Source organism: Budorcas taxicolor, chromosome 7 (genome assembly GCF_023091745.1).
Source record: "Budorcas taxicolor isolate Tak-1 chromosome 7, Takin1.1, whole genome shotgun sequence".
Lineage (NCBI taxonomy): Eukaryota > Metazoa > Chordata > Mammalia > Artiodactyla > Bovidae > Budorcas > Budorcas taxicolor.
Genome location: NC_068916.1, coordinates 71,151,225 through 71,294,517, shown reverse-complemented (window position 1 = coordinate 71,294,517; position 143,293 = coordinate 71,151,225). Strand labels below are relative to the sequence as shown.

Here is a 143,293-nt window from a genome sequence, read left to right as displayed (position 1 = left end):
TCAACCCATTATTAGCACAGCCTGGGGAAGGGCTGACCTGGCAGACAAACCAGACTCTTCCTTCAAAGGCAGGACAAGGGAAGGGCATGAATTGTGACAAGTCATCTTTGCCCCAATCCACATGATTCTGGAAGGTGCATATTACCATTCCCACTTTCCAGATAAGATGGGAGAAATGCCCCTGGTAATATCATGATTTGCATCCATTTCTGCGTGACTGCACAGACTGTGTTCTTTCCTTTACCCAAAGCCTTGTGTTCCAAGGATGGAAAGCCAAAGCGAGCCCTCTGCCTGGTTCTCTGCGGCCCCCTCCATAAGACCAGCTGTTCTGTCTTCCAGGTTCACCTGGCCGGACGGGTAATCGGGGGAAGCCAGGCCCGAAGGGCAAAGCCGGGGCCATTGGGCGGGCCGGCCCACGTGGCCCCAAAGGGGTCAGCGGTGCCCCGGGCAAGCATGGCATACCAGGCAAGAAGGGGCCCAAGGGCAAGAAAGGGGAGCCGGGCCTCCCGGGGCCCTGCAGCTGCGGCAGCACCCACGCCAAGTCGGCCTTCTCCGTGGCAGTGACCAAGAGCTATCCGCGGGAGCGGCTGCCCATCAAATTCGACAAGATACTAATGAACGAGGGCGGACACTACAACGCTTCCAGTGGCAAGTTCGTCTGCGGCGTGCCGGGCATCTACTACTTCACCTACGACATCACGCTGGCCAACAAGCATCTGGCGATCGGCCTGGTGCACAACGGCCAGTATCGCATCCGGACCTTCGACGCCAACACGGGCAACCACGACGTGGCCTCGGGCTCCACCATCCTGGCGCTCAGGCAGGGGGACGAGGTCTGGCTGCAGATCTTCTACTCTGAGCAGAATGGGCTCTTCTACGACCCGTACTGGACCGACAGCCTCTTCACGGGCTTCCTCATCTACGCCGACCAGGACAGCCCCAGCGAGGTGTAGACAGGACGGTGCTCGTCTCCCAGCTGCTCCTGGACACGGGCTTCCAGCACAAGACCCCTAAACTGTTGGGAGCTGGAAGTCAGGAGCATCTAACCTCAGGCCGACCTCCTCCACCCTTTTTTCCTCCGTCATTAAATCCAAGCCTTTTTATTCATTCTTCCATCTATCCATTTGCTAATTTTCTTAATAGGCCTGATGAGAAAGGCGCTGCGCTACACTCCAGAAGGTAGCTCAGTGAACAAGACAGAGAAAGGTTCTCTCCTCATGGGGCTTACATTCTAATGGGAGAAACAATTTACAAACAAAACAACAAATAGTGTAATAATTCTACCAGGATGGGAAGGCACCTGCCGCGGTGGAGGTGGAGCGTCATAGAAGAACAGGAGACAGGGAAGTGGGTGAAACTGGTTTTTTTAAGATATTGTCTTTTGGGGTTTATTTGCATAAAATCTGGGCTTCCCTGGTGGCTCAGGCGGTGAAGAATCTGCCTGCAATGCAGGGGACCGGGTTTGATCCCTAGGTCAGGAAGATCCCCTGGAGGAGAGTATGCCAACCCACTCCAGTGTTCTTGCCTGGAGAATCCCATGGACAGAGGAGCCTGGTGGGCTACAGTCCATGGGGTCACAAAGAGTCGGACACGACTGAAGAGACTTAGCACTCACATGAAGTCTACAAATCTTAAATGGACAGCTCAGTGAATTTTCATGTATTCGCAAACCTTGTCACCTTCGTGTAGATCAAGTACAGAATATCACCAGCTCCCCAACTCCTCAAGGCAATCTGAAGTCCCCTCCACATCAGTACAGAAAGAGGTTAATTTTTAAGCTAGGCCCTGAAGCTCGAGCTATAGCAAGACAAAATGGGGGAGGGGCGTCCTGGCAGAAGGAGTTGCCCCGCTGCAGGAAAGAGCTTGGCCTATCCGAGGAACCAGCTGAAGGCCAGAGGGATGAGTGAGTGAGAAAGGAGACAAGGACAAGAGATGCGAGGCCGGAAGTTTATTCGGAACCTCACAGGCCACAGCAAAGAGTTCATTCTGCTCGAGAAAGCATGAGTGAACACGGCGGTCAGATAGGGATGACCTTGAGTCTGTTCCAGGCATGAGTCAAGTCAACGTCATCCTTAAGTGCTTCATTATCAGTTACAATTCACCCCCAGGCCCACTTCTCCCTCAGTGGGGTACACGGGGCATGCCAGCCTGCCTGAGAACCACGGGGCAGACGTGAGGAGCCTATAGACAAATCTTGCCCTCAGCCCAGGGGTTTCCAGCGTGCAGGGATCTGAGAGGCTGGTGCTGAGAAGGCCCCCTTCCCTCCCAGGTCGATTACTAGAGAGGATCTTCTGATGGAGCCGCAGTGCTAGCAGATTGTGCTGACTGACTGAGGCTGGAAAAGTGGGACCAGGGGGACCCTCGGGGACAGGAAACACGGCCTGGAGTAGTCCTGGAAGGAGTGGACCCATCCATGAACAAAATGGAGTTCGCTTTAATTCCATTCTCTTTGATGTATAAAACCTATGGGCCGGGGAGGGTTTGGGGCCCAAGTAGATTAGTATGTGGTTGGGACCCTCCCCAGCTCCCTGTAAAAAAGAGCCAGCTTCTGAGCTCAAGAAGCATCTTTGTCTATGAACAATTCTTTTGTCTTTCTTTCTTTTACTCTTTTTAAAAGAGCATCTTTAGCCACTTCCTCTCCCTTTAGGGTTGCAGATATTTGAAGGCAGGTGACAATCCTGTGAAGCCTGGGTAATAAATCCAGCCTGATAAAAGGTGGGCAGGGCCCCAAAGGTCCATAGTTGCCACTTCTGGGCCTGACCTAAACCCATGTCCCATTAACAGCCTGCCGGGAAACCCCCAGAAAGGGTGGTAGGGATGATGAGGATCACTCAGCACTCTTTGTGGGGGTGGGGCGGAGACGCACAGAAGCCTTGTAGGACCAAAGGGCCAGGGTCTCGTCTTCCTTGGATGTGGCCCAGGGCTGCTGGAAAGGGTGAGATAGGATTGCTGGGTTTGTGGCAAGTGGACAGAAGCAGGTGACACAGCTGAGGGGTCTCTGATAGCAAGGATGAGGGCTGATGTACCCCTAACACTTCTGAGAGCGCCTGCCTCCTAGGTGTCATGAGGACTTGGAGTCCTCCATCAGGTGATGCAGGATGCAAGCCCAGTTGAGGAAGGTGTTCCAAGGAGGTGGCCTGTCCCAGACATCCTGGGGCACCAGCCCCTCCTCTGAGTCTGGCTGCTTCCTGTGGGACTCGGCAAACAGCAACTGTCTTTAGGCCTTTATGCTTTAGGCACTGAGGAAGACCCAGAACTCAGTGCAGTTTAGTTCAGTTACTCAGTCGTGTCCGACTCTTTGCGACCCCATGGACTGCAGCACGCCAGGCCTCCCTGTCCATCTCCAACTCCTGGAACTTGCTCAAATTCATGTCCATCGAGTCGGTGATGCCGTCCAACCGTCTCATCCTCTGTCGTCCCCTTCTCCTCCTGCCTTCAATCCTTCCCAGCATCAGGGGCTTTTCCAGTGAGTCAGTTCTTAGCATCAGGTGGCCAAAGTATTGGAGTTTCAGCTTCAGCATCAGTCCTTCCAATGAATATTCAGGACTGATTTCCTTTAGGATTGACTGGTTGGATCTCCTTGCTGTCCAAGGGACTCTCAAGAGTCTTCTCCAACACCACAGTTCAAAAGCATCAATTCTTCAGTGCTCAGCTTTCTTTATAGTCCAACTCTCACATCCATACATGACCACTGGAAAAGCCGTAGTTTTGACTAGGTGGACCTTTGCTGGCAAAGTAATGTCTCTGCTTTTTAATATGCTGTCTAGGTTGCTCATAACTTTTCTTCCAAGAAGCAAGTGTCTTTTAATTTCATGCCTGCAGTCACCATCTGCAGTGATTTTGGAGCCCTTCAAAATAAAGTCTCTCACTGTTTCCAGTGTTTCCCCATCTATTTGCCATGAAGTGACAGGACCAGATGCCATGATCTTAGTTTTCTGAATGTTGAGTTTTAAGCCTACTTTTTCACTCTCCTCTTTTACTTCCATCAAGAGGCTCTTTAGTTCTTCTTCACTTTCTGCCATAAGAGTGGTGTCATCTGTATATATGAGGTTATTGATATTTCTCCTGGCAATCTTGATTCCAGCTTGTGCTTCATCCAGCCCAGCATTTAGAATGATGTACTCTGCATGTAAGTTAAATAAGCAGGGTAACAATTTGCAGTCTTGACATACTCCTTTCCCGATTTGGAACCAGTCTGTTGTTCCATGTCCAGTTCTAACTGTTGCTTCTTGACCTGCATACAGATTTCTCAGGAGGCAGGTAATGTGGTCTCGTATTCCCGTCTCTTTAAGAATTTTCCATAGTGTGTTGTGATCCACACAGTCAAAGGCTTTGTCATAGTCAACAAAGCTGATGTTTTTCTGGAACTCTCTTGCTTTTTCAATGATCCAGCGGATGTTGGCAATTTGATCTCTGGTTCTTCTGCCTTTTCTAAATCCAGTTTGAACATCTGGAAGTTCACGGTTCACTGCTGAAGCCTGGATTTGAGAATTTTAAGCATTACTTTGCTAGGGTGTGAGATTAGTACAATTGTGCAGTAGTTTGAACATTCTTTGGCATTGCCTTTCTTTGGGATTGGAATGAAAACTGACCTTTTCCAGTCCTGTGGCCGCTGTTGAGTTTTCCAAATTTGCTGGCATATTGAGTGCAGCACTTTGACAGCATCATCTTTTAGGATTTGAAAGAACTCAACTGGAATTCCACCACCTCCACTAGCTTTGTTTGTAGTGATGCTTGGTAAGGCCCCCTTGACTTCGCATTCCAGGATGTCTGGCTCTAGTGAGTGATCACACCATCGTGATTATCTGGGTCATGAAGAACTCTGCATCTTTGTGGAATAAAATTTCCCTTGGCCCCAGGGTCTTTTCTCATAAGAATCACACTTCAAAAGGCAGCCGTTACCAAACAGGAACAAAGCTGATGGCTAGTTAAAGTGGTAAGGACTGATTTTAATCAATCATGTATCACTACAGTAGGGAAGGGTCCAGTGTGAACTGGACTCACTTTGGTTTATGCAGCAGTGTTTTAAATGAAGGATGAGGGAGTAGGGGTGGGGCTGTGGGGGATGAGCTCTGTAGACTCAGGGTAATGGAAAATTACAGAAGGGGGAGGGGCTGATCCAGGTGAATCTCGGATGTGCCTTTATGCCTGTTAGCAAACCCATGGTGAAGGACAGGGAAACCTGGTGTCTGCAGTCCGTGGGGTCGCAAAGAGTCAGACACAACTGAGCGACTGAACAATAAAAAACAAACAGGCCTTTATCAAAATGGGACTCCTACCCTCCCACAAAGACTGGGAAACGGGGTGCTATCTTCAGATGCTGGGTGGAACGATCAGTACATTCTTTTGGCTGCCTTGAGTGTTTTCAGGCGGACACTTTAAGTGGGGGGATGCTTTATCCTAAGGATGTGGCCTTGAGCTGTTGAAAGCTTTATTAGTGTTTGTCCAAGTCTTTATGGCTGCAATCCACAGGCCCAGGAAAGAAGAAGGAGCCTGGCTAGAGTTTGGGCAAGGAGAGCATCTTTGTCACCATTCACTTCTGGAGAATGCCTGGGGAATCTGCAGCTCTGACTGTTACAGTGCAGAGAGCCGCAGACCCACACTGCCCTCACAGGCCAGCCCAGCCCAGCCCTCGCCCGACCTCGGGGCGCCTCTGATGACGAGAGTGTCAGCACATCAGGTACCGGCAGGGTCTTCCAATGCTAACTTCTGAATTAAGACTGTGATCAAGGGGAGGTCAACAAAGCAGTCACCTCAGGCACAGAATTCAAGGGGTGCCCCCCAAAGTAGTCAATAGAAATAATATTTTAATGTAACATTTTAATAAATCAAAACTAATACAAAAAAGTTTTGATGAACAAAATATCAAAATGTTAAGTAAAGATAGGGTCTGACAGTGCCGGCACTCAGGCAAGATAAGGGAGGCCCAGTTAGGCAAGAAGCATGCCTCAGACTCTCTGGGCAGCCAGGCCCTAGAGGTGGAAACTCTTCTTCATTCCCATGGGTGTCATCTTCACTCTTTCCACTAGGGGGCGAGCGTCTACCACACAAACCTCACCAGTCCCGCCGCTTAGAGGCTGGAAGACATCCCTGGCGTCTTCTTTCGCTGTTTCTAGATTCTGAGCCAAAGAGGGGAAAAAAGGGCTGGGGTGGGAGGTGGCAAGAAAGAGAGATTCTGATCCATGATATTATTCAACCATGACCCTCTGCTGGAGAAAAGAAAAAGAACCCAGGGCCACACACCTTCCTAGCATTTTCAGTTAAAGAGACTGTGCGTGCATGCTGCGCTGAGTCACTCAGTCGCGTCTGGCTCTTTGTGACCTTGTGGACTGTAGCCCACCAGGCTTCTCCGTGCGTACGTTCACAATTACAGAGGCAGCTGGCAGAGTACAGGAATACAGCAGTTGTCCGGGAAACAAGAAATCTGGGTTCCAGTCCTAGCTCTGTCTTCCCATTCCTTATGTGGCTTCAGCCAAGTTATTTCACGTCAGATGGCCTCAGTATCACTATCTGTGAAGCAAAGGATGGATCAGATGAGGTCTCAGAATCCATTTAGCACTAAACATTTGTGCTTCGGTCTCCAAAGCAGAGCTAAGAAAAGAGCCTGAAATTACTGAAATATAAATTAAAACAGCTGGATGAATCAAGCCAGCATGCTCTGAAGCACTGAACTTTCACATCTGGCCCTCTGCTTCTTCAGAAGACAATCGTCGGTTGCTATTATTAGGTTTCCTGAGCTGGAAGACAAGAAGACTCACTACTAGTGAACATTAGCCACATGCTGAGTGTTACATGTATCGTCTTTTCTCAGTTTCTCAACCCTGCTGTGAGCAGTTGTCATGACCACCGTTCCCACTTTAAAGATGGGGACAGTTGAGTCCTCAAAAGCTTGGGTCAATGCCAAAGGAGATAGATGGGCTCCAGGTTAGACATTTACAACTGGCCTCCAATTTGCATTTCATGGGCCACAAAGAAGTGGGCTTCAGGCTGGATGCTTACAACTCTAAGCACTTCCTGAGACAAGAGATAGGTGGGCTCCAGTTGAGCAATTTTACAATCAGCCTCCTGTTTTCCCTCCAAAATGAATGTAACAACAGAAACAGAGTGAACAGCCAGCCTTATCAGAGATTACAGGATCTCCGATTCCCCACCACCACCTTTTTTTGGGACAAAGACACTACACATATGTAAATTCTCCTTGTGGGTCAAAAGTCAGGGGATGACGCCAGTCCGTGAGTCTTGTTCCTCCCAGAAGCCTTCACTTCAAGATCCATCTTGGCTGAAGGGTGCATACACACTCAGGGGAGTTTCCTAGGGCAGGTCAGGTGTGGGAAAATAAACCAGATAATTGGCTAAAGGTAAATAAAGACCTGGAAGAACTGACCTATATCAATGACTTAACCACCCCTTTACTGTGCTCCCCCTCACTAGGGGGGACACTCACACCCTTTCTCTTTGGGTGTACATCTTTACCTTACTTCTGTCTTAACTAAACAAGTCATTTCTCTGAGTGCTCTCATAGCACACAACAAATTGCTGTTGTGCTATGTGTCTAGTAATAAACTTTATACCTGCATTTATAGTTTTTGCCTCCGTGATAAATGCATTTTTCACTGGGGGCATTTGCCCCTGGATCTTTTTTCCCTGGATCTTTAGCCTATATCCGTGGTTGGTTTGGTGGCTAGGATTCCTGCTTTCCATCCAAGCTACCCAGGTTTAATTCCTGGGTAGGAAATTAAGATCTCACCTCACACCTCCGTTCACTGATGCCTCACCAAGATCAAGTCCAATCGCTAAGGCTGGAACCAAATGGGTGAATCTAGAGTCTGCACTTAGAGCGACATTGGCCATGAACGGGCCCCTTGGTGGGGGGCAACAGGACTTCCCTGCCATACTGTGTGCACCCGCCCCCCACCCCATAGGAGGGGAACCAGAGAAATCAAGACAGCCCGGATTTAGAAGCACTCCTGCACAGTATGGGTTGGGCCCCAAATACTTCCCACAACATAGGATTCTGTCTAAACTATCAAAGATTACAGATTTCATTTTCAGCAGACACCTCCTAAGGCCTCAGTGTGGTAAGGCCAGGGGACTTGCCTATGGTCCCTCAGACATGTGGGGAGTCAGAGGCTCCCAGGGCAGAGGAGGGTGTGGACACAGCCACGCCTGCTCCAGCTTCCTCAGTGGGGCTTGGGAGTCTGGACCATTAACCAAGCTCCTCAAGCCAACTCTGGAGTACAGCCACTTTGCCGATCCCTGGGCCAGGCTGAGGGGAAAACTACCAAACAACAGACTCAGATTCTAGTCTGTAATGGGGGCTGGAACCTGTGTGTGTCCCTTTTTCGTTATTTGCTCCTTTCCCGGAGTCCCTTCCACAGCCGTCCTCAGGCCCCGGCGGCCGCTGGCCGTGGCACGCAGGTTGAGATGGAAGCCTACCTCCCCTGAGAGGTCCAGCTCCTCAGGCAGCAGCTAAGGGCATGAGGAGGGCAGGTGCTTACTTACTGGCTCCTAAGAACCTCTGCAAAATTCCAGGCCTCTCCCTGCTTCAGAGACAAAAGCCTAAACAGAATTTCTCAGAAAACATCCCAAATGGCTCTGGGCAAGTCACTTTAAAAAAAAAAAAAAAGAAGAAGACATTCATCATCTGCTTTATCATTTTGCCTCAGATTGACCCTGATGAAAAATAAGAAGGAAGGAACTTCCCTGGCAGTCAGTGGTTAGGACTCTGCACTTTCACTGCCATGGGCCTGGGTTCAATCCCTATTCGGGGAACTAAGATTCCACAAGCCACAGAGCACAGACAAAAAAGGAAAAAAAATTTTTTTAAAGAAACAAAGAAGAGTTCAGCTTCATCCTTGGAATTTATTTTCAGCGAAGACTTTGTGCACTCACAACACACATTCATCTCTACCCCAAGTGATTTTTCAAGCTGAGGCTGACAATTGCCCCAAGTGGCCTCCTGGTGTGAAAAGTTGGTATTCCACATGGGGCTTTCCTGTTCTATAAAACTCATTTAATGTATGAGCTTAATTACATGGAGAACAAGGGCCTCAGAGGTAAAAGGCTAAGGAGGGCATTAAATTCTGAAACACTTCTGATTAGCCCCTTCACCCGGCACAACTGCACAGACAAATCACACTTAAGCTCCTGAGCACACGGAGGTCTGGAAGAGCCACCTTCTGTAAGGAATGGAGAAGAGAGAAGAGCAGGGGTCCCCAGGGTACCTGCCCACTCCTGTAGGGCAGTCCTGTAGTCCAGGGTACTGACTGATGTGAGTAGCTGAACTTGAACTGATGGACTTTATCATGAGACCAATTTTGGCCAGTTCATTTATTCAACAGATATTTGAACAACTCTCAACTCAGCACCAAACCCTGAGTTAGGCACTGGGGATGCTGGGATAAGCAAAAGGCAAACATGGTCTCTGTCTCCCTGGACCCTTGAGTCTAGCACAGGCAACAAGCACTGGACAAATGACCAGGGTAGTAAATGTAAATTGTCAGCTGCCAGATGGTGTCATGAGAATGGCAAGGTAGAACTTTACTGGTTGAGTGATATGAACAAGCTGAAAACTGCAGGGTAAGTTATTGGAGAAGTAAGGTATGTGTGTGCTTAGGCGCTCAGTGGTGTCCAACTCTTTGGAACCTCATGGACTGCAGCCGGCTAGGCTCCTCTGTTCATAGGGATCCTCCAGGCAAGAATACTGGAGTGGGTTGCCATGCCCTCTTCGGAGGAATCTTCCCAACCCAGAGATCGAGCCCAGGTCTCCCACATTGCAGGCAGATTCTTTACCAACTGAGCCACCTGGGAAGCCCAAGAATACTGGAGTGGGTGGCCTATTCCTGCTCCAGGGTAATGTCCCCACCCAGGAATCAAACCGGAGTCTCCTGCATTGTAGATGGATTCTTTACCAGCTGAGCTGCCAGGGAAGTCCTGAAGCAGGGTGGGGAAGGTATCTGAGGGGAGAAGGGGAGAGATCATCATATGCTAAGGCCCTGGGGGGACCAGAAGGGCAGGTTGGGGGAATCAAAGTATGATGACCACCCTGATCCCCAGGTCATGATGCGGGGATGGAGGGACACTGCAAATAATAAGGTGAGGGAGTTAAGCTCAGAGCTTGAAGGCTGTTAGGTCAAATTCAAGTCTTCTGCCTTGACTCTGAGAATAAAGGAAAACAACAGAATGATTTTAAGTGGATAGGTGACATAAGCAAACTTGGATTTTGAGAGGATCACTCTTGTCATAGCCATTGCAATTTAACCTAAAGAGGAGCTTTGCAATCGAACGCTTAATCTTGGGAAACTAATAACATGAATTGGGTCTTGTTGCATAGGAACCTGGAATGTTAGGTCTATGAATCAAGGTAAATTAGAAGTGGTCAAACAGGAGATGGCAAGAGTGAATATCGACATTTTAGGAATCAGTGGGTGAACTTAATTCAGATTACCATTATATCTACTGCTGTGGGCAAGAATCCCTCAGAAGAAATGGAGTAGCCCTCATACTCAACAAAAGAGTCCAAAATGCAGTACTTGATGTAATTTCAAAAACGACAGAATGATCTCTGTTCATTTCTAAGGCAAATCAATCAATATCACAATAATCCATGTCTATGCCCTAGCCAGTAATGTTGAAAAAGCTGAAGCTGAACAGTTTTATGAAGATCTATAAGATCTTCTAGAACTAACACCTTCAAAATATGTCCTTTTCATTATAGGGGACTGGAATGCAAAAGTAGGAAGTCAAGAGATACCTGGCTGCTGCTGCTAAGTCACTTCAGTCGTGTCCGACTCTGTGCAACCCCACAGAGAGGGGCCCCCTGTCTCTGGGATTCTCCAGGCAAGAACACTGGAACTGGTTGCCATTTCCTTCTCCAATGCATGAAAGTGAAAAGCGAAAGTGAAGTCGCTCAGTTGTCCCCGACTCTCAGCGACCCCATGGACTGCAGCCTACCAGGCTCCTCCGTCCATGGGATTTTCCAGGCAAGAGTACTGGAGTGGGGTCCCATTGCCTTCTCCGAAGAGATACCTGGAGTAACAGGCAAATTTGACCTTGGAATACAAAATGAAGCAGAGCAAAGGCTAACAGAGTTTTGCCAAGAGAACACACTGGTCATAGCAAACACCCTCTTCCAACAACACAAGAGAAGACTCTACACGTGGACATCACCAGATGGTCAATACTGAAATCAGATTGATTATATTCTTTTCAGTTGAAAATGAAGAAGCTCTATACATTCAGCAAAAACAAGACCAAGGGCTGACTGTGGCTCAGATCATAAACTCCTTATTGCAAAATTGAGACTTAAATTGAAGAAAGTAAGGAAAACCACTAGACCATTCAACCCACTCAGTTCAGTTCAGTTCAGTTCAGTTCAGTCGCTCAGTCCTGTCAGACTCTGCGACCCCATGAATCGCAGCACGCCAGGCCTCCCTGTTCATCACCATCTCCCGGAGATCACTCAGACTCACGTCCATCAAGTCCGTGATGCCATCCAGCCATCTCATCCTCGGTTGTCCCCTTCTCCTCCTGCCCCCAATCCCTCCCAGCATCAGAGTCTTTTCCAATGAGTCAACTCTTCTCATGAGGTGGCCAAAGTACTGGTGTTTCAGCTTTAGTATCATTCCTTCCAAAGAAATCCTAGGGCTGATCTCCTTCAGAACGGACTGGTTGGATCTCCTTGCAGTCCAGGGGACTCTCAAGAGTCTTCTCCAACACCACAGTTCAAAAGCAGCAATTCTTCGGTGCTCAGCCTTCTTCACAGTCCAACTCTCACTTCCATACATGACCACAGGAAAAACCATAGCCTTGACTAGACAGACCTTAGTCGGCAAAGTAATGTCTCTGCTTTTGAATATGCTATCTAGGTTGGTCATAACTTTTCTTCCAAGGAGTAAGCATCTTTTAATTTCATGGCTGCAGTCACCATCTGCAGTGATTTTGGAGCCCAAAAAAATAAAGTCTGACCACTAGACCTTACAAATTCAAATCCCTTACGATTGATTATACAGTGTAAGTGACAAATAGATTCAAGGGATTAGATCTAGTCTATCAAGGGATTAGATCTAGTCTATCAAGACAGACTGCCTGAAGAACCATGGATGGAGGTTCGTGACATTGCACAGGAGACAGTGATCAAGACCATCCCCAAGAAAAAAAAATGCAAAAAGGCAAAATGGTTGTCTGAGGAGGCCTTACAAATAGCTGAGAAAAGAAGAGAAGCTAAAGGCAAAGGAGAAAAGGACAGATATACCCATTTGAATGCAGAGTTCCAAAGAACAGCAAGGAAAAATAAGAAAGCCGTCCTCAGTGATCAATGCAAAGAAAGAGGAAAACAATAGAATGGGAAAGACTAGAGATTTCTTCAAAAAAATTAGAGATGCCAAGGGAACATTTCATGCAAAAATGTGTACAATAAAGGACAGAAATTGTATGGACCTAACAGAAGCTGAAGATATTAAGAGACGGCAAGAATATACAGAAGAATTATACAAAAAAGATCTTCATGACCCAGATAACCACGATGTTGTGACCACTCACCTAGAGCCAGACATCCTGGAGTGTGAAGTCAAGTGGGCCTTAGGAAGCATCATTATGAACAAAGCTAGTGGAGGTGATGGAATTCCTTCAAATCCTAAAAGATGACACTGTGAAAGTGCTGCACTCAATATGCTAGCAAATTTGGAAAACTCAGCAGCGGCCACAGGACTGGAAAAGGTCAGTTTTCATTCCAATCCCAAAGAAAGGAAATGCGAAAAAATGCTCAAACTACTGCACAATCTCACTCATCTCACATGCCAGCAAAGTAATGCTTAAAATTCTCTAAGCCAGGCTTCAACAGTATGTGAACCATGAACTTCCAGATGTTCAAGCTGGATTTAGAAAAGGCTGAGGAACCAGAGATCAATTTGCCAACATCTGCTGGATCATGGGAAAAACAAGAGAGTTCCAGAAAAACATCTACTTCTGCTTTATTGACATACCAAAGCCTTTGACTGTGTGGATTACAGCAAACTGTGGAAAAGTCTTAAAGAGATGGGAATACCAGACCACCTTACCTGCCTCCTGAGAAATCTGTATGCAGATCAAGAAGCAACAGTTAGAACTGGACATGAAACAACAGACTAGTTCCAAATAGGAAAAGGAGTACGTCAAGGCTGCATAATGTCACCCTGCTTATTTAACACATATGCAGAGTACATCACGCAAAATGCTTGGCTGGATGAAGCACAAGCTGGAATCAAGATTGCCAGAAGAAATATCAATAACCTCAGATATGCAGATGACACCACCCTTATGGCATAAAGTAAAGAAGAACTAAAGAACCTCTAGATGAAAGCGAAAGAGGAGAGTGAAAAAGTAGGCTTAAAACTCAACATTCAGAAAACTAAGATCATGGCATCTGGTCCCATCACTTCATGGCAAATAGATGAGGAAACAGTGGAAACAGTGGCTGACTTTATGTTTTGGGCTCCAAAATCACTGCAGATGGTGACTGCAGGCATGAAATTAAAAGACACTTGCTCCTTGGAAGGAAAGCTATGACCAACCTAGACAGCATATTAAAAAGCAGAGACATTACTTTGACAACAAAAGTCCGTCTAGTCAAAGCTATGGTTTTTCCAGTAGTCATGTGGATGTGAAAGTTGGACTATAAAGAAAGCTGAGGACCAAAGAATTGATGCTTTTGAACTGTGGTGTTGGAGAAAACTCTTGAGAGTCCCTTGGACAGCAAGGAGATCCAACCAGTCAATCCTAAAGGAAATCAGTCCTGAATATTCATTGGAAGGACTGATGCTGACGCTGAAACTCCAATATTTTGGCCACCTGATGTGAAGAGCTGACTCATTGGAAAAAAACCCTGATGCTGGGAGAGAATGAAGGCAGGAGGAGAAGGGGACAACAGAGGATGAGATGGTTGGATGGCATTGCCGACTCGATGGACATGAGTTTGAGCATGCTCCAGGAGTTGGTGATGGACAGAGAAGCCTGGCATGCTGCAGTCCATGGGGTCGTAAAGAATCAGACATGACTGACTGACTGAACTGAACTGATTGTGTTTTATTAGGAATGAGCCCTCTGTGCTGTATGTTTATCATGCATGAATATCTTTGGCCTTGAAAACAACCTGTAAGGTATTTGTATTATTATGATGCACTTTTCACAGATGAGGGAATCAAGGCTCACAGAGGCTCAGATAGTTGCTTGAGCTCATTCATTTGGTAAAGTTGCAGAGCTGGAGCTCAAATCAAATTTCATCTGATTTCCGAACCACCGAAAGCTCCTAGGGGCCACAGCCCTGGTCCTCAACTGAGGTTGCACAATGGAATCTCCTGAGTGGGGTGTACATATTCAAATCCTCCCCCGAAGAGGTTATGAAGTAATTAGCTCGGAGTGCAGCCAGGACTTTGGGAATTTTTGTGGATAGGTGAATTCCCTTCCTGCTCAGATTGCCTGTGATTTCACCAGTTCTGCTGCCAGAAGCCTTTCTCCCAAAGTGACTAGGTTTCAGGAACTGACAAATGAAAGCTGAGGGACTTTGGTGACATCAGTTTGGCTTCAATGGCTGAGCAGGGAAAGCCAAGTCCTCCACGCTGCATCTCTAAGCCCTGCCAGCCACTCACCTTTGGCCCAGACCCAGCCTGCAGACACGTGGAGAGGACGAAGAGAAATGGTCAGCTGATCTCAGGTGGGCCCTGTTGCCGGAGACTGATGGACTCCTCTGAGAGCCTCTGGAGCTTAAGAAAGTAGTGGGAACAGCTCTTACCTGCCCCCGTGGGCCTGCTTGGCTTCCTGGGGCTTCTGCTGCTTGGAGCAGGGTATGGGTATTTGACCCTGTCCCTCTTCCCTAAGCAGCCACTTGGTCTGCTGCCACTTGAACCTGCCCAGTTCATTCCCCCTCCCAGGCCTTGATACTTCCTGGTCCCTGGCCTTGGACTGCCTTCCCCCAGCCAGTCACTTGGCAACTCCAGGTCTGGAACCCAGGTGCGGCCCAGACAGAACTCTGAACAGACTCTGAGTTGAGAGGCCCAGAGGCAGGCTCTACCCAAGGCTCCTGCTCCTCCCAGACACCTTCTCTCTGATACCTGGGATAAGTCTTTAACTGCCTCCAGGGAAACCAGCTGCCACCCCGCCCTGAGCCACCATCATTCCTGCAGTGCAAGACTCAAGTCACAAATGCTTACTTGATCCTCTCTGACTCATGACGGCACAAGGGCAAGATGTTAGAAAGAGATGGGGCAGCAGAGAGCGGAAAAACAGTACCTCACATCTCGGGGCTGCTTTCTGCCTTTTCCAGAACCTTCTGGAGCTATTATCTCTCTTAGAGACTCAGAATCTGATGGCTTTATGCAGACTGCATATGCCCTGTCCCCATAATGCAAATAAGAAACTTCGGGGGGCGGTTGTTGCAGAGATTTTATGGCTGATGCAAGGTCATGTGGCCTAAACTACAACCACAGATGATGTCGATGCTCGTTTGATTTTCAGGATAACTCTGCAAGACTGGCAGAACAGTATCATCAGCCCATTGGACAGATGGTGAAATAGAGATACAGAGATGAACAATCTGCCCAAGGTCACAATAGACCTCACTGGGGAACAGAAACCAGAAATCTGCCCTTGGCCCTTGCCAGTATGACACCACACAGCTCTGCTTCTAAGAGAGGCAGAGAAAAGGCAGACAGGGTCCCCATAATGCCAGTTGACATGAACGGAAATGTTGCTTTTAAGACTATGAGTTCTCAACCGTTCAATGTTAGAGTTTGCCTGACAAGCTCAATCCCAGCTCAGCTTTTTTCCTTGACCTCTTAGGAGTCTCGGTTTTCTCATTTATTAATGAGGATAGTAATAGTCCTTTGTTCATAGATCATTGTGAGGATTAAATGAGATAAAAAGCCCACCAAATGAATAAACTGTACTCACAGGCAACAAAGAATAGTTGCTATTATTACTTTAATAACCCTTAGCAGAATTTCCATTATAATACTAACCATTCTGGGACTTCCATATCGGTCCAGTTGTTAAGACTCTGAGCTTCCACTGTGGTGGGCACAGGTTTGATCCATAGTCAGGGAACTAAGATCCCATATGCCAGGAGACCCAGCCGAAAATAAAAATTAAACATTCTGGAAAACAAACCATTAAAACAGCTTCTCTGAGGATGAGGCCTCCTGGGTTCCCAGCTTGTGAAATCAACCCAGAGGGAGTCTCTCCTTTTTGTCTTTCCTTTTTTTTTCCCCCCTCAAAATACATTGGAATACTGGAGCCAATTTGTACTGGCTTCTGAGGTCCTATTGTTCCATTTTCAGGAACTTTGTGGGCTGGTTGTTAAACACAGCCATTAATAGAAATTAAAAATTATGCAAGCTGTTTGAAGCCAATTCTTCAAGAGTGTCCCTCGTTTCAGTTGGTCCTGTGAGAGGGAGCACTAACAGTCTTTGTTCAGGATTATCTTTTCAAGCTTGTTTGTATCATGTTTCCCTTAAAAAAAAAAAAAAAAGGCAGATTTGCTTATTGTCCAGAATGATAAAAATAATGTCTGGCTCTGAGCATTATAAAAGATGATTACTTAGCATTCTAGAAGATTTGGGTCCCTAAGCTCAGGATTCCTCTCCCACAACTCACTCACTACACGTGCAAGTGCCAGCTGGTCCATTTTGTATCACCATTCGGGACCTGGGGCTCAGGGAACCAGTACAAGACAATGCTGACACTCTAGTTACTGTAGTTGCTGTAAATAATAAAGTCCATTGTCTCTGACCCAGGAGTCTCATGTCTTCCATCAGCTTCCATGAAACTGACAATGTATTAGTTGGCAAGTACGGCAAACTCTTAGAACCTCCAAAGTTTTTGACAATTGAATAAGTTATGTTTAAAATAAAGTTGATAAATACTCAAAACGCATCACTTCCTACCACCTTTTATTATTCTCTATACTTTTGAGGTCATGTGCATCTATTCTAAGTGCTAGCGTATTACGTAACGGTGTGCTCCTACGAATCTCTTCCTAACTCTGTGCTCAGGGGCATCCTATTATTTGCTAGCAATCAGCTAGAAGTGTTGTATTTATACCATGGAAACTATCCCTCCCCCACCAAGATCTGGCTGTGAAACATTTACCATCACATCACCATCTAAATCCTACCAATCCCTCCCCGAAATTTCTCAGACCCTGATGTTCCCAAAGATCTGTTAAAATGCAGGCTCCGAATTAGACATCCATAGGAAAAACAAGACAAACAAGCAAAAAAACTCAACCTAATCTCACACTTTATTACACAAAGTAACTCAAAATTGATCATAGATTTAGGGAAATTCCCTGGCAGTCCAGTGGTTAGGCCTCTGTGCTTCCATTGCAGGACTGCAGGAACAGGTGTTTGATCCCTGGTCAGGGAACTAAGATCTCGCAAGTGGCAAGGCCATAAAAAGTGAGAGAAAAATAGGTTAAGAAGTGAATTTATTTAGAGACATACACATTCCACAGACAACAAGCAGTCTGTCTCAAAAGGCGAGAAGGGCTCTGGGAGAAACACATTCCACAGACAAAGTGGAGGGCATCTCAGAAGGTGAGAGACCCTGAAATACGGGGGTGGCTAGTTTTTATGGGCTGGGTAGTTTCATAGGCTAAATAGTGGGAGGATTATCCCACTATTTTGGAAGAGGGGGTGGAAATTTGCAGCAATTGGGCCACCACTCACTTTTGGTCCTTTTATGGTCAGCCTTGGATCTGTCCTGGTGCTTATGGGTATCATTTAGCTTATGCAAATGTAGTACAATGGCTTCCAAGTGGTGCTAGTGGTAAAGAACTATCCTGCCAAGGCAGGAAAAGTAAGAGACTTGAGTTCGATCCCTGGGTCAAGAAGATCCCCTGGAAGAGGACATGGTAACCCACTCCAGTATTTTTGCATGAAGAATCCCATGGACAGAGGCTAGCTGGTCCATAGGGTCACAAAGAATCAGACATGATTGAATTGACTTAGCACGCATGAATATATTACAATGAGCATGTAATGAGGTTCAGGATCTCCTGGAAGCTGAATCTTCCCCCGTCTTGCACCTAGTTAGACCCAACATAAATCGAGTCTAACCAATTTATGTTGTATCCTCAAGGATTATGTCATTCTTTTGGAGGTTGTGCCCAGTCCTCTTGCCTCCTCTTTTAGTTCCAATTTAAAGAAGGGATATGTGAAACATATAAAGACTAGTTATTCTTTTCTTTTTAAATAATTTTATTGACTGATGGATTTTTGACTGTGCTGGGCCTTCGTTGCTATGTGGGATTTTCTCTACTTGCAGACAGCAGGGGCTACTCTCTAGAGGCAGTGTGCTGGCTTCTCACTGCAGTAGCTTCTCTTATTGAGAACTACAGGCCCTAGGGCAAGTGGGCTAAGTAGGTACGCCTCCCAGGCTCTAGAGAACTGGCTTAGCAGTTGTAGCATATGGGCTTAGTTGCTCTGCGGCATGTGGGATCTTCCCGGACCAGGGATGGAACCTGTGCCCCCTGCATGGACAGGCAGATTCTCTACCACTGAGCCACCTGGGACATCTAAAGACTAGTTCTTACTGAGTGCCTATACGTGCAGCTCTGTTCTGGACAGTGGTGATAAGGCAGCAAACACAACAGAGGAAGATTCCTGCCTTCATGAAACTTGTACTCTAACAAAGAGAGGCAGTAAACCAGGTAAAAAGATAATATAATATGTTGTGTGTTCTTAATTACTATAGAGAGAATAAACTAGGAGAGGACATAGGGAGCTTGTTAGATGCAGGTAAGGAATTTAACGGCAGAAAAGGTGAACAATGTTCAGAAAAGGTGAACTGTGCTATGCTTAGTCCTTCAGGTCTGTCTGGCTCTTTGCAACCCCATAGACTGTACCTCACCAGGCTCCTTGGTCCAGGGGGATTTTCCAGGCAAGAATACTGGAGTGGGTAGCCTATTCCTTCTCCAGGAGATTTTCCCGACCCAAGAATTGAAGCGGGGTTTCCTGCATTGCAGTCACATTCTTTACCAGCTAAACTACTAGGGAAACCCAAGGTGTTGCTGCAAAGGTGGTACTTGAGCATTAGCCATCTCACTCTTTAAGGATGAGTTGCAACTATCTGAGGGTGCTATGAGAGAGGGGAGCATTTCAGGCAGAAGGAATGACACAGGCAAAGGCTTGAGTTGGCAGCTCACACCCTGTGTTCAGCCAACTGGCCACCTTGGCTAGAGAACCAATGGCAGGAGATCATTAAGGGCCTTTGACCTCACGTCGGTTTAGCATGCAGACAGAGAGACTGCAGCCAAGAAATTAAAAGATGCTTGTTCCTTGGAAAAAAACCTGTGATCAACCTAGACAGCATATTAAAAAACAGAGACATTACTTTGCCAACAAAGCTCCATCTAGTCAAAGCTATGGGTCTTCCAGTAGTCATTTATGGATGTGAGAGTTGGACTACAAAGAAATCTGAGCACCAAAGAATTGATGCTTTTGAACTGTGATGTTGGAGAAGACTCTTGAGAGTCCCTTGGACTGCAAGGAGATCAAACCAGTCGATACTAAAGGAAATCAGTCCTGTATATTCACTGGAAGAACTGATGCTGAAGCTAAAACTCCAATACTTTGGCCATCTGATGCAAAGAACTGACTCACTGGAAAAGACCCTGATGCTGGGAAAGATTGAAGGCAGGAGGCAGAGGGGACAACAGAGGATGAGATGGTTGGATGGCATCACTGACTCAATGGACATGAGCTTTGAGCAAGCTCCGGGAGTTGGTGATGGACAGGGAGGCCTGGCATGCTGCAGTGCATGGGGAAGCAAAGAATAAGACACAACTGAGTGACTGAACTGAACCTGGAGAGTCCCTGGAGCGTTTGAACAATGGTTTTGCATAAATGATGCACAGGAAAACTGAAAGTGAATGCAGGCTGCAGGTCCCCCTGTGGAGGTGCTGAACGAGGTGCGGGAGAGGTGTGACAGGGTTCTGAAATAGGATTCAGGGTGATCAACAAAATAAAGGAAGGGGGGTAGGAAATAGCACCACAGAAATCCAAGTCCCTGAACCTCGTTATGACAAATTATAGATATGAAGTAACCCTGCAGAGCAGGGTAGGGATGTTTTCTTTCTCCTTTTTCTGTCTTGCTCTGCCATGTCACAGCGTAGATAAGATGACATGGAAATCTTAGCAGCATTCGGGGATGGGAAGGGCAACACAGAGGGCTACAGCATCCCTTCCTCCCCACCCCTGAGGTTCAGGCACTCTCTTAAATGCTTTACCTACAACAACTCATTTCTGCTGACTTAATCCTCTCAATAGCCTTATGTGCTGCATCAGGGGCCTCTTCCCCTCACTATAACCCAACACTAAGAAATAGAACTGCTTTCTGTTTTATTCTTTTTTCATTTAAAAACAAACACTATTCCTTCAAATGGGTTAATTTTAAGACACACTCTCAATATTAGAAATGTCAAAAAGTGAATGACAGAATTGAGGCAATTTGGAGTCATCCATGTCAGATAATGAAATGAAGACTCCGGCAGTTAGAAGCATAAAACCAGAGACTTGAACACGCAACCCTTGGTTCTACCCTGAGGTCCCCCATTTAGTAGCTGGCAGAGGAGCCAGTACTCTTGCCTGGAAAATCCCATGGACGGAGGAGCCTGGTGGGCTGCAGACCATGGGGTCCCTGAGGGTCGGACACGAGACTGAGCGACTTCACCTTTGCGTTTCACTTGCATGCATTGGAGAAGGCAATGGCAACCCACTCCAGTGTTCTTGCCTGGAGAATCCCAGGGACGAGGGAGCCTGGTGGGCTGCCATCTCTGGGGTCACACAGAGTCGGAAACGATTGAAATGACTTAGCAGCAGCAGCAGCAGAGGAGCCTGGCGGGCTACAATCTGTGGGGTCACAGAGACTCAGCCTCGACTTAGCAACTAAACAGCAACAAGAAAGGTCATCACGTTTGATGCTTGCTCAGGCATGTCAGGCCGTTCCCTCTATCACAGTGCTGACACACAGCGTTCTTCTAAATCCTCAACTAGCAGGACCTCGGCAGATGGAGCCTCCTACCACAATTCCCATCTGTTGATTTTTTGCTCCATGGCCCAGCTCCTGAATTTTGCTGATATGTTTTAATCTTTAAAATATATGTGACTGACATTCTACTCATTAACACTGTATGAAAACAGAAACAATGTTTTTCTTAGCCAAATCTTTGAATAATATTGAAGTTTGATGGAAAATGGGCCATGGCCTTGGGTACGCAGAACACATTGATAAAGTCAATCCATTTGCTTGTGTGTTTCCAGTTAGTCAACCACAGCTTGCCTCTTGGCAAATATGGGTAACAGATGAAAAGGTACTTTCTAGGTCAGCATTAATGCATCACTGAAAGCAAGTCAGTGACAATTTGTAAGATGAAGCATAAATCTAAGAGAAAGCCACCAGTATCATCAGGCTGAAATCTTTGGTGCATGCATGCTCAGTCGCTCAGTCATGTCTAACTCTTTGTGACCCCATGGACTGTAGCCTGCCAGCCTCCTCTGTCCATGGGATTCTCCAGGGAAGAACACTGGAATGGTTGCCATGCCTTTCTCTGGGGGATCTCCCTGAGCCAGGGATTGAACCCAAGTCTCTTATGTCTCCTGCATTGACAGGTGGGTTCTTTACCACTAGTGCCACCAGAGTGACTCAACTGATTGACCTTGGAACTGAATCTGGACAAGGTGAGACAGTAGAGAGGTATTAGGATTCAGGACTTCAAGGATTATTGGGATGTGGGTTCTAGAGAGAGAAAACTAGAAATTGAGCTTATGGAGGGGTGAGACCATGGTAAGGAAGATGGGGTGATTGGAAGATGGGAAGTCAAGGAATAAGAGGCCAGAATCTTGGAAGGTACATCTATCTGCTTGGATATTAAAAATACAAAGAATTAAAACAGAAGTCAGTTAGAGAGAGTGACAGTGAGCCAGACAGGCATTAAAATCCTCAAGCAAAGAAGTCATGGCCTAGTGGTCAGGAGGTGACTGCCATAAGGAAAGGTGCTGCACTCTGATGACAAGTGGTTCCAAGTGAGAATGTTTTACAGGAACTACAATGGAGGAAGGTCCAGCAGAGACAAGGGGGAGCAGGGGGAGCCCCCCACCTCCAGGTCCATAAGCAGAGAGGCAGGAGTGCCACAGCCTCCACCTGCAGAGAGGGCTGAGAGGCTGAGCTCCCTGGAGAACCAGGGTCTGTGGTTCTCCACCTGAGCCACAAATGATCAACGTGGGGGGACACTGTGTCTCTGTCAGTGCCTGGACCCCACCATCCGGCATTTTCATTTAATTAGTCTGGTGAGGAGCCTGGACTTTAGTGTGCTTTTGAGTCCTGGAGGTGACTTATATGTGCAGCCCGGGAATGACAATAGAAGCTAAAGGGGACACAGAGAGGAGTTTGAGGATGTAGGGGGCTTTGCCCAGGATTGGCCTGGGGTTAGAGGGAAAACGGTGGACTTTAGGGACAGGTTAGAACAAGGGAGGGTGGTGAGCATGGGGATGAGAGCCTGGGGAAGGGACAGGAGGCCTGGGAGACCTGAGCTGAAGAGGTGGATCGTGTGGTGGTGAAGCTGTGAGTGTTGGGGAGGCGGAGGGGCAGGGTCTTGCCTGGAGCACAGAGAAGGTGGTGGTTCACTGTACCAACGCAGGGCCCTGGAGGCTGAGGGAAGCCTGTCCTAAACACCTGGGACTCTGGGTCTCCCACTGACTCCCACCTGCTTCCTTCCCATCAGATTCCCCAGCACGTCACCCTCCCGTGAGGCAGGGCAATGTAAGTTCCCCCCTTACCCAAGGGAAGCACTCACTTTCTGCAGTTTCAGTTACTCTCGGTCTGAAAATATTAAAAGGAAAATTCCAGAAATAAGCAATTCATAAGTTTTAAATTGCTTGCCGTCCTGAGCTGTGTGATGAAATCCGTCGCCCTCCCACTCCCTGAGGCATCCCTTAGCACTCTGGCCTCTGTCATCAGATAGACTATCACGGTATCCTGGTGCCTGTGTCCAAGTCACCTCATTTTACTCACGTGGCTCCAAAGTGCAAGAGCCGTCCATGATGCTGGTAATTCAGGTCTGCCAAAGAGGAACTGGAAGTGCTTCCTTTACATGGAAAGGTGAAAGTTCTTGACTTAATAAGGAAAAAAAATCTTACAGTGAGGTTGCTAAGATCTGCGGTAAGAATGAATTTTCTATCAACTTGTGAATAAGAAGAAAACGCTAGTGCTAGTTTTGCTGTTGCACCTCAAACTGCAAAAGTTACAACCACAGTGTGATAAGCGTTTTGTTAAGAAGGAAAATGCATTACATTTGTACAAGGCATTAAATTTTGAGAGACTACATTCATATAACTTTTATTGCAGTGTATTGCTATGATTGTTCTATTTTATCATTAGTTGTTAATTTCCCATTGTGCCTAACTTATAAATTAAACTTTGTCATAGGTATGTATATGTAGGAAAAAACCGTGTGTGTGTACTTAGCTGCTCAGTCACCTCCAACTCTTTTCGACCCCATGGACTGTAGCCCATCAGGCTTCTCTGTCTATGGAATTCTCCAGGCAAGAATACAGGAGTGGAGACTTCCCTAGTGGTCCAGCGGCTAAGACTGTGCTTCCAATGCAGGGTGCCTGGATTCAATCCCTGATCAGGGAACTAGATTCTGCATGCCACAACTAAAAGATTCCACATTCTTCAACAAAAATTGAAGATCCTGCAGGCTGCAACTAAGACCCACTCAGTGAGGCCAAATATATAGATACTTTTAAAAAAGAATACTGGAGTTGTAAGTACGTATAGGAAAAAAACATGGTATATATATATAAGATTTGGCACTATTCCAGATTTCAGACCACCACTGAGGATCTTGAAACGTGTTCTCCACGGATAAGAGGGTACTACCACAGTCAGAGCCTAGACTATGGAGTCAGATGAACTTGGTTCAAATCTCTGCTCTGGGCGACTTTAGGCAAATTAATCTCTCTGCACCTCCATTTTCCCAGTGGTAAAATGGGGCTAATAATAGTATCCAACACAGAGGGATTCTGTGAGCATTAAATGAGTTAAATGATGGAGGGGATTAGACGAATGCCTAGCATACAGGAGGCCCTATTTGTGTTTTTCCTTCTCTTCCTTCTTTCCTTTATTTTTGCACGGGGGCGGGGGGACACTCTGCCTGTGGGATCTTAGTTTCCTGACCAGGGATTGAACCCAGGCCCTCGGCAGTGAAAGCACAGAGTCCTAACCACTAGACCGCCAGGGAATTCCCCTGTGCTTTCCATTCTTTATCAAACATATCCCAAATCTCCTTCTCTCTATCTCTGTTGTGATAACACTGGTCCAAGATACCGTCATTGCCCACTGGGAGTCCTATTTTCACTCCTGTTTCTAACCCACTCACACATAGCAGTCAGGGTGATACTTCAAAACTGCACATCAATCTGTGTTACTCCTCTGCTTAAAATCTACCTCTGACTGCTCACCCATGGCATTTAGAATGAAGTCCCAGATCATTATTCCTGGATTACTACGTCCCTCACCATCTGGTCTTCCTCTCTACCTCATTTCCTCATCTACTATGTCCCAGAGTCACTGACCTTTCCCTTCCTTAACATGCCAAGCACACGCCTGTGTTGGGTCTTTGCCTAGCTGTTTCCTCTGCCCAGGTGATTTTTTTCTCCCAGTCTGTGCACGGCTAGATTTTTCTTGTCCCTGAGTTCTCATCTGAGGCCTCCCACATCCCCAGTGTCACGAGGCCTTTGCTCACTAATTCCGCTCATGCCAATTTCAGTTCTCTGAGCATCCTCGCTACCATGTTTGCTTTGTTTGCATCTGTTCTACTCTGCATTCCCCCCAGACAGAGACTGAGACTAGGATTTGGGTGCCGATGGCTTATTTGGAAGATGCGGCCAAAAAGCAGCAGTGAAAACGCAGGGACAGTGAGACAGGGAGGATGCAAGGTCAGTGTATGTTTACAGCCTCACTACCAGGGAATTCGATCCCTGGTGGGAAACTAAGGTCCCACAGGCAGAGTGGCCAAAAAAAAAAAAGAAAGAAAGAAAAAGGAAAGAAAGAAAAGAATGGAAAGTACAGATAGGGCCTTCTGGATGCTAGGCATTATCCTAACCTCCTCCGCGAGAAGTTGACTTGCTTAATGTTCACAAAATCCCTCTGTGTTGGATACTATTATTAGCCCCATTTTAAGCACAGAGAACACCTCATAGCGTTGTCTGTCCTGCTTTATATAGGGGCTACGCCTTCAACTGCTGGCTCTGATGGCTCTTTCACCGAAGGCTGCCTCTGAGGCTTTAATTCCCTGACTTCTAGGCTCTGCTTGCCTTTGGGCCAAGCTAGTTTCACCTGCAAGGCTGTATTGGAGAAGGCACTGAGCTTCCCTGGTAGCTCAGATGGTAAAGAATCTGCATACAAAGTAGGAGACCTGGGTTTGATCCCCGGGTTGGGAAGATTCCCTGGATGAAGGGGATGGCAACCCACTTCAGTATTCTTGCCTAGAGAATCCCATGGACAGAGGAGCCTGGTGGGCTCCCATCCAGAGGGTTGCAAAGAGTCAGACACGATTAAGCAACTGACATCAGAGGCAAGTCAGCACAGGTCTATCTAAACTCAAAGTGAGGCTGAAAGCCTTCACTATAGGCTCAGGTGTCTGCTGCCTGACTTGTCTCCCCACTAGAGTGTAAACTTTTAGTGAGAGAAGACTGTTCTTTCTGCTCACTGCTATTTTCCAAGAGCCCAGCATGGTGCCTGGCAGATAGCAGGTATCAATAAATACTAGTTGAAGGAATTTAATCCCTTCATCAATCCAAGCGTATGTATTGCTGTTATCCTCATTTTTCAATGAGAAAATTAAAACTCAGTCTTGCTTACTTGTGGTTGCAGCTGTGGTACAGCTGGAATTATCAATCCAAGCACTCTGACTTTAGACCCCAAAGCTGAGAACTACAAGAACTTCCTTCATCAGCAGCTACAATTACTGAGAAAGATCATTAGACTTGGTCATCACATTTAGTTTTGGCAGTATAAGGGTTTTAGGTACTTTTTAGAGATTGTCTTGCTTCTATGGCATAACGGCTTTCATGTGGTATTAGGGTGTGATTTAGAGAATGAATAAGAATAAAAAATGCAAATGACTCAAAGGCCTTGGAGAGCAAGATTAATACTTGGAGTTGGCCTGGTTTGATATAAGAACAACTGGGGAAGATCTCCCACAAACTGGAGGGCACGTGCTCCATTTAGAGGAGGCTCCAGTGGTGGCCCACAGCTGGTGTCTAATAGCAGGGGTCAGTGAACCTTTTTTGCAAAGGGCCTGGTAGTAAATAGGTTTAGGGAGCCATATAATCTCTGTGGCAGTTACTCATCTCTGCTTTGTAGCAAGAAAGTAGCCACTGAGTATTTGTAAGCAAATGGGTGTGGCTGTATTCCAATAAAACAACATCCTTTACAAATTGATGATGGGTGATGGGTGGTAGTCTACTGACCCCTGCCTTAAAGGAATGTAGTCCAAATCTGATTTTCCAACAGAAGATGGAAATTGCGACTTTATGTGAAATTTCCCAGTTCTGAAAATATCATATAGACTGCCAGTTTGCACTCACCACATACAGTGCCTTCTCATATTTTCTGTTCAGGAAGTAAGGCATAAATATCAATAGCCATAATGCAAGTGGCCTGTGAAAGACACTGTCGTTCAAAGAGAAAATTCTCTCTGAACTGGGAAGCAGTTACTAAAGCCTTTATGAGAAGGCGGTGCATAGCTGGAGTTAAAAGTTAGGTAATATTTTTCCACGTAAAATTTACAGTGTGGGAGCACTGTAAAGGCAAAGGTAACGGTATGAACAGAAATATTTGGGGAACCACAAATATTCATTTTGACAGAGAGCAGAGGTCGATAAGGCTGGGAGAACAGGAAAGGAGATCAAACGCTTGCTTGGAGTCTGGTAACGAACCTTGAGCAGGGTGTTCAGAGCTTCCGAAGGTCCCTGTTGATAGCGATGCCACTTAAAGACCGCACCATGAAGGGACTTCCCGGTGGTTCAGTGGTTAGGAATCCTCTTTGCAATGCAGGGCATGTGGGTTCAACCCCTGGTTGGGGAACAAAGATACCACATGCCACAGGGCAACTAAGTCCTCACACTGCAACTACTGAGCCCATCACCACAATGAAAGAGTCCGCACGCTGCAGCTAAGACCCAAAACAGCCATAAATAAACAAATAAAAGATCAGACCATGGAGGGGTCGCAAGTGGGGTTGAATGTTTGTATACCCCACCCTCAATTCATACATTGAATTTCTAATCCCCAATGTGATGGTGTTTGTAGGTAGGGCCTTTGGAAAGTAATGGGGTTTGAATAATGTCAGAGAGGTGGAGCCCCTACGATGGGATTGGTGCCCTTCTAGGGGGATCAGAGCTTTCTCTCTCTGCCATGTGAGGATACAGCAAGAAAGAGGCCATCTGTAACTAGAAATAGGCTTCTCCCCAAGAACCAGACCATGCTGGCACCCTGATCCTGGACTTCCAGACTCCAAAACTGTGAGAAGTAAATGTCTGTTTCTAAGTCACCCAGGCTATGGTAATTTGTCATAGCAGCCTGGGGTAAGACAGAGAGTATTGTAATTGGCAATGACAGCTTCTTGAAACGTGAGCTCAGAGGCCAGTTTCCAGTTCTAGAACTAGAATCAGAGAATGCCAGAGCTGGGAGGAAGCTCCGAGGTCTAATCAGGTCTGCCCCCCACTGCCAGGCAGAGACTCTGTGATCTGACAGATGCCACAGGCTTGCAGGCGCACGTCAAGTTAGGGCAGGAAGGGCCTGCACTCTGGCTTCCCAGGTGCGGTTGGAAGCACATATTCTCAGGAAGGAAAGATAGGTTTGACTATATGTATCATAAAAATCTAACATAAAATTTAAGACAGCAGGAAAAACATTTGCCACAAATTTAACAGTCTTGCTAGTTTTAATATATAACTAGCAGGCTCCCGTACTCTTGCCTGGAAAATCCCATGGACGGAGGAGCCTGGAAGGTTGCAGTCCATGGGGTCACTAAGAGTCGGACACAACTGAGCGACTTCACTTTCACTTTTCACTTTGCTGCTTTGGAGAAGGAAATGGCAACCCACTCCAGTGTTCTTGCCTGGAGAATCCCAGGGACGGCGGAGCCGGCTGCCATCTGTGGGGTCGCACAGAGTTGGACACAACTCAAGTGACTTGGTGGTGGCGGCAGCACTTCCTTTAGCTAAACTGTAACATGCCAACACAAAGATGGATAAAGGACAGTTTGTAGAAGAAACACAAATAATCACATTTTAAAACTCCAGTCTCACTGGAGAGCAAAGAAATGTGAACTGAAACACTATATTCAATTTCATAATCAGTTTGGAGAAAATTTTAACATACTTTCTCCTTTAAAAAAGTTTTTTAAAATGATAATTTAGTTTTGGTGGGTCCAGGGAAGTAGGTACTTTCTAACGTATTGAAAACAGAAATGTGTTTTGGTAGAATGTTGTCAGAGGCCCATTTATAATCTATTTTAGAAGGCGTAAAACTGTCATACTCTTTATCACAACAATCTCACTTCTAGGAGTGAATCCTCAAGATAGAATTGGAAAAGCATAAAGACAGTATGTCTTTAGGATTTTATTTATATTGTACACACACACACACACACACACACACACACACACACAAGAAAAAAAAAAAAACCCCTACAGTGTGTTACCAATACTCTTAGTCGTATTTTAAATTATCCAAAAATAAAAAACTAATTAAATAAATCATTTGGCAATATGCTAGAATATTATGCAGCCATTACTATTTTATTTTTGGCTGTGCTAGGCAGCTTGCAGAATCTTAGTGCCCCAACAACGGATTGAACCTGAGCCACGGCAGTGAAAGCTCAAAATCTTAAACCTCTGCCACCAAAGAAGCCCCTGAAAATATTTTTGAAAGATATTTTTAAGATATCTCATAAAAATACTCATGAGATAATTTGGGGCTTAGAAGTAGCAGGATGCAAAACTGCACTCAGGTGATTACAACTTCATCAGTTCAGTTCAGTTCAGTCGCTCAGTCGTGTCCGACTCTTTGCGACCCCATGAATCGCAACAAGCCAGGCCTCACTGTCCATCACCAACTCCTGGAGTTCACTCAGATTCACGTCCATGGAGTCAGTGATGCCATCCAGCCATCTCATCCTCAGTCGTCCCCTTCTCCTCCTGCCCCCAATCCCTCCCAGCATCAAAGTCTTCTCCAATGAGTCAACCCTTCGCATGAGGTGGCCAAAGTACTGGAGCTTCAGCTTTAGCATCATTCCTTCCAAAGAAATCCCCGGGTTGATTTCCTTCAGAATGGACTGGTTGGATCTCCTTGCAGTCCAAGGGACTCTCAAGAGTCTTCTCCAACACCACAGTTCAAAAGCATCAATTCTTCGGCACTCAGCCTTCTTCACAGTCCAACTCTCACATCCATACATGACTCCTGGGAAAACCATAGCCTTGACTAGACGGACCTTAGTCGGCAAAGTAATGTCTCTGCTTTTGAATATGCTATCTAGGTTGGTCATAACTTTTCTTCCAAAGAATAAGCGTCTTTTAATTTCATGGCTGCAATCACCATCTGCAGTGATTTTGGAGCCCCCCAAAATAATGTCTGACACTGTTTCCACTGTTTCCCCATCTATTTCCCATGGAGTGATGGGACCAGATCCCATGATCTTCGTTTTCTGAATGTTGAGCTTTAAGCCAACTTTTTCACTCTCCTCTTTCACTTTCATCAAGAAGCTTTTTAGTTCCTCCTCACTTTCTGCCATAAGGGTGGTGTCATCTGCATATCTGAGGTTATTGATATTTCTCCTGGCAATCTTGATTCCAGCTTGTGTTTCTTCCAGTCCAGCGTTTCTCATGATGTACTCTGCATAGAAGTTAAACAAGTAGGGTGACAATATACAGCCTTGATGTACTCCTTTTCCTATTTGGAACCAGTCTGTTGTTCCATGTCCAGTTCTAACTGTTGCTTCCTGACCTGCATACAGATTTCTCAAGAGGCAGGTCAGGTGGTCTGGTATTCCCATCTTTTTCAGAATTTTCCACAGTTTCTTGTGATCCACACAGTCAAAGGCTTTGGCATAGTCAATAAAGCAGAAGTAGATGTTTTTCTGGAACTCTCTTGCTTTTTCCGTGATCCAGCAGATGTTGGCAATTTGATCTCTGGTTCCTCTGCCTTTTCTAAAACCGCTTGAACATCAGTAAGTTCACGGTTTCATGTATTGCTAAAGCCTGGCTTGGAGAATTTTGAGCATTACTTTACTAGAGTGTGAGATGAGTGCAATTGTGCAGTAGTTTGAGTATTCTTTGGCATTGCCTTTCTTTGGGATTGGAATGAAAACTGACCTTTTCCAGTCCTGTGGCCACTGCTGAGTTTTCCAAATTTGCTGGCATATTGAGTGCAGCACTTTCACAGCATGGTTCACACTTAGTGCCATCTACATACCAGGCATATAACTCTATAAAGGAAGTATTCCTTATTATCCCATTCTACAAATGAGGAATCTGGGGTTAAGTAGCTTGCCTCAGATCATCAGCTAGAAAGAAGCAAGGTCAGGACGGTAGCACTGACATATAAACTGCTGCTGCTGCTACTGCTAAGTCGCTTCAGTCGTGTCCGACTCTGTGCGACCCCATTGACGGCAGCACACCAGGCTCCCCCGTCCCTGGGATTCTCCAGGCAAGAACACTGGAGTGGGTTGCCATTTCCTTCTCCAATGCATGAAAGTGAAAAGTGAAAGTGAAGTTGCTCAGTCGTGTCCAACTCCTAGCGACCCCATGGACTGCAGCCCACCAGGCTCCTCCGTCCGCAGGATTCTCCAGGCAAGAGTACTGGAGTGGGGTGCCATTGCCGTCTCCAGCATATACACTACCACGTGTAAAATAAGTAGCTAGTGGGAAGCTGCTAAATAGCACAGGGAGCTTTGCTCCATGCCCTGTGATGACTTAGAGGTTGGGATGCGGGAGGAGTGGGAAGGAGGCCCAACAGGGAGGGAATATATGTATGTATATTTACAGCTGATTCAGATGGTTATACAGCAGAAACCGATACAACATTGTAAAGCAATTATCCCCCAATTAAAATTTTAAAAATTAATTAATTTTAAAAAAAAGATTGCAGTCTGGGCAGTCTCACTCAGGACTCTGAATCATGGAGCTTGCAGGAGGCAGAGAGGCCAGGGTGGGGGAGGGCAAGACATCAAAAATATCCTGGGTGATGGGATTAACGTCTCAGGAAATGAGAACTTCCACCTTCAGACACTCAGAACTAAAGCCTTGGTTTCATCTTCATTCCCCTCTTTCACACCCCACATCTGGTCCATCAGCAGATCCTATCAGCTCTAACTTCCAAACATGCTCAGAGTCTGGCTCCTTCTCACCTCCCACATCGCCTCCACCCTGAGCCTCGGACCTGGTTACTCTTACCCCCACCATCTATATCCACAGCCCAGGACACCATCACACTGATACCGTACAGTTGCCTAGTGGTAGTGGGGCCGTGGGGTTGTTCAGGATCTTAAACATATTTTAAACATGCTTTAATACTGTTTCAAGCGGAGTGATACCTGTGTAACTTAAAAATGTCAAAACAGAAGATTGCCCAGCACCTTCCCCCACCCTTGGCCTCAGGGTCCCCAGCTGAGCAACTGCCGCCCCAATTCTTGGCCCTTTGAGCCTGGGTCTCTGAGCACTTGCAAGCTTCGGGAGCCCCTCAGGGAAGGAGACCTCGTGGCATCCTGCAGCCCAAGGAAGGCAGAGCCGGCCGCTTGTGGTCAGGACCCTCTCCGCTTGAGGGTGCCAGGGGCAGGCCCCAGCAGGCTTGTCTGGTTGCTTTTACTGTCCAGTCTCAGTTTCCTTCCTGTTCATTGTCTGGCAGAGGAGGGGTGTCTGGCAGGCTCAGGGGCTTTTAAGTTAATGACGGCTTTTATTTCCTCCTGGAGTCTGGGCAGTTCTTAGGCTCTTGTTCCATTGTTCCCCAAAGACTCCTAGTCAGCCTGGAATGTTCCTTATCACACACCTAGTCCAGAGTTCACAAACTGGGGCTGACTGTGCGTGTGGCCTCAAGCATTAAAAAAATAAAAAAAGGAGAAAAGGTAGATATACACATCATTTAAAAATGGATGTTTAAGTTTGAAATACGTGGGAATTTGTTTGAAGTGTCTCAAATATTAATTTCTCACTTAAATGCTTTCTTCTCTGCAATCGCCCTCTGTGTTTTTTTTTTCAGTCTAACTTTACTGAGCATTTTGATGGCTAAGTTGAAGATTTCTCTTGGTAAATGTCACATTGCACTCGAAAATATATTTGGGTTATTTTCAAATATTTTTGATATTGATTTCTAACATAATTCCACCGTGATAAGAGCATGGACTCTGTATGATTTCAATAACTTTAGACCATGAAATTTGTGCACTTTGTTTTATGTCCCTGGATATGTTCCAGTGTCTCCTAGTTTACAGTCTATGGGAACTTGAGTGTAGAATTTGTATCCTACTGTAGTCTGAGAAGTGTATAAATCTTAATTATGCTGAATTGATTCACAGTGCTTTTCAGGCTTACTATATCCTTCTACTTCTCTGTGTATTCATTCTGATAATTTTTGAATGTTTGATATTGAAACTCCAACTACAAATCTTAATTTATCTACCTAAAAGAATAATTCTAATATATAGTGGATGTACATGTAGTTCTGTATTTTCCAAGTCTCCTGTAAATCTGTTGTCATACTTTCATAATCTAAAAAAACAAGAAAGGAAAGGAAAAAAAGCTAGTATTTTAAGTCAGAAGATGTCTTGGTTTCTTTGAAAAATCTAGCCACTGGCGATAATGGAGCTGGAGCAATCAGAGCAGCACAGAGGGGCCTCACTCTGGATGTGCCGTCAGCGGTCTGACTCACCTCAGTCCTCAGCACCCTGGTTGTCCCTGGTGGCATGGCTGTTGACCTTCAAACTTGGGCTGCTGTTTTCCTCACAGAGAAGAATACTTCTCCACCCCTCCATCTCTTTCAGAATGAGGAGTCGGGGTGGAGGTGTTACACAGGAGGGCTGGGAGATTTCTTCCACCCGACAAGATTCTCTCATGTTGATCCCCTTGGGTTTGTGCCCCCCTACCCCCTGCCAGGATCTAATCCCATCCTCTCCTTTGATTGCCCTCCTTTGACAGAAGGAGAAACTGAGCCCTGTGGAAGAAGTGTTGCTTATCAAGTCCCTACAGTGAGCTTGCACAGCGCTTGCTTCAGGCTCTAAAGTGCAGTGCCCTAGGAAGGCTCTGGCATGAGTTTTCGTTATGAGTGATGCTGTTAGAGAGCACTTTGTACTTCCACTCACCTTTCTTTTTTCTTTTTTTTAAAATTGTCTTTAAAAATTCATTCATTTGACTGTGCCAGGTCTTAGCTGCAGCATGCAAGATCTTCAGATGCGGCATCCAAACTCTTAGTTGTGGCATCCAAACTCTTGCTTGCTGCATGTGAGGACTATTTCCCTGACCAGGGATTGAACCTGGGACCCCTGCATTGGGAGGGTGGAGTCTTCGCCATTGGACCACCAGAGAAGTCCCTCACCCCCCTACTTTTCATCATCACAACAGTCTTTTAAGGAAACAGAGTTCCTCCATTCTAAAACCAAAGAGCATAAGTGTCTGGAGTCACAAAACTTTCTGAGTCTCATTTAAAAACTGGGGGTAATGACTCACCAAGCTGAAGTCTGAGCCAGGTGATTCCTTCAGACCCTATTAGCTCTGCTAGCTACATGCCCCTCATTTATCTGTTAATTCAGGTAACCTGTATTGACCCCCTCCTTTACATAAGGCACTGTGCTTTTCCTCAAGGAGCCTAAATGGTGTAAGGGTAAATACTGAGGGTGAGGAGAAGGGGAAATTTTTGCCCCAACAATTGCCCATAGAGGGGGATGGGTGAGTTCAGTTTAAGCATTGTAAGGTTTAAGACTATCTTTGGAAGGAGCATAAATGGGTGTCTTACTCCTCTTAGGCTACTATGACAAAATACCACAGACTGGGTCACTTATGAACAACAGGAGGGCTCACCTGGTGGTCCAGTGGTTGAGACTCTGCACTCCCAATGCAGTGGCCCAGGGTTCCATCCCTGGTCCCAGAAGTTGGTCCCACACGGTGCAACTAAATACCCTGCATTCCACAACAAAGATCGAAGTTTCTGTGTGCAACAATTAAGACCCAGTGCAGTCAAACAAACAAATAAACAACAGGAATTTATTTCTCAGAAGTTCAGGAGGCTGGGAACACAAAGATCAACATGCCAGCATGGTCGTGTTCTGGTGCAAGCCCTCCTCCTGGCTCACCGCCAACACTCTCTCATCGTGTCTTCCACGCAGTTGAAGGGGCCATGGATCTCTCTGGGTTCTCTTTCATAACGCACTACCCTCAAGACCTACATGTATCCCAAAGGCTCCAGCTCCTAACAGCGTCGCCTGGGAATGTTAGGATTTCAACATATGAGTTTGGGAGGTGGGGGGAGGGGTGGACACAAACATTTAGACCATAGCAATGGGTTTCCCCTTAGGTAGAGGTCAGAGGACCAGAGTGGGGAGCTAGGCTAGCTCTGGTCCTCTTCAGGGACTAGTGCAAAAAGAAAACACAGGGCCCCTAGTTCAAAAAGCACAGAAAAGTGCTGTTAAAGTTATTAAAATATTGTTTTTTTTCCACTTCATCTGCCATCTCTCAGCTTGTCATGGTTTTATTTGCTATTTATTGTTCTAAGTTAAGAAAAATTGGGAATTCCCTGGCAGTGCAGTGGTTAGGACTCCAAGCTTTTGTTATTGAGTCCAATCTAAGTATGACAGGCTAATGGAGATAAGGTGTTGAGGTGAGGAATATTATTCGGAGAGCTGATTGACTGAGAAGGTAGCAGATAAATGTCTCAAAATAACCAGCTTATGAGGTGGGGGCCAAATGCCAGGCTTTTCTATAGATTAGAAATGGGGACAGGTGAGGAAACAAAGTAAAAAGGCCATTAATCCTGCCAATATAGCCTAGAATGTCAAGCCTCAGGCAGGGTAGGTGTTGATTCTTCCTTCCTGCCATCTACAGGTGGACAGGGTTCTGAACAAAGGCACTTCAGTTTAACAGTGAGGCAGAGGGGCAGTATTCTCTGAGGCAGGCCATTATGTTTGATTATAAGAACAAAAGCAGTGAAAAGCACATCAAAGAAACAGTTCCAGTATGGAGCCAGAATTGGCTTTTCCCTGCAACACTCTGACTGCCAAAACCACAGTCCCAGGTTCATTCCCAGGTTGGGGAACTAAGATCCCCGAACGCTACCTGGCAGACCAAAAATTTTAAAAAGAAAAAAATTAATTTAAATATTACTGTGAGTTTTATCATTCATCTTTATATTGTGCATTGTCACTTTTTGCTGCAAAAATGAGAATTTAACTAATATGCAGGATCCCTGAAATTACACAATTCATTTTTCACAGTTTGTATGTACATATGTATTTAGCTTACATAATAGCAGTGGAAATGGTGCACATGAATAACACCAACTTTTTTTTCAGATGCCAGCAGGTTTAATAGTGGCCCCCAAAGGTATGCCCAAGTTGTAACCCCTAGAACCTGCAAAGATGGCCTTATTTGGAAAAACAATCTTTGTACGTGTAATTGTGGGTTTTGAGATGAGATCAACCTGGATTAAGGTGAGCCCTTGTTTGTGCTCATCTGCTCAGTTGTGTCTGGTTCTTTGCGACCCCATGGACTGTAGCCTGCCACACTCCTCTGTCCATAGGCTTTTCCAGGCAACAGTACTGGAGTGGGTTGCCGTTTCCTACTCCATAACACCAACTTTTTACTTCACTTCTATTTTGTTTTTGTTTCAATAATCTACCAGTTTTTATGAACAAAAAATACTGATGCATATTAAAAGGTATTTTTGTCTGTCACTTAAATGTCCCCACTTTCTGGATGGGAAGTTGTCTTCTCCACGGATTTGACTGCCTGTTTCTCCCCGGGGCCCCAGCTATCAGGGTGAATGTGCTCTGTCAGAACAGGGCAGGAGCTGCCTGTGAGCGGGAAAACCTTGTGGCCCCCATCTGCAGCTCTCATCATCGTTTTCACAGAGTAGAAATTGCTTTTGTTCTCTGCCTGAGAAGGCCACCAGTGAGATTAAAATATCTGCTGCAAAATAGATGTCAATGCAGGTTCCTTACATGAGGAAGGCTAATCTTCATCTTGGAGCCCAACACTCTGTCTATAGTTCTCCGTTTAGGACAGAGTTGTTCTTGGATTCACTTTCTGGCCTTTAAGGACCCAGCTCTCCAGCGGTGCAGGTCTGCACCTGGGCAGTGTGACGCGGGAAGGACAGAGAGAGGAGACAGCTCTAGGGGAGTGTATGGAGGTGGAGCCTCAGGCCACCCAGAGTCAGAGGAGGAAGGAAGGGAGCTGGTGAGCTCAGGGCCTTCCACATCCTGCCTCTGAGGCCAGGTGAAGCACTGGGCCCGCAGGGGCCAGCTAAGGGCGTTCACTCTCGTGCCAGGGCTGGGGCGAGTTCAGCGCGTGCGGCCGAGTAGGGTTACCAACCACCGCCCCAAAAGTTGGGTGGGCCACAAGCAACGCCCAGCACCAGGCCCTTCCCCTACAAAGAGAACCACCAGCTGGCCAACAAGACTGTAGTGGGCTGACCCAAGCCTTCAATAGTGGGCACAAGATTTCCCTAAAATAAATATTAGTTCCAGTTCATCAGCCGTTGGCCATCTGTGCAGGGCACGGGTTGGGGGAGCTCAAACTCGTTCAGCAGCCCCCTTCAGACAGCCAGACCCAGCTCAGAGCCTCAAGGCAAAGGGGTCTAGAGCCACTCCAGACGCTTACAGAGTTGCTGCTGATAGGAAGGGAGGCCCAGGAGAGTCCTGGGCCTGAGGGCACCTGTGTGGCCACAACTGTGACTGCTGGCCACACGTCGAATCCCCAGCTGAGGGCAGGCGGGCCCTCGTGGAGGCAGAGCCTTGTCCGCTCCTGGGCTGGGGGCCGGTGGACACCAAGGAGCTCTATCTGGTACCATCCCAGGAGGTCAGGGCTTGTTCTCTTTCTGCCCCGTCCTGGTCGCCCCCCCTCTGCTGCGCCTCCGCTCAGCCACTTTGTTTCCTACCACCCTCACCCCCACACAGGGCTGCCTGGAGGTGAGGAACCGGTGACTGAGGGACTTTTGCTTTTTAATAAAAACCATATAATTTAAAGTGTACAACATGTGTTTTGATATACACATACATCGAACCTAGGTCTCATGCATTACAGGCAGATTCCTTACCCTCTGAGCTACCAGGGAAGGCTTACCTATACACAGTGAAATGATTACCACAGCTGAGCTAACTAACGTATCCACCACCCCCATCAGAATATATAGTTACCTAAGGTTTTGTTTTTGTTTGTTTGGGTGGTGAAAGCACCTGAGATCCCCTCTCTTAGCAAATTTCCAGTATACAGTGCGGTTTTTGTGTGTTTGTTTTTGGACATGCCTTATGTGGGATCCTAGTTCCCTGATGAGGGATGGAACCCACACCCCCTGCCTTGGAAGGCTGGATTCTGGTCTACTGGACCACCTGGGAAATTCCTACAATGCAATTTTATTGACGATAGCCACTGTGCTGTACATTAGATCCTCATAACTTATCCATCTTACAGAACTGTAACTTTATACTCTTTGAACAATAGCTTCCCAATTTCCTTAGGTCCCACTCCTGGTAACCACTGTTCTATTGCTTCTGTGAATTCAATCTTTTTAGCTTCCATGTGTAAGTGATACAGTACTTGTCTTTCTGTCTTTGGCTTATTTCACTTAGCATAACGCCTTCCAGGTTCATCCATATTGTTAAACATAACAAGATTCCCTTCATTTTTGTGGTTGAATAATATTCCATTGTGTAAATATTACAATGTCTTTATCCGTTCGTCCATCAATGGGCACTTAGTTTGTTTCCATGCTTGGCTGTTGTGAATACTGCTGCAGTGGACCTCTTGAGATGTGCACATCTTATCAACACTCTCTACCTCTGGCTCACTCGTGAGTAGGCAAGCTGCTGCTGCTGCTAAGTCGCGTCAGTCGTGTCCGACTCTGTGTGACCGCATAGAAGGCAGCCCACCAGGCTCCCCTGTCCCTGGGATTCTCCAGGCAAGAACACTGGAGTGGGTTGCCATTTCCTTCTCCGATGCATGAAAGTGAAAAGTGAAAGTGAAGTTGCCCAGTCGTGTCTGACTCTTAGTGACCCCATGGACTGTAGCCTACCAGGCTCCTCCGTCCATGGGATTTTCCAGGCAAGAGTACTAGAGTGGGGTGTCATTGCCTTCTCTGAAGTAGGGAAGAGAGGAAAGGAAAAGGAATGATGGGTTGCGCCATCTTTTCCTTTCCTTCTTTGTCATAATATGTGGTTGCTTAATACAAGTAAGCAACACCAGTAAGAAACACTGGGATAGGCTTCTCTGGTTGTTCATATTTCTCAGAACGCTACTGCCTTCTGTTGTGGGCTGAATTGTGCCCCCACCAAAGTATGTTAATTTTTATTTGGACATAGGGTTGTTCTAGTTGTAGTTAGTTAAGATGAGATCACAGTAGTGGGGTGAGCCCTTAATCTAGTTGAATGACTAGTGTTCTATAAGAACGCTAGGAAGGTGAAGGCAGATGAAGAAGAAGCAGCTGGAAGCCAAGTCACCATGGGCTGACAGCCACCACCAGAAACTGGAAGAGGCAAGGACGTATTCTACCCAGAGCCTCCAACGGAGCATAGCCCCATTGATACCTTGATTTCAGACTTCTGTTGTTCAGCTGTTCAGTTGTGTCAGACTCTGCAACACCGTGGAGACTTTTAGGCTCCAGAATTGTGAGAGAGTACAGGTCTGTTGTTTTAAGCCACACGGTTTGTGGTATTTTGTTAACAGCAGCCTTTGGGAAGCTGTCACACCTTCTTTTTGCATTTAAAGCAAGTCTAGTTCAAGTGGAAAGTATAGCGTCTCAGGGTGGTCAGTTCTTTCCGCCCTGTGACTTGAAGTTACAGATGTAACACATTTACCTTCTACTTCTTTGGATTTCACTGAACTCCTGTGCCTTGTCGGTCCGCTGGAATTCCATGCTCCCAAGGCAGCAAGGAATAGCAGACACCTATGGCACAAAGTTCCTTTGTTCACATACGTGCTCCTCTGTCCTGGACTTCGTTTACAAAACACAGGTTCAAAGATAAAACTCTCTAAGAATTTCAAGGTGTGACAGTAGAACGTAAAAAGCACAAGGCCCTTCTGAGCTTCAGCCTGTGCAGCTGCGTAAGCCACACACCCAGGAACTGACCCAATGAGGGGAAATTTACTTTTTCTTATCTTTTGTGCCTTCTAGATGCCATGCTACCTTTTTAATTGAAAAGAGTAGTATGGGCCTGCTTTATAAATATCCTAGGTTTCAAGTTTTTTTTGCGAAATGGTCCTTTTAAAAATTCATCCTGCTGGGGTCTCAGACCTAATCTGTAGAGTTTTAAGTCAAGAATTTCTAATCGAGGATCATAAAGGATTTGGTCAATATTCTTTTGACTCTGTAGAGCACAGAACTAGAGAGATTTTAAAGGGTTGGACTGGTTTTTGGTTAAAGACCAAAGTGGTAAACAAGGCTTATGTCTCAAAGTTTATAGCCCAGATGTCTTCCTTCTGTCCCTATAAACTGAGCCAGGCTTCGTGCTTTTGGTCCTAAATGGAGCAATGCAAACCATTAGGACACTAAGGAAATAAGGGGCGGGGCGGGGGGGAGGTGGATAAATTTGGAGATTGGGGTTTACATACACACATTATTATGTATAAAATAGATAACTAATAAGAACTTACTGTAAAGCATAGGAAACTCTACTCACTACTCTGTAATGGCCTATATGGGAAAAGAATCTAAAAAAAGAATGTATATGTATAACTAATTCACTTTGGTATATGCCTGAAAACACTCCAATAAAAATTTTAAAACAAACAAACAAACAGACAAAGGCTCTATGGAAATACTACTCAAAGTCTAGCCTCAGCTTAGGACCTGCAAAGCTGTGTGCCTGAAGAATTTGTATCATGGACCCCCCTGCCACCCAGGATATTTACTGTAATGTGATTACGGCAGCAAGACTGGAGACAATGTAAGTGTCCAGCAGAAGAAGAGTGGGTCCATATATCATGGTGGATGGATCTATACTATGCGACTATGGGGTAACTGTGGAGCTTCCCTGATGGCTCAGTGGTAAAGAATTCTCCTGCAATGCAGGAGATGGGGGTTCGATCCCTGGGTTGGAAAGATCTCATGGAGAAAGAAATGACAACCCCCTCTAGTATCCTTGCCTGAAGAATTCCATGGACAGAGGAGCCTGGTTCAGTACAAAGGGTCACAAAGAGCCAGACATGACTGATCTACTGAGTACACAGGCTAACTGTGCAGCTCTATGGGCGCTGCCACAGGACAACCAAGAGGGAAAAACAAGATGCAGAAGGGTGTGTTCCATACGCTGCCATTCATGTAAAGGGGAAAGGCATGGGTATTCATGTTGGTAAGTGTGTGGATGACTTCTGGAAGGAAACATCAGGTGCTGCTTATCCTTGGGGAGGAGATCAAAGCCTGGGAACAGGATGAGAACACATCCTTTTCACCATAAATATATATTTATAATGTGAGAGCTTGTATCCTATGAGGGGGAAAAAGACAAAGGAAAGTTAAAGTGACCAGTTGAAAATAAAAAGTGAACAGCTGATAATATTAGATTGATTTGTCCTCTGAGGAAGATTGAAAAGATCAGAGAAAAAAAATTATTTTCTCATTTTATACATGGGAAAGTTTTAGATAGGTAGGATGGTCTTGCTTTAAATCTTTGGTTCCCATCCTGTGAGTTTCAGAGATTGGAAGTTGAAAGGCAGTAATTGGTTCATAGTTCATATTTGATAAAATTGTAGGTTTTGAACGAATGAATGAATACTCCTTGGCTTATTTACTTCTCATAATGCAGTGAGTGGGAGAAATAACTCCAGTTGCATTTTTCCTCTGTCGTCTACCATAGGAAGCCTCTTCTGCTAAGGGCACCGACATCATTTCTACCTGTGGACAGGACTCACTACCAAAACCATCAGTGCAACATGTTTTTATCTTTCAGAGACACAGGGAAAATGAGAGACTCCTGAGAATTATATACAAAAGACTGAAGAATATGAATGATGTTTAGGATCCTCTTAAAATAGCCCTGGAAGAAAAGATCAAAGTCTCTGCATCTCGCTCACCTATTGGGACCCTGGATAACCTTGAACCTGAAGTTAGGAAGAGAGAACTCCAAATCAATGAACAATAAAGACCTGACCTCCTTTGGTGTACCCTGAGAAAGAAATAATACTGCTATGAAAAAGATAAAACCAAATCAGAAACAAAACAACCCTGTGAATTGTTTTTCAATGGAAGGCCACTCTGTAAATGTATCAAGTGATTTTTTAAAAATAGCATTCATTCTTTTTTTCCGATTGTGAAAGTAATGCATGTTTCTTAAAGAAAATTTAGAAAACTCAGAAATACTAGAATAAAAACTAAATTAAAATTTCCCATAATATTACCACTCTGATTACACAGAATAATGTTTTAAAAATGCTTGTTCCTTGGAAGAAAAGCTATGACCAACCTAGGCAGCATATTAAAAAGCAGAGACATTACTTTGCTGATAAAGGTTCCTCTAGTCAAGGCTATGGTGTTTCCAGTAGTCATGTATGGATGTGAGAGTTGGACTATAAAGAAAGCTGAGTGCCAAAGAATTGATGCTTTTGAATTGTGGTGTTAGAGAAGACTCTTGAGAGTCCCTTGGACAGCAAGGAGATCCAACCAGTCCATCCTAAAGGAAATCAACCCTGAACATTCATTGGAAGGACTGATGCTGAAGCTGAAACTCCAATACTTTTGCCATCTGATGTAAAGAACTGACTCATTGGAAAAGACTCTGATGCTGGGAAAGATTGAAGGCAGGAGGAGAAGGGGACAACAGAGGATGAGATGGTTGGATGTCATCGCCTACTCCATGGACATGAGTTTGAGTAAGCTCTGGGAGTTGGTGATGGACAGGGAAGCCTGGCGTGCTACAGTCCTTGGGGTCACAAAGAGTCGGACATGTCTGAGCGACTGAACTGAACTGACTGGTTTTATGGACATTTTTTTTTTGAGTGTGTGTATGTGAGCATAATGTATAATTGGGATCATAATCTAATCTGCTTTTTCACTTAATATCTTGTGAACATTTTCTCAGATAATTATTTATTCTCTTAAAAAATGTTGAGCCAAATTAATATTTAACCAGTCCCTGTTCACTATAATGGAAAAGATTTGTGATGAAACTCCCTGTAAAGAAATCTTTGTACTCATATGCTTATTTTTTAGAGTGAATTTCCAGAAGTGGAATAGTTGGATCCGGTGATACTTTTTTAAGGTGTTTTTTTTTTTTTAGCTTGAGGAAGTTTATTGTTATATTTTTACAATAATAGATGAGGCACAACTGTCTCCTGCTTTTCCAGCATCTCAATATAAAAGACAATAATCGAGTGTATCAGTGAAAGTAAAAAAGAAAAACAAAACACAAAAGCCTAAGGTTTTGGAGAGAAAAGTGACTACAATCTGTGTGCAGAAAGGCTGTAAATGGTTTTACCTGAGCCTTGCAAATAGCGATCTTTGTCTCTGATGAAGACTTGAGGGCCGGGCACCTTGCAGGAATAAGATGCCCGCTCAGCTCACCACGAAGTGGAGGAAGTCCTGCCGCAGGGGAGAATGTGGGTCAGTTTTGTGGGCCATGCAGGGCCCAGGCCCTTGGGCTGTGTCCTCTGCTTCCCAATCAGCTTAGAACTGCGTCTGAATACAATTATATTGTCTATCAGAAGACGGTGTTAATTTTCATTCCCACCAACACTGTATTTGTCAATCCTGTATATTGTGCTTTAAAAAATTCTTGTCAGAGATACACCCCGTTTCTAAAACATGTTTAATGTCTTGGCTATTGAGTATGGGCATTTAAAAAAAGCTTTTTTAAAAATGATAATTGTCCATCTGAATTTCCTCTTTCATGCATGCCTGTTCATCCATTCCTGCATCTCAGGTGTTAGAGTTTTACATAGTGATTTACAAGAGGTCTATATGGTAAGATCAACCATGTCACATTTGTTACCAACATTCTCTCCGGTTTACCATTTGCCTTTTTGGTGATATTTGATGGCTGAGTGCTGAGTGCTAAGCCACTTCAGTGTGTCCGGCTGTGTGATCCCATGGACGCAGGCTCCTCTGTCCATGGGATTCTCTGGGTTTATTTATTCAAATCTATATATACTCATCCTGGCCTTTTGTTTCTTCCTGTGCCTTAACCTCTAGACCTTCTCATCTGAAATAAATCACCTACGTTTTCTTTCTTAATTTCTTAGTTATCTTGTGATTTTTTTTTTTTTTATGGGAGAGGTTGTCATTTGTTTGTTGTTCTTTGGGTTTGATAACGTTAATTCGTTATGTGGAGGCCACCCCAGTGGTCTGGCCTACATCACACATTTAAACCTAAGTCAGCCAGCCCACACTGACTGGAAACATCTCACTGTCTAGGGAACCTAAGTACAGAAATCAGTCCTCCAAGTGAACTAAAGCTGGCTCACCCTACCCTAAAAAATAGGACCTCCTTGTCAATCATGCCCTGTTTCCTCCTTCTTCTAACACTCTACATAACTATCTCTCTTTTAAAATTTCTAATTAGAGGATAATTACTTCACAATATTGTAATGGTTTTTGGTATATATCAATATGAATTGGCCATGGGTATACATATGTCCCCTCCCTCTTGAACTCCCCTCCTACCTCCTTCCCCATCCCTCCCCTCTAGGTTATCACAGAGCACCAGCTTTGGGTTCGCTGCCAATCACCTCAAGGTGTTTGAGTCAGACACCGAAATCCCACCGGCTATCTACTTTATATACGGTAATATATATGTTTCAATGCTATTCTCTCAAATTTTCCCATCTGGTGCTCTCCATCCCCCACTGTGTCTGTTCTTTTGTCTGTGTCTCCTTCGCTGCCCAGCAAGTAGGATCATTAGTATTAACTTTTTAGATTCCATTATTATGCATATAAAATTCACTTTTGCCCAAAATTCCTTGGGAAGAATGTTCCACTGTTTCTAAGGCACTGTACTCTCCCAATCTATGAATTATTTTCCCTTAAATAAATAACATCAAACCATCACTAAATTGTTTTAGTTTTATCATTTGACAGGTTCTTATTTTTAATTTGATAATGGTTTAAATAAATCCCTAATTTTACTTTTTTCCCTCAAGTTAACTAATTTCCCCTGGCCAGTTTATTGAAGAATTTATCCTTTTCCCCTTAAAAGTGAAATGCCACATTTATCATAGTTAGTTTCTAAGTATGTGGAATATATTTCTAAACTTTCGATTAATCCACTGACACTTACCTACCCATTCTTGTGTCAACACCACACTGTTTGAATCATAGATCTGCGACATGTTTTAAGATTTGGCAATATATAGCTCTATCCCTCATTTTTAAAAGATAAAAATCTTAGCTTTACTCATTGATATTCTTCCATTTAAGTGTTAGAAAAAGAAGTGTCATCCTTCCCCCACCCCCCATCTACCCACAATTGTCAGAATTTTATTTAAAAAGTTAATTTGTGCAAAGTTGGTATTTTCACCTTTTTCTATTTCCTCAAACTTTTCTTATTCTGCTCAGCCTTTATAATGTCTTTATTAAGAGCCTGTATTTATTAATGCTTATTCATTGTTATTTTTCACTTTTACAAGGTGGTTTTTTTTTTTTAACATTAAAACTTCTCTTTAAGCACCTATTGAAGCTTATCAAAGCTGATTTAAAAATTTCTTTCCAGGTGGGTACCTGCCTGTAGGAAACTAGTCAGAAACCAAAGCCTCCTTAGTAGCAGCTAGTTATTGAGTGTTTGTTTTATACTTGACATGGGGATAATCCCTTTATACGAATTATCTTATTTAACGATGCAATATCTCCAGCAGATTGGTGGTGTTTTTATTCCCAATTTTCACATGAGGGTGGGTTCCCAGAGAGTCTGAGGAACATGGCAAAAGTCATCCAGTCGGTAGCTGGAATTGAAACGGGTGAATCTCCAAAAGTATCACAAAAAGCAATCAATTTGTTGTTCCATCAGAGGGGCTGGTTCAAGGGAGTGTCTTTCCGAAAACAAATTAAAACTAAATTAAAAAGACAATGCTTTCCATCCACCTGACCCTCCAGAAACACTGGTTTTCTCCCAATGTAACGAGTAGATCTATACTTTGCAGGAGCACAAAACAAAATCCGTTGATTTACTGAGCCTCCTTTACAAACAGGGACTCTTGGATAATCAAGAGCGGGTTTGGGGGGCTTCCGTGGGAATTTTACATTTAGACATCCACCTCCGCATTTCAGGACTAGTTAAAAAGAAAAAACAGGTGGAACCGACTAAAGGTAGGTTAGAACAGCGCACGCGAGAGACAGAACTTTCTGGGGGCATCCTGCCCGCGTCCTTCACGAGCGGCGCGCGCAGGTGGCGCCGCGGTCCCAGCGCTGCCCGCGTGAGCACACGGGTGTCCAGGAGACCACCGGGAGTCCCCGCGAAGGTGAGAGGAAGCTTTGCACCCAGGCGGGAGTGGAGTGCGGACTGGAAAAACAGCCAGCTCTGCCGAAAGAAAGACTCCAATTCCCAGCCCCCAGCCCCGCGGGGTGCGGGGGCCGGCGGCGCATGCGCGAGGCCCGGCCCCCAATTCCCCCAGCGAAGGAGGGAGGCCCCCGGCGGCCCGGAGGCTGCGAGCCGCGGCGGGACCCGAGCGCAAGCAGGGGCGCGGCGGCGGCACGGGCGAGCAGGGTTACGGAGGCGGCCGTCGAGAGCTTGGAGCGCCCCGCGCCAGGGCCCCCTTTGCTTGCAGGCATCCGAGGGCACAGCCGGCTCGGCCCTGGGAAGGGCCCGGCGCCCGCAGCCCCCCACCTCCGGAGAGGGATGCGTGAGTTTCGCCCCGGCTGGAGGGCAGGATGTGGGAGCAGGACAAAGGCTGGGCGGCGGGGGAGGAGTTGGGGACGGCGAGCCGGTGGCGGCTGCCGGAGCCCCGGCCTCTGGAGAGCTAGCGGAGTCTGCAACTTTCTGTGCAACTTTTGCAAAAAGGAAGATAAAATTTCTGCAAGTTGTTGCAGAGCTCCAGGTCGCCTCAGGTCCCACGAGTAAAGGGGAGGGGACGGTGCAGCCTTCTTGGGATAGGAGGCGACCTTCCTCCGCTGAGTGGGGCAGAAGGGGGCGCCCGGCAGAGGCCCGAGCCGAGGACAAGAGAGGATGGGGATGCCGGGGTAGGAGCTGGGGGGCGCGCTGCGGGCTCTGAAGTTGCCTGTGTCCACTCAGGGTGTGCCCTCAAAACCCGGTAGCCTCGGAGAGCGGCGCTGCAGACGCGATGATGGATGAGCCGTGGTGGGAAGGGCGCGTCGCCTCGGACGTCCACTGCACCCTGCGCGAGAAGGTCAGTCCCTCCCCGTCCTTGTCACTCGCAGGACTGGGTATTTAAAGTCCCTTTCGCTCTTGACTCCATATCCTCGGGTCACCCTGCGTCGGAGCTAGAAACTCCCGGTGCCTTTCTTTCCTTCTGCTCTTAGCCTCCTCTGGGGACAGTCGCGGAAAAAAGGGGAATGAGAAACGGGACTGGAGAGCTTAAATTGGTTTTTCTGCATAGGAGCCCAGAGTTCTTAGACAACTAAACTGTACTCCTTAAGGTGGTATTTCCCATAGTATTGTCACCCGAGATTATTTTAAAGGATACATGAACGGACTTAAAAAAAAAAAGTTATCGTGTATTGACTGTGCAATTTAAAAACATGTATCTAGCAAGCTCTGTGTAGAATAAATGATGCTGATTTTCCATTTATTGTAACGATATAGCAGTTCCTTTAAATACGTTTATTTAAGTAAAAGTAGTAACATGATATAAAGAACAGTTAGGTTAATGCTAGACTAAGGCATATGTAGTTATGCCCCACCCCAAGTATATCTAGCATGGGACTGAATAAGATTTTAGAAACACTAGTCTAAAGGAGAGGCTACAGAACTAGGAGAATGTGGGGAGAAAACCAGCACTCCCCTGCCAGTGTGCCTCCACTGGCAGAAGGTGGGACAGCTGAAATACGATCTCTGCTCTCCCCCACCCCTTAAAGGGAGAAGTGCTGATAGGCTCTGGGAAGGTGGCGGACTCCAGGTGGGTTAGAGGTATGGCCTGTGTGTCTTGTCTCCTGCCCCTGAGCTGAGACTGGGAAGGGTGGTTTGGGGAACAGGTGTGTAATGAAAGGTGTGTATGGAGAAGGCAATGGCACCTCACTCCAAAACTCTTGCCTGGAAAATCCCATGGACGGAGGAGCCTGGTAGGAGGCCGTCTATGGGGTCGCACAGAGTTGGACATGACTGAAGCGACTTAGCAGCAGCAGCAGCATTGGTTTCCTAGGGCTGCTGGACAAGCTACCACAAACCTGGGGCCTTAATAAAAATGTGCTCTCTGACAGTTCTGGAGGCTGGAAGTCCGAAGTTAAGGTGTTAGCAGGGCCACATTGCTCCTTGGCTTTCCTTGGCTGGTAGATGCATCGCTCGGCCTCTGCCTCTTGTCACATGGTGTTCTGTCAGTATGTCTGTCTGTGCCTCTGTTTTCTCGCCTTATAAGGACACCAGTCGTTGGAATGGGGGCTGCTTGACCTCATCTTAATTTAATTAATTACATCAGAAAAGACCCTATTTCCAAATAAAGTCATTCTGAGGTTCTGGGTAGACATGAATTTTGGAGGGACGCTATCCAACCCAGTACAGCGAGGGGGAGGTCTCCTTAGTGAGTCCCTGGGTCCCTGCATAGACAGGTCTCACATCCAGTGCATTTGCACCCAAGGTCTGTGGAGTTCTGCTTAACAAGTCATTAGCTATTCAGAGCTTTTTCCTCATGAGGGGTAGCTGTATTCCAGTCCAGTTATCTTCTCTTGTTTCCTGTTCCTACTAGTCCATCTCTGTTTTGCATTGCTTGTCAGGCTGTGGCTTTCCTCTGCTTCCCTTGGTTTTTCTCCCCAGAACAGTACGGCCCAAGGTGCAAGCATAGCAAGGCATATGGAAAAGAAATCCAGATCTTGGTGGTTCAGGTAACATGCAGGCAGTGGGAGTGGTAGACCAGGTAATAAGGTCTTGGTCCTTTTCTGGAGGTGGTGGCTAGATGAATTAGTGAGGCCTGCGGTAAAAACGGGGCTTGCTTGTTCTTTACAGGTGCCAGTGGTTGTCAGCTCTGCTGGTAGCTTAGGGGAATGGCTTTGACCTCATTGGTTCCTTTCTGGCAGGAAGGATTTCTGAGAGCAGTATAAACTCAACCAGCTCAGTTACCTGAGAATCCTCGACCTTTTGTATATAAATAAGAATGTTCTAATCGCTCCTTCAGCCACTCAAAGGAGCAAGGCAGGCAGTTCCCCATTAATTGTACCTCACCCATGTCATGTTAGTTCACTGTTGGGCTGCCTGCCTTGAGGGAGGATGGGTTTGTCCAGGTCTTACGTGTTAGAGGTTGAAAACTCACTTGAGTTAGTGCTCAGAGTCACCTGTGACTTGAAACTGGTCTTATTAGTTCCTTTTTCTTTTTAATTGACATATAGGTGATTTATGATGTTGTGTCAATTTCTGGTGTACAGCAAGCTGATTCAGCTATGCATATATATATATATACACACACACACACACATATTGTTTCATATTCTTTTCCATTATAAGATATTAAATACAGTTTCCTGTGCTATGAACAGTGGGACCTCACTGTTTATCCATTCTCTATATAATAGTTTGCATATGCTAATCCCAAACTCTGGGTTTATCCCTCTCCTCCCCCTTCTCCCTTTAGTAACCATAACTTTGTTTTCCAAGTTTGTGAGTCTGTTTCTGTTTTGTAAGTAAATTCACCTGTATCATATTTTGGATTCCACATGTAAGTGATATCATACGGTGTTTGTCTTTTCCTTTCTGATATAACTTCACTTGATATGGTAATCTCTAGATTCATCCGTGTTGCTGCAAATGGCTTTATTTGATTCTTTTTACGGCTGAGTAGTATTCCATTGTATACGTATCACATCTTCATTCATTTGTTGATGGACATTTAGGTTGCTTCTATGTCTTGGCTATTGTAAATAGTGCTGCTATAAACATTGGGTTGTGAATGGCGTTTCAAATTTGTGTTTTTTTCTGGGTATAAACCCAGGAGTGGGATTGCTGGATCATATGGTGCCTCAATTTTTGTGTTTTTGAGGAATTTCCATACTGTTTTCCATAGTAGCTGCACCAATTTACATTCCCACCAACTGTTAAGGAGGATTCCCTCTTCTCTACACTATTTCCAGGATTTTTATTGTTTGTAGACATTTTAATGATGGCCATTCTGAGCAGTATGAGGTGATACCTCAATGTAGTTTTGACTTTCAGTTCTCTAAAAATCAGTGATGTTGAGCATTTTTTCATGTAACTAATGGTCATCTGTCTGTTTTCTTTGGAGAAATGTCTGTTTAGGTCTTCTGCCCAATTTTTGATTGGGTTGTTTGTTTTTTTGTTATTGAGTTGTATAAACTGTTTGTATATTTTGGAAATTGAGCCCTGTAGGTCACATCATTTGTGAATATTAAAGTACTCTTTGAGCATCCTACCTGGCCCTACTGCTTCTGTTGAAGCAGACTTAGAGCTCCTCCTCATTTAACTACTTTTCTGGTGGGGCCTGGGGGTGCCCCCCAGTACAAGGGAGTCAGGATTCTTCCCCATCACACCTGTGGCCTTGAACTTCTTCACTGAACATGAGAGAGGAGCAGATCATCCCCACCAGGCTGGTGGTGACAGTGAGGCTGTTGGTGATGTTTTTCAGGCATATGGCCCAGGAGTGTTCAGATTAGACTGACTCCCACTTTTTTTTTTTTGCCAAAAGATGCATCCAGCCATTTTAAATGAGCAGGTTTTGGGTACATATGATGGAATTAGGGCAGGGGATGGCTCTCAGCTTGAGGCCCAACTTCGTGGTCCTTCAAGCCTCTCTCCCCTCCCCAAAGTGTCCTGGCCCCAACCTCATGCTTCCCTCATGGTCCTGTTACCTGTGTCCTTCTCACCAGACTGTGAGCCTCTCACAGGCGTGCGGCGTGCTGTGTGATATCTCAGCTTTACCAGACCAGCGTGCGGTATGGAGGGAAGACAAGGGGTGTCCGCTGCTTCACCTGTTGCAGGCACAGCCATCAGGGAGCACAGAGGCGAAGGACCAGGCTCAGGTGGACTTCCTGGGGCACTCGAACGGTGGTGCAGGAGTGCTTCCCAGGAGCCCTCTGTCGGGTCGCCCTGGCCTGGCGGGGCCTGTCCACGTGAGTGGCTGCAGTGCTGGCCGTGGTGCCAGGGACAGGATCAGGTGAAGGCCGCCTCCTGGCCTCCTATAGCCTTGACAGTAGATAGTCTCATTCTCTTCTGGGATAATGTGGGGGTGGGAGTGGGGAGGAGAGGAATAGAGGAGGGAGTAGGAAAAGAACTCCCCACAAAGACGGACCTACTGCCCTGGACCAAAGTCCTGCATTGGGATTGTAGGAAAAGAGCTACAGGTTTAGCCCGAATAATAGAAAGCTAGATCATTCCTCCCACACTTCTGCTGGGAGGTTCCATTTTCCTCCCAGAATTTTGTTTTTGGACGAGCAGTACAGTAGATAGAACTCACTCTGGTCTCCTTTTGACTTACGTCCATTTTACACATCATCATCATTCCAGTTAGGAGGAAGTGCTTATGTTAGTAAAACAGAATGTTTAAGAGCTCTCATCACTGTGATTTAAGGCTTCTTGGGTATGTGGAAGACTTTCTGAATATGGGGATTTCAGAGGATTACTTGGGGAAGAAGTACCCCCACCCTCCCGAAGCCACGTTGATAGCGCTGGTAGCTTTCTCTTCCAGGACTCTGGGAGCCTGTGTGCCAGAGGCCTACTCCTCCTCCAGCCCCTTCTTCCTCCATCAGGCATTCACCTTCTCCCAGGATCAGAGTCACGTGGTACCGTTGGGGTCTTCTCCATAACCCCAGATTTGAGATCTTCAGAGCAAGCAGCCATGGAATGTATATTCCCTAAAACAGCCAGTTTTCTCTTCCCAGCCAGTTTTCCTGAAGCTGGCTTTCTTGTACACTTAAAGGCCTTTAACTGTGTGAGACTGTGTTTTTTGAACCAGTAGAGTGTTAAAGGACATTTTTACTGATCTGTGACTAAATTAACACAGAGAAATTCTGAAACACCAACAGAAATGATGTTTAGTGATGATAATGTTAATAGCTACTATTTCTTGAGCACTTCCTATGTTTCAGACAGTGTGCCAAGTGCGCCCTTGTATATTATCTCACTTACACCTCATATTTGCCCCGGTTCTGGGACTGACCCTGTAGATGGAAACTATAAGACAGAGTGTGTCAGTAACTGTCGTGAGATCAAAACCCTGCTTGTTTCACAGCCTGAACATAAATTTGTTTGGGAGAAAACCACCCGTTTTAACCTAAAATAGAAGTACAGCGCCAGGAACAATCAAGGCTCTGCCCTCCATGACACTGTAGGCTCTGTATCTTAGTTTGTGGTCTGATGGCTCTCCAAGGGCTAGGTTCTCCCTAAACCATCCTGAAAAGCCTGGGCATTGGGAATTGCTGACTCCCAGGGCAGGGCCTCGCTTATCTGGTCCTGGTGGGTCCCCTGCCGCACTTGTGCATGGGGCTTCTCACCTTGAAGTGATCTGGCTTCCGCTGTTGCCTGCCCCCGGGGTGCACCTGGGGGGCTGCTCCTGTTTCTCCCGGCCCAGAAAAGGATGAGATGCCTCGGGATCTTCCTCTTCCTGGAACTCTGACAGCTGTATGTGGTAGGGTCTCACCCCAGCTCTGTTCTTCACCTGGATTAAAACCACACTGTCTTCTAATGACCCCTAAAGTGCGTACATTCTTTTATTTTTCTTTTCCAACATCAGTAGTCCCTCTTCTCACTCTTTCCCTTACATTCCTTGAATGTCCCCACTGCAGAGCTGAACATCTGTCTCCTTATAGAAGGTGTTGACCCAGGTTACCTCTTACTTGGTTTTTCTATTCTCTTCTCCTCGTTTTTGGGTTTCTGCACCCCCAGGGAGCAATTCTTCCTAAATCATGAGGCACACCCAGGTCCACCCATGAGAAAATGTTCCACATACTGGGACGTGTCCAGCTTAGTTCCAGGAATGTGTCACCCAGGCCTTTCAACCCCAAATGCTGGCTGGGACAAGCCCTTGGGGACTGACAGGGGCACCTTGTGGCGGTGGTCTTCAAGTGGGAGGACAGCCAGCCCAGAGGTAAGGGTGAAGCTTTTAGCAGAAGCGGAAGTCTCTGGCGTGCATCCTCCAGAGCTGCTGCAGGCTGCCCTGGAGGTGTGTGCAAACAGAGGATGGAAGGTGGATTTAGAAGGCAGGAGGCAGGAGGCGTTCAGAGGCAGGAGGAGATGGCCTTCAAAGTGGCATCTGGCTTGCAGACTCACTGACTCCTCTGCCTTACCTGTATTCTCTAGGAAGCTGGGAACAAAACTGAACCAGAACTTGGCATTTTCTCCCTAGTCCTAGCAGCCTTAGACTGTGGAAGCCCCCAGTGTGCCCTCAACACTCAGCTGAGACTAGATCTTTGCACGTTATCCATAATCTGTGGAAGAAGCAGATTATCTCGAAGGCTCCGTTTCATCTGTAAACCAGGAGAGTGATTCCTGTTCCCTGCCTCCCAAGTATTCTGGGAGAAAATGGGTATGGGTATCCTCCTTCCGTCTCCTGGGCCTCTGGGTTGTGGAGTGGGGAAGGGTCTTGGCGGGCATCCTAGTTGGCTGGGGAGGTCTGTGCTCCCTAAGTGAAGGGAGGACAGTTAAGACTTTGGGTTGGCTCTGTGCCCTTGCCCTTGACTTGTTCTTTGTCTTCCTAAACCACACAGCCCCTTGGGTAAAGGGAGTGCAGCCAGCAATTCTCTCTGAGAGAACGTGCCAGAAAGAGGTGACATTGTTGGTCTGCTATTTCTTTCTTTTCTTTCTTTCTCTTCTTTTGGCCATGCTGCGCAACTTGCAGGATCTTAGTTCCCTGACCAGGGATCGAACCCATGCTCCTGCAGTGGAAGCACCGGGTCCTAACCACTGGGTGGCCAGGGATTTCCCTTCATTTTTTAAAAAAAATTATTAAACACACAAAGTACGTTTTTTGTTTCTCTAGGAAACTACGAAAATAAATACAAGCAAACAGAAGAAAGTAATACTCCCCCCACAATCCCACTCCTCGGAGAAATCTGTTGACATTTTAGTGTCGGTCCTTCTGTTCTTTTGTGTGTGTGTCATCGCATTTTTATAGAGCTTTTACTTAGTGAAGATGGAAAATATCTTTTCTTAAAACACTGTTGATTTCATAATATATCATGCTCACACATTTCCATATCACTCTTCTTCACCCAATCCTGATTATTGGACTTCTGCAAAAAAATTTGAAACAATTCCTTGTGTTTATTTAGAATAGACAATATAAGAACATGATAAGAAAGGAAAAAACACATATGAAAGGTTGGATGGTGAAGAGGCTCTAGTTCCCTCCCTGAAAGGTATCACTGACTCTAGTTTCTCCTGAATCTTTCCAGAGTTACCCTGTGTGTGAAGAAGCCATGTGTGTGTGTTCTGACACAAGTGGTAGTAGAATTTATACACTTCCCTGTACCATTTGATTTTTTAAATGTTTACATTTTAATAATTTAAATATCTTAATGAAACCACCAACAGAAGCTCCATGACCAGAAGGGAATTTTTTTGGTCTTTTCTGCTCACTGTAACAATAAAGGTATAGTGTAGATACTCAATATATTTGTGTAGAATGAATGAATGAAATGTTTCTTTTTGGCCATTTTTTATCCAAATGTATACATTTATTTTATATAAATGTTGTCATAGTGTATTACAGTATGTTATAGTTTCATAACAATTTTTTTGTTAACTGTATATGCTAAATAACTTTCTAAGTTAACTATTGGTCAACAGGTATCATGCATAATGTTTTATGGTATGGATATACCATGATTGGATTAACTCGTTTCTTTGTTGAATACATAAATGGAGCTGCTTATTCATTTTTTTAAGCTGAAGTTTATATATGATACAACACACAGATCTTTAAGTGGTTATGCAGTTTTGAGTATACAGCAAGTTTTGACAAATGTATATACATGTAGCAACCACCATTGTCAAGAGATAAAACATTGCCATCAACCTAGAAAGTTCCCAGGTTCCTTTTCTCAGTCACTGCCCCCGTCTTGCTCCCAGCACCAGGCAGTCACTGAGCTGTTTTTTGTCTGTGTGGATTAGTTTATCTTTTCCAGAGTGGAAATGGAGTTACATGTATATGCTCTTTTCTGTCTGTCTTTTTAAACTTAGTTTTTTAACACTTTTGAGATTCACCTGTGTTGTATCTATTAGGAGTTTGTTTCTTTTTTATTGCTGAGTAATATTCCACTGTATGTATATTAGATAATTTGTCCATCCCCCTCTTGATGGCCTTTTGGGTCATTTCTCTTGTTCCATTTGATTTTATACAACACTGCAGTGCTGATCCTGCTCTGCTGTCTATGAGTGTGCTCATGAGAATAAATGCCTAGAATGGAATTGCTTGTCACAGGGTATGATTTTAAGAACTTTGTATTTCATCAGTGAATAAATTCTCAAAAGTTGCACCAGCTTTCACTCGAACTGTGGGAGGGTGTCTGCTTCCCAGTAACTTTGCCAACCCTGGTATTAGCTTTTTCTAAAAGTCCAGGGACTTCCCTGGTGGTCCAGTAGTTAAGAATCTGCCTTGCAATGCAGGGGACGCAGGTTCAATCCCTGGTTGGGGAATTAAGATCCTACATACCTGGAGTAAGTAAACCCACACACCAGAACTACTGGGCCTGCGAGCCAAACTTCAGCGAAGAGCCCACATGCTGCAACTAAGACAAATAAAATAAATGGTAAAAAAAGAAAAAGTCTGTTCTGTTTTAATAGGTCAAAATGGTGTCTCTTGTCTGTGTTTAAAAAGAATCAGGAACTCTGAATAGGAAAAGTACTACAAGCTACAAAGGAAGGGGTAGAGAACTCTGAACACTTTCCAGGATCCAGGGAGGCCCATCTGCAGCAGAGAACCATCCTGAGACTCACGTCATGCTGGGGGAGGCCTGCTCACCTGGGACTCAGGCCACAGAACTCTCCAACACTCCCTGAGCCCCGCCACCGCAGTGTGTGCTTCCCTCCATCCTCACATGGCAGTTACTTGGAAACTGAATCCTGAGGCTGAATTTGAATTGTCCTGAGGCACTGGCCCCCATGTAGGTCACTGGAGCAGATGGTACCAGAGCCTGGACGTTCTCTTGGTAGGGACATCCCTGCTGGTAGCACCAGCTACTTACTGAGTCGACAAATGATCATCTGGTGACTTGAGTGGCTGGGGTGGGATGACAGGGAAGGGTAGGGAGGATCGTAAGAACAGCAAGAAGCATCAGGAATTGGATTGATTGAATTATTGTAAGGAAAAGTTGTAGAAAGCCTCAGTGCCATCAGAGAGGAATTGCTTTCACTCTGGTTCATCCGTGCACTAAAATAGGTGGAATTATTAGATGTGACGAGGTACCTAACTTTATACTTAATAACAATTGATTTTTCTGATCATTGTAAAAGTGATCGAATGACTTAATAGGTCTGACTCTTTGGAGTGAACTTGTCCTTAATTTTTTATTATAGAAATTTAAAAAGATACACAAAAGTAGAGAGAATAGTGGAGTGAATCCCCGTGTACTCTCCACCTAGCTTCAGTACCTGCTTCTTCTTCTCCAGACAGCATGTCATTTCACCCATAAATATCTACTAAGAGATAAAGGCCGTTTTAAAAAAATGTAATAACTATGCCAGTCTTACAAAACTCACTATCATTTATTAATAGCCTTCTATGGCTCAGTTCCATGCATTGGAGAAGGAAATGGCAACCCACTCCACCATTCTTGCCTGGAGGATCCCAGGGACAGAGGAGCCTGGTAGGCTGCAGTCCATGGAGTCGCTAAGAGTTGGACACGACTGAGCGACTTCACTTTCACTTTTCACTTTGATGCATTGGAGAAGGAAATGGCAACCCACTCCAGTGTTCTTGCCTGGAGAATCCCAGGGACAGGGAGCCTGGTGGGCTGCCGTCTGTGAGGTCACACAGAGTCGGACACGACTGAAGCGACTCAGTAGCAGCAGCAGCATGTCTCAGTTCATGTTCAGTTCTCCCAGCTGTCTCATAAATGGCTTTTATAGTTGTTTTGTTCCAATTATGATCTAGATAAGGTCCATGCATTACATTTTTCTTAATTGAATGACAGGTTCTTTAAATTCTGTAGTGCTATAAAAGTTTCAGAAGTTTCACATACATGATTTAATATAATCCTGAAATAACACTTTTAAAAAATACGCCTTCTCCTATATTGTCCCTCCTCTTTTCCTCTCTCCGTTGGTAACCAGTAGTTTGTTGTTTATATCTGTGAGTCTGCTTCTTTTTGGTTACATTCACTAGTTACATTTTTTAGATTCCACAGATAAGTGATATCATACAATATTTGCCTTTCTCTGACTTACTTTCACTTAGCATCTGTCAATGTTGCTGCAAATGGCAAAGTTTCCTTTTTAGGGCTGAGTAGTATTCCATTGTGTATATGTACACACCACATCTTCTTTATCCATTTAGCTTTTGAAGGACAGTTAGGTTGCTTCCATACCTTGGTAGTTTTAAATAATGTTGCTCTGAACACTGGAGTATGTGTATCTTTTCGAATTTGTGTCTCTGGTTTTTTTCGGCTGTCTGCCCAGGAGTGGAATTGCTTGGTCATATGGTAGTTCCATTTTAATATTTTGGAAAATCTCTATACTGTTTTCCACAGTGGCTGTACCAGTTTGCATTCCCACAAGTAGTGTAGGAGGGTTCTCTTACCAACATTTGTTATTTGTATTCTTTTTTTTTTTTCCCCTTTTGGTTGTGCTGGGTCTTTGTTCTTGCCAATGGGCTTTCTCTAGTTGCGGCAATCGGGGGGCTATTTTTCGTCGCAGTGGCTTCTCTTGTTTTGAAGCACCAGCTTTAGGCAATCAGGTACTAGGGCTCACAGGCTTCAGTAGTTGCAGCACGTGGTTTTGTTAGCTGTGGTTCTCAGGGCTTTAGAGGAGGGGCTCAGTAGTTTGGAACGCTGGCTTAGTTGCTCTGTGGCACGTGGAATCTTCCCAAACCAGGGATCAAACCCTTGTCTCCTGCATTGGCAGGTGGATTCTTATCCACTGTACCCCCAAGGAAGTCCATTACTTGTGTTCTTTTTGATGATGGCCATTCTATAGATGTCAGGTGATATCTCGTGGTTTTCATTTGCATTTCCCTGATGATTATTGATGTTGAGCATCTTTTCATATGCCTGTTGGCCATCTGCATTTCCTTTTAGAAAAATATTTGTTTAGTTCTACCCTTTTTAAAATCCAGTTGTTTGTTTTTTTGATTGTATTTGATCTGTTGAATTGTATCAGTCATATCATTGCAAATAACTTCTACTATTCAGTAGGTTTTTAAAAATTATTCTTAAGTCTTTCATTCTATAATGGTCTCCCTGCCTCCCATTGCCTTAAAAAATTATTTTTCATGCCATTGAATTTTGGCTAAAGCAGGTCATATGTCCTGAAGGACACCCCATATTCTTGATTTGACCTATTACTTCCTCCTGGTGTCCTTAATTTCACTGTTAAGTTTGGCTTGTATACTTCCCTATTCTGTGGGACTAGGACATGCTGTAACCTTCTTGTTCTCTAGCTGTCAATCAAACATCACTTCCTCAGAAGAACCTTCCCTGGCTGCCATACAAGGTCAGTGTGGGCTGCTGCTGTGTTCTTAGACAACCCTTGATTATTCCTTCAGCACTCAGCACAATTTGTAATTGTATACTTATTAATGGAATTACTCCATTTGGATCTCCCTGGATGGCAGGCTGGGACTGTAACTCCCCAGTTCTGAGCAGAGCAGCTGCTGCATATGAGCAGCTCCCCGCCCCCCCATTGCTATGTGCTCATCACGGACGCCTGGTCTGGGGTCTGTGTCTTATAGTCCACACCTCACTGGACCTCACTGCCTAGTGGGGTAGGTAGCATGGCTGCCAGTAACTCCGTCTGCTGGGAGAGTAACAGCCTCCAAGGACTTCAGCACTTGGCCATTAAGTGGGAGAGCTGGGACCTTAAAACCTCGAGATCTGCTGTCCGGAATCTGACTTTCAACAAGCAGAGTTGCACGCAGCCTTGAAGGCAGTGATGTGTAACAGGAACTTCCCCTGGTGGCGGGGCAACACCCGGGCACCCACACAAGGAGGTGAGAAGACGGAGGCTAGTGGTACAGAGCTGTTGGCTCTGAGTGGAAATCTCTCATGGGTCTCTTGTGTTAACTTTCTGTTTTGAAATAATTTCAAACTTAGCAGAGTTGCCAGCACAGTACACAGTTGTAAACACTTTAACACATTTGCCTTATCATCACCTTTTTCTTTCTTTAGGCATTTTTTTCCTCTCCTGGATCAAGATGCAGACCAAGATGCAGATGCAATGCCCTGTTATCCCTTAACATTTCAGGGTTTCTTTTGCATGGTTACTTTAAAAAAAAAAATTTATTTGGCTGCGCTGGGTCATAGTTTTACCCTGCAGGATCTTTAGTTGTGGCATGTGGGATCTGGTTCCCCGATCAGGGTCAAACCTTGGCTCTCAGCATTGGGAGCTTGGAGTCTTAGCTATTAGACACCCATAGAAGTCCCTACAATGGTTGCTTTTAAGATGGGCCATAAATTCTGGGGGAATTTTGGTCAAACCACTAGCAGCACCTTCCCAGCTAGGAATCCTCTCTGGAAGCCTGTTTTGGGTGAAAGGGATACAGCAGTCGGATCAGGAGGAAGGGTGGCCTGGCTCTGAGTCTGGGAAGACAAATTTTGGCTCATTTCCTTGGACTGTCCCATGCCTTGTTGGCCGACCACTTCTTTATCAGGCAGTGCAGTGGTTTTTCCAGTAGTCATGTATGGATGTGAGAGCTGGACCATAAAGAAGGCTGAGCACCGAGGAATTGATGCTTTTGAACTGTGGTGTTGGAGAAGACTCTTGAGAGTTCCTTGGACTGCAAGGAAATCAAACCAGTCCATCCTAAAGGAAATCAACCCTCAATGTTCATTGGAAGGACTGATGCTGAAGCTGAAACTCCAGTACTTTGGCCACCTGATGTGAAGAACTGACTCATTTGAAAAGACCCTGATGCTGGGAAAGATTGAAGTCAGGAGGAGAAGGGGACAACAGAAGATGAGATGGTTGGATGGCATCACTGATTCAGTGGACATGAATTTGAGGAAGCTCTGGGAGATGGTGATGGACAGGAAAGCCTGGTGTGTTTCAGTCCATGGGGTCACAAAACCTCGTGTGTCACCTGCAGACACCGAGAAGCTGTACAGAAGATATCACAGCCCCTGGCCTCACTCCTGGGGGGTTATTCTTAGTACAACTGAGGATAATCATCTCAGACCACTCTGGCCATTGTATTTGTCAAAGTTAGCAAAACTCTTCCCCATTAATGGGTGCTTGTTGTGTGCCTGACTTATGTTACCTCCCATTATCTAAATCCTCTGCTCTTGCTGCTAAGTCACTTCAGGCATATCTAACTCTTTGTGATCCCATGGACAGAGGAACCTGGTGGACAGTGTCCATGGACTCTGTCCATGGGCTTCTCTAGGCAAGAATACTGGAGTGGGTTGCCATGCCCCCCTCCAGGAGATCTTCCCGATCCAGGGATTGAACCTGCGTCTCTTAAGTCTCCTGCATTGGCAGGCAGATTCTTTATTGCTAGTGCCATCTGGGAATCCCCTAAGTCCTCTAGTAGGTACTAAATTATCTTCATTTTACCCCCACTTTACAGATGAGACAGATGCTAAAGTTTACAGAGTTAAATAACTTATCCAAGGTCATGCATCAGGTAGATGAAAGAGCCAAAATTTGAACCCAGGCAGACTGGCTCCAAAGTGCACACTCTTAACCACTATACCCATGATGACATCCCATTGCCTAGGGAAATATGAAAAGCTTCCAAAAGGTGAGACATAGAGGAATGTCATCTACTAGAGCCCAGGACTGCAGCATATGGTGATCATGCATTGGTGGTCTGCCTGGGGCAGTCTGATGAGTAGGGGGCCGGCAGGTGGACCAGGAGTATCGGCTCTGGGATATGGGTCTCGGTAGACATTTACACTTATCCTGAGACATAGAGAACTCTGAGGAATGGGGGCTGGATCACTGGAAAATATCCTTGGCCTTGAAGACCTAGGTGTTGGCAGTGTTCCAAAGAGATGGCCTCTGAACCAGGACAGGAAGTGGGAAGACTTGAGAGTATTAGGCAATAGGATCATAGGAACCAGTTAACAAACAGAGTGAAAGACTTAATGTTTCTTACTTGTTGGAACAAAGTGATTTTCCATTGCTGAGGGATTGACCTTTTTCATGGTGAAGATTGTTGTTGGAATGCTCCTTCCAGCAATTGCTAGTTTCTGTGTAATTTTTCAAGACTCCCACTGCCCTCTAAATTAAGGGAGTAGGCGTTTATCAGGTACCACATGCCAGACATTGTTGAATGTTTGATGCACATTATCTCATTTAATTGTTAAAGTTGCTTAATTTGGGAAAGGAGTACTTCAAGCCTGTATATTGTCACTCTGCTTATTTAACTTATACGCAGTGTACAGCATGCGAAATTCTGGGCTGGATGAAGCACAAGCTGGAATCAAGATTGCTGGGAGAAATATCAGTAATCTCAGACATGCAGATGACACCACTCTTAGGGCAGAAAGTGAAGAAGTAAAGAGCCTTTTGATGAAAGTGAAAGAGGAGAGTGAAAAAGCTGGCTTAAAACTCAGCATTCAGAAAACTAAGATCATGGCATCTGGTCTCATCACTTCATGGCAAATAGATGGGGAAAGAATGGAAACAGTGACAGACTTTACTTTTGGGGGCTCCAAAATCACTGCAGATGGTGACTGCAGCCATGAAATTAAAAGACACTTGCTCCTTGGAATAAAAGCTATGACCAACCTAGACAGCATATTAAAAAGCAGAGACATTACTTTGCCAATAAAGGTCCATCTAGTCAAAGCTATGGTTTTTCCAGTTGTCATGTATGGATGTGAGAGTTGGACTATAAAGAAAGTTGATCACCAAAGAATTGATGCTTTTGAACTGTGGTGTTGGAGAAGACTCTTGAGAGTCTCTTGGACTGTGAAGAGATCAAACCAGTCAATCCTAAAGGAAATTAACCCTGAATATTCATTGGAAGGACTGATGCTGAATCTGAAACTCCAATACTTTGGCCACCTGATGTGAAGAACTGTCTCATTTGAAAAGACCCTGATGCTTGGAAAGATTGAAGGCAGGAGGAGAAGCGGGCAACAGAGGATGAGATGGTTGAATGGCATCACCGACTCGATGGATGTGAGTTTGAGTGAACTCCAGGAGTTGGTGATGGACAGGGAAGCCTGGCGTGCTGCAGTCCAAGAGGTCGCAAAGAGTCGGACACAGCTGAGTGACTGAAAAGAACTGAAATGCCCTGACCAAGGCGGAGTTAGTTGTTGCATGCTGGTCCACCTTCATTCTTTCATTCAGCACATGTCTTTTAGCAGCTGATCACATGCCATGCACTGCTAGCCACTGGGGATATAAGTGGTGAGCAAATAAAATTCTCCACCTTCATGGAGCTTATAGCCAAGCATCAGGCTCACATGAAGTGCCTGTAAGGTGCAGAGAGATGCCCAGCTCCATCCCAGGAGGACTGAGTCAGCAAGACAGGAAATGGGGAGTGTAGTAGATTCCTAGGGCTGCCTCAAACTGGGTGGCTTACAATAGCAGAAGTGTATTCCCTTGTCGTTCTGGAGGCCAGAAGTCTTGAAATCAGGGTGTTTACAGCATGGTGCTCCCTCCAGAGGCTTGAAGGGAGGATCTCCACCATATGGTGGTTGCTGGCCATGCTTGACATTCCTTGGCGTGTAGCTTCATCAGTCTGGTCTCTGCCTCCATCCTCACCCGGCCCTCTTCCTGTGTTTGTCTTTGCTTGGTCTTCCCTCTGTGTGTCTGTGTGTCTCTGGTCTTCCCTTTGTGTGTCTGCGTGTCTCTGTTTTCTCTTCCTATAAGGACACCAGTCATTGGATTAGGGCCCACTCTAATCCAGTATGACCTCATTTTATCTTGATTGCCTCTGTAAAGACACTGTTTCCAAATAAGGTCACGTTCTAGGGTTCTGGCGGATGTGAGTCTGGCGGAGATGCCATCCAACTCAGTACCAGGGGGCAGCCTCCATGTTTCAGTAGATCCCCAGGAGATTCCAGTGCCTGTGATCAACTGGCCACAGGTGCGGGAGCCCAGGTCAGCAGGGGACTGGAATCCCAGCTGGAGCAGCTGGGGCTTAGTGGTGGTGGTTACCGCTACCACTACCGACCCATTTCTGGCTGCACAGTAGGGTTAGGATGCCCAGGAGAATGTATCAAAAGGAATCTGGAAATGAGGGCAGGTAGCTGAAAGTGTGGAGTGAAAGCCGCAGCTTGGGAGTGGTGACCCAGGGGAGAAGGAGAAGAGTTGTGAGGGTTGGGCCTATTGCAAGGAACCAGCGTGGAAGGGGGCACACCATGACCCATGTCCCTAGGTGACAGAGGGTGTGGAAGAATGAGGGGCACCTCCAGTACAGAAGGTGTGGGACAGGGTCGTATCAGGAAGCTGTTAAGAACTCAGGGGAGTGCTGGCATTTTATGGGGGGCGGGGCGGGGAGGCGGTGTAAGGGTGTCACCTGTGAGTGGGGGGCGGGATGGTGGGTGCTCAAACTTGCCTTTGTGCCCTGAAGGGCAGTGGCTCTGTCTCCTGGGAATGAGGAAGTGTGTTTGGAGCTGGCCCTCCTATGATTTGCAGAGTTCAGGGGGTCCCCACAAGAGGTGGGGTGGCTCAGAGTGACCTCTCTTTGCTGGAAGGAAGCTGCAGGCCAGACATCAGCAGGAGAGGATGTGACCAGCCTTGTTGGCTTCATGTACTGCAGGCCACCCTCTCGAGGATGTTGAAATAATGTTCCCGCAGAGAAGTTGATTCTTTACGGAAAATGCCTCCTCGGGCTCTATGAAGCAATCCGTTTGCGAGGGGAGGGAAGGGTTGGGTGATCCTCTGGCTTTGCAGGGCCTCCCAGGTCTGTGGCCTGTCCTCCTGAGGCCTCTGAAGAATCAGCCCACCCCTCCCCTTTCTTTCTCCCTTTCCATTTGCAAGTCTCCACTTCCCGTTGGTCACCTTGGTTACCCATGGTGTTTCTTCACCGTCTTGCTGCTCTTTGTTCTCAGGCGGACTCAAGCCCTGGAGCTGTTTCCCAAGCAGCTGGCCCGGTGCCTGGAGGCCCAGCCTCCCTAGGGAGGCAGCAGTTGGCAGCAGGGAGTAAGAGCTTGGTGGGAGGCACATGGGAGGAGACCCCGAGTGGGTTTCTTTCAGTGGCTGGTGTGGGAGGGCAGCTCGGCCCTGCTCTGCACCTTGGCCTGTTTATGCAGCAGTTGTCACACTCAAAGCCGTGTCCCACCCCAGGCCCAGCCAGCTCCTCTGATGTCCACGCCAGGATTTGCCACTGACCTGCAGTGTGGCCTGGGCCATTGCACTTCTGAGCCTCAGTCTCCTGGGTTCTGCTAGTGTTAGTGGCAGTTCCCCTGCCTGGGCCCACCTCAAGACAGGGAGTGTTGAGAGGAGAGCCTGAATTGGGTTAAGTTGTTGGGGGGGCATCTCTGTGTAGAGAAGCAATGTCAGAAGGGCATGTAACGAGACTTGTATGGACTCACAGTTATCTCCCAGTGCGGGATTACTGGTAATTTAATGTTCTTAGTACTTATCATATTTTCTAAAATTTGTATAGTGGTGCTGCTGCTGCTGCTGCTGCTAAGTTGCTTCAGTAGTATCCAGCTCTTAGCGACCCCATGGACTGCAGCCCACCAGGCTCCTCCGTCCATGAGATTTTCCAGGCAAGAGTACTGGAGTGGGGTGCCATTGCCTTTATTTTATAAACTGTTTCATATAACATTATTTTGGAAGGAAAACACAAGCCTAAATTATCCCATGGAGGCCCCAAAACATCATGTTAAGAGCACAGAGTCAGAAAGCCGAGACTCAGATATGTCCTTCATTACCTCGATGTCCTTCAGCAGGTTACTTAGCTTCTCTGAGCCATCCTGGTCTGGAACACGAGGACACCAATAATCCCCATCTCGTGGCCTGTTGGAGGATGAGAGGACAAAATGCATGAGACATAGTGTCTGGCTAATGACATATAAGCTTTCAAATTATGTGATATATAATATATATATATGATACATATATATGAAATGGGAGGTTATATAAAACTACTCATCATAAGGAGCAAGTCCAGATTCTCATGGAGACCAGAGGGGAGATGTAATCCAGGAGAGAGAGAAAGCTCTGTCCTTGCCTTGGGGTAGTATGTACCTCAGTCTATCCGGTAACAACAGAGAATTGAGGAGGAACCCAGGTCTGTGTTTATGGAGGACAGGATGCTGCCAGTTATATATATAAATATATTTGTGTGAGATGGGCTTCCCTGGTGGCTCAGCAGTAAAGAATGTGCCTGCAATGCAGGAGTTGCGGGAGACACAGGTTTGATCCCTGGGTTGGGACGACCCCCTGGAGGAGGGCATGGCAACCCACTCCAGTATTCTTGCCTGGAGAATTCCCCCCATAGACAGTGGTCTACAGTTCGTAGGGTTGCAAAGAGTCGGACACAACTGAGGTGACTAAAGCCCGCGTTCACAGCACAGGTGTGAGATGGGTTGGGGTGGGCGGGGGTTAATCTGGGGCCCAGTCCCCGGACCCCTCAAGGCAGGGCACCCAGCACCTGGCTGCCTGGGGCTTCTGTGGCCGGCGTCTTTGACCTCTTGTGCCCGTTCCTAGGCTCCTTAATACCACTACCATGTGGAAGTTCTTAGCAGGGGCCATTCTGCAGGTGGAAGCTGTGGTTTTCCATCTCGGCAAACTTTTCAGTTAGTCTCTAAATTTACAGTTATCAGATTACTAGGCAGTGTGCCAGGGATTTTCACCAGTCTTGCATTGCAGATGTGCTGGGGTCCCAGCTGCCAGCACCGTAAATCACCGAAAAGGCTGGGTGGGGGTGATAGTGGTCAGTGGGTAAATTTAACTCAGAATTTCACAGAACTGTGAGTTTTTTCTGAACACATATTTCTGGGCCTCTAATGGGCTAATATATGATGCTTTTTAGGAAGGAACAATGTAGTCCTGGGCTTCCCTGGTGGCTCAGAGGTAAGACTCTGTCCGCAGTGGAGGAGACTTTCAGGAAGACGCCACTTTGATCCCTGGGTCAGGAAGATCCCCTGGTGTAGGAAATGGCAGCCCACTCCAGTATTCTTGCCTGAAGAATCCCATAGACAGAGGAGCCTGGGGGGGCGACAGTACATGGTATCACAAAGAGCTGGACACAACTGAGTGCCTGAGCGTGCACACAGAATGTGGTATGCAGTGTTCCCCAAACTAGTGGCCCACAGAATCCTCTTCAGGGGCTGGGGTGTCATGGGACACATGTCGGCAAGCAGTATCTTTGGAATGACCAAGTATGGAGGGTATGATTTAGGTTCTTAAAGCTTCCAGTCCTCTGTAAACACTGACCTGCTTCCTCCTTGGTTACCCTACCCTCTTTGCTGTTGGGTAGACTGAGGGACATGCCACTGCGAGGCAAGGACAACATTCTCTTTCCCCTGGAATTCAGCATCACCCCCAACCCCTGCCCGTACACTGCCAGGCTTTGAGTAGTTTGAATTGCCCAGCTAGATGAATAGTTTTATTCAACATAAATCAGGAGCAACTCGTTTTTTCTTGCCTTTTCATATCAAGTATTTACCGTTCCCCAAATTTGGAGATTAGAAGAATTGAGTATCTCTTTTGTGTCAGGCATTGGTGTCCTGGAGCTGAACAAGACGAACCCAGCCCCTGTCCTCATGATGTCTGTGGTCAGGGATGAAGAAGGACAGTGGATTGATGGATGGAGAGATGGACAGAAAGTCCTGGATGCCCCTGAGTTCTGACAGGGGCATTCCCTGGGGACACTCTCTTCAGAAGTGACCTTTAAGTTGAGATCGGCAGGAAGGGTGGGTTAAGAGGCAATTAGAAAGTAACACAGCGCAAGACACCACGGGGTCAAATGAAGACTTCCTTTCCTCCCATCGTGAGAAACCAGGGTGACTGGCTGAACTTTCACAGTGCATGTGACCTTCAGAGCCCTCTGAGGTTAGCCTCAAAATGTGAGCAGAGCCTGTGTGTGAGGAGCACACTCTGAATTTCCTGCCCATCTGTCCTGCAGCAGTGACAGGCTGGGGTCCCCACCCAGCTCTCCTGGCTGTGGGCTCCAGGTCTGTCAGCCTGCACTTGGAGCTGGCCTCGCTCCTGTTCCCAGTCACATCTGAGCACAGCGCAGGTGGGCAGGGTTTGCCACCTCTGCCAAGGTCAGTGCCTCTGTGCTGGGGGTGAGGGAGGGGTCTGGACGTCTGCACTCCGGGCAGCCCTGCCTTCTCTGTGTGTAACTTGGTTTGGGGCTTCATGTAGGTCATGATTCACTTGTCCCTGGTCTTTCGTGGAGCCCTGCCCCTCTCAGGCAGTCCTCTTTCTGCTTTGTAAGCCTCTGGAAGAGCCTTTGGGCAGGCAGGAGAGTGTTTCTAAAGGACTCCAGCCTGTCTTGACACCCATCACCTTCCTCTCCTCCAGGATGGCACCTCTGGAGCTTCTCACCCTGGGACTGTCCCCCAACCATCTTGGTTACCCCCAGGGAAGGGTACAGGACCAGGTAAGGGAGATCTGGGGGAGGAGGGCAGAGAAGGTTCCAGGTGGAGGGAAGTTCCCCCAATTGGTGTTGATTGGGTTGTACCTGTGTTCATCACAGAACACTCCATTCACTCATGAATACATTCATCCCCTCATTCACCAGATGTTCATTTGCCCTTAACTGTACCAGATCCAGATCAGTCCCTGGCTCGGGAAGATTCCCTGGCTCGGGAAGATCCCCTGGAGGAGGGCGTGGCAACCATTCCACTATTCTTGCCTGCGAAATTCCATGGACAGAGGAGCCTCGTGGGCTACAGTCCATGGGGTTGCAAAAGAATCCGACACGATTTAGCGACTAAACAATAACAACTGAGATAGCAAAAGCAGGTTTTTTTTTTTTTTTAAAAGGTGGAGTCCCACCTGCCCGCCCTCCCCAACCCCATCACAACCATCTGTCTTTGTGCCCCCACCTGCTCAAACTGGTCAATCAACCTTCTGGGAGGGCAAATAAAAAGCGCTCCCGTCTGGCTCAGGTGATAAAGGTCTAGGGAGGGAGAGTTTCAGGAAGCCTCTGCCCCGCCCCTTCTCAGTGTGGCTTTTGTGCTGGCCACACTGATGCTGCCCCTGGCCCTGCCATGAGCAGGGTCACCCTGCCTGGCCGGTTCCTGCCCCGTTTCCGCCCTCGCCAGCAGCTGCCTGCCTGCCTGCCAAGTGCCTGCTTAATCCAGGAGCGCTTCCTGAGCCGCCCCTCGCTGGCTGCTCTTTTGTTCCTGGAATTCAGGCGGCTCAGCAGAGGGGCTGGCTTCGTGCACCCAGCTGCTTCGAGCTGCCTTAGGTCAAGAGTGCTCCGGGAGGAATGCGATCCTTAGAGCAAAGCCCTTGTAATGGATGCCTTCCCCGCCCCCCACCCCCAACCCTCCCTGGCGCCCCCCCACCCCCCACTCACAATTGGGTTAGGGGAATAATTGGCCAGACTCTCAACTAAACAGGGTAGGCATGCTGGCGTCCTGGTTTGTTGTTCATTTCCCAAAGAATCGCCCTGCTCTGAGGTGCTGAGCAGAAGAGAAGGCTCAGAGTGCTAATTTCCTTTGGCTGTCAGTCTCTGCAGAGCATGTGGAGGCAGGCAGCTTTCTCTGCACCGCCACCCCCGTCTCCCGACCCCAGCCCAGCTATAAACCCTCAGGTGGAATGCCTCCTTCAGCAGTACAAATCAGGATCCTTTGAGAGCCCGACCGAGGCAGATAAGCTCAGCTTATCTGAAGGTTGATTGCCCGGTTTGAGGGAAAGGCAGGCCTAAGTGCTGTTAAGTGCCACACGCTTTGCATTATGACAGTGTGACCTCCTTTTCAGGTGAGGACACCGGGGTTCAGAATTCACATGTCCAGGGTTAGTAAACAGTAGAGGTGAGATTCTACCCCAGAACTGCCTAATGCTGCACTCCGTGCCAGGCTGTTCCCCTAAATGTGGAGGAGGGTATTTGGAACAGGGAGGGATGTCCTTGTGTTCATTCTTATTTTTTAACTGACTTTGTGTTTTCAGGCAGTTTTAGGTTCAGAGCGTATTGAACAGGAGGTACAGAGATTTCCCGTGTACCCTGCCTCCCCTCCATATCCACAGCCGCCTCCACTATCAACAACCCCCACCAGAAGGGTCCATTTGTTAACAAGTCAGTGAACCTACAAATCCTCACCTGAATTCCAGAAACGAAAGGAGCAGCCAGTGAGGGGCGGCTCAGGAAGCACTCCTGTAGTGGACCTACATAAACACATTACTTCGAGACCACGGTTTACACTGGGGTTCACTCTTGGTGGTGTACGTTCTGTGAGTTTGGACAAATGTGGAATGACATGTATCCTCCATTGTAGTACCATACCCAGTAGTTTAACTGCCCTGAAATTCCTCCGTGCTCCCCCTGTTCATCTCTTCCCGACCCAGACTCTGGCATCCACTGATCTTTCTTCACTTTCTCCATGGATTTTCCTGGTCCAGATTGTCATATAGTTGGAATCACAGTATGTAGGCTTTTCAGATTGCCTTCTTTCACTTAGCAATATGCATGTACGTTTCCTCCTTGCCTTCTTGATGGATGCTCATTCCTTTTCTTAACTTATGCAGAGATTTTTTTTGAGCACCTGCCCCTGTGCTAGGCTCTGGGCAGTTGGTATTGGCAGAGGGGATGTGGCTCCTGCTCTTTGCAGCTAGAGTTTAGCAGGAAGAGACACGTGAATAAGTAAATATCTGGCCTCGAAGAACAGCATGCTAACAAGGGACACCTGATTTAGAATGGTGCGGGATCAGAGAAAGCGTCTCTTTATAAGTGACGATTAAACCTGTCTGAGGGACGAGCAGAAGTGGAGCTGGGGAGCATCACAGACAGCTGTTCTCCTTCCTAGAAGCCTGCACACCCTTGAGAACAGCCTTTTCCATGAAGCCCTACCTGCTGACTCCTTCTTGAGCTATTATTGCCTGTTCCAAAGGTCCATAGCTGTTTTATGTACCGATGGCTTCCTCAGAGAATCTGCTCAAGCCAATGGGCTCTTTCTGCAGGAGGGTGTGCAGAGGAAAGACACAGCATCTGGCTTTGAGCTTTTCCTACACAAGGGAAAATGCAGAGGATGGGAGTGTAGCTCTGTCGGGCTGAGCTAAAATCAGAGAGCAGTCAGGACGTTGCATATCTGACTTCTTGTGTTTGGAGCCTTTGAACCGCCTGGATGAGGGCAGTGCAACCCGGGCCAAAGGTCACTTCGCTAATTTCCGGCAGCTGTTGCCTATGGAACACTAAATATCTGAGATTGTTGTTGCTTCTTGTCAAGAGCCTTAGAACCCTCTGCTTAAAGGAAATACCCAAGTAGGCTGCAAGCTTGTGGGGGCTGCTGGAGGGTGGGGAGGGGGTCCTGGTGATGAGAGGGCTGCAGCCGCAAATTGGCTGGTAAGACCGACTGAGAGTTCTTCCCTGCAAGGCCATTCTGCTCTAAACCCCTTACTGTCATTGCCCTGCTCCAAACCCTTTACTGGCTCCCGTTGCCCACAGGGCAGGTGGGATATCTTACATGTTAAATCCCTTCAGTCGTGTCCAACTCTTGCGACCCCATAGACTGTAGCCTGCCAGGCTCCTCTGTCCATAGGATTTTCTAGGCAAGAATACTGGAGTGGGTTGCTGTGCCCTCCTCCAAGGGATCTTCCCAATCCAGGGATTGAACCTGTGTCTCTTACGTCTCCTGCATTGGCAGGCGGGTTCTTTACCATCTTAGCAGGACATATAGACTGAGACCCCGTCCACCCTTGCAGCCTACTTTGTTCAAGCATACTCTCCCTCTCTGGCTGTTCCAAGGGCTCCAGCTTCCCCAGACGGGACACCAGTGTGGCCTTGCAGGTGCTGTGTTTCCAGCTGAACTTCCTTTTCCCCTTCATCTTCAGCAGGTTAGTTCCTAGATGTCCTTCCAGAATTTGACTGGACAGGTCTCCTTGAGGTTCCCACTGACTTGCTACTCTACACAAGTGGCCACACCTTCCTCTGGGCCTTGGGCAGTCAGTACTCACCACTGCAGTCCCTCCCTTCCTCTCTCCCTCCCTTCCTTCACTCCTTCACCATTTAATTCCAGGCATCTGACCATGTTCTGGTCACACCAGGGCAGTGGCAGACCCAGACTTGCACCCTCAAGGAGCTTGAAGTCCCATGGTGGTAGCATGAATCCATCAAACAATGAAGATGAAAAATACCCAAAGAAGTCAAATCCTTTCCTTAAAGAAGTGAAGATTTTGTCCATGATTATAAAAGTCTACACATAATAAATTCTGGAGAGGATGTGGAGAGAAGGGAACCCTTCGACTCTGTTTTGTTGTTTAGTTGCTAAGTCTTTGCAGCTCTATGAACTGTAGCCCACGAGGCTCCTCTGTCCATGGGAGTTCCCAGTCATGAACACTGGAGTAGGTTGACATTTCCTTCTCCGGGGGTATCTTCCCGACCCAAGGATTGAACCCACATCTCCTGCATTGCAGGTAAATTCTTTACCACTGAACCACCAGGGAATGGGATGTAAATTGGCGCAACCACTGTGGAAAACAGTATGGACGTTCCCTAAAAAAACTAAAAAAAATCTGTGATAACATCCAGCAACCCCTGGGCATATATTCAGAGAAGATGAAAGTTCTGTCTCTAAAAGATACAAGCACACCGATGTTCATAGCAGCACAATAGCCAAGACTTGGGAGCAACCTAAATGTGCATTAGCAGATGAATGGATAAAGATGTGGTACATATCTACAGCAGATTGTTATTCAGCCATAAAAAAGAATGAAATAATGCCATTTGCCGCATCATGGATAGACAGACCTAGAGAGTATCATTATCATGTGACTTACTAAATGAAGTAAGTCAGAGAGAGAAAGACAAATATGTGTTATCACTTATATGTGGAATCTAAAAATAATGCAAATGAATTTATTTATAAAACAGAAACAGACTCACACATAAAAAATAAACTTTGTTACCAAAGGGGAAAGGAGGGGTGGATAAATTAGGAATATGGGATTAACAGATGCATATAAAATAGATAAAGAATAAAGATTTACTGTATAGCTCAGGGAACTGTATTCAATATCTTGTAATAACCTATATTGGAAAAGAATCTGAAAAAATATATATGTTAACTGAATTACTTTAATGTAACCTGAAATTAACAAAATATTGTGAATCAACTATACTTCAATTAAAAATTGTTTATTAGAAAAGATTTTCTCCATGATTTAAAAAAAAAAGGTTGAGGAAAAGGATACATTAAAATCCTTCTAGTCTCAGATCTAATATTTCTTGTTAGTTAAGCCCTGGGGCTATAGGACTTCGTCACATTTGGTTTCTCCATGTGTAATGTTAGGGACAGGAAATAGTTGATCAGACGTTGGGCACCTTCCATGATCACAGCTTTAGGGCTACTGAGAGAGTGGTGTTGTGGCTTCAGGTTCTGGGGGAATAAGTCAGAGAAGAGATCCTAGCATGAAATCTCTACCAGGCTTCACTTTCAGAGGGCAGATCTCCCCTCCCTCAGGGAAGACAAGCAGCTTTTTCAGCGTCCACAGCTTTCCTCTGCAGTACTGATCCCGGTTTGGAATTCTGCAGTTGCCTTACTCTTTGATGGTCATCTCTTTCCAACAGGGCCATAAACTCCATTAGAGTGGGTGATGTGTCTGTTATTTTTTTTTTATAACAGCTTCATTGAGATATCATTCATATACCGTAAAATTCGCCTTTTGAAGTCACATTCAGTTGCTTTTTAGTGTATTCACAGAGATGTGCAACCATCGACACTAAGAACATTTTAATCATTCCTAAAAGAACCCTCGTATCCATTAGCAGGTTCCTCCTGCCGTTAACCTTCCCACCTGCCCCCAGCTTCCAACATTCGCTGATCTAACTTCTGTTTGTATGGATTTGTTACCAGAAGGGGGGCCCAAGAGTGGGCTCTTGTCTAACACTCGGAAGCGAATCGTCCGAGAAGACGCATGTCCTTACAAAGCAAAAGACTATTGGAAGGGGCGCCCAGGCAGAGAACAGTGGGATGAGGGAACCCAGGAGGGGGTTCCCTCCTCCTGGGCAGAGGGTTCCTCTGCCTCATGGCTCACAGTCTCAGTTTTTATGGTAATGGGATTAGCTTATCAGGTTGTCTGTGGCCAGTCATCTTGCTTGTGCCCACTTTTGGTTTGACTAGGGTCCTTCCTGATGGCGCCAGATTCTCTCTGCCAAGGGAGGATTTCTGGGAGGTTGGCAGGACATATTATGGGTTGGTGACTCCTCTCTCCTTTTGGCCCCTCCCAGATTTTCCTGGTTAGTTTTCAGTGGCAGCACCATCTTCCTTATGGGGATCTCTGACCTCCTGTTGTGAGACAGCTCATGCAAGTGGTTATTACCACGCCTGACCCAGGCAGACAGTTTTGGTCAACAGTTCCCTAACAGATTTTCCTGTGCTGCACATTTCATACAAAGAGAGTCCTATGATATGTGGCCTTTTATGACTGGATCTTTTTCACTTAACGTAATGTTCTCAAGGTTCATCCAAGTTCTAACACATACCAGTATTTCATTCCTTTTTGTGGAATAATAATATTCTATGGGATGGGTATACCATATATTTCCATTCATCAGTTGGTGGACATCTGGGTTGTTTTCATTTTGGGGCTATTATAAATAATGCTGCTATGAACTTTCCAGTTCAAGTGTTTGTGTGGTCATCTGTTTCCATTTCTCCTGAGTGTACACCAAGGATTGGAATTCCTAGGTCATGCGGTAACTCTTACATTTTGAGGAGCTGCCAAATCATTTTCCACAGTGGCTGCACCATTTTTGTTTAACACCAGCAGTGTCTGAGGGTTCCAGTTTGTTCCAATTTGTTCACATTCTCACCAGCATGTGTTTATTTTCTGTTTCTGTTTTTATAATAGCCATTCTAATAGGTGTGAAGTGGTATCTGATTGTGGTTTTGATTTGCATTTTCCTAAAATAATGTTGAGCATCTTTTCATGTGCTTATTGGCGATTTCTATACCTTCTTTGAAGAAATATCTGTTCAATCATTTGCCCATTTTTAAATTGGGTTGTTGGTCTTTTTATTGAAGCTTTGTAAGAATTCTTTTTATGTTCTGAATTAAAGTCTCTTACTGATCTGTGATTTCCAAATATTGTCTCCCATCCCGTGGGTTATCTTTACGTTTTCTTGACGGTGTCTTTTGAAAGTTTTAAAATTTGAAGTCTAACTTATGCAATTTTTTCTTCTTTTTTTTATTCCTTCTGTTTTGGATGTCATATCAAAGAAACCACTGCCTAACCTAATCATAAAGGTTTGTTCCTGTTGTTTTTTTTTTTTAAGAGTTTCACAGTTTTAATCTTACACTCGTGTCTGTGTCTGTCTCATTCCTGATTATACCCCCTCTGCCTAGAATAATGCCTGGTATATAAAAGGTACTTGATACTTACAGAGTGAAATGAATGAATTGATATCTCTTAAATGAGTGAATGAACAGATATCACCTTGTCCCAAAGCTGTTGCTATTCACAGCCCCAGGGTTAAGAGAGGGTGTTAGGCAGGGGAGGGTCACCAGTTTGTTTTAATCTCATCCCCCAGTTGACCTGCCCTTAGTGAGCTCTCACAGTTCCTTTTCTGCAGCTTCTTCTTTACGTTTTTCCTGGATTTTTGCTTCTTTTTTTGTTTCCCTTTTCGACAAAATGTTGCCAAGACATTTCCTAAGTAAACTATGTCTGATCTGCTTGGTTAAATGTATGGTAGAGGTATAAGAAAATTTTTTCATTCATCAAAATCTTGGGTGACATAGTTTTCTTGTTGCATTTACTTGTGTTTGACTGATAAATTCAGATGACACAGTAGTATATAAATTATGAAGGAACAGTCACCTCCTCAGGGTGTTATGCCCAAGTTGCGAAATCTCGCAATGACCACCAGGGAGCCGATATCCAATGCAAAAGCAAGAGAGTTTTTATTACCAAGCTCCAGCTGGGGCTCCCACCATTACTGACGCAGCGGCTATAGGGAGGAGCCCCGAACTCTGGGTTACATTGCTTATATAGGGTATTCTCGCACGAAAAATTCGAAAAATGGGAGTTTCCAGGTTGGGAGATGTCTAATTGGTTACCTTCTGTGGAAGGGTTAGGTGTTGGGTTCTGATTGGTTTTCATTTCCCGGACTGGCCACGGGTTCTAATTGGTTCCCATTTCCCGGGCTTAATTTGATTTTCCCGGGCAGGTCGTAAGTCCTGAACATAAAGTCAGGAGATCCTGATCTGGGATCTAATTGGCTCGCAGGTGGTGGGGTGAGGTCAGGGGATTTCCAAAGACTCTTTCCTCAGAACTCTAAAATGGAGTCTTTAACAAAATGGGGTGGCTTAAGTTCTTCAAGGGGACATATGATGGCTGGAACTTACTTTTAGAAAAAGTGTGTATATAGAGAAAGAAAAGGTAAGTAACAACTAATGAGTCTGGGTGAAGGCTATTTGGAGCTCTCTGTACTCTAGTTTCCATTAGGCTGCGCCAGGTCTGAGCCATGGCACTCAGGGTCTCTGATCTTCACTGTGTCCTGCAGGATGTTGTAGTTGTGGCATACACGATCCTTAGTTGTGGCATATGAACTCTTAGTTGTGGCGTGTGGGATCTAGTTCCCTGACCAGGGATTGAACCCGGTCCCCCTGCATTGGGAGCATGGAGTCTTAACCACTGGACCACCAGGGAAGTCCTTATGCTCAGAATTAACAACCGTTCTTACACTGAATTTATTTCAAAACAGTGTTTCTCACAATCCCACCCATAGAGGAAATTAAGCCGAGGACCCTGAGAGGTTGCTGGGTTCTTGGTGCTTTATATCCATTTTTCATTTAATCCTCAGCTGTTGGAAAGGAAGCCAAGGTGAAGGTGGGCTGACCAAGGTCATACAACCTGGTTGAGTGGAAAAACCTGAATTTGGACTTGGGACTCCAACTTAAGTCCTCTTATGTGTTTTATGGCCTTGTGCATCTCAGGCAGTCGACCTTTTGCTGGGAATGATCAGGCTGCTTCCCTTGCCTCTGTCTTGACGTTCTTGACACTTCACGTGCTCAGCAAAGGCGGGAGGGGGATGGTCCAAGAGTTTCTAGACTAGAGCGAAGGCCATCTGGGGTCTGAAGGAAAGCAAAGAGGGAATGGAGGAAATTGATGCTGCTTGAGGCTCCCGGGAGGCAGCCCTGACCCCCTCTTCTGCCCTACGTGTTCCAGGAGCTGAAGCTGCCTACCTTCCGAGCCCACTCCCCACTCCTGAAGAGCCGCCGGTTCTTAGTTGACATCTTGACCCGGCTGAGCAGCCACTGCCAGCTCTGCCCCGCTGCCCGGCACCTGGCTGTCTACCTGCTGGATCACTTCCTGGATCGCTATGACATCACCACCTCCAAGCAGCTCTACGCCGTGGCGGTCTCCTGCCTCCTGCTCGCAAGTACGTGGACCCTGCTTCCTCCATGAGCCCACATGCTCCCAAATTGTTCTACATTTCCATGGTCTTTGTGCATCTTCTGTGTTCATCCTTAGCTGAATGCGAAGAAGTGAAGTTGCTCAGTCTTGTCCGACTGTTTGTGACCCCATGGAATGGAGCCTGCCAGGCTCATCCATCCATGGGATTTCCCAGGCCAGAATACTGGAGTGGGTTGCCATTTCCTTCTCCAGGAGATCTTCCCGATGTAGGGATCAAACCTGGGTCTCCCGCACTGCAGGAAGACTCTTTACCATCTGAGCTACCAGGGAAGCCCTAGCTGAATGCAAGCTATAGTAATAATAATCAGCATGTTCTTTAGCATCTAAAATGTACCAGGCTATAAGGCATAAGGATTTTAGCAACTTGATCTTAAAAGAATCTACATAATGACTCTAGAAGACAGATCTTTGAATACCTGCATTTCACCAAGGCACAGAGAGGTTAAGAAATTTGCTTGGGTCTATAGCAGATAGGATTTGAGCCCAGAAATGCACAATGCCAGAATCTGTGTCTTAGCCCCATGTTACCTCCTTTCTGACACAGGGCCTCTGGATGTGCTAGGTGGGTGGCTGGGGAACTCTAGCAACCACTGTCCTTAGACGTGTTTAGAAATGTGACTGCTTGTGTGGGGCCCAAGCAGGACCTTCATATACTTGTCAGGCCTGGGCACAGGCCTCTTTGAATGAGGCCTCACTAAAACACAGCATGGTTTTGACCATCTGTCTGTCTGCCTGGGTAGGAAATGAATATGCTCCTAGTCTGGTCCAAACACAGTCTGCCATACCATGCTGCCACTTTAAAATCGCCCCCTGGTTTGCCAACAATCTTAAAAGGACCAGCCGTCAGGGTCCTGCCTGTCTGACCTCATGCTTTGCTCCTCTTCCATCCCTGGGTTCCAGCCAGTCCCCCTGTTCCCCTGTCACAGAGCTTTGCATTTGCTGTTGCCTCTGCCCAGAGCCTCCATTCTCTTCCCCCGCCCATCTGGTCTTGGTTAGATGGCACTTGGGCCCTGCGCTTGCATCCCCAAGAAAGACTCCATCACTGCCTGCAGAGTGAGTGGTGTGTATGTAAGGCGTAAGGTGTCTCTGATGTACAGTTCCACGGCGTCGTGGATTTTTAATTAAAACCCACCTCCCCCACTAAGCAGGCTTCCCTGATGGCTCAGCTGTAAAGAGTTCGCCTGCAGTGCAGGAGACGCAGGAGATTCCGGAGATGCTGGTTCAATTCCTGGGTCGGGAAGAGCCCCTGGAGAAGGGAATGGCTACCTACTCCAGCATTCTTGCCTGGAGAATCCCATGGACAGAGGAACCTGCAGGCTACAGTCCATGGGGTCACAGTCCAACCTGCAGGCTACAGTCCAAGAGTCAGACAGGACTGAATGGCTGAGCAGCACACTCCCACTAAGCAGTGAGTTTCAGAGGGGAAAGGAGCACATAGGAAGGCCTCAGAATATAGTATTTGTGGACTAAAGGAAATGAGTGGAGCCAAGGGTTCCGTTAGAGTGGGGCGTCCACACTTCTCCAAGTTGCCCTTAATGCAGAAGAGTAGATACCCCAAAGTGACCAGCTGCAGTCACATTTCCTTGCCATCTAATCAGATTTTGCCTTCGTCGCTGTATTACGTTATTGTCCTATTTTGTTACAGGGGGCCCTTCCCCATTCTTTGACTCCCACTGATGCTTCAAGAAGACCATGCCCATTTTCTCCAGTGGCTTTGTCTGTCCCTGGCACACTGCTGCGAACACTTCATCACCATCACCCAGTTCCAAAGACATGGCATTAGAGTTTTTAGCATTCTGCCTTGGTTTCCACCCTGCCACCTGCAGTTATCTATAATCCCTGTGCCAGCTTTGGGTTTACAGCCTTCCGGATTTGTGATTTTCTCTACCTTGGACCAGCTGGCTTTCCCCTGTGATATAAGGCAGACTGGCTTGCTGGGAGACTGGCCTGCTTGCTACTTCAAAGTCCCAAATCAGCACACAGCTCTCTTTGGTCTTGGGAGGAGCTGGGGGCTGGCAAGACGTCCCTGTCAGTGGAAGGCAGGACGGGTGTCGCATTTCGGGGGGGCCTCGGGGAGTCTGCTCCGTGGCCTCTGGCTTGCTGCTGTCTGTGATCTGTGGTCTGCATCGAGGCCCCTGGGGCGGGGGACTTGGATTTCCATGGGTCCCCCGAGGCTCCGGCGTCTGTCTGGGAAGCTGGGGCGGGAGGTGTGCGCTGGGGACTTCTTTGTGCAGTGGCTGCCATGGCAGAGGGAGGGGGCCTTTCAGACAGAGAGGCAGAGCCCCCGACACACCCACACGTCTGAGGGTGGCAGCCAGCCTCGAGTGGCAGGAATGGATTTTTCAGGACACCTGCCATATGCTCAGGGGCCCCAGGCAAGAAAAGTTTCCATGACAGCCTGAAATCCTATTCATTCCTCCTTCGCTTCTCCCCAGGCCAACTGTCAGCCACAAGGGAGGTCACCTTGCTCAGGAGGTTCTGAGTTCTGCTAATTTCCTAGCAAGTAATTAATTCCCAGATAAGAAGGATGACGGTTCTTGGGTTTTTGCGGCTGCTTCCAGGTGAGGGTCTTGCATAGATGGAACCCCCTCACCCACATGCACTTTCTCTGCTCCCATAAAACAGGAGCCGGTCAAGGACCCCTGTCTCCAGATTGTGGAAGGAGGAAGAAAAGCAAGAGTTTGTGGGCTGGTGCATGGCGGACTAGTGGCAGAGCCGCCCTTTGCCTCTCTGTGATCAAGTTTTATTCATTTATTTTTCATCCCCTGCATTGCTAAGTAGATTCTTAACCCCTGGACCACCAGGGAAGTCCTTGTATGACCAAGTTAACTTCATTTCCTTCCTTAACAGAAGAGAGACTCCTGTTGTTGTTCAGTTGCTAAGTCGTGTCCGACTCTTTTGTGACCCCATAGACTGTAGCCCACCAGTCTCTTTTGTCCATGGGATTTCCCAGGCAAGAATACTGGAGTGGGGTGCCACTTCCTCCTTCAGGGGATCTTCCCGACGCAGGGATCAAACTCATGTCTCCTGCATTGGCAGGCAGATTCTTTACCACTGAGCCACTAGGATAGCCTGGAGAGACTCCTTCTGTAAGTATAATCTAGATATAAGTGAGTGAAGTCGCTCAGTTGTGTCCGACTCTTTGCGACCCTGTGGACTGTAGCCCACCAGGCTTCTCTGTCCATGGGATTCTCCAGGCAAGAATACTGGAGTGGGTTGCCATTTCCTTCTCCAGGGGATCTTCCCAACCCAGGGATTGAACCCGACTCCTGCATTGCAGGCAGATGCTTTATCCTCTGAGCCACTAGGGAAGCCCCAATCTGGATATAATCTAGATATAAGTGTGCCATAAATCGAATAGAGCCACCCTCTTCTGTAGTCTCTTGTCTTATACAGCACCCCTCCCCAGCTGTCTTTTGGTTGTTGTTGTTTAATTAAAAGGGCAATTCGACAACACAGAAACCCCACCACTTGCAGGTGAGTTGGCTCTGATGGTGCCACATAATCATCGTCCTGATGGGGTGGCTGCATTGTTTACTGGTCCCTTTCTACACACCCAGCCCTGTGCCAGCCACTTCATACGCACATCACTTGGAAGCCTCGCAACCAGCCCGTGTAGTCATCCGCCCATTCTGTAGGTTCAGAGAGGCTCAGAGTCACACAGTTTGGAATTTTGCTTTGTTTTTTAAAATTGAGGTAGAATTCAAATCACAACATAGAATCTACCGTTTTAACCACAGTGAAGTGTGCGGTCCCATGGCACTCAGTTCACATGCCACTGTTGTACAGCCATCAGCTCTCTCTAGTTCCAGAACATGTCCATCACTCCATGTACATCCCATGTACTCCATTAAGCAGTCAGTTCCCATTCCTGCCCGTCCCCAGCCCCTGGCAACCACCAGTCTGTTGTGTGTCTGTGTGGAGTTGCCTGTTCTGGATATTGCATATGGAAAGGACTCATATAATGTGTGACCTTTTTATGTCTGGTTTCTTTTAAGGTTCATCCATGTTGTGGTATCTGTCAGTACTTCAGTGCCTCATTCCTTGTTATGGCTGTATGGATGCATACAGCCTTGTATGGATGGACTACGATTTGTTTATCCATTCACATGTTGATGGACATTGGGGTGGTTTTCACGTTTTGGCTGCTAGGATTAGTGCTGCTGTGAACATTTGAGCACCAATTTTGTTAGAACATTTATTTTCAGTTCTTTTGGGTATCAACATTGGAGTGGAATTGCTGCCCATATGTGGTTATTCTGTGCTGAACTTTTTGAAGGAAACTTGGAGTTTCGCCTTTGCCTCGTTATTGCCATTCAGGGATGAATGTGTGCTGAGTCCTTATCCCCAGGATATGGACCGGGGAAGGAGAGAAAGGAGAGAGGGAGGGAAAGAAACCCAGAAAGGCAAGAGGCATGACCAGTGGCATTTAGCTAGGATGGCAAGGCCTTAAATGTAGTATGAGGTCTTAACAATGATGATATAAAAAGTATGAGATGCAGTAAGTCCCCGACATACGAACGAGTTCTGTTTTGAGTGTGCACTCATAAGTCCAACTTGTTCGTAAGTCCCACAAAGTTAGCCTAGGTACCTGACTAACACAACCTGCTGTGTAGTATTCTACTGTAGTAAGTTTGTAACACTTTTCATACAAATAACACATGAAAACAAAAGCAAAAAATAAAACGTTTTTAATCTTGCAGGACAGTACCTTGAAAAGTACAGTAGTACAGTACAATAGCCGGCATACAGGGGCTGGTATCGATTGAACAGGCAAGAATTACTGACGGGAGGAGGGAGAGGAGGCGGGAGATGGCAGAGCTGAAGGACTGTCAGGACTAGGAGACAGAGAGCAAGCTGCAGTTTCACTCATGCCTGACATTGACAGAACACACATTTGCATCTTTGAATGTTTGCAACTTAAAGGTTCATATGTAGGAGACTTACTATATATATATATATATATATATATATATATTTTTTTTTTTTTTTTTTTTACTGTATGTTTTTATTGTTAAAAAGAATCCAAAAGGAACAGAAGCACCTAGCGTGAAAAAAATTAGTTTCTCCCCAAATCCATAGTCCCATTCCCAAAGTTTGGGGTGTATCATTCCAGATCTAGATGTACTTATGTATTTTCATAATTGAGAAAATAAACCTGTTTTCATTTCTCAGAGTGGGGGAGGGAATGAATCATAGGTTAACAGCTGTATAAACTGCCCAGTAAACAAAATTGCCAGATTTCCTCCCTTCCTCCTTTTATCATTCTTTTCTTTTTCATTCTTTCTTTCCAGCTAATCCCAATTCCATTATACTTTCTCTTTGCAAGCTTCTGTTTTCTTTCATTGTGACTTTCGGACCCCTGACCACTCCTTGGGAAAACAAGGTTTCTGAGTGCTGAATTGTTGGTGAGCCCCTGACTTTTGATTTGTGAAAAGCTGTGGGAGCTCAGGGAGATGAGTCCGTGTGTTTCTTGGGATAAAATTCTGACTTCCATTTTTTTGTAGCTGAGCCTGAGTCCAGTGCTGGCCTTCATCTCAGCCCTCATCCTTCTCCCCAGGAGAGGGAGGCATCAAGCAGGAGGGTGATCCCATGGTCTCTGCAAGGAAAGGACCCCTCTCTGTCCTTGGGTCCTCCTGCAGGGCAGGCTCCCTTAGCTGGGCCTGAGTCAGTCCTGCTATTCTGCTCTGTAGTAGTTCTGTCTCCCTCTGGTAGAGTTTTAAAATTAGCAGTGGTATACTCACTTGTAATAAAATTCAAAGAATAAAATAATCTGTTGCCCATCCCACTCTCCAAAATCACTGCAGATGGTGATTGCAGCTATGAAATTAAAAGACGTTTGCTCCTTGGAAGAAAAGTTATGACCAACCTAGACAGCATATTAAAAAGCAGAGACATTACTTTGCCAACAAAGGTTCATCTAGTCAAGGCTATGGTTTTTCCAGTAGTCGTATATGGATGTGAGAGTTGAACTATAAAGAAAGCTGAGCGCATAAGAATTGATGCTTTTGAACTGTGGTGTTGGAGAAGACTCTTGAGAGTCCCTTGGACAGCAAGGAGATCCAACCAGTTCATCCTAAAGGAAATCAGTCCTAAATATTCATTGGAAGGACTGATGCTGAAGCTGAAACTCCAATATTTTGGCCACCTGATGCGAAGAGCTGAGTCGTTTGAAAAGACTCTGATATTGGGAAAGATTGAGGGCAGGAGGAGAAGGGGACGACAGAGGATGAGATGGCTGGATGGCATCACTGACTCAATGGATGTGAGTTTGAGTGAACTCCGGGAGTTGGTGATGGACAGGGAGGCCTGGCGTGCTGCGGTTCACGGGGTCACAGAGTCGGACACGACTGAGCAACTGAACTGAACAGAACTGTAGCAGGCCCATCTCCCTCTGGTAGAGTTTTAAAATTAGCAGTGGTACACTCACTTGTAATGAGATTCAAAGATAAAATAAAAAATCTGTTGCCCATCCCACTCTCCAGAGACAACTCATGGGAACAGTTTCTTATATCTTTGCCCCAAACCGATCGAATGTATTTTCTAGGAATATTCTGTGTGTATACAAACATACAGTCAGTCAGCTTTCATGAGCCAAGATTCCATACTTGCAAATTCACCTGCTCACTGGAATTTATTTGTGACTCCCAAACCTGTACTTCTAGAACTTTGTGGGGCAGCTCTGTGCTTTCTCATTCCGGCTCTCATACTAATAGCAAGTGTCAGCTGGCCTTTTCCACTCTGTTTAGTGTTGTGTTTTCTGATTTTTCTGCTTGTTGGTGATTTTGCTGTGTGACATGAGCCCCCACCATCATGTTGAACTACAGTATTCTGTTCTTGCTTTTAGGAAGGCTGTGCTGTGTGTTAGGAGAACATTTGTGTGTTAGGTAAGCTTTGTTCAGGCAGAAGGTATAGTGCTGTTAGTTGTGAGTTCAGTGATCATAAATCAATGATATATTAAACAAAAATACACAGAAAAGGTTACGTAGCAGGTTTTTTGGCCCCATTGGGTCTTTGTTGCTGCACTCAGGTTTCTCTAGCTTCTGTGGGTGGGCTTCTTGTTGCCATGGTTTCTCTTTTGGAGTTTGGGCTCTAGCCATATGGGCTCAGGAGTTGTGGCACGTGGACATAGCTGCTCAGTGCCATGTGGCATCTTCTTGGACCAGGGACTGATTCTTAACCACAGAACCACTAGGGAAGTCCAAAAAGAAGCTTATGTGTTGGTTGATTGTGATCAGACTCACAGGAACCTAACCCTGTATCTTCCCTCTAGGAGCATGGTTCTTTGTTCACCGGATCAGTGTGCACCATGAATAATCAGAATCAGTTAGATCTGCACAAGTGGGTTAACACCAAAGGTGCTTTCTTTGTGGTTCATTAGGGAACATCTTTCCCGTCAGTCTTTGTGGAGGCACCTTACTCTTTATGCTGAGTGCAGAATTCTCCATGTTATAAACACCGACATCTATAGAATGATTTCTCTGTCAATGGATATTTACACTGTCATCCTTTTTTTTTTTACACTGCTTTACACAATGTGACAACAATTGTCCTTTCCTTTGCATCTTTGCACACTGAAGTATGTCTGTGGGATAGATTCCCAGAGATGGGATGGTTTTGGTCAGAGGTGTGTGCATTTAAGATTTTGGTAGGTTGCACTGAAACCAACAGCTGAGGATCCTTTTTTCCTTCAGTTGAACTTAGTGTGCAGGAGCCTTTGGAGCCACACTTCTCCACCATCAGAAGGAGAGCCACGTCCCTCCCTCATCCTGGCCTCTCATCACTGTCCGCTAGGGCTTCCCAGCGGGGAGTGTATTTGCATCCCACCTTTCTGCCTTGTCCTGTCCAGGACGCCCAGGTAAGAAATGAGTTCCCACAACAACTGCTTTTAAGGCTTCTTAAGCCGGACATCAATAGCCTCATCTCTTAGTGAAGGTACCAAAAGAAGCACTGCCTCTGGGCCTCCGCAGATTCCAGAAAAGGCCTGTCTTTCTCTCAGTAAACTGTCTTCCTCTCTCTCTCACCCCTGTATCCTTCCCCTCCCCTTCCCCTGCTTTGATTACTTAGCTGCTGAGAAGCAGCTTCTTTGCCAGCGGAGTGGGGGGATGGGTCGTTCCCTCTGAGATTTTGAGGTTTCGGAAACTTGAAAGCAGCCTAATCCCTCTGATGTCCCTGCTCGACAGGGATGAAGGAAGATGCCAGCTCGCCCTAAAGCTGGGGATTCTTGGGACCCCACTGGGGCACCAGTCACAGGCTGCTTGTGTGCCGGCATGCTCGGTCATGTCGGAGTAACTTTTGCAACCCTTTGGACTGTAGCCCTCAAAGCTTCTCTGTCCATGGGGTTTTCCAGGCAAGAATACTGGAGTGAGTTGCCATTTCATCCTCCAGAGGATCTTCCCAACCCAGGGATCGAACCTGCATCTCCTGTGTCTCAGCAGATGTAAGTGGGGGCAATTTTTCTAGGTAGCCTTGTTCAGGGGTGTGCCTCAAAACAATGTGAGACTTGCTTATAGAATTAGACTCAAATCTGCAAGGAAACTTGGCTGTCCCTGTTCAGGAAATAATTCAGTGCTCCCTGCCTCTCATGCAAGAGTGGTTGGCCCTGTGTTTCCTTCCGGCCATGGTTTCACATTTCAGAAGTCAGGATGGGTCTCACTTTTGATGCATGCACTTGATATGATCAGTGTGTGTTACTTCCTCCAGAAAGCTGCTGCAGTGTCCGTGGTGCGTATTCTAATCCGTAGTATTTCAGCGGTGCCCACACAGCACAAGGCAGGCTAGAAACAGTGGTCTGTCACGTGAGGGCCACGCCAAGCAGCTCCAGTGTTACTGTACAGTGAACGAGGACGTGGTGATTTTCCATTTCCTGTTCCTGTTTCTGCAGACTGGCAGGCTTAGAACTATTTGAGGGGAGGGATTCTGTGTGAAGTGCCCGTCAGACAGCTGACTGGGCTGGACACAGAAATTGCACCATTTGCCCTAGCAAGTCTAGTACCCAGACCTGTTCGGCTAAGGCCTGCTGTTCTGGTCTCAGAGGTTTTTTGAGGGGACGGGGAAACTTGAGCTGCATGAGTTGATCTATCATGCGGTGTTCAAGAGCCCTTGACCCCACGTGGGTAAAATAGTCACAAAAAACCTGTATTCTGCCTTTGCTGTATGCCAGACGCAGCAGTCAACCTCAGGGAGACAGGGTGAATGGTAGAGTTCACCTGGAAGACTCAGCGGCACATAGCGGGACCCAAAGCAGATCAAGCCGGCATCCTAAGAAAGCAGGCTTCAAGCCAGGCATGACCAGCAAGTCCTGGGCACACGCCAAGAACAAGCCAGTCACCCTGCTGCGAAGATCCGAGTGTCCTTACTGTTAGGAGAACACTTCAGCTCACACCATGACTAGGATATCGACATTGGGCACTCTCTCTGCTCCTCATGCTATTTGCGGTTTGGCTGCTGGAATCTAGGCATCTTTATTTTCTTATTTCCAGTAACCTTGAACCCACTGAGCAGTGAATGCTCAGTGTCTTACAGTTCTTTCTCTGCTCTCACAGCCAGAATTGCATTATAAGCATCCTCCTGCTAATGCTGAAGGCTTAGAGGGCAGAGTTCAGAGTCCTTCATCATTGGGACACCAGTTCCCCACACCCAGAGGCTGTCCTCCAGGTTAGAGCCCTTCCGTGCTTTGCCAAGGAGACTTGGGCTCTGCGTGGTGGGGGGTCCACACCTCTGGTCATACCATTCTGCCCTCTGTGAGAAACCCACCAATGTCTGCACTGGTTACAGTAGGACCAGCAAGGCAGCTTTCGGTTCTTTTCTTTTTTTTCCCTCTCTCTTCAGTATAATTTCCAGGCTTCCCTGGTGCCTCAGTGGTAAAGAATCCACCTGCCCATGCAGGAGATGTGGGTTTGAACCCTGGTCTGGAAAGATGCCACGGAGCAGCTAAGCCCATGCACCCCAACCACTGAGCCCACATTCTGCACATACTGAAGCCCTCGCGAGCCCTAGAGCCTGTACTCTGCAACAAGGGAAGGCACCTCAGTGAGAAGCCTGCACACTGCACATGGGGAGGAGCTCTCAAGGCAGCAAAGACCCAGCACAGCCAAGGAAAAAGATAAATAGAATTATTTTTTAAAAAGAAAAGTATGATTTCCATTTTATTGTCTTTTCGGAGAACAGTATTTCTTCAGTCTTTAAGGACTCATCTCCTTTCATGGGCTTCAGCGGAGGTCGTGGAGCAGCACCTGCAGTCTAAATCAGGGTGCTGCTGTTCAGGGTGGCGCTTTCTGAGAATGCTGCCTGGTTGACTACTTTGCTGTGAATGGTACAGTTCACGCAATAGTGTTGTTTCACATACAGCTTGGGAAGCACAGAGGAGTCGAAAACACTTGCTTCAGAATTGTCGTCCCTGACGGCTGTGGCCTCTACAGTGTTTCGAATGACAGATTTTTTAAAAAAGAAAAAATATTTATTTTTGGCTGCACTGAGTCTTTGCTGCTGCGCATGGGCTTTCTCTAGTTGCAGCGAGCAGGGGCTGCTAGCTTCTCATTGCGGTGGCTTCTCCTGTTGCGGACCACGGGCTCTAGGGTGTGGCCTTCAGTAGTTGTGGCGCGTGGGCTTAGTTCCCCTGAGGCATGTGGGATCTTCCTGGACCAGGGGGTGGCAGGGACCAATGTCCCGTGCATTGGGAGGCAGATTCTTAACCACTGGACCTCGAGGGAAGTCTGAACGACAAACTTTTTAATGCCTTATCCTCGGGCAAGCATTGGGCATAGTTGGTGCTGTGAACAGGCTGCACGTGACCATGGCTTTTTTTCTGTAGGATCATTGTTCCTTCTTTTCTTGGTGATCTTGGAAACGAGGCGAGAGAGAAGGTTTGCTTTAAAACTCCTTTCAGACCCAAAGGAAATGTGCCAACCTAGCCTTCCCTGGGAGGTCAGATGAGATTAATCTTTTTCTTTTTTTGGCAGATCTTAATTCCCAGACCAGGGATTGAACCTGGGCCCTCAGAAATGAGAGCGTGGAATCCTAATCAGTGGACTGCCAGGAAATTCCCACGAGATGAGACTGTATTATTTGTGTTTGCCTAGATTTTCAAGATGGTCTTCAGTGAGCATGCCTCGCCTCTCCCTACATCCTCGTCTTGACCGAGGGCAGATCCACGTTTAGGAACCTTCTCTGGCACTTAGTCTGCTGGTTCTGGCTTCGAGGGTCCCAACAGTGGTGTCTTGATTTCCGAGAAGTTGAAACTGTTTTTCCTCAGTGGCAGAATGATATTTGTTCCTTGTAGAAAATAGAAAAAAGTAGAAAGCTACTTTAAAAAAGTAGTAGCTACAATAAAAGCTACTTGAAAACCCGCTGCGTTTTTTCCTACAGTCAGAATTTGGGGGTGGAGGGCAGATCCTGGCCTCAGTGATCATGGGATGGTTAAGATTTATTGTTTATAGGCCAGGCGGTGTTTTGAACTCTTTGTGTAGATTTGCTCATTTAATCTTCAAAACCATCCTGTGAAGTAGGCACTGTTATTTCCTCCAGTTGACAGAGGAGGAAACCGAGACCCAGGGGTTGGGTAACTTTCCAATTGGGTGAGCAGCCCGGATGGGGACCCAGGTGGCCCCGAGTCCTTGCTTTCGGCCACTACACAACAGCAGCCTTTGTCACCGAGCAGGTCATTCTCTTCCGTGGCCATAGCAGGAAGACTCAAACCAGCAACCAGAGAGGTTGCTGAGAGATGCCTGGCTCCTGTGCTTTCTGAGTCTGCTGAGCCGCGTTTCAGCTGACCTGGATGGAAGCTTCAGCCCCAGGGACCAGGTCTCATGATTGGAAGCGGCTCCCCATTCTGACCTTGAGAGAGGCGGCCAAGGTTGCTGCCTTGCTCCTCCTCCCGCCACCTCCTCCTTTTCTTCCTCCTCATTTTCCTCCCCCTCCCCCTTCTCCCTTCTCCAAGCAGAGAAGTTGGAATAACAAAGGATCCAGAACTCCTGACATCCACGCCTTCAGCTCAGAAGAGAACTTGTCAGCTTTTCTGTGGCTGGCAGCCCAGTCAGGCCTGGTCCGGAGCTGCCCAAGTCAGCTGGCAGGGGCATTCTGCAAAGCAGTGGCCTTCATTACAGGGGAGAACTCCCTTCCTCTGCACAAAGCACTGCTTGACCCTGGCCCCAGAAACCAGCTATGTACATGACAGGGGACCACATTGCATGGCCCTGCATTTACACTCAGTGAAATTATTTGAGTCCCTTCTAAAGAGGAGCACAAAAGAGCCTAGGCTTTGCTGTGGTCAGCGAGTGAAGTCATCGCGCCAGTTTGCTCCATCCTGAGACAGGGAAGCCCTCACGGCCAGAAGGGAAGCCGGTGTGTGACCCAGCTGGCTGAATGCCACCTCTGACTCGGAGGCATTTTTACAATTTCCTCCTGGAGAAAACAACTACCCGCAGCCTCACCTCCAGTCCAGAGTTAAACTCCAGAATTGAGCCAGCCTGTCAGAGATGTGCTTTCAGTCATTCATTCGTTATTTATTGAGCTCTGCTCTGTTCTGGACCCTGAAGATGCAGTCATAACAGAACAGCCTGCTGTGAGGAGGGGAGGCTCTGAAAGGCAGGGTGAGCCCAGGGACCTGATCATCTCGGGCCCCACCATCTCCCAGGCTCAGCGTGTAGTAGGTGTGTGTGTGTGAAAGGAATCTTGAATTGCAGGGATTATGGACATTCCTTAAGGGCCTTTCTTTGTGTCCTGAGGAAGGCAGGGAGCTCAACCATGGAAGAACCCCACTTTACCTTCCCGCTGGGTCTCCCAGATGCCCCAGTTTGGCTGGGATCACAGGCTTGTTTCTGCAGGACATTTCCTAACCTCTAGATCCCTGGAGGGGCTGGGGTTCTTGGATGCGGTGCATCTGGGGTAGGTCTTCAAGGACAGACTGGGGGTGTAGGATGCTCCCCACTTCCCACCTACAGTGGTCTTTATAGGTTCTTCCCTTCACTGAAGACTGCCACCGAAGCACTCTTTTTTTCTTTAAAGATCTAATTTTTTAAAAAAATATTTATTTATTTGGCCATGCTAAGTCTTAGTTGTGGCATGTGGAATCTTTATTTGTGGCATGCGGGGACTAACCTGAACAGGGATCAAACCTAGGCCCCCTACATGGGGAGTGCAGAGTCTTAGCCACTGGACCACCAGGGAAGTCCCCGAAGTACTGTCTTACAGCGGGAGGGTTTTCTTGCTCTGTCCCTGGCTTTCTCTCTCTCCCACCTGAAATCTGGTCCTCAGGTGAAGCTGTCACTGCACCTGTGGCTGACTGCACGGTTGGCTCTGAAGCGAGCAGATGTTTATAAAGCAGTGCACATTCCAGGGTTTGTTGAGCTCTGGGCCCTTCTGAGCATGCTGAGCCCTTGTGCCATCCTCACGAGCATTTTGTCTCCTCCTGTCACTCCTGTTGCTCATGCCCTGAGGTTGAGGCTCGCCCCCAGCCACACAGCTGGTGATTGACCGAGCCCCCAGAGAGCTTGGGTGGCCCTGCGCGCAGTGCTGGCTTTGGCTTCTCCATCAGATTGCTCAGACTGTCGCCCCTGGTTCCTTGGAAAGACACTTGTCTGCTGCATATGAGCATGGCCCGTTTGGGGATGAATAGGAAGCAACCTTCTGGCCTCAATAACTAAAAAAAAAAAATTCTTTTTTTAATGAAAAGCTGGTTGGGTGGAGAGGAATCTGTCCTTTTTTTAAAATTTTCTTTTTATTGAAGTATAGTTGATTTACAATGTTGTGTTAATTCCTGCATTACAGCAGTGATTCCCTTATACCTACATATATATCTATACACACATTCTTTTCTTAATGTATCCTTTTCCATTATGGCTGATCATAGAATGTTGAATATAGTTCCCTGTGCTATACGGTAGGATGTTATTTATCTATTTCATATATAAACGCTTACATCTGCTCGCCCCGCCCTCCCAGTGTATCCCTCCCCTATCGCCCTCCCCCTTGGCAGTCACGTCTGTTCTCTGTGTCCCTGATGCTGTTTTGCTCATAGATCGGCTCATTTGTGTCATACTTTGGATTCCACATATAAGTGATACCACAGGATATTTGTTTTTCCCTTCCTGACTGACTTAGTAGCTAATCTCCAGGTCCATCCAGGTTGCTGCAAATGGTATTGTTTCAGTCTTTTTTGTGCCTGAGTAGTATTCCGTAGCATACATGCTCCACATCTTGCTCATCTGTTGATGAGCATTTGGATTGTTTCCATGTCTTAGCTGTGAGTAACGTGATGTGACTATAATATCTTGTTGAATTATGATTTTGCCTGGATATATGCCCAGGAATGGGATTGCTGGATCGTATGATGATTCTGTTTTTAATTTTCTGAGGAATCTCCACACTGTTTTCCGCCGTGGCTGCACCAACTTACGTTCCCACCAACAGTGTAGGAGGTTTCCTTTCTTCCCCACATCCTCTAGGGGAGGCTATTCTTTATTGCAGAAAGTTTGCTTTGGAAGAAAAAACTAAGTCTCTTTGATCATACACATCTTTAGTGGAAAGGCTCTGGGATTAAATTGCTAAATGGCATAAAGAGGAGGATTGACAGAGGTGAGTATTTGTGGACAACAGGGTGGTTAGATGGGGAGGTTGCAGCTGGCCTGACACCCATGTTCATGATTCCTGCGCCCAGATAAATATACTCTTGGAGACTTTCTGGGATTGCAAGGATCTTTGTGACTGTATCTGAGATTTCTTGCTTGTGGAATAGAAAACTCTAGACTTTGGAACCATTTCTGTATTCATTTTAAAAAGAACTGCTGAAGTATTAAATTTGTGCTGGCTGCTGTGCTAAGTGAAGGGCATCTACAATGTTACAAAGACAGATATGTTCCCATCCTATTGGAATAAGGAGCTAGCCAGACTGCATTTTGCTCTTGCTCTTCACAACTGGGTGATTGGGCAACTCACTTAACCTTTCTGAGCTTCTAATTCCATGTGGAAAACACTCCCAACCTCTGGGGTTGTTCCCAGAATGAACTGAGTTTGCTTGTCAGTTCCTGAGGCTGCGCCTCCCTGGGGGCTGCCTGCATTGTTTGATGCCTGCTGTGCAGTGCTGGAGCCTGGGAGACAGAGGGGAGCCCAGAGTGAACCACATGCCCTCTGGGGCTCACATCCTGGTGTGTGGATTCTCTGCCTCTTGCCAACTAGCTAGACTAGGAAAGTCCCTCCCCTGTGAGGAGGACTCATCCGGGAAAGGCCTTGGACCCCACACTGCCCTTGACTTCCCAGGCTCTGGGAACCTTGAAATCACCAGCGGAAGGCTGGAATTCAAGGTCACAGTCTAGGGCAAGGAGGCTGGAGCCACTCTGGCATTCTCTCTGGGGGTCTGGTACAGCCTGGCCGGTGGGATCAGTGGGGCTGAGGGAGCCTTTGGTTGGACTTACTTTCACCCCTTTTTCAGAGCCTGTAAGAAAATGTTTGTAGTATTGACTGCCAACGCTAGTTCATCTCTGCTTAACTAACAGGACATTAGAAGAACATCCCAGGTCCAAGGTGCAAAGAATAAATACCATGTTCAGCAAATAATAGCAGCAGCTGCTACCATTTATGGAGCGATTGCTTTACCCCGGGTCCTTTGCCAGTCATATTGCCTTCTGTCTGCTTGAGCCTTCCCAACCATCCTTTGGGGTGTAGGTTTCCGTGTGATTGCCCAGAATTGTGCGAATCAAAACAGCAGTGAGGATGGAGAACTAGCACCTGAGCCTGAACTTGAAATCCTTGGTGGGGGTGGGGGTGACGGTTGGAGAGGAGGCATTCTTGACTGTTTCCATTAAGGACCCCCCTCCCCCAGAATCTGGGTTTCCCCTGGTAGCAGGATGCTTAGCCCTCATTAAATATCTTGCTCAAAAACAAAAAGCAAACAAAAAAATCCTGTTCTTCCTGAAGGCCACCTGTCTCCCCTCCCTTAAAAGAAGAATCTAAGGAAGAATTTGCATCAGAAAGGTCTTTCTGCCTGGCCCAGCCTGGGAACTAAAGGGCCCGAGCACTTCCTCTCCCAGCCATTGGGGAAAAATCCCTTTCCAGCAGGACTTTCTCTTTCCTCTTGGGTCTTCACCTCCTCTACCACCCAGCACCTTCTATAGTCATGTCAGAAGATGTTAGGTTCACTGGAGGACCAGGCAGTCACCAGAGTGGCTCTTTACCCTCTGACCTGCTTACCACCCTTCCCTTTATCATCGGCTGCACACAGAGTAGGGCCGAGGGCTGCTGGAAGAAGGAGTAGCCATGGGGTCTCAATCCCTGATCGAGAACATTTTGTTTCTCCGTCTCAGATGAAAAGCGGGGGCGGTGGGTGTGGGGGGAGACTTTAAAATAGGAGAGTGGCCTTTCTTGAGAAAGAGCAGCTTTGCCTGTTTTAAAAGGCATTGCACTTCTTTAGCAAAGAAGAATTGTTTTCATAGCTGTTGCATTAAAACCTGGTCTCTGTAGCCAGGAGGCCTTGGCCTCATGTCTGAGCCTAGGTTTAACTCCTGAATGAGCAGCAGGTAATCCTAAATGAATCTCTTAAGTGTGTGTCTTGCCAGGGATGTAGGATTCTTGCAGGAATTAACTGGAATCTGTCTAGTAGAGAGTGGGCAGCACTGAGCTCGGGCATGAGAAACAGTCAATTTTTTTATTAAAAGGCCAGTTTTTTTAAGAAAAACTCCCATTCTGTGCTTGTTTACCTTTTTGTTTAAGGATTTTTCTTTTCTTTTCTTTTTTCCTCTTTTGCCTGTGTGGCATGCGGGATCTTAGTTTTCCAACCAGATATTGAACCTGAACCCCCTGAAATAGAAGCACAGAGTCTTAATCACTGACCCACCAGGGAAGTTGCAAGACTTCTTCTAAAGACAGTGTAAATGTGGATGATCATTAAAGGTTCATAATGCGTTCATCGGGTTTCATTATAACATTTTCTCTGTGGGTTGGTTTTTTTTTTAATATTTAAAATTTTCTGAAATTAAGAGTTTGAGGGGGTTTTTTAAGCAATTAAAAATATTGCTTCTCTTGGTCCTACTTCAGAAAAGTCAGTATTCTATTTGATATGCTCTATTTCTGCTTTATTAACCATGCCAAAGCCTTTGACTGTGTGGATCACAATAAACTGTGGAAAATTCTGAAAGAGATGGGAATACCAGACCACCTGACTGGCTTCTTGAGAAACCTATATGCAGGTCAGGAAGCAACAGTTAGAACTGGACATGGAACAACAGACTGGTTCCAAATAGGAAAAGGAGTACATCAAGGTTGTATATTGTCACCCTGCTTATTTAACTTCTATGCAGAGTACATCATGAGAAACGCTGGGCTGGAAGAAGCACAAGCTGGAATCAAGACTGCTGGGAGAAATATCAATAACCTCAGATATGCAGATAACACCATCCTTATGGCAGAAAGTGAAGAGGAACTAAAAAGCCTCTTGATGAAAGTGAAAGAGGAGAGTGAAAAAGTTGGCTTCAAGCTCAGCATTCAGAAAACGAAGATCATGGCATCTGGTCCCATCACTTCATGGGAAATAGATGGGGAAACAGTGTCAGACTTTATTTTTTTGGGCTCCAAAATCACTGCAGATGGTGACTGCAGCCATGAAATTAAAAGACGCTTACTCCTTGGAAGGAAAATTATGACCAACCTAGATAGCTTATTCAAAAGCAGAGACATTACTTTGCCAACAAAGGTCTATCTAGTCAAGGCTATAGTTTTTCCAGTGGTCATGTATGGATGTGAGAGTTGGACTTTGAAGAAGGCTGAACGCCGAAGAATTGCTGCTTTTGAACTGTGGTGTTGGAGAAGACTCTTGAGAGTCCCTTGGACTGCAAGGAGATCCAACCAGTCCATTGTAAAGGAGGTCAGCCCTGGGTGTTCTTAGGAAGGAATGATGCTAAAGCTGAAACTCCAGTACTTTGGCCACCTCATGAGAAGAGTTGACTCATTGGAAAAGACTCTGATGCTGGGAGGGATTGGGGGCAGGAGGGAAACGGGACAACAGAGGATGAGATGGCTGGATGGCATCACCGACTCGATGGATGTGAGTTTGAGTGAACTCCGGGAGTTGGTGATAGACAGGGAGTCCTGGCGTGCTGCAATTCATGGGGTCGTGAAGAGTCGGACATGACTGAGCGACTGAACTGAACTGAACTGAACTGAAGGCTTGATTGTCAGGACAGTAGGTAGAATAAGAAAGAGCTAATCTTTAGTCAGTTCCAAGAGACAGAAAGTAGAAAGGCAGTTATCAGGGGCTGGGAGAGGGGAACAGAGAGTTGTTAAGTGGGTACAGAGTTTCTGTTTTTGCAAAATGAAGAGTTCTGGAGATTGGTTACACAATAGTGTGAATGTACTTAATGCCACTGATCAGTACAATTAAAAGGGTTAAAGTGGTACATTTTATGTTATATGCATTTTACTACAATTTTTAAAAATACCATTTTTTTAAAAAGGAAAAGCTATTGTGTGGATATCCTTTCCAAGGCTTGCTGGCTTGCAGTGTCTGGCCACCGTGGTGGAGACTGTTTAGGCCACTTGGTGGACACATGTCATCAGTCTACTAACTGTGACCTTCCAAGAGTGGCTCAGGCTCTCTTTGAACCAGCCCCTGGGAGTGTGGGAGCAGTCAGCCAGCTGATGCGCAGAACATCCTCAAAGGTGGTGTTTGCATGTTTTACCATCACCACTAACATTGGGCTCATGTGCGTGCCACTGGCCTCCCAGATTCAGGGTGAGTGCTTTGATAGGCTTAGGATTTCTTTTTATAATTTTGTTTATTTATTTTTGGCTGTGCAGGGTCTTCCTTGTCTCGAGGGCTCTTCTGTAGTTTCAGCAGGTGGGGGCTACTCCAGCTGCGGTGCATGGGCTCCATGTCGCGGTGCATGGGCTCTGCATCGTGGTGCATGGGCTCCGCATCGTGGTGCCTTCTCTTGTGGTGGAGCAGTGGCTCTAGGGTGCGTGGACTTAGTTGCTGGCGGCTCTCCGGCTCTAGAGCACAGGCTCAGTAGTTGTGGCTCACGGGCTTAGTTGCTCTTTGGCATGTGGGATCTTGCCAGACCAGGGATTGAACCCATGTCTTCTGCGTTGGCAGGTGGATTCTTTACCTCTGAGCCACCAGGGAAACTTAGGATTTTTTTTTTTTAACCTTAGTATGTTGATAGTACTTCTACTGTTCAAAATTGGAACAATGTGAAAAGAAAAATGTAGGTGAAATGGTAGATGAAATGTAGATGAAATACAGATTAAATTCTTTTTTTTCAACCCCAGTATAACAATTCATTTAGGAAAGGATCATCCATGGATGCTAAACCATTGAGTTAAAGGTTGTTGGGAAACAGGGTATTCACTTCATCTTGAGGTGTCACCTCACAGATGACTTATTAATTTCACAGGAGAGTGGTACCTTTAAAATAGAGAGATCTGGTTTCAGCTCCTTAACCAAGTGATCAAACATAGCATCGCTATTGCTGGGACAAACTGACCTTGTATAATTCCTGAGGAGACCCAGTAGGAACAAAGCATCGCCTCTGTAGTCTTGTTGACCAAACTGTTTGATAATAAGGAAACAATCAGGGAAGTCCAGGATATGGGTCACTGTACCAGACAACTGGCCCAGATTCATCCAGAGTCGGTGTCATGAAAAACAAAGAGTGGGGCCAAAGAGATGTAATAGACACCATGTGTAGCCTTGTTGGATCTGGATCCAGAAAACACAGGTTATAAAGGCATTTTCAGGACCCTTGGGGAAAGCCAGATATGGATTGAATGTTAGAAACTGTCACTGCATTACTGTTGATGTTCTTGGAATTGTGACTGGCATAATAATATAGGAAAATGACCTCAGGGATGGATGCTGAAGTAACGAGGGGTGGCATGTCATGTCTGCAACTTAATTAAAATAGTCCAGCAAAACCAATATTTATATACTACACACATACACACACACAGAATTTTGTGGCTCTGTGTCAGCAATTGGTGACTCTGGGGAGGGGTCATCTGGGTTCATTGTTCTGTTCTTTCATCTCTCCTGTGGATTTGAAAATTTTCCTAATAAAAGTACATCAAACAAGTTGGAGGCAAATTGTGGCTCTTGCCTGACTTGGAAAGACTCAGACTTCTGTCCCCCACTCCTCCAGGGGACCTGCCTGAAGACTCCTGGCATTTGTTGTCTGTGCCCTTTGTCAGTCAGGAGCAAGCAGCTGGGTGGCGGTGCTTGGTGCTAGCAGGCTGGGAACAAAGGGCTGCCTGGCCCCCAGACCTGGGAAGAAGGATGCCCTGCATATGCAGTGTCAGAAACTCATAAAATCTTTGCTGGCTGTGAAATGTGTTGTTCTAATAGCATGGGCTGTGAGGTCGCTCCTAGGTATGGACTTGAGTGCTTGCAGGCCCTTTTCCTCTAAGTCCCTGGGGCTCTGAACAGAACCTACCTGGGGGCATCCAGCATGTGTCCAGCACAAAGCCCAGTGCCCAGCCCAGCATGGGGCTCCATCCATCTCTCTGTGCTGGGTACGTCTTAGAGGACTTTGCATACTGCACAGCCATGCTTTCTCCACGTGGGACATATTCCTAGAGAGGAAATGAACAGCTTGTGGATTTCAGTGCTTTTAGGTCCAGAGTCAACTTGAGGATTCAGACCCAACTCTGCCCTGCTCTGGCCTGCAGTGCAGTGAGTCCCCAGGAAGCTTCCCCTGTGTGGGGAGCAGAGGGAGCCGGAGAATCAGATTCCTCAGTAACTGCTGGCCTTTCCATTTCAGGGTGATTCTTTGGGTCCTGGTAGCTCTGGGAAAGGCACAACTCTGAGAAGTTTGAAAGCAACAAGGGCAGGGAGGAACTAATCTGATTGAGTACATCTGCCTGTTGGGATATGGACCCTCAGAGGCCAGTGCCACTCTGAGAAGGCCAGGGAAGGGTGGGCAAAGTAAGCTGGGCCTTGGGACTTCCCTGGTGATTCAGTGCTTAAGACTCTGTACTTCCAGTGCTGGGGACGCAGGTTCAACCCTTGGTAGGAGAAATAAGATCCCACATGCTGCAGGGTGAGGCCAAAAAAAAAAAAAAGTTAATTGGGGCTCAGTCAACTCCAGGGTGAAATTGCTGGAAAGGCCCTGGGAGGTTCGTTCTGCACCCTCCTCCACCCCTTCACTCTCTACCCCTCCTCCACTCTGCACTGTGGCATCGATTATTCACTCATGTGTTCATTCTAGGAGCGGTTTTTGAGTGCCTACTATATTCCAGTGCTGAAGATATAGAAATGAATAAGATGCCCTTCCTTGCCTTAGGTAGCCCAGCATCAGAGACAATTAAAGTCAGTGGCAAAGGCTCTGATAGGGGCAGGATAAGGTGCTTTAGGAAGCCAGTCTACTGACTGAGGAGTTTGACAAGGCTTCACAGAGTACGACATTGAACTAATCTAAAGGGATGGGTTGGATGAGAGATTCTTCTACTTCCACAGAACTGCAGGAAGTACAGTGTGCCAGAGCAGGGGTTCTCAAACTTGAGTGTGCCGAAGAGCCACCTGGAGGGCTTGCTAGGATGCAGATTGCTAGGCCCCACCTTGAGTCTCATACAGTAGGTCTGAGTGGGGCTGAAGGATTCACCTCTCTAACAGGTTCCTAGGTGATGTTGAGGCTTGTGGTTCTCAAATGTGATATGCTGCTTCTCAGCTTCATTAAATAACCTCAGCCTCATCTATAGAAGGAAAAGGCAATGACAACCCACTCCAGTACTCTCGTCTGGAAAATCGCATGGACGGAGGAGCCTGGTAGGCTGCAGTCCATGGGATCACACAGAGTCGGACACGACTGAAGTGACTTAGCAGGAGCAGCAGCCTGTTGGGATAGATGGCTGACTGCCAGCAGAGCCATGGAAGGGTCTCAGTGCCACTACGGCATGATTGATATTTCTGCCAGAGCTGTGACCTTCACCTTCACCTTCTGTTCTGGGAAGAAAAGAGCTCTAGCTATTGAGTGCCTGTGAACAGCATTGACTCAAGTGAGCCCAAGGTTCAGGGAAACCTTAATAAGTTGGCAAAAAAAGTTTTTTTCTTAAGTTGCCAAAAGAATATGTGAATCATTGGAGAAAAAAATTAGGGAGTACAGATAATCAGAGAGCATCAGAGAACAATTCATACGGCCTGCAATTCAACTAGAGCTTCACTGGTGGCTCAGACAGTAAAGAATGTGCCCACAGTGCAGGAGACACAGGAGATGTGGGTTCGATCCCTGGGTGGGATGGGGAAGATCTCCTGGAGGAGGGCATGGCAACCCACTTAAATATTCTTGCCTGGAGAATCCCATGGACAGAGGAGCCTGGCGGGCTACATCCCTTAGGGTCACAAAGAGTTGGATATGACTGAAGCAACAAGCACAGTTCAACTATCCAGAGAGAACCATTCATTCTCTCAACAAATAGGCATGGGACTTCTACTGTGTGCCAGGGACTGTGCTGGGACCTTGGGCACAGCTGAGAAAGTGTGGGATGTGGTTCCTATTCTTCTGGGGCTCACACTTGTTGATGGTTTGGTTGCTAAGTCGTGTCTGACTCTTTTGCGACCCCACTGATTATAGCCTTCCAGGCTTCTCTGTCCATGGTATTCTCCAGGCAAGAATACTGACGTGGATTGCCATTTCCTTCTCCAGGGGATCTTCCCAACCCAGGGATCGAACCCACATCGCCTGCATGGACAGGTAGATTCTTTACCACTGAGCCACCAGGGAAGCTCTCATACTTGTTAGTGACCTGTTAATGGCCAGTTGCTGGCCACTGACAGTAGATTTGAAATTTAAAAATCTTGAGTGTGAGAAGTGCCTTGACACCCAGTGGCCTCTGATCTAAGCTCTGGAGGACATGAGATAAGGTGGGTGAGGGCATGAGCACACCCCTCTGGAGGAGGGGTCACGTTTCAGGTGTGGTTGGATCCAGTGTTTGGGGAGGGTGTGGGGCCCTGAGGCTGCGGAACTTCGCAAGGCCTGATCAGCAGGCAGCACCCTCTCCCCGGATTTCATCATACAAAGGCCTCTTCCACCTGGGGAAGGGGCAGCACTGTCCTCGCCTTTTCCTGTCCGAGTTGCCCTGGTACAAGGGAAGGTGTGTGCTCTGGAGGCAGGGCTGTGCCTGGCAGGCTGGGAAGGAGATGAGTCTGGGCTGCACTGGTCCCTCCTCCGAGGCAAAGACCAGAACTGCATGTCATCGTCTCTGCTCATCCGGTGGGCTGGCTGTTGCCTGGCTCCCTGAGAAGATGCAGGCCTCCCAGAGTCGGTGTTTCATTTCTCAGTGACGTCGTCTGAGGCCTTGGTGAGGAGTGTGTTGTCTCTGCTGCATGGCTGCCTGCCTGAAGTGATTACTTCCTTATCTCTCGGCGAGCGAGAGTGTTGGCTGAGAACTGGGTCACGGGCCGCTGGCAGTTGTGCACAGGTGTGTGGACTCTTTGTTGGCTCTTCCCGCTGTCGGAACAGATGTGTGCTCCAAGCTCAACTAGGTCGCCCATTGCCTTTGCCGACACCTGCTCCAGCAGCTGTTCTGCACACAGCGAGGCTGGACTTGGAGGCCAGCGTGATGGGACTGAGGTCAGGCCTTGGGTACACCGTCTGAGGTGGGTGTCAGGCAGCACGTGGGGACTGTGGTCAGGGAAGGCTTCCGAAGGGGAGTGGCTTTGAGGTGGAGGACAGGGTGAGCTTGGTGGAATGACAGGACGATGGAAAAAGGTGCTTCGGGCAGAGGGGCTGCGCTAACCAAGGCTCGTCGGCAAGGAGGGCACAGCGCCTTCAGGAAACTTCAGTGGCCAAGGCCACAGTCCGGTGTGAGTGGCCTCCCTGAGCATTGGTGTGAAGGCTAGGAGTCCCCAGCAGTTTCCCCTGCTCAGGGTCAAGGGAATGGAGGATTTCCATAGTAATGCCGCTGGGCAGTCATCCACGGTAGAAGCCCCACAGGCTGCCTCCAGCTCAGGCTGCCTGTGGGGCTTCTACCGTGGATGACTGCCCAGCGGCATTACTGTGGAAATCCTCCATTCCCTTGACCCTGAGCAGGATAACCCAAGGTTTGTGTTTTATTTTTGTTTGTAATCTAGCTCCATTTGGATGTATTTCATGCAGTTTATTTCCAGGATCTTCCAGTATGTAATCATGACCTCAGTGAGGCAGCAGTGAACAGTGGTGTGAGGTAGGATCTTAATTTCCTACCCAGGAATTGAACCCGGGTAGCCTGGATGAAAACCAGGAATCCCAGCCACCAGACCAACCAGGGTTACAGGCTAGAAGCTATTTTTCCGTGGATCTTTGCCCCCGGTGAAAAATGCGTTTATCATAGAGACAAGAACTGTAAATGCAGGTACAGAGTTTATCATTGGAGACCGTGTAACAGGTGGGAGAGCACACAGAGAAGCAGTTTGTTAAGACAGAAGCAAGGCAGAGATGCACGCCCGGAGAGAAAGGTTGTGGATGTCCCCCTTAGTGAGGAGGAATGCAGTAAAGTGGGTAAATCATTTGTATAGGTCAGTTCTTACAGGTCTTTGTTTACCTTTAGCCAATTATCTGGTTTCTTTTTCCACATCTGACCTACCCTGGGACCCTCTCTTGGATGTGCGCACACCCCTCAACCAAGATAGATTTTGAAGTGAAGTCTTCTAGGAGGATCAAGACTCATTATGGTCCAGCATTATTCCCTGACTTTTGGCTCACAAGGAGCCTTTCTGTGCATGGGTAGTGTCTATCCAAAAAAGTGGGGAGCAGAAATTCCTTAATCCTTTACTCAAGCAGGATTTTGTCCCTCATTGTCCTTGCCATGACTATTACCTTAAGGTGTTTACGAGAGGCAAAGGCTGGCTGTTTCCCCTGTTTCTGTTGTTACTTCCATTTTGGAGGGCAAATAGGAGGCTGATTGTAAATGCCTTAACTGGAGCCCACCTATCTCTTATCTCAGGAAATGCAAGCAGGAGACTGGTTAGAAGTGTCCAGTCTGAAGCCCACTTCTTCCTGCCCCAAGAAATGCAAATAGGAAGCAAGTTGTAAATGTCTAACCTAGAGCCTGTTTATCTCTGGACTCGGCTATTACTTCTTTTTTAAAAAATTTTTTTTTAATTATTTAATTTAATTTATGACTGTGCTGGGTTTTCATTGCTGTGTGAGAACTTTCTCTAGTTGTGATGGGAGGGCTTTTCACTGTGGTGGCTTCTCTTGTTGCAAAGCATGGGCTCTAGGGTGGCTAGGCTTCAGTACTGTGGTGTATGGGCTTAGTTGCCTCTGAGCATCTTAGTTCCTAGACCAGGAATCAAACCCATGTCCTCTGCACTGGCAGGCAGATTCTTAACTACTGGACCACCAAGGAAGTCCCTTTCCGAGCTTTGTGACAGGTCAGTCTGTGGGATTTCACATCTTTTTGTCACTGTGCACCAGTATGAGTATATTCCAGTTATCTGTTCCTGCAAACAACCCCAAAACTTAGTGATTTAAAACAACAGCAGTGTGCACTGCACAGTGGTTCTGTGTTGGTTTCACTTTGGCTCATTCATACAGTTGCTGGAGAATCCACTGGCCTGGAAGGTCCCGAGTGGCCTCATTCTCATGTATGAGAATCAGTGCTGGGTGTTGCCTGGGCACGTCTGTTCTCATCCTTGTGGCTTCTTTGACTCCAGGAGGCTAAATGTGCTTCCTTACATGGAGGTCTGGGAATGACACTCCAGGTAGGGCCAAGTTGAATCTGTAAGGTCTCTCGACATTCCTGGTCGTCGAGTGGTTAAGGATCCACTTTGCAATGCAGGAGACGGGGGTTTGATCTCTGGTTGGGGAACTAAGATCCCACATACTTTGGAGTAACTAAGACTGCAAGCCACAACTAGAGAGTCCATGTGCTGCAATGAAAGGTCCGCCATGGTACAGTGAAGATCTTGTGTGCCACAACTAAGACTCAACACAGCCAAAATAAAATAATTTTTTAAAAAGTTGTAAGGCCTCTTAAAGCATTGTCTTGGAAGTTACATGACACCATGTTTTCCAGTTTCATTGAGATGCATTTGGCATAATGTATTGATTTAAGTTGTACAACATAATGGTTTGATGTATGCATATATTGTGAAATCACAATTAGTTAACATTCATAATCTCACATAGAATTTTTTTCTTTTAAGATGAGAACTTTAAAGGTCTACTGTCTTAGCAACTTTCAAATATACAATATGGTTAACTAGTCACTACACCCTATGTTACATCCCCAGGACTAATTTATCCTATAACTAGAAGTTTGTACCTTCTGATCCCATTCCCCACCCCGCTTCTGGCAAACACCAATCTGTTATCTGTATCTGGGTTCAATTTTTTAAAGATTCTGCATGTAACAAATACTGTAACGCAGTGCCGGGAGCTCAGCCCTTAGCATAGTAGCCATTGCTGTGCAGCATCACTCTGCACACCGTTACCAGGCAGTGGGTCCTGCTCAGTCATTGGTAGGTGCTTCAGTGGGCCCTGCCCACTGGCAACCAACTGTCAAAGAGGAACCGGTAGTGGTCCTTCTCTGCCATTGGACAGCGGGGCAGTGGGCCCCGCCCACAAGCAACAACAGTTAGTGAGGGGATTCAGACAACTGTAAAGTGGTGGTCCTGAGGTGCAGAGTGAGCTAAGAGGTGGATCGCGGCCTTCTCCCCTAGGCCCCCCAACTCACCCAGCCCTGGGCCAGCGGGTGAACTGGGGGCCCAGAGAACAGACTGGGGACTGTGTCCTGCAGGGCACCAGAGCCCTTGCCAAGGCCACTCACTAGCCTTGGCCCAGGCATTAAGGCAGCTGTGAACCTCTCCTCAGTCCCTGTCTGTGACCTAACAGCAGTGGCCGTCTGCCTGGCTCACAGTTTTCAGGACCTGCCCCTGCCGTACGGGCAGCTTGAGGAGCGTGAGGGCCAGTTGGGTCCCGAGTGCCTGGCTCCCTCGGCGATGACAGCTGGACAGGATATTGGGACGTGGCCCTGAGGAAGCTGCCAGCTGAGCTCTGCCTCCTCTCAGCCAGAACCTGGGCCTCGGAGGGTGAAGGTCCCAGAACCTGGGACCTGGCCCTTTCGTGTCAGAACAGGGAATAACATTCATTTGGTGGAGCTTTATAGGAACATCATTACCTGACCTCAAGAACAAAGGCTCTGACACAAGTAACCATGTCCCTCCCTCATCTTTTTACTTTTAAAATGGCTTTGCTGAAAGCTTTCAGTAACTTTGGGGTTCTTAAGGCATGAGTCACTCATCTCCTTTCATGTCCCTGTAATAAACCTTTCTCTGTTCCAAATTCCAGTGTTTTAGTATTGTTTGGCCTTACTGTGTCGGGCACACAAACTTGGTGATCTTCGGTAACAATATCTTATAGTAGTTGTCTGTCTCTCTCATTACTCACCTCAAGGTCCATCCATGTTGTCCCAAATGGCAGGATTTTCTTCTTTTCATGGCTGAATAATATCACTTTAAGCTCCAGGAGATAGTGAAGGACAGGGAAGCCTGGCGTGCTGCAGTCCATGGGGTCGCAAAGAGTCGGACATGACAACAACAAACATGTTTTTGTTCAGTTGCTCAGTCGTGTCCGACTCTTTGCGACCCCATGGACTGCAGCACGCCAGGCTTCCCTGTCCTTCACCATCTCCCAGAGCTTGCTCAGACTCATGTCCATTGAGTTGATGATGCCATCCAACCATCCTCGGTTCCCCCCTCTTCTCCTCCTGCTTTCAGTCTTTCTTGGCATCAGGGTCTTTTCCAGTGAGTCGGCTCTTCATGTCAGGCAGCCAAATATTGGAGTTTCAGCTTCAGCACCAGTCCTTCCAGTGAATACTCAGGGTTGATTTCTCTTAGGATTGACTGGTTTGATCTCTTTGCAGTCCAAGGGACTCTCAAGTGTCTTCTGCAGCACGACAGTTTGAAAGCATTAATTCTTTGGCACTCAGCCTTCTTTATGATCCAGTTCTCAGATTCGTACACGACTGCTGGGAAAACCATAGCTTTGACTATACAGACCTTTGTGGGCAAAGTGATGTCTCTCCTTTTCAATATGCTGTACAGGTTGGTTGTAGCTTTCCTTCCAGGGAGGAAGTGTCTTTTAAATTCAGGGATGCAGTCACCATCCATAGTAATTTTGGAGCCCAAGGAAATAAAGTCTGTCACTGTTTCCACTTTTCCCCCTTCTATTTGCCATGAAATGATGGGACCCATTGTATATAAATAACTATTTTCTTTATTCATTATCTGTCAGTGGACACTTAGGCTTTCTTGGCTCGTGTGAATCATGCTTCAGTGAACATGGCATTTGGATACCTCTTCAAGATAAAATGCCCCTTTGGCTTTCATCCCTTTTCTGTCTTCTCCTACTTATAGATCTTCCCCAGGCTCACCTCCCAAGAAAACTGTTTTAAGGAAATCCAAACTCAGAAACCTTTGACAGAGTTAAAGCTCAGTATTGAAGATACTGGGGAGCCACTGAAGGGCTCTTCCACATCTGCAACGACAGGCCAGATTTACAAGGTCCCTGTGACTGTGGCCCCCTGACCAGTCCTGATGTTGAATTAGTACAGACCAGACAGGAGGGCCCAGGCCCTTGCTGCTATTGCTAACTGCTGTTGAACATCTTCTGTGATCCACGCGCTGGTCTGTACATTTGGTGTGTGTTATCTCATTGAATCTAACAAAAGCTTTAGGAGGTAGAAGTTCCATTTTACATAGAGAACTGAGGCACAGAGAGGATGAGACATGTTTCCATGATCACACAGCTGGAAGTGATGGTGTGGGGATTCGAGCTCAAGTGTGATAGATCTGTAATCTGTGCCTTTGGGCTTGCTCTTCTCCTTGCCAGCACCATCTGGGTACTATAAAGAGAGCCTTTACAGCAAGTGCTGTCTTACATAATCTCTGCTTCTCCCTTAGGTAAGTTCGAGGATCGGGAAGACCACGTCCCCAAGCTGGAGCAGATAAACAGCACCAGGATCCTGAGCAGCCAAAACTTCTCCCTCACCAGGAAGGAGCTGCTGAGTACAGAGCTGCTGCTGCTGGAGGCCTTTGGCTGGAACCTCTGCCTGCCTACGCCTGCCCACTTCCTCGACTACTACCTCTTAGCCTCCGTCAGCCAGAAGGACCACCACTGCCACAGCTGGCCCACCACCTGCCCCCGCAAGACCAAAGAGTGCCTCAAGGAGTATGCCCACTACTTCCTAGAGGTCACCCTGCAAGGTGGGGCCAATGTCAAGGCCTGTCCATGCTTCCCCACCCACATGGGAGCCAGAGTCAGGGGCCAGTGCACCCACATCACCAGATCACCCCCACTTTGCAGGGATAGGCAGAGAAAGATTTGCAGGGGTAAGCAGAAACGGAGTGAGTTAGCAATAATATGTAAAGGAGGAGTAGCTTGTGTGCAGGCAGCCTGTGGTCTATCTGTTTACTGATCACCTGCCTGGTAGTTTTTAACTCACTTGGAACACTGCAAATGATCTGAGTAGCCCAGAGTCACAGATAGGTCATTCTGAAAGAGTATCGTACAGGTAGGATGGGGAAGAGGGTTTTGTTTCCATCTGCTTTAGCAATACACTTTTACCTTTTGGAGACTTTTGCTTAAAGTGTCTTAAGATCTGGGTATTAAGATCTAGGTATTAGGTACAACACTAGGTCAGAAATACTGTTGATTTAACCACCTGAAAACCCACTCCAAGACAAAATGGTTATGAGTAACAATATCAACAATTGTGATATTAAGCAGTAAGTGAACACTTACTGTACACCAGGCAGTGCTCTGCATGTCTTGTTTCATTTGAACCTCACAGCAACTTCACATGAAGATCACTTATGCTACTCTCATTTTACAAATCAGTTTCCTTCATTGATACTCAAGATATGAAGAACTTATCCTAAGGTTATTGCTAGGATTTGAAGCTGGGGAGTCTGACTCTTGACTGTGCTTATAACCATACCACCCTGCCTAATTCATACTTTAAGAGGCAAATGTTGAAATCATTGGAAGTCATGAACAGTTTAAGACAGGAAAGTAATGTGCAGATAAGCAGCTATTCTTCATGAGAATTGTGGGAATTTGAGCAGTTTGCCTTTGCACATATTAGTACCAGCTTTGCCGGGTTGCCAAATATCTTAGTAGGACATTAAGATTTCTCATATTATTTCAGTGTTTACTTATACCAAAACATCACACTGTACATCATAAATATATAGTATTTGTCAGTTGTTTGTCAATAAATCTGGGGTGGGGTGAGGGGAAGATTACTGAGTAAATGTATGAATATCAAATTCTTAACATTCATTTGTTTGTTCGTTGTTCAGCAGATTTTCAGTGAGTTCCTGCTGTGGGCCAGGCTTCGTTACTAAATAGCCTTTAGTCAGCACCCCAAACAGAAGTCTTTGAAATGGTGTGTGTTCACCACTGTCTTTCAAAGGAAGGACAGATGTTTAGTGTTTCTTCTTGTAGCATCAGCAAGTCCCTTGCAGCCCCTGGAAGCCAGGGATGTATTTTGACAATCGCTGCTCTAGGCTGACATCAGAAATCGCAGGCCGAGAGCTGAGGTGCTCTAAGAATGAAAATTCATGCTATTTTAATTTTTCATGTAGACCCTCTGCACTGCGTGTATGGTGAACAACCTTGGACCTAATCGTTTGTCTCCCAGTTCCCAGGGAGCACAAGGCAGAGCTCCAAGGCCAGGCTTCTGATGGTGACTCTCTCTGTGATTCTCTTCCAGATCATATTTTCTATAAATTCCAGCCTTCCGTGGTGGCTGCAGCCTGCGTTGGGGCCTCTAGGATTTGCCTTCAGCTTTCTCCCTATTGGACCAGAGACCTGCAGAGGATCTCAAACTACTCCCTGCAACATCTCAGCACGTGCATCGAAATCCTGCTGGTGTAAGCTCCTCTCCTGATCCTTTTGTGTTTCTGAAATAGCCAAGTTCCACTTGCTCGTAAGGCCCACCTCAGGTGATTTCCTGCAGTTAGACGCTTATGGTGTCCTGGTGGCTCACAGAAAGTGAACCACCATGACTCCTGATAGAATTCAGATTTGGGGAGTTGGTCCTTCCTATTTTGGGTAGCTTTGGGTTTGCAGTTGTCAGGTCAAGAGTGCAGGAGAAGAGGGGCTCACTGCACATTTTTCTGAGTGTCTGGCCTCTTTGACCCAATGTATCAGTCAGTCTTCTGGGTGATCACATGGAGAGACCCTCATTATGAGCTGCTTTTCTCAGACGTGGTCACAAAGTGAACTCTTAGCCTGCTCAGCCCAGAGTGGCTTCACTTAAGAAACCATAGCCTAGGAATCTTGTGGAGGAAATGTTCAGTGTTTCAGAGAGGATGCTTAAAGACACAGCACCCTAAAACTGATATTGGAGGCCAAAGAGTAGTGACTGCAGGGAGGAGGACAGAGAGGACAGAAAGCTCTCAGCTGGCTGCACTTGGTCTCTCTTGCATCCAACGGCTGGCAGCATCTCCTGTGTGCTGGTCCCACTCACTTCAGAGCCACGCCTCTGAAGAGCCATCTCTCACCTTCCTGGTACAGCTGCCTTTGTCTCAGTCCTCTGAAATCAGTCATGCTCCCTAGCCCTGATTTTAAAATCTCTGCCTTTTGAAAGCTGGAGAATATGGTCTGACCTGAATGAGGACAAGTGTCCCAGATACTTAGCCACCAGCCCTGCCTCTTCTCCAAGGCTCTGGGGTAGCCCCCTGCTCAGACCTGCTACAGCTTCACTTGTTTCTTTCTTACCAAAGCCTCTAATTGTTTTCCCAAAACAAATTTATTATGGGAAGCTTTTCTCTTTGAGATGGAAAAAAACCTGTTCTATCCTGCTTTTCAGATGGAGACAGTTAGGCCCCTGGGGACAACCTGTTTGAAATCTGCTAAGTCTCATAACTCCATCTCAGCCGGGAATGGAGCTGACCAAAAGTGTCTCGAAGGCAGAAGGGGTGCTCGCCTAAGCACCAGCGGGCAGTTCCTGTGCCCTGTGTGAGGATGCAGTGATGAGCAAAAGCAGACGGGCCCTCCCTCTCGAAGCTTAAACTCCACACTAGGGGCCACGTAGTGCCCTGAAAGTTATCGTCTGCAGTGTTGACCACCAAGTAGGGGCAGTGCAGAGGGTCTGCATGAACAGCTAGGATAGTCTTGCGGGTTGCCGGGCTTTTGTGGGAAGCAGGTCCAAACTGAGATCTGGGGCCTGGGTTTAGTCGGAGATCAGCTGAGGCAGTAAGCACAAGCCAGGAGAGGCCAGCAGCACAGGAGTCGCATCCCACTCAGCAAGGCAGGTGACTGGCGCTGCGGCCTCTGGCCTCCCACGTCTCACTGAGTCCTTTCCTTTCAGAGCATATGACAACGTCCTCAAGGATGCCGTTGCTGTCAAGAGCCAGGCCTTGGCAATGGTGCCCGGCTCACCCACCCAGGTGCTGTTCCAGCCACCCGCCTACCCGGGCCTCAGCCAGCCGTCAGCAACGGCGCTGGCCCAATTCCAGGCCCCCGTGCAGGACCTGTGCTTGGCCTATCGGGACTCGCTGCAAGCCCACCGCTCGGGGACCTTGCTCTCAGGGGGCACCAGCTCATCCCTCCACGCCCTGTACCCCACCCTCCAGCCCCTGGACGTGTGTCCTGTGCCGCTGCCCGCGTCCTTCAGCATGCAGATGGCGATCGCAGCCGAGCCCAGGCACTGCCTCGCCGCCACCTATGGGAGCAGTTACTTCAGTGGGGGTCATGCATTCCCCGCAGGCTGTTTTGATAGATAGGGCACCTTTAGCCACACAGGGAGGCCTTGGAGACCCGGGCAGAGGAAGAGGATGCTGACCAGGGGAACCTAGCCCAGCGAGGCACCTGGAAGGGGCCATCCCCACAGAGAGCCTCAGGGCCCTTGAACAGAGCGCGTCTGTGGTCTTTTTAAATAAAACTGACCCGGAGCAAAACAAGTAATGACATACCTCACCCGAGAGCATTCCTCTGGAAAAATATCTTCCACTTGTGATTAGGGTGCAGGAGGGTGGCTCAGTGGCCCCCCTCTGGAGAGGGGCCCAGCGGGTCGAGGAAGACTTGGGAAGAGGCCAGGAGGCTGGAGACTGGATGCAGACCTGCAGTGCACGAGCACCTCCAGGTTTTAGCATCGAAGACGCCTTTATTCTTTGCTGATGGCAGCTACACCATTGAAAAGGGGGTGGCCTGACGTGCTCTCAGGAACCCCAGTAGATGCCATCTGGCTCCATCCGCAGGGGCCTGGGTATGCGTCTGCCTCCCGAGACACAGTGAGCAGCTGTCCTGATTTGTTGTGGAACCTAAAACCTTCTTCAGCCTTTTAGATGTTTCACATGTTGCTGCTTCCCGAAGTGACCTAGCTTTCTGTTCAGTAAGATGTCTTGTTTACATGCTATATCAGGGATTTTGTGATACTTGAAAATTGCTTAGGAGAAAAACATTGGTGATTGCTACACTGCCCGTCCCATGCGTGGGCTGTAGGTTTTAACCCAGCTTGGGATGGACCCCTGATTAACCACAGAGCTCCCTTTTGCAAAAATGTATGGTTGGGGAGAACCACTTTCCAAGCTCTCGGTTCCAGAAGATTCCACATCTTGGATGCTCTGTCCATCTGTAGAACTTCGATAACCACCCAGAGAAAAAAGACTGTTGAAAAGTAGACAAAGATTTAACACCAGCAACCCCCACCTCCCTCCCTCCACCGCATGCTTCTAGTGCATGAGGTTAAACCCAGCCTTGGCCTTGCATTTGGCTCAGAGCAAAGGATCATAATGTGGAATGTACGCCTGACGCCAGCTGGATTTGGGGGCGTGTGGGGTCTGTGACACCACTGACAGCCACTGATGGATTGGATCAAAAGCCGGTATTTGGGTCTCTGCAGTGAGAGGGCTCTCAGGAAGACTCTTGGAACAATGTGCAATATGTTTTTATTCTGACTCACGGCTTGTGCTCAGTGTATTTTATTTTTTGGTTGGTTTGGGGTCAGTGGTCACATTGTTCATCCCCTGGGACCGGGAGGTGCAAAGAACCATGGAAGCGTATTTTGGTTTGTTTCTTAAAGAGGAACCCATTTTGGTTTCCTTGACTTGGTTGCCAGTCTAGGAGACTGGCAGAGGGACTGCCGGAAGTCAGATCCGAAGGTGGTTTTCGGAGCTGATGGGAGCCTCAGCACGGAAGCTGAGTGAAAGAAGAGCCTGGGCGCCGGCACGGAGGGGTCACGTTGTCACACTAGCATAGGAAAGTGCACGTTCGTTTGTTTTCTCTTTTTCCTTGCCAGCCTCCTTCTATTTATGTGCAACTGGTTTGGATTCCGAGTTATTGTGTCTGTCTTTTCTGGGTCTGGCCATTTGTGAGGGTCTCCCCCCAAATAGAGCCTCACAGCCAGCCCAGCCCAGAGAAAAAGTGGTCCTGCAATAAATACATCACCTATTTGTGGCCTCTCTGGGTTCTCTTCCTGGCCTTCTCTCAGCTAGCCCTCCCTCTCTCTTCCTCGTCAGCCCCAGGGATTCACACTGGTACCCAGCGGTTGTCGGGGAGGAGTGGGTGACTGCAAGAAGAGCTCCTGCCCTCTGAGCTGGAGCTATGCCTCCCTGGGGCCTGGGCTGAGCTGCAAGAGTCAGCCCAGCACCACCACCAAATAGGCAGGGCTCTCCAGAAAAACAGCCCATTGTATATGTAGTGAGAGTGATTTATTCTAAGAAAATTGGCCAAACATTGTGAATGCCTGCATTGGGATCAGAGCTAAGGTTCCACTTCCTCATGCCCTCTAGGTTCAAAATCTATCTCTCCAAAGCCATCTGTTCTGTCATCTGAACACTCCTCTCTGCTGCTGCTGCTAAGTCGCTTTAGTCGTGTCCAACTCTGTGTGACCCCATAGAAGGCAGCCCACCAGGCTCCCCCGTCCCTGGGATTCTCCAGGCAAGAACACTGCAGTGGGTTACCATTTCCTTCTCCAATGCAGGAAAGTGAAAAGTGAAAGTGAAGTCACTCGGTCGTGTCCGACTCTTAGCGACCTCATGGACTGCAGCCTACCAGGCTCCTCCGCCCATGGGATTTTCCAGGCAATAGTAGTACTGGAGTGGGTTGCCATTGCCTTCTCCGACACTCCTCTCTACTAACCCCTTAATCAGTGATTCTCAGCAGGGCTCATTTTTGCCCTCCATGGGATTTTGGCAACATCTGGTGGTCACAGTTGGGAGAGGGGCATGGTTGGCATTTAGCAGGTAGAATCCAGGATGCTGTTAAACGTCCTGCAATGCACAGGACAGTCCCCACAGTGAAAAATGGACTGGCCCCAAATGACAACAGTGTTGTGGTTGAAAAACCTTAACCCACAGAACACCTTCCAATGAGGTCTCTATCATCCCCCAGGTCCCTTTCATTACCCCTTTCATTTTCATCATAGCTGTTAAATCACCTGGAATCATCTTGTTTACTGAGTTTGATGGCTGTGCCCTACACCACCTCCAGCCAATAAAATATATAGATACTTGTAGATAGTAGTGCTCATCACCCAGCTGGCGTTTATTATTTGCTTAGTAAAGCACTGTGCTAAGGAATTCGTTCATACTATTTCCTATATAATCGTCCTCATAAGCCTCCAAAGTAGGAGCTATTATCAGCTGTTATCTTACAGACCAGAAAAATGGGCACAGAGGAGTTCTTTGCCTAAGGTCAGGTGAAGGAAGGAGCCATAATTCAAACTCAGGCAGCCAGGAGCTGCCCTGCCACCCTGAGGTGCCTCAGGGGTTTAGGATGAGTGCAAGGCTCCTGCGGGCCATCCCGCTCACCTGCTGGAGAAGACATAACAGAGTAATGGATACGGGTTTGTAAAAGGGTTACCAGGCATTGGTGCTCCTGATTGACAGGGTCCCAGGGGGTTCTTAGAGCATGCTCAGTAGCAGACAGAAACGGTTTTGCACAGCTGCCGCAGGCTAATATGATTTACAGCTCCATCTGCCTGCCTCCAACAGGCTCTTGACCTGGGAGGGGATCCTCCAGCCTCATCTGTGAAGGTGAAGATCTGAGATCCTGCTTGGGGTATTCCCCGAGCATCCCCTGGCCAGGGACCCTACCTTTGGGCTGGTTCTGGCAATAGCTGGCACTGAGTTCCAGTGAAAGAATCTTAGCAGCCTCATTAATCTCATTCTCTGTTCCTCAGGGAAGCCGCTTGTGACAAATTTCAGCAGAAAGGCCATAGCCCTTAGCAGGAGTGTCAAATCCAAAGGCCCATCAGGATCAGGCAGGTAACAGTGAGTAGATCAGCTGGATGACTGAGACAGTGTGAGATGGTGGGGACTATTGAAGCCTGTGTTCCCCTGTAAGGGATACGGCTGACTTCATCATCATCATGCCTTTCAGGGATGTAAGCTGTATATTGCCACTTCAAATTTTCAGAGAACCTGAAAGTCTACACTTTCTAGGAAATCTAATTATTTGTAATTTTAAAAGCTACCAAAAAAAATTGTAATGCAATAGAAAACCAATGAAACACATTGGCGGCTAGGGAGATTCTTAGCCTAAAAACTTACAATTTCCGGTGTGTAGACAAGAACATTGGACCTAAGAGGTGGAAGATCTGAGTTTGCCTGCCTTCAGCTAGGTGACCTTGAGAAGAGCTTCCTCTCTCCTCTGAACTTCTGTCTCATCATCTGTAAAGGTGGGAACATTGTCAGGCTGGGCTGCATTTTAGATTTATGATAAGGAAGCATGGAATATATGGAATCATTATCCAACAGTGCATCCTTCGAGGACTCAAAAGTGGACCACTCCTTTTTGAGGGGTGGTGCTCAGATGAGCCCCAGAGCTTCACCTCCCTTCAGCCCAGCTCTGACTTTTAAGGGAGAGGAACTTAAGTGGTCAGCCTTCTGCTGGCCCATCTCCAATGAGTATTTCAAGTTCTGCCCTTGCCAGAGCCACAGCAGACAGCATATACTAGAAGTCAGAACTTCTGCTACTCCCTGGCTGTGCAGACATGGCAGGTCAGTCCCCTTTTCTGGATCTCAGTTTTTTCATCTGTGGAATAGGAGGATTGGGACTGGAATGATCTGCAAGGTCACACCTGGCTGGACAGCTTTCTGGTCTTCATACCTAAAGTGTCCCATTCTGTAGGTCTGCGTTTGGGCCTGGGCTGCCCTTTTAATATGCCCCCGATGAAATGTGTATGCATGTCTGGATTTGGTCTTCTTGTTCTAGAAGCTCTGACCCTCTGTATAACCATTCTACCAGTCAAACCACCCATAAGGATCCTGTTCAGTGAGCATTTACTGTGTTCCAGGCCCTGTACATGACACTTTCCTCATGCTCTCTTACCCCCTGCTCCTCTTTTGTTCTCTCAACATCATGACCTAGCATTATCTACAATCACAGTTTTTCAGGTGATACTGAGGTTCAGAGGCCCAAGGTCTCACCACAGGCAATGGTGAACTGTTTTGCACTTAGATGTGCTGGACTGAGGAGCTACGTGGCCTCTGAATTGACCCCCCCCCAACCCCCCAGAGAACACATCCACACCCCCCCCAAGGCCCAATCACTCCGGGTTTCACTGGTCAACCACCTGTCCCGCCCCCAGCATACATGCACATCCAGGGTCCCTGGGACCACAGGTGCGTGGTAGAGCGCCACCTAGTGGTGGTCTTTAAGGATACTTTGAGAAGCTCCTGTTAACAGCAAGTGAGCTTGGTGGGAGGCAAGTGGTCGGTAGCGACGGTTCCCAAGGGTCAGGGTAAAGGGGCACCTTCGACCGTGCAGCAGAATGGGGATGCGCATCTAACTTTCATGGATTTTCACCCGTGAAACGCCTCTACCACCCAAGAAGGGGAGGCTTTATTAGCTGTTTTACGCACGGACAAGAGAAGACGCTGAGAAACACCGCAGCACGCCCGCATGACTCACGCGTGAGTGGAGGAGACACTCCTGGCACTTTCATCGCACTGGCTTGAGAATGGCGGTGCTGATGATGGAGGTGACGGTGGCCATTTCACAGTGGCTAGTTACTTCGTAGCGTGACAGCTCTTCCTAGGTAAGTGCAGTTTTGATCCCCACCGACAGGTGAGGAATCTGAGGCTCAGAGAAATGGATGCACTTACCCCAGGCGACACAGCTTCTAGGTGGCAGAAGAGAGATTTGAACCCTGGCAATGTGACTCCGGAGTCAGAGCTCTTAACCTGTGTCCATTCTTCTGGGTGAGGAAACTTCTTTTCCAAGGTGCCGGTAAAATGGATACCTCACCCCATCTCACCTTACTCCACTTACTCCCATAAACTGGAATTAGAACCTGAAGCCTCCATCAGCCGGTGATGCCCAGCCCCACGTTTCTCTCAGGAGACTTGCTCAGCTATGTGACCTGAGATAAATCTCTTCACCTCTCTGAGCCTTGGTTTTCATATCTGAAATACAGAATTTAAACTAGTTGAGCTCTGAGGTTCTGTTCTCTGAGTCTGCGACTCTATAACACTGGCTGCAGTGTTTGAATTTGTTCTTGAGTCGGTTACCAAAACAAAAACAATCTCTCTCCTCCCAACTCTTCCTTTCTCTTCTACTCTTTCTCTTATCCCTTCTCTCTCAGTTTTCCACCTAGTTGTATTTAACTCTTATTTAGAGACTTATTATCCAAGCTCATTATGAGTAATTATTCAGTCTGAACAGAAAGCAGGAACAGCGCTAGTTTAATTTAATGCTTTTCTAGTTCACTTAATTAGCAATAAGTCTTGGCAAAATGCTGGAATTCACAGGGTCCTGACTTGGTGGGTGGGTAGGGGAGGCTGAGTGCTGTTCTTGGAAAGAAAGAAGTTTCAGGGCACAATGTGGGAGGAGGCAAGGGCTGAGCTGCCAGTGAGCTGGGCTGTGCCATCTGTCCAGGCTGAGGCAGGCTCCTGAGAGTGAAAGACTAGATTACACAGGCTGCAAGTACCTGTGGTCAGGTAGCATAGTGCTTATTAAGCACCTGTTGTATGCCAGACTCTCTAGTAACCACTAACCTGTTTCTGTATCTGTCTATGAGTTTGTTTTATTTTGAAATCATGTGGACCACCAGAAAAGTCTTTCTCCATCTGACTTAATATAATACCTTCAGGCTCTAGGGCTTCCCTTGTGGCTCAGCTGGTAAAGAATCTACCTGCAATGCGGGAAACCTGGGCTGGGAAGATCCCCTGGAAAAGGGAAAGGCTACCCACTCCAGTGTTCTGGCCTGGAGAATTCCATGGACTGTATAGTCCATGGGGTCGCAAAGAGTGAGACACAACTGAGCCACTTTCACTCCACTTCAGGCTCCATCGATGTTGTTGCAAATGGCAGGATTTAGTTTCTTTTTATGGCTGAATAGTATTCCTGTGTGTGTGTGTGTGTGTGTGTGTGTGTGAAACATCTTTATCCATTCATCCACTGATGGACACTTAGATAATTCGGTTCTTAAGGAGGGTGCATTCTTCTCTTGTCATGGAGTCCTGCAGGCATTTTGATGAGGGAAGGAGAGAGTTTCCTGTTTGGTGCTACTGGCTATTGTACGGCTCTTTCCCTTTTCACAGAGGGAGGCCTAAGGCTCACAGCTTTGACAACAGAATCCAGCTCAAAGTCAATATTGTTCAGCTTTGACTTTTTAAATAGTTTAAATCTATTTATGGAAAATGAGGATGGCTTTCCATGTACGAAAGTGATAAAAAGTTTCCTTTGTAGTAAAAACAAAAGAATTGTCCTGGATAAAAGTATGGGGTGAAAAAGAAGTCAGGGTGAAGCACTTTTCTGGCGGTCCACTGGTTAAGACTCCGCACTTCCACAGCAGGGGGCGCAGGTTTGATCCCCGGAGCTGAGGATCCTGTGTGCAGTGTGGCATAGCCAATTAAACAAAGGGAGAACGACTCAGGGTGGCACCGAGGAAAGACGAGAATGAAAAAATCCCATTTGAGGTTAGGGATGATCTATCCAAGGGGCAGGCAGACCCCTCTCCTCCTCTCCATGCCCCGAACAGACACCGCGATCAGGCAGGGACATTTGCTCAGTCCAGGTGCGGCCTTGGAATCCTCCCTGATGCAGAGGTCCAGGCACCTACCTGAGGGTCAGAGTGACCTTTCTGATCACCTTTCCCATCCCACTGCAGCCTCTCCAAGTTCCTCCCTGGCCCCCCATCCAAGCCCTGCTAGTTCAATCCATGACGTTTCAGTTCCTGCCTGGCACACCCATAACCCCTTTGTCATCTCATGACTCCCATTTCTCCTCAGTCCCTCATTGGTCCTCCTGGCCCTCTCTTGTACCAGTGGGTAAACTGAGGCCCAAAGGAAGGACTCCGCGGTGAATGAGCAGAGACCCCAGCCATGCTGAAGCACTGCTCCTGGCTGGTGCATCCATCCCAGTGTCTGTGCAGCCTCGGCGCCCAGCAGCAGTGAGTCCTGCCAGGGAATCACCAGTCCTGCCCCCTGCTTCTGATACACTTTCTTGTGGCCCATCTGAGAGTCAGTGTGTCACCCCTCCCGGGGGACATTTGTCTCTTGAGAGTGATCTCTCCACCCTGAGTGTGGGTGGCAGGTAGCGGCAGGGACCACAGAGATGTGCCCACCATGCCTCTCGAGCACCATCTGTGCCCTTTCTCTGGGGCCAGGGGTCTTAGGTCCACACCTGTCCACACCCCAAGTCTCTGTGGTGACATGGGGCCCACAGGGACCTCAGGGCCAAGGTGTGGCCTGCACAGCCATCTGCAGGGGTTTCCCATCTCCACCAGCCAGAACTGCCCCAAGACACTAGAGAACAAAGAGAGGTTCTGGAATGAGCAGAAAGTCTTGTTAGGCCAGCTTTATTGATACGGCTTTATGGCCCCCGCGGAGCCCTACCCGCCAACTCAGGCCAGCTCAGGCCACCTTCTTGCTCACGCGCTCGTAGGTCACGCCTCCAAGGGTGGAGACCTGGAAGAAACAGTGGGAACAGAGGGAGTCAGTGCAGGGAGCCCAAGGTGACCATGGGGCCTAGGGAAGGTAGACTGGCCTCTAGTCCCAGCCCTGATGGGAGTGAGCCCGTGGCACCGCTTCTCTGGGCCTCTGGTTCCCAGTTTGTTGCAAGGCTCACTCTGTTCACTTTTATGTGGCCAAAGTGCTAACATGTTGGCACGATGTGACTTTCCTTGGGATAACCTTCCACTCATCCATCCATTTCATTTCACCCATGCCAGTCACATTCCCCCCAACACTGAGCTTGCCCCATTGTACAGATGAGAAAGCTAAAGGTTAGAGAAGTCAATCACCCCTCTAAGGAGGAAGGCCACGCTCACCCTGTATACCATTTAGCATTTATGGGGCCCCTGTGCTCAGTGATGAGGACATACAGTCTCTGCCCTTAGGAAGTGTAAGGTTTTGTGGAAAAGGCTGGAAAGAGGATGCTGTTCAGCAGAGGCCTGCTGTGTGCAGCACCCTGGGCTCAGAGCCAAGACATGCTGTCATTGATGTGCTCATTGCATCAGTTGGTCCTGATGCCCAGCAGAGGAGAGCTGCTTTCTTATGGGAGGGGACGGGTGGCAAATGGAATTTTGTGGAAGCAGTTTAGCCCAAGGGCAGCAGTAAAGTGATGTGTGATTTTCATATGGGGTGGATGGAGGATGGAGTGGAGGGGGAGGCCAGGGCTCTGTCTAGAGGAGGAGTGAGGAGAGAAGGGGTGCTGGTGGTGGGTGGAGGTGGGAAGAGGGATGCTCACAAAATGCATCCCTATGGGTGGAGAAGGAGGAAGGTGTCCAGGATAGTTCTGGGTCTCCAGAGATGGGAGGACATAGCAGCCAAGACAGCTTCTCTCTGCTACCTAGTCTGTCCATGTGCATATGTGTGTGTGCATTCTTGTGCCTGTGTGCGTGTGTGTGTGTAACAGCCATGAGCTCTGGGCACTGCTCACGCTGTACAGGCTCCATAGTCAGGTGCCCCCCCGGAATTAGGAAACACTTGTTTCTTTTGGGAAGATGAGTTCTCCTGTCAGGCACAAATGTGCTTCATTCTGCCCTGGATTCTCCTTGTACCCCTCACAGGCTCTGCCCTGGGTTCTTCCTGCACCCCTCACAAGCTGGGGAGCTCTGCCTCTGGGAGTCAGTGTCCTCTAGCTTTCACCAGATTCTCCAAGAAGTCAATTTCCGTCCAGAAAACAATGCTCGTGCCTGCGCTTAGTGGCTCAGTTGTGTTTGACTCTACAACTCCATGAACTATAACCCGCATGGCTCCTTTGTCCATGGGATTCTCCAGACAAGAATACTGGAGTGGATTGCCATTTCCTTTTCTCAGGGGGTCTTCCCAGCTCAGGGATGAAACCCTCATCTGCTGCATTGGTGGGAGGATTCTTTACTGCTGAGCCGCTGGAGAAGCTGGTGCCATATATATATATGCATGTATATGTGGGTATACACATGTGTACACCGACATATTTTAAAACACTATAGTTTTTTTTTTTTTTTTTAACTAAAATGAAGGGAGGGAAAGAAGCCCCATGGCCTGGGAAGAGCAGGCAGAGTTTAGAAACCAGCCAATTTCATCTGCCTCCGCCACAGACTAGCTGTGTGGCCTTGGGCAAGTTGCCTATGTCTCTGAGCCTCTTGAGGCTTCTCTGTAAAATGGGAGTAATGTGAGGGCATTGGGCCTCCGGAGCCATGTGCTGCTTTTCTCTAGACTGGACTTGGGCGAGGAAACAAGGAAACGGGGAAGAGATTGCAAGATAGAGAGGAATGAGGGTGGCAGACCCTGCCTCCCTCAGCACGTCCTCCTGGAGAGGCTTGGGGAGGACAGCCCCGACCTCCCCTGGGGGGGACTCTAGCCCAGGACATAGAGTCACGAGGAGGAAATGACTGACATGTAGAAGCATCTTCCTTTTTCTCGTCACCTCACATCCTTTTCCTTCACCTAGGGAAACTCTGGAGCCCCCGGGGGAAGAGTTGGGTGGGGGATGGAGCACCTCCAACCTGTGTTTACTGAGAACCCGCCTGCCAATGCAGGAGACACAGGAGACGAGGGGTCAGTCCCTGGGTCAGGATGATCCCCTGGAGGAGGAAACGGCCTGTGGGAGGGTCAGCCCACAGGTGTGTGAGTTGGCCCCGCCAACACTTTTTTAAAAATCTTTTAATTAGTTGCCAATATTGGCTAGTCTGTAAATTTCACTTAAAATACCAATTTCCAGCTTCTCTTGAAACACCAGAAGATACAGCATTCAGGGCCTGAAGTCCCTCATGGAAGTGAGGGAGTGGCAGCTGTGTTTGCAGGGCCCACCAGGACTCCCTGCTTCATTTATACTCTGGGAAGTCCAGACTTGTGCCCCTGAGGTGGCTGAGTGCGGGCACTGGAGTCTGGCGCCTAACACCAAATTTCTGCTGTCAAGAAAGCTCTGTGCCCTCTGGCCAATCTCTTAGTCACCCTGTGCCTCAGTCTCCTCACCTGCCAAATGGGGATAAAAATCCTTACCTAACAGCGTGATTGTGAAGGTCAGATGAAGTCCTGTGCATCCAGCGATCAGCACAGAGCCCATGCCTCTAAAGCCAGCTTCCCAGAGGCCCGCCTCTCAGGGCAGAAGAACATCCTCTATTTTAAATGTGGGAACCAGCAGGACACTTACCTCCACCAGCTTGCCGTCCACAATCTCTGCAGTGTGGTGGTAGTTGGCGGAGTCCACGACCACCTTCCCACCCTCCATCTTCACGGTGACCTGAAAGGGAAGCAAAAGGCAGCCTGAGCTGCAGAGCCCCCACAAATGCAGACCAGCCCTCGGGGGAATGGACCTGCCTCCAGCCCCAGCAGCCCCCTCTAGGAATTAATGTGTCCTATAGACTTGTGATGCTGCAGCCCATGGGATCGCAAGGAGCTGGAAATGACTGAGCAACGGGACAACACCACCAACAAAGACGTGATTACATACATCCAAAGACCCAGATAATCTGTGCAAGTCACTGGACCTTCCTGTGCCTCAGTTTCCTCATCTCAGTGATGGGGATAGTACTTGTACCTACTCCATGGGGTTACTGTGAAGATTAAATGATTTACTGTCATATATGTGGGCTTCCCAGGCGGTTCAGTGAAGAAGCAAAGACTCTGCCTGCCAATTCAGAAGGGGAGGGTTCGATCCTGAGGTCAGGAAGATTCCCTAGAAGAGTCAGACGTTTCTGAACAGTCACACATGATATGTGTAAGGTGCTCAGAGCAACGCCTGGCTCCCTGCTGAGCACTCCTTATTAGCTGCAGAATCTGTTATGATCGTCGTTATTAAGTGATGCTGATGTCATCCGAGAGTGTTATTGCAGCATTGTTTGTAACAGTGAACAACCTAAATATTCAACTTACGTTATCCGCCAGTCAATAGTTTAAATATCTATTAATGAGGGAATGCTGACTAGCATTTCCATACTGTTGGACACTGTACCACCATTAAGAAAAGAATAAGGCAAGTCAATATGTGCTGAAACTGAAAGATACCGTGAAAAGTTGTTAAATTTTTAAAATACCCAAGTGGCAGAATATCAATATTATGACAGCTTATCTTCCTCCCCTGGCAATCTGAGGAACAGAGTACTTTCTTGGTCAGGGTTGGGGGCTACAGAGGGGACATGGGCTGGGTGGAAGACCTGAGGGGCCATTCTGGGTAGGAAGGGGATAAACAGCCAACTTTCGCTTCTTTGCTACCCATGGTTGCCGTTTCGAACCCAGATGAGTCTAGTTCTAGGGCCTGGGCAAGATTAATCTCTAGGTCACACTACAGGCAGCATAAAAATGTGGTTATGCTCTCTGGAACCAGACTGCCTGAGGGTGCAGGCCCAGCCTTGCTGTGGGATCCAGGCAGCTATTTAATCACATGACTCAGCCCAACTCCCCCATCTGTAAAGTGGGACAGTAGTTATAGCGACCTCACGGGCTTACCTGCATTAAGATGTGGGACAGATCCAGCTAGTGTCCGGGATATATGTGTGAAGGATTCGGCAGATGGGAACAATTTTTATCATCATTATTGTGTCCATTATTGACGTATCATTAAAAACCAAGAATGGCTAAATTGCCAAGTAACTCAAGCTCTTAATGCTGTAGACTAGACTTGAGAAGAAGGGTGTCCCCGGTGGTGCTAGTGGTAAAGAACCCACCTGCCAATGCAGGAGACACAGGAGACCTGGATTTGATCCCTTGGTCAGAAGATACCCTGGAGGAGGGCATTGCAACCCACTCCAGTGTTCTTGCCTGGAGAATCCCATGGACAGAGGAGCCTGGCAGTCTACAGTCCATAGGGCCATAAAAGTGTTGGATGCGACTGAAGCGACTTAGCACTCACACACAGACTTGAGAAGAAGCCTCAGCTTAGGGAGCAGCCCCAGGGGACTTGGCGGGAGCCAAGAAGTCAGCCAGAGGCCTGGGGAAGGAGGGCGGGGTAGCTAGCAGGCTCTCACCTTGAACTTCTTGTTTCCCACGGTCTCCATTTCGGTCTCCTTGCCAATGGTGAAATTGTTGGAAATGGAGTGGCCCCCAGGGTAGTGCTGGGACCAGATGAAGTTCTGCCCGTCCTGCTGTATCTCCGAGATGACCTTGAAATTGCGGCCCTTTTCAATTGTGTCGCTGGAGAGCCCTGGGCCCGGGAACAAGCAGAGTGACTGTGTAAGAGCTGCCTACAACCTGTGGCTTTGGGCATGAGCTTGCTTCACCCATGGTAGGTTAGTTTGACAGTCAAGAGCACAAGCCCCAGTTCTGTCATGAGCCATGTGGCTTGGGCAAGTTACTATCTCTCCAAGGCTCAGAGTTTTCATCCACAAACTAAGAATAATAAGGCCCATTTCACAGGACTGTTGCAGGGATTAAATGACAGTGATTATGCCTGGTAAAACTCCTGGCACGGAGTTGACAATAATAGCTGCTCTTCTATACTATACTAGAAATTTACTACCGTACTACTAGAAAGTAGTATGCTAGAAATTTCCCAAGCTTACAAAGTCCTAAAATGAATGAGACCTGCAAGGCTGTCTTCCAATGCTCTTGTTTTACAGATACGGATCCCTGAAACTAGACTGTTGTAGGTGAAGCCAGGTCCCTGTTCCTTCAGGGCCAGTCCCAGTACTTGACTCAGAAGGGCTCTTTCCTCCCCATGGCCGCAGGCCCCTGCTCTTGGGGGCCCTCTCCTACCTGGGCCCAGGTAGGGCCCAGGTCCCCCGCGGCTGTCCTCTGAATCTAGACCACTGCAATGCCTCACACTTGGCTGACACATCAAGATTTCTGCAGGATTCTCAAGTCCACTGTCTCTCTGGTTCCTCCCAACCAGTGTTACAAATCGAGCTGTCAGAAGAGTGGGGTGTTTGATCTCCAGCCATGGTGCCTAGCACTGTAAGAGGCCCTTGTTTGCTGAATGACGGCGTGAACGAGTAGCTTGTCAACCCTGGTATCTATGTTCCCACCCCTTTGTCACCTCTCCCCAGGCAGGATGTGGTGACATCACTCGTCATCTTATCCTTGGCTCCTGGGGGGAGGTCTCATGACTTCTGGCACTGATGCGTAACTGTGAGCCGTTCTTGCTGAAATGCCCCATCAGTAACATTAGGTTCGCCCATGCATATAGCAAGCATTCAATAAATGTTTGAATGAATAAGCCAATCGACTCTCCACCTCACCCATTACTAGATCTGTGACCTTGCTCTAGTCAGTCAGCTTCTCTGAGCCTCATGGATTTTGGGTTCCCTGTGCAAAGCTGGCTGTGACGCCCAACCCCAGGAAGGTGCTCTCGGGAGCTCACTCACCCAGGCGCTTCATGAAGTCATCATAGTTCTTCTCACTCTCAATCTCGTACTTGCCAGTGAAGGCCATGCTGCTGAAGAGCTGGAGCCTCAGGAGCAAAGGATGAGAAGGAAGAGCTGTGGTGCTGAGGGGCCTGGTGCCTCAGCTTATAAACCCTCCTGGATGCTGAGGCTCAGCCCCAAAGTCACCCCACTTCTTCCCACCCATGAAGAGGAAGCACTTACAATTTTATGATGTGGGCAGGACGTGGAGGAGCAAAAACCCTGAGGTTATTCACCCTGGGGATTTCCTGGCTGGAATCCCATTACCATTGGCAAGGCTAGGGATGGCTCTGCTGCAGGGTTTGAGTGATCATCCATCTCTGCCCAGCCCTCCTCCATCCATCCATCCATGTCCTCCCTCCATCCATGCTCCTAGCATCCCTCCTTTACTCAGTCACCCCCACATTCATTGACCAGAGTGTGTCGGGTACCTCAGTGTGTGGCCAGCACTGAGGAAACAGTGAGACATACCCCCTTCCCCAAAACGCTTCCAGTCTGGTCCAGCGTCAAAACACACCTGCAAAGAATCCTCATGCAAGCAGGATGGGATATGTCCTGAGACACACAGATCTGGGGAAGAAGCAGTGGGGTCCAGCTGTCTGGTGCAGCTTTGAATAGCAAGTGGCATTTAATACAGGTCTTGAAAGAATTTGGATGTTTAGAGAAGTGGTAAGGTTGGAAGAGGCAGATAACATTGTAAGTTGAGGGAACAATGTTATGAAGGTGGGTAGAGCCACCAAGAAAGGAAACAGTGAGTTTGTAGCAAAGAACACTTGCAGAAGCACAGGCATGAGATGGGTGTAGATGGTGTGATCATCTGTACCCATGGAGTGTAGCCCACGAGCCAGGGAGCCAATCGGAGGAGGCAGTGCCAGTTGCCCTAGAGACCAGCTATGTGCCGGGCATGGGCCGGGAGTGTGGCAAATTTCAGTCTGTTCCAACTAAGCAACTGGGAGGGCCAGGCGTCCGGCCCCAACTTCCTGTCCCCGTTCTTCTGTGGTTGTGCTGGATCTCCACTGTAAGGCACAGCTTCTCTAGCTGTGGCACACAGGTTTAGTTGCCCCACAGCATGCAGGATCTTAGTTCCCCTACCAGGGATCAAACCCGTGTCCCCTGCATTGGAAGGCAGATTCTTAACCACTGGACCACCAGGGAAGTCCCCTTGTCTCAGTTCTGACTCTGACACCACTTCACACTCAAGGACTCCATCTCCTTGTGATAACCCCTGCCCAGCTTGTCTCATGGGACTGCTCTCTGGATCAAATAGATTGGCCATGCAAAGTATGAAGCACTTACAAAGGCTCTCATGTTTGTTATCATTAAGGAAAGTTTTGCATCTGTCTCCTTTTTTGGAGTCCCTAAGAATCAGTGGCACCCCACTCCAGTACTCTTGCCTGGAAAATCCCATGGACGGAGAAGTCTGGTAGGCTGCAGTCCATGGGGTCGCTAAGAGTCGGACACGACTGAGTGACTTCACTTTCACTTTTCACTTTCATGCATTGGAGAAGGAAATGGCAACCCACTCCAGTGTTCTTGCCTGGAGAATCCCAGGGACGGGGGAGCCTGGTGGGTTGCCATCTATGGGGTTGCACAGAGTCGCACACGACTGAAGCGACTTAGCGGCAAAATCCGCATCATTTATATGCAAAGCAGAATTCACCACAGTTGCTAACCCCAGACCTGGGGTTTCTGAACTGATGAAACCAGTTTTGCCACATTCTGCAAATCTACAATTTTCAATTTTAGAATTCCTTACCCCAGCCAAGAGTCTTGTTTAGAAAATAACAACATCAATACATACCCATACTGTCTCCCTCCACCCCATCTTGGATTTTCTGATGCTAAACTATATATATTAAAATTTCATAATTCAGAGCAAATGACAATTCTGGCAGAGATGTCCTTGATAACAGTTGGCATCTGTCCTCTCAGACTTTTAAGTGAATACCTATACTTTCTTCTCTAAATAAGATTATACTGTTCTGTCATGTATTCTTTATGTAATGATGTAAGTATATGTGTGTATCATTACATAAAGGTATACCACATTCTATGGTATGTATATTTCGCAATTTATGTAACTATTGCTGGGCCTTTAGGTTGTTCCCAATCTTTTTCTGTTATAAATAACTCTGAGACAAAATTCTCACTCACTCCTCTTGGTGTACATATCAGCTTATTTACTAAGATTATTTGCTAAGGATGAATTCCTAGACATGCAATTCCTAGAACAAAAGGATTTTGTACCTAAAGTTATATATAAACTTATATGTGAGTTAGAACTATATGTATACCAGAACCGTATACACTCCTGTCTAGAGCATATGAGAATTTCCCTTCATTGATCCATTTCCCCTTATCCCCAAATGCCGCAACTAAGGATATTGAATGCTGCAGCTAAGACCTGGCACAGGCAGGTATATATATATTCAATGGCGGCTTAATAGAAACATGGGGCTGTGTTTACAAACCAGTGCTGAGCAAAGAGAAAGAGAATGGAATATTGCATTTACATGGTGACTATGGCTATTATTGGAAGGACTGATGCTAAAGCTGAAACTCCAGTACTTTGGCCACCTCATGTGAAGAGTTGACTCATTGGAAAAGACTCTGAGGCTGGGAGGGATTGGGGGAGGCAGGAGGAGAAGGGGACCACAGAGGATGAGATGGCTGGATGGCATCACCGAATCAATGGACATGAGTTTGGGTGAACTCCTGGAGTTGGTGATGGACAGGGAGGCCTGGCGTGCTGCGATTCATGGGGTCGCAAAGAGTCGGACACGACTGAGCGACTGAACTGACGGCTATTGTAGGGCTTCCCAGCTGGCTCAGTGGTAAAGAATCCAACTGCCAATGCAGGACACAGGAAATGCGTTGATGACATAATAATGACAGTAATAGTTAACACTTACTGAGTGCTTACCATCCACTGGGCATGATGCTGAGTGTTCTACATGGATTCTCTCATTTAATCTTCCAAACAACTCTATGAAGTAAATACCGTTATTGTCCCCATTTTTTCAAGGAGGAAACCAGGAAACCAAGGTTCAGAGAAGTTAAGTATCCCACTCAAAGTCACAGAGAACCTGTGTATAATTCATATTTACTACCAAGACAATTTTCAGCATCATTTAATGACATTTCCAAAAACCTTCCATAATCCCATTGCTTTTTCTTTCTCTTATCTCTTTCTCTCTTCTCTCATCCTTGCTTTCTCTCTCACCGACTCTAACAGATATGTAATAGGCATAGTCACCATGTAAATGCAATATTCCATTCTCTTTTTCATTGCTCAGTATTGGTTTGTAAATACAGTCCCATGTTTCTGTAAAACTGCCATATATATATATATATATATATATAAATATATACACATTATATATATATTTATAGATATATGTTTGGCTGTGCTGGGTCTTAGTTGCAGCATTCAGAATCTTTAGTTGTGGCTTGAGGGATCTAGTTCGCTGCTGCTGCTGCTAAGTCACTTCAGTCGTGTCCGACTCTGTGCGACCCCATAGACGGCAGCCCACCAGGCTCCTCTGTCCCTGGGATTCTCCAGGCAAGAAGACTGGAGTGGGTTGCCATTTCCTTCTCCAATGCATGAAAGTGAAAAGTGAAAGTGAAGTCACTCAGTCGTGTCCGACTCTTAGCTACCCCAGGGACTGCAGCCCACCAGGCTCCTCTGCCCATGAGATTTTCCAGGCAAGAGTACTGGAGTGGGGTGCCATTGCCTTCTCCGTCTAGTTCACTGACCAGAGATCAAACCCAGGCATAGAGTCTTAGCTGCTGAACCACCAGGGAAGTCACAATGCTGCCATGTTTACTATTAGAAACGGCTGTACAATGTTTGCAGTTGGAATTTTAGGGGGTTCTCATTTAAAGGGGTACCCATTTAAATGAGAGGCCACAGTGAGCTTGTTTACATGTATTTTCTTGCATTAAAGGATTACCAAGTTATGGGATCTGTAACATTCTTACAACTCTTAATATGTGTTGCCACATTGGGACTGAATTGGGTTAGCCCCTGATTGCCCAGTTGCTGATATCTAAAGACACTGTTTTCCCTTGCCTTTTCCCCCACCTAGCAGTATATCATAGAGATTAATGGATCTTATTTCTTCATGGAAACTGAAATTACCCCATTCATTGTTTAAAGGGACTTTCCAAACAGAGAAATCCACTGGTCTAGGCGCAGGAAGCCAATAAGAGCATTTGCCATCTCCCTGGAAAGCTTGGAGGAAAGTAATTCCACAGCAGTATTTGGGATGTAGGTTAGATGTAAGATGGTTAAGCTAGAGAGGTTTAGGGGATGGGATATAGTCTCCTCAAATCCCCTGGGGTCTCTAGGAAATATGCCCTTTTACCTTTGTGCCTTGGCCTGCCTGGAATGACTGCTCACCTTCCACCTGTCTTTCCAAATTTGAATTGTCCTCCCAACTCCACCTTCTCCAGGGAGCCTTCTTCGATTACTCCAACCTATAGATAAATCAGTTACAGGAATCTGCCTGGTGTGTACCAGCTGCTTGTAATGGCTCATGGGGAAACCTGGGCTTTAGAGTCACAATATTAACCGAGACTTCAGACAGAATCTTTATTCATTCAGAAAACACTATCTGAGTGCCTACTGTGCACTAGACCCTGGAACTACCGAGTATCTGTCCTCAAGTCTTGTGAGAGACCCAGCCTAGTACACAGGCAGTTGCAACATGGTGTGATAAATGAGATAAAGTCGGTTACATCGGGGTGTTTTGAAAAACAGAGGCATCACTCTTGTCACCTCTTAAGGGTCAGGGAAGGCTGGTGTGAGGAAAATTGGCAAATAAACCATTAGTAAGTGAGAAGTAGAAGCTTGAGTCTGGCGCCTTAGACCACTCGGCCATCCTGACAAGTTGGAATAAAAATACCTGTTTTCTGGGCCTTCCCTGGTGATCCACTGGTTAAGACTCTGAGCTTTGAATGCAGGGGCCTTGGGTTCGATCCCTCATCAGGGAATTAGATCCTTCATGCTGCAACTAAAATCCTACACACGGCCACAAAGATCCCAGGTGCTGCAACTGAGACCCAGTGCAGCCAAATAAATAAAACAAAAACAGACCTGTCTTCCAGAGACTAAATGAGGATTAAATGAGACTATATAGATAAAGGCCTTAGCACAGGATCTAGCATTTTGTAGGTGTTCATTGAATGATACTGTTATTTCTCTGTGTGTGTGTGTGTGTGTGCGCTTAGAGGCTCAGTTATGTCTGACTCTTTGCAACCCCATGGACCATAGCCCACCAGGCTCTCTGTCCATGGGATTCTCCAGGCAAGAATATTGGAGTAGGTTGCCATTCCCTTCTCCGGGGGATCTTCCCAACTCAGGGATTGAACCCAAGTCTCCTGCACTGCAGGCAGATTCTTTACCACTGAGCCACAAGGGATGCCCACTATTTATTGTAGCATTAGTTTGACTCTTCACAAAATGTGTCTTTTATCTCCCAATCAGATTATAATCCCTTTAAGGAAAGAGCCTGCATTTCCTACTTGTTTATGGCTGTGTACCTAGTAAGCACAGGGACATCTCTGATTTTGTTTTATTGGTTCAGAGCAGTCTGGAATAGGCTGTGAGACTGTTTTCCAAGTATGGTCTTAACCAAACACTGCTAAGGGTGCGGGAGAGGAGGGCTTGTGAAAAATGGAAACCTCTGGGCCCTGCCGCGCAGGAGTTCTGATTTGGTCAGCCTGGTGGGGCCCGGGAATCCCCAGTAGTTGTGCTGTAGTTATTACCCCGAGAAGCTCCAGGCCAGGGTTCGTGGGCAGCGGCTGCCAGATGGACCAGATGGCTTCACCAGACCCCGACTTCACTCTTTTTCCCATGGACTTCCTTGTGGATGGTCCGAACCGTTTTCTCCTCAGTAGCTCGTCCAAAGCCAGCAGCACAGACAGGATGGGAGGGGCAGGGGTGTGGGAAGGGACAGGCTTGGCACCGGGACACCTGACTCAGCTGTGTTCCTCTTGACTGGAATCCCTGTGCATTTGACCCTCCAGCCTTCCACCCACCCACACACTCTCTCTCTCTCTCCCTCTTCAACTGAGGTTCACCTATTTGTTCAGACACTCATTGAGAACCTTCCAAGAGGAGTAAATGAACTCAAACTGCTTCCGTGTCACAGTGAGGTTTTATGGGGCAATTGAACCCCTAGAGCAGCTATTCCCCATAGAGATAAAGAATGGCCCCAAGGTTAGTCCCCCCTGGGCCACCCCAACTTCCCACCTGGACTCTGGCTCCTGCGTCAAACCAGCCACCATTATTTCTGAGAATAACTAGTGAAGGAAGTAGCAAATGCAGGTGCTTGAGTCCACAGTTGGAACATGAGCCCTTGACCTCCCCCTAACCTCCTCACCCCAGGACTCTCCAGGGCCGTGTATGAAGTGAGTGATCCATCAGAGTTATAGATTCCCTGATCAGCCACCCATCCCCTTCCTCTTGTTTCCTCAACGAAGAATCTGAAATGCTAACTAGGGTTAATCCTGGAGTACCCAGGCTGAATGGGACCTCTGATGGCAATTTATTCCACGACAGTTCTCCTAGCTCTGCTCTCAATGGTCAGAGAATAAGAGGTTAAGCTTTCTCTTGGAAAATCCAGTTGACACTTGGTTTATCCACAAGTAGAACTTAGAAATTTAAAATTAGAAGAGATGGAGGCTCTGAGGTCAGGCTCCCTAGGTTTAAGTCCCAGCTCTGCTGCTTGCTGGCAGAGTGTCGTTGGTTAAGTTAGCTATCTTCCTGTGTCTCAGTTCTCTCATCTGCAAAATGGAGATAATAATTTCTTCTAACTTCAAGGGTTGCTATGAGTATTAAATGAGTTAATTTTCATAAAGCAATTTTTTCAGGGCCTGGCACAGTATATAAGAGCGTGTTAAATAAACGTTGCTCGGGCAGGCTGGCTATGCAGCCTCAGCATCACTGTGTCTGGTCACCAGCTTTGCAGTGACAATTATGTCCATCATCGCTAAGCATCCAGTGCCCCCGAGTTCAGTCCTCATTCTTGCCTTTTCTCTAAGCACTTATTTCCTTGGTGATCTCATCTAGTCCATGGGTTTATTATTAGCTTTAATGCTGAACTTTTAGCTGGTTTGTTATTGTTGTTGTTTTAATTTTGGCTGTGCTGGGTCTTTGTGCAGTGCATGGATTTCTCTTGTGGTGCAAAGGCTCTAGAATGTGCAGGCTCAGTAGCTGCAGCATGTGGGATCTCTAGTTGCCCACAGCATGTGGGATTTTAGTTCTGTGACCAGTTTTATAACCCATGTCCTTTGCATTGGAGGGCAATTCTTAACCACTGGATCACCAAGGGAAGTCCCCAGTTTATTGGCTTGAAATATCATCTGTATGTCAATGACTCCCAGATATTTTCCCCATCTGAGACCTCCTCTCTGAATTTACATTCAACTGCCCACCTAACAGCTCCACCTCATGTATTGTGCCATCTCAGACTGGCAGGTCCAAAACTCATATTTTTATGCCCTCAACAAAGCCAACTCCTCCTCATCTCCAATAATGGGGAGCCAGCATCTGCTGTGCACCTGCAGTATGCTAAATGCTTTGCATAAATTATTACTCAAATTTTCCCAACCAGTCTATTGGGTAGGCCTTGATATTATCCCTACTATATAAATAAGGAAACAGGCTCAGAAATGTCACAGTTAGTTGACTGAGAAAGCAGTTTTACTTCAGGTCTTGCTGCCGTGACCTCTAACTAAATACAGCAGTTGAATTTGGATGCAGCCTCCAGAACCAGGCAGGCTCTTGGAGACCATGATTCCTCCTATGATACTTAGCAGGTGATCCCTAAATGCCAGACACTGGTGCTAAGGACTTGACACATGGCATCTCGTTTAATCCCTGCAACAAACTTCTGAGAAATCTGACCTTATCCCTATTTACAGAAAAGAAATCCTAGGCTTAGAAAGGTTAGCTGGCTTGTTCAGAGTCACACAGTTTGTTGTTGATCAAGATTGGGCGTGAACTCATTTTTTCTTTTTTACCTGAAGTGATATTTGCCACCACTATGGCTCTCTGATGAAAAGCAGAATGCCAGTCTGTGGCTCTAACACCGGAGTTATAACCCATGCATTCATTCATTCAGAATACATTTACTGAGCACCTGGGTATGTTAGGGAAGGAAGATACACAGCAGAAGAGAAAACAGTCCCCACTCCATCGAATGAACCTCCTAGCCTCGTGGCTCACTCCCTTTCCCCAGGTTCATCTCCTACTCTTAGCCTCATTTCCTTACCTATCCAGCCCATGGGTGCTTCACTTATTTATTTATTTGGTTGCACTGGGTCTTTGTTGTGGCACATGAGACGTTTGTTGTTTCACGTGGAATCTTTCGTTGCAGTACACAGACTTTCTAGTTGCAGCACGCAGGCTCAGTAGTTGCCACTCGTAGACTTAGTTTCTCCATGGTGTGTGGGATCTTAGTTACTGGACTGGAGGTTGAACCTACATCCCTGCACTGCAAGGCAGAGTCTTAGCCACTGGACCACCAGGGAAATCCCAGATGCTTTACTTCTTTTGCTAGGACTCTCAATGTCCTTTGGCCACCCTGGCTTCCCAGGTCACATCTTTGGACTCCCCCCCAAAAATTGTCTTTCCACTTCCCCTCACTAGACTGCTGACTACAACCAGAAGAAAACACGCAACTGAAGGTGGGGAGGAGTGCACCACCACTACAGATTCATGGTCGGCTCTCAGCCAAGTTTTGAACAGCTCAGTGGTATTTCCCCTCATCAGTGGTGGTTCCCAACGCCATTATCTATGCCAGCTACCCTTATCAAGTCTTCTACATCACTCCCACTGCCTGCCTGCCAGCCCCATCCCCTGCTATCACTTTAATGACCTTAAAGTAATGCATCATATGGATATACTGGGGGATTTCCTGGTGGTTCAGTGATTAAGAATCCACCTGGCCAAGCATGAGATGCAGGTTTGATCCCAGGGCTGGGAAGATCCCCTGGAGAAGGAAATGGCAACCCACTCCAGTATTTCTTGCCTGGGAATTCTTCATGGACAGAGGAGCCTGGTGGGCTACAGTCCATGGGGTTATGAAGAGTCAGACATGACTGAGCAACTAACATTTTCACTTCACTCCCTGACCAAGGATTGAAGCCAGACCCCCTGCATTGGGAGCATGAATTCTTAGCCACTGAGCCACCAGGGAAGTCCCCCACCCTCCCTTCTTATAGTCCTCCACTGGAGACTCAAATTCCCAGCTCAACAAATTGCTGGCTATATCAACAGGTCACTTAACCTTTGTGTTCGGGACTCCTTGTGGGCAGAATGGGGCTAACAATTAAACCTGACTCCTAGAGACATGGGGAGGACTGGATAACTCAACACATGAAGGTATGTAGGAAGGAGCATAAGACCTAGCAAATACTTAATAGATGCTACCTAATTTAAAGGACTTTTTAGTGGTCATTTTGACTTTAAAGGATTTTTTAGTGGTCGTTTTGACTTTTCACCTTGTGATCCTCTTTTCCTTAAATGATACTGAATCATATTAATGAATACTATTAATATAAGAGAATGTTAAAATTCTCCTGAAAATAGAAAAAGATTAAAAATAGCTTTTAAAACAGCCAGTCAATTCAGCAAGTATCATTAAAGCAGGCAAAGTCTCAAGGTGCTATAGTGTTATTTATGTTATGATTTCCAAGTCTTAATTGGAAATTCAATTTATAGCAAATGACCTAGAAGCCTCTTGAGTCAAGTGGAATCATACACAGAAATACATAGCTGTTAAAAATACCATGACATTTTATCACAATGGTAGGTTTGTGTTGGGCTTCCCAGGTGGCGCTAGTGGTAAAGAATCCGCATGCCAGTGTAGGAGACATAAGAGTCGTGGGTTCAACCCCTGGGTTGGAAAGATCCCTTGGAGAAGTGGGTGGCAATCCACTGCAGGCAAATATCCTTGCCTGGAGAATCCCATGGACTGAGGAGCCTGGTGGGCTACAGTCCATATGGTCACAAAGAGTTGGACACGACTGAACTGACTTAGCATGCATAGGTTTGTATTTGTGTGTATTTTTTCTTTAAATTGCACATAATACTGTAAACAATTTATTACTGAACCAGTATGTAGACACCCTGGGCTTCCCAGGTGGTTTAGTGCTAAAGAATCTGCCTGCTGATGCAGGAGACACAGCAAACTCAGGTTTGATCCCTGAGTTGGGAAGATTCCCTCAAGGAGAAAATGGCAACCCACTCTAGTATTCTTGCCTGAGAAATCCCATGGACAGAGGAGCCTGGCAGGCCACAATCCATGTGGTCACAGAGTCGGACATGACTGAGCAACTGAGCAAGCACGCTTAAAAAAAAAGTACCAGGAGACAAAGTTCTGTTGGCCTAACTAGGTTGTATTCAACTCCTGGGGGTGGGTGGAGGGTCTTGACTGACAGTCCCATGAAGACCCACGTGCAGCAGGGGTAGAGGCAGCCCTTCCAGGAACAGGTAAGGCCTCATACAGAGGAAGGGGAAGTGCATGCTGGGCAGGCAAGAACCCTGAATCCTCTTTATAATTTCTTAGCACCCCAGAGCCACCTTGCCATGTCTCCCTGTCTGACCCTTGCTGGGGCCATAGCCAGCAAGGAGGAGGAAGCAAGGAGGATAGACCCAACAACACCCAAACAACCTGCCCTCCAAACTTAGAACCAAAGCAGCCTGTGACCCTTGAAAATTATTGCTTCAGGCCAAAGTCAGGTGCCGAAAGGTCTTCATACAGTTCCTGTGCAGTTATTCATTGCCCCGTCTCCTGCCGCTGGCTAACCATGATTAATACCTGTGGCAGCCATAGGAATCATTCCTAAAGAATTTCTAATGAACTCATTTGGTGCTAATGCGGTATGTAATTTCACGGGACACTCATTATAATTTAGCCTTATTAAGTCTCTGGTAATTGGGAACTACTATTGCTCTAAGCTCATAAGCAGGAGAAAAGTAATTACCCAAAGCAGGCAGTTAAATTATGGAGAGGATTGAACACTCAGAGAAGGCCAGGAAGTGGCCGCTTCTATTTTTTTCTCCTTGGGTTGTACTGCTCTACAGTGGGGATCCAGCTGTGTGGGTCTTTGAGCAAAGACATGAATGCCCTTCCCGAGTTTACGTTCTGTATGTAATGTCAGAGCTGAGCAGGCTGCAGTCTGTGTGGTAGGATTTTTAAAGACCATCCAAGGTGGTTCTCATGCCCAGTCACTATATCGTGTCTGACTCTTTGTGACCTGGTGGACTATAGCTCACCAGGCTCCTCTGTCCATGGGATTTCCCAAGCAGGAATACTGGAGTGGGTTGCCATTTCCTCCTCTGGGGGATCATCCTGACCCAGGGATCAAACCCATGTCTCCTATATTGGCTGGCAGTTTCTTCACTGCTGAGCCACTAGGGAAGCCCCATCCAAAGGTGACCCTGCCCCACATGGCCTACAGCTTGAGTTTGAATTTTCATCATAGGGATGGATTCCTTTACATTAGAGGCCCTGTTGCAGGTTGACAGGTGACCTACGGCACCCGTCAAGAGTTCACAGAGCCATCACAGATAGGTTATCTCATCTGATCATCACAGTATCCCAGTTATCGTCATTATACTTCTGACAGATAAGAGACTGAGGTTCATAGAGGTGAGGCAACTTGCCCAAGGTTGCTGAGTGCCAGAGCTGGGAACAGAACCCATGTCTCCTCACCTCCAGGTGACTTAGCTCTCTAGGTCACCCCTCATTTACTGCCTGGCATGCATTTCCTGCACATATGACTCAGGTTGCCACCTCAGTGGCATCAGACAATCCTTGAGGTGGCAGCTGTGTCTATGACCTTCTTTGCCTATTTGTCTGGCCTTGGTTCAGATCATGGCTGCAAGACTCTGGCAATAAGGGTTAGGTCAGGGCTTTGAGGACACCTGGAAAAGTCTATCATCCACAAGTTGATTCATGTTTCCTTTCCCCACTTCTCCCTGAAATTCTGTCTTTATTCTTCCTTTCTAACAACCAGCTTTATACTTTTGGCTAAAACGTAGATAAACTCCTTAAAAATATATATTATTTTTATTTATTTATTTGGCTAAGCGGGGTCTTAGTTGAGGCACATAGATGCTCAATCTTTGTTTTGGCATGTGAGATCTTTTAGTTGTGGCACGTGGGATCTTCAATTGCAGCATCTAAACTCTTAGTTGTGGAGTGTGGGATTTAGTTCCCTGACCAAGGCCCACTGCACTAGGGGGAATGAGGGGAAGCACAGAGTCTTAGCCACTGGACCACCAGGGAAGTCCCTAAATTCTTTTCTTAGTTTGACTTCGTTTTCTCCTGATGTTAAAAGTAAATTATGGTTTTTGCATAAAATTTCAAAAAATGCAGAAAAGCCTAAAAACTAGAAAGATCATTTGTAATCCCATCACTCAGATATGACAGTTGTTTGCTAGTTGGTTTATGTACCCATCCAGACGTTATTATGATATGCACACAAATATACATACCAACATTTTACCCAAAATAGGATTGTATCGTACATTTTATTTTAGAACTTGTGTTTTATTAAACTTTAGAAATATGAAATTTCTGAAAGATGAGTTTACATTATCAGATGATAATAAAAGCTAATTTAACAAAAATATCCTTGGTAGCTTGTCTGGATTATAGGAAGATACAAAAGAAGGGGGAACTGAGAGAATAAAGTCCAAATAACCTCATATGCAAGCCAGAAAGGAAATTTGCTTATTGCTACCTTATCTCCCAAAACATCTGGTTTATCAGTTTGATGTAGGAGTTTGGCATGAGAAGACCAGTGAGTGGAGGGTGAAGGCCTAAGTGCAGAGTTGCTTGGCACTGGGAGTCAGGGTGATTGAACAGGATTGCGGAGTTTAGAGATAAACCCAGGGGCCTGATGTGGCCCTCGCCCCCTCCCCAGCCTCATTTTCTGCCGTGCCCTGACTATGCTGCAAGCCCACGGTCACTGGAGCCCCACACACTCATGATGCTCTTTTGCACCACAGTGCCTTTGCATGTATTCATCTTTAACTGGAATGCCCATTGCCATAAATGGTGAAAGTCTACTTTCATGAAGTGTCAATCGTTTGCCCACAGAGAAAGCCAAAAGAGGCCCTTGGAGGGCAAGCTAGCTTGGGCTTCCTCACAGCGCAGGTTTTTGCGTTAGTGTGGAAGAAGGTGCTGGGCAGCTGTGGGGGAGGTTTTCTTTCCCCTTTCAGGGTAGAAACAAGCTTCTCAGAGCCTGCCTTGGTGGTGTGTTGATCTGTCTCCATGACCATGGGGCTGCCATGCATGTCTAGGTCACACTGGAATTGACTTCCCACCTCCTGGGCCATGTTCTGGTCTGCAAGTCCCTCTTTCCTATTTCCAGAACTTTCTGTCAGTCCCACGTGAGGTGCTGCTGGCCTCTGCCAGTGGCTTTTCACTGCAGCCAGGGAGCCCCTCAGAGCTCTATGTTTGTTGTTGCTATTCAGACATGGGCAGGAATCGCTAAATTCATGTTGACATTAATGTGGCCAGTGTGTGTGTCTGTGCTTCTCTGTACAAAAATGCACATTGCTCAGGAGCGTTTATATCTGCGGTACTCTACAATGAAACTGCATGCATGTCCTGAGAAAGTATGTGTAGGAGCCCCTGTATCTGTGTGTGCAAGATATATACTTCCTTTGTGTATAGGTGTGTATCTCGGGGTATACATGTGGAGTATTAGTATGTGCTGGTGTCCCCATGCAAAGCAGAGTGCACATGTGCTCAGCTGTGACTTTCTGAGCATGACCCTGGATCTATTTGTATATAATTATGTGAGAGTGTTTATTTACTGAAGGGAGGGTAGATATTAGTTGGATGCCTTAGACTTCAAGCAAAAATAAGCAAACAACCCTTCCCAAACAATAAATAAGCTTTTATCTCACATGACTGGAATTCCAAAGGTGGGGAAGGAGGACTCTCAAGCTGACTGATCGCTTTGATCAATAATGTCTTTAAGGGCCTGTTGACAAAGCTGCATACATGCATGCTTAGTCGCTCAGTTGTGTCTGACTTTTTGCGACCCCATGGACTGTCACCCATCAGGCTCCTCTGTCCATGGGATTCTCCAGGCAAGAATATTGGAGTGAGTTGCCATTTTCTTCTCCAAGTGATCTTCCCAACCCAGTGATCAAACCCAGGTCTCTTGCATTGGCAGCTGGATTCTTTACCATCTGAGCCACCAGGGAAACCCCTATAATCAAAGCTATGGTTTTTCCCATAGTCATGTATGGATGTAAGATTTGGATCATAAAGAAGGTTGAGCACCAAAGAACTGATGCTTTCAAATTGTGGTGCTGGAGAAGACTCTTGATAGTCCCTTGGATAGCAAGATCAAACCAGTCAATCCTAAAGAAAATCAACCCTGAAAATTCATTGGAAGGACTGATGCTGAAGCTGAAGCTCCAATACTTTGGCCACCTGATGCAAAGAACTGACTCACTGGAAGAGACCCTGATGCGAGGAAAGATTGAAGGCATGAGGAGAAGGGGGCGACAGAGGATAAGATAGTTGGATGGCATCACCAACACGGTAGACATGAGTTTGAGCAGATTCCAAGAAATAGTGAAGGACAGGGAAGCCTGGTGTCCATGAGGTTACAAAGAGTTAGACACAACTTAGTGGCTGAACAACAACCACCTCTCCTCTTGGCTTAATTCTGCATTCTCATGGTCACAAAATGACTGTAGCATTTCCATATCCCACACTCAGACATTAAGAATCCAGTGACTGGGAATTCCTTGGTGGTCCAGTGGTTGGGAGTCCACACTTCCCCTGCAGGTAATATGGGTTTGACCCTGACTGGGGAAGCAGGATCCTGTATGCCTCATGGCACAGCAAAAAAAAAAAAAAAAAAAATCCAGTGTTTCTGGGGTGACTTTCTCTAAAGAGGAAGTTTTCCCAGAAGCTCAAGCCTACCTCCCCCCATGTCTCACGGGGTAGAACTAAACATGGCCAAAGCTAAGCCTATCTGTTGAGGGGATGAGACCACCAAGTTTGGTTTAGACTCATCAGGATCCCTCTCCTGGAACTGAGGACGGAAACAGCCTTTCAAAGCCCAAAGCTGCTTGGTAGAGTGGTAGTCAGCTGACAGTTCAGTCAGGAAGGAAGACAAGCAGGAATGGGAGTTGGGTAGACAGTCAACAGTGTCTAGTACAGGAGTTCTCTGGGGGTCGAATAGGTTTCTAGGCTTTCACTGCCATGGCCCGGGTTCAATCCCTGGTCAGAGAATCCTCCTAAATGCACGCTGCTGTGCTGTGCTCAGTTGAGTCCAACTCTTTGTGACCCCATAAACTGTAGCCCACCAGGCTCCTCTGAACATGCAATTTTCCAGGCGAGAATACTGGAGTATGTTGCCATTCCCTTCTCCAGCAAGCTGCATGGCACAGCAAAAAAAAAAAAGATGTTTAGTACAAAGATATGTGCATGTACACAGGTATGCCTTTTCAGAAGTGTACATGAGTTTTTGTATATGTGGACATAAGTGAGTATGTGTTGCATATGGCTGTTTTGATAACCTGTTGTTGCATAACAAACTGTTCCAAAATATAATGGCTTAAACCAGCAAAGTTTTATTTATTATTTTCCATCATTCTGTGGATCAAAATTTGTGCAGGGTATGGCTGGATGGTCATTTCCCCCAAATGGCATCATCAGGGGTCACTCACAAAGCTATGTTCCTCTACTAAGTGGGCTGAGCTGGAAGGTCTACGTTTGTGTGTCTGACATGTAAATGCCCCTCAGCATGGCTTCTCTCTCTTTTATGACTAGCATGGGCTTCCTTACAGCATGGTGGTCTCAGGATGTTTGCACTTCTTACATAGCTGCTGACTTCCAGCAAGGAGGAAGTAAAACTGTCAGTCCTCATAAAGCTTGGATTCAGAAATCTCAGAATGTTACTTCTTCCACAGATATCCAAGAGGAAAGGAATAGAATTTACCTTTGGATAGGTAGGGCAGCATGCACAGGCAGAGAAGAAAAGCAGTAATGGCAGCCATCTTTAAAGACGTTCCGCCACAGCAGGAGTACGTCCTGAACATGAAGGTGGGTGTATCTGATCATGTGCACTTCTGCCTGTGTGTGTATGTTTTAAGGAATGTGGCTATGTGCAGGGCAGTGTGTATATGTGTGCATGCATGTCAGTTTACATGCACACACCTGTTTATGTGCATATATGTACATGTAGGTGCACATGTAGGTACAACAAGTCTGTGTAGAGAAAAGTGCATATACACACAAGGAATACTGGAGTGCACAATTACATACATTGTGTAATGTGTATGTGCATGCAGGTGCAAGCGTCCACTTGAGCCAGGGGCTCGCGTGTGGGCACACAAAAAGACAGAAAGTCAGTAGGGTTGACCTGCCCGAGCTGTGGCTTTCCTGGGTACATATGCTGAGACTGCAAATCCTGGCCAAGGTAACAGTTGAATCATCACTGGGATCTTGCCCTTGACTGGGAGGCCTTGGGCCCCGAGCCAGGAAGAAGACTCAGGCCTTATCAAAAACTGAAACCACACTACCGGCAGTGGAGGAGGGGACCCACCACATTTTTTGATTCCTGAGAGCTTGCGGTTTTCTACCTGGGACACCACCATTCTCCTACAGCCAATGGACAGGCTTAGCTGCCATATGGCTTCCCTCCATGATCCCCACCCTAGCCCCACCCAAGGGGCTGTAAACTTCAGGTCGAGATTTCAGAGAGAGCCGGAAGTGGAGCTCAAGGCTGCTGGCCGGGTGCCTCCTACCCTGGTGGGCCCTGAGCCCTGGGCTTCTCTTCCACTCCACAGCACATTTCCCAGTAAGGAAAATATGGCGGGGTCAGGAAGGAGGGAAGCCTGCAACTTCCCTATGGAATTTCACCCCATTTCTACAGGGAACTCTGAAGCAAGGACTCTGTGGGTCTTTTTTATAGAGGAGGGAAATGATGCTTGGAAAGGGAGAGAAATTTCCCCACTCATAGCCCTTATAAGGAGCAGAGGTGGGATTTGAATTCCAGACGGCCTCATTCCAGAGCTCACACTCTGTCAAACAGGAACACAGATGTCGAAACATCTTTTTTGTTTAATATTTATTAATTTATTTATTCAGCTGCACCGAGTCTTAGTTTCAGCACTTGGGATCGTTAGTTGCTGCATGCAAACTCTTAGTTGCAACTTGTGGGATCTAGTTCTTCGACCAGGGATTGAACCCAGGCTCACCGCATTGGTAGTGTGTAGTCTTAGCCACTGGACCACCAGGGAAGCCCTTGTCTGAACATCTTGAAGGAGATAAATATCTGTTCAACCTCCAAAACATGAAAGCACAGTTCAGGTTCAATGGGAGCCCAAATTGTTCAGCTGGAATTGTTTTTTCACTGCCCACAGATCATCTCTCAACATTGATTAAAGCCACTCACAGGCTATGGGCTTCTCTCATAGTTCAGTTGGTAAAGAATCTGCCTGCAATGCAGGAGACCCTGGTTTGATTCCCGGGCTGGGAAGTCCTCTGGAGAAGGGATAGCCTACCTTACCCACTCCAGTATTGTTGGGGTTCCCTTGTGGCTCAACTGGTAAAGAATCCACCTGCAGTGCAGGAGACCTGGGTTCGATGCCAGGGTTGGGAAGATCCCCTAGAGAAGGGGAAGGCTGCCCACTCCAGTACTCTGGCCTGGAGAATTCAGAGTCGTACATGACTGAGTGACTTTCACTTTCACTTTTCTCACAGGCTACTTGTTGCTATGAGGGTAAGGTTCAAAGCCAGAGTCCTTACTGCAGCTTACAAACCCTTAGATGGTCCAGCCGCTGCCACCACCCTCCTCTTCTTTGCTTCGGCCACACAGGTCTTCTCTTTATTCCATATATATATATACGGAATATATATTATATATATATATAATGCCCCTCTCTGCCTTAGGCCTTTGCACCTGCTTCTGCTCTAAGCATAATGTCACTTCCTCTCCTAAGGAAACGTTCCTTTTGTTTAGGCATGATGATGGTGTTGTGATTTTTGTTGTTGTTGGTTAGTCACTAGCTATGACTGACTCTTTTGCAATCCCATGGACTGTAGCCCACCAGGCGCCTCTGTCCATGAGATTTTCCAGGCAAGAATACTGGAATGGGTTGCCATTTCCTTCTCCAGGGGATCAGGGATTCAACCCATGTCTCCTGCATTGGCAGGTGGATTCTTTACCACTGAGATATTTTTCTTTTTAAAGAGTCCTTATCTTTTGAAAGTGAAAGTGTTAGCCACTCAGTCGTGTCTGACTCTTTGCAACTCCATGGACTGTTGCCCACCAGGCTCCTCTGTCCATGGAATTCTCCAGGCAAGAATATTGGGGTGGGTTGCCATGCCCTTCTCCAAGGAATCTTCCCAACCCGGGAATTGAACCCAGGCCTCCCACATTGCATGCAGATTTTTCATCCTTATCTTTTAGAGATACATAATGAAGTATTTGGTTTTCGGTAGCTCAGCTGATAAAGAATCTGCCTGCAATGCAGGAGACCCCTGTTCAATTCCTGGGTCAGGAAGATCCCCTGGAGAAGGGACAGGCTACCCACTCCAGTATTCTTGGGCTTCCTTGGTGGCTCAGACGGTAAAGAATCTGCCTGCAATGTGGAAGACCTGGGTTCAATCCCTGGGTTGGGAAGATCCCCTGGAGGAGGACATGGCAACCCACTCCAGTATTCTTGCCTGGAGAATCCCCATGGACAGAGGAGCCTGGTGAGCTGCAGTCCATAGAGTCCCAAAGAGTCAGACACGACTGAGCGACTAAGCACAGCACGGCACAATGAAGTATTTAAAGATGAAATAATAAGCCGCCTGGGATTTGCTTCAAAACAATTGGGTGGGGGTGAAGTGGGAGAGTGGGTGGTGAAGAAGCAAAACAAGATTAACCACGTTGCTCATCGTGGGAGCTGGGTGATGGCTGCATGGGGTTCACGATAATAGTTTCTATATGTTCGTACATTTGTTAGTTCTTTCAAAAGAAAGCATAAGAGCTTGTCCAGGAATAAAAGGCATGGGGCGGGGGGGAGTCACTTCCTCAGAAAAGCCTTTCCAACCCTGGAGGCTAGGTGAGGCCCATTTTCTGTGCTGCCCTATCACCTCTGTCACGGCACTCATACTAATTGCAATGACTCTGTTGGGTAGTTGTGGGTTCATAATATCTCTCCCCCATAGACAGCAGAAAGTAGAGTTATGTCTGCCTAAATCCTTCTTCTGTCCCAGAGCACATTTGGTGAATAGATCAACGACAAGTGGAGGAATGAATGAGTTCAGAGACAGCTCACCATCTGGGCTGGTCCAGAGAAGGCAGTTCCCCGAAGAGAGGGAGGAGGAAGTAGAGAAAGGAGGGAAGAAGAGGAGGATGGAGAAGGAATCCCAGATGAGTTCTCTCCAACCCAAATATATTACATTATATCGTGTCCTATCATATTATGTTGTATTATATAATTTTTCTTTGGTCACCATTTTCGTTCATTAAAGAGAGTTCTAGAATTAAGCTTCAAAATAGATAATATATTCACATGTTTCAGTATTCAAGAGTAACAAAAAGGGCCACAAGGAAAATCTCCCTTGGGAATTCCCTTGCAGTCTGGTGGTTAGGACTCCACAGCTTTCACTGCCAAGGGCTTGGGTTCAATTCCTGGTCAGGGAACTAAGAACCCATAAGCAACCAGAGGTGACCCTTGCCCATCAGAAGAAGGGCTACAGCCTGAGTTAGAGGATTCTGGGCCCAGGTCTGCCACCTTCGCTTGACAGGGGCCCTTACGTAGGCCACTTTCACAATAATAATAGCTCTCTCCAGAAACTGAAAGTAGTAGTCTCTCAGTCATATGGACTCTGCAACCCCATGGACTGTAGCCCATCAGGCTCCTCTGTCCACGGGATTCTCCAGGCAAGAATACTGGAATGGGTAGCTGTTTCCTTCTCCAGGACATCTTCTCATCCAGGGATAGAACCCAGGTCTCCCACATTGCAGAAAGATTCTTTATGGTGTGAGCCACCAGGGACGCTCCAGGCACAGCGATAAACATGTTGCATGTGTAACTTCCCACATCCCTAAGAGGCTGGAACGTTTGCAGCCTGAGCTCAGAGAGATTAGGGAACCAACTCAAGGCAGCCCAGGTCTTAAGTGACAGAGTCAAGACATACATCCAGTCTTGGCGGTCCAGCAGTTAAGACTCTGCACTTCTACTGCAGAGGCTTGGGCTGGATCTCTGGTTGGGAGCTAAGACCTCACGAGCTATCAGGACAAAAAAGAAGAATTCCAAGTTTAACATTTTGTTTCACTGCCTTAGATTCACCTTCAGTGAGGTAAAGCAGAGAGACCCCGACAAGCCTTTCCATCTCAGAAAGTCACGTGACCTGTGACTGCACAGTGAGGGGCTCAGAGAGAAACTGGCTGCAGGTAGCAGGTGGGGATGTGGAGTTCTCTCCATGGAGAAGGCCATGTACAGCCCCCACTTCTTATAGGAAGACGTGAAAGGTAACGAGAGGGAGAAGGATAGGGAGTTGGGGGGAGAGAGAGAGGCCCCCGCAGGTGGGACAGGCAGCAGAACCCAGCCCCGCTGCCTCTGGCGGCCGCTGCAAGGAGATG

The 143,293-nt window shown here is 47.0% G+C and overlaps 3 protein-coding genes across 3 annotated transcripts in view; 2 read left to right on the top strand and 1 right to left on the bottom strand.

The window, feature by feature from the left end:
- The window catches only part of C1QTNF2 (C1q and TNF related 2), a 4,436-nt gene extending 3,328 nt beyond the window's left edge, over positions 1-1,108 (top strand). Inside the window, exon 2 of the mRNA XM_052644027.1 lies at positions 340-1,108. Within this exon, the coding sequence (XP_052499987.1) occupies positions 340-953 (614 nt within the window). The 3' untranslated portion in view covers positions 954-1,108. The remainder of the gene's footprint in view (positions 1-339) is intronic.
- Positions 1,109-46,502: 45,394 nt separating this feature from the next.
- Positions 46,503-108,677, top strand: CCNJL (cyclin J like). The gene is made up of 5 exons (XM_052644081.1): positions 46,503-46,568; positions 75,734-75,947; positions 104,847-105,149; positions 106,661-106,820; positions 108,263-108,677. The coding sequence occupies exons 1-5, from the start codon at positions 46,503-46,505 to the stop codon at positions 108,675-108,677; spliced, it is 1,158 nt and encodes a 385-aa protein (XP_052500041.1).
- An 8,076-nt stretch (positions 108,678-116,753) lies between these two features.
- On the bottom strand, positions 116,754-122,719 carry FABP6 (fatty acid binding protein 6). Its single transcript, XM_052644320.1, has 4 exons — positions 122,627-122,719; positions 121,292-121,467; positions 119,479-119,568; positions 116,754-116,807 (listed from the first exon to the last, which is right to left on the bottom strand). Exons 1-4 carry the CDS (start codon positions 122,691-122,693, stop codon positions 116,754-116,756), a joined length of 387 nt encoding a protein of 128 aa, XP_052500280.1. The 5' UTR covers positions 122,694-122,719.
- Positions 122,720-143,293: the final 20,574 nt, after the last annotated feature.

Coding starts and splice junctions, on each gene's coding strand:
- CCNJL (XM_052644081.1), top strand. CDS start 46,503: ATGATGGATGAGCCGTGGTGGGAAGGGCGCGTCGCCTCGGACGTCCAC. Junction 75,948..104,846: donor CTCCTGCCTCCTGCTCGCAA/GTACGTGGACCC, acceptor CTTCTCCCTTAG/GTAAGTTCGAGGATCGGGAA. Junction 105,150..106,660: donor CCTAGAGGTCACCCTGCAAG/GTGGGGCCAATG, acceptor ATTCTCTTCCAG/ATCATATTTTCTATAAATTC.
- FABP6 (XM_052644320.1), bottom strand. CDS start 122,693: ATGGCCTTCACTGGCAAGTACGAGATTGAGAGTGAGAAGAACTATGAT. Junction 121,468..122,626: donor TGACTTCATGAAGCGCCTGG/GTGAGTGAGCTC, acceptor TCCCGGGCCCAG/GGCTCTCCAGCGACACAATT. Junction 116,808..119,478: donor TGGACGGCAAGCTGGTGGAG/GTAAGTGTCCTG, acceptor TGTTTCTTCCAG/GTCTCCACCCTTGGAGGCGT.